Below are 144,179 nucleotides of genomic sequence, written 5' to 3'. Positions count from 1 at the left end.
GGGCTCTGCTCGGCGGGGAGCCTGCTTCCTCCTCTCTCTCTGCCTGCCTCTCTGCCTACTTCTGATCTCTCTCTCTGTCAAATAAATAAATAAAATCTTTTTAAAAAATTAAAAAAAAATATTTTAAGTAATCTCTACACCCTATGTGGGGCTCAAACTCATGACTCTGAGATCAAGACTTACATGCTCTTCTCACTGGGCCTGCTGGGTACCCCAAGATTTGATTTTTAAAAGTTCATTTGAAATAAAAAAAAAATGAGGTGATTTATGAAGCCCTCACTTCTGTTCTCAGGAAATCATCTGTAAAATGAGGTGTGTCTATAAGCCCATTTTAGGCAAAAAGAGTGAAGGAAGAGCAGATTTTCAGTTTGAGGGACGGGGCATGAAGGATTGAGAGACGGGAGTTGAGAGATGACAATCCCTCAAGGATTCAGTCTCCAGGTTTAGCCATGAAGCACCAGGTCTCTGAACCCTTCCTTGTTTCTTCGGCAGTAAGTGACCTTTCTGGCCCCTCGCAGGTCCAAGCCCGTTCTGAGCGGGACAACAGGAACTGTTCCAGGTAAAGCAGAGTCTGCTCCATGTGTTTCTGTGATCACTCATTTAACAGTGGATGGGGCCAGAGACACATTCAGGGAACTGAAAGCAGCTGAATGTGGAGCAGGGAATACGAGGCTGAGAAAAATCATGCACTTGGTAAGAACTCCAGTGTGCTTGCTCGCTGAGATGCACAACTTTCCTCCCCTCGCCCACCCGTTCCCTTTCAAAGAGAACAGAATTTAATTTAGAAGAATCAGGTTTTATTTAGTGATGTGAACATTAAGAATCTGCCTACATGGTTGAGATATTCACAAAGGACTTTACCATTCAAACTCATACATACAGAGGAAGTGTGCTGAATAAAAAATGCTCCTTTACTCATCCGAGCTGCTGTCAGGGATAGCAAAGTGCTTGCCTATTGCACTGGGGGGCTTCAGTCTTCATGAATGTTGAAGAGTTTGGCTACTTCATTGAGATCTTCATGTTGCTCACCGTCCTTAATGATCTGAGGGAGAGAGGAACAGTGGGTCACTGACTTGCTTTGTGTGCACCAGGCCAGCCTGCACAATGGGGAGGGGGCCTGGGCCAACCCCCACATCGCCCTGGGAGCTGTGGGAATAGCCCTCTGTTAACCCCAAATGAGTGTATGCCAACTCCCTGGCCACCCAGCCAAGTCCCAACTAAAAACGAAATGCTCCCGAGCCAAGGCTACACCTTTGTTCTGCTTAGGCACAGTCTGACCCAGGTGGACAATGCACAGCAGGGCACCCGATGACGTCCCGGGCGCGTTTTCTGGCCCACAGGTCCCATCTTCCTCAAGGAGCTCCGATGGGTACCCACCTTCCTTGCTATTGGCATTCGGTTGAAGATGTTCCACAGCACGATCCCTACCACCACTTTGTCCCTGAGGTAGAAGATGACACCTTTGCCGTAGTCCTCCCCTTGGGCAGGGGCCTGGGGGACTGCAGGACTGCTGGGAGGAACAGCGATTTCTGAGGCCTCGGACTCTGTCTCACTCTCGGAGCGGATACCAGTCCCTGTGGCCAATCCCCAGAGCAAACAAAATCAAAATGAGAGTCAGTTATGAACTTGGGAAATTCTAGAAGGCAAGTATCTTTTGACACCTGCTTCAAGCTGCTCCTAGAGGATTTGTTTTTATGCCCCCGTAGTAAGCACTTAGAAAGTAAAGCCTTCTCCAGCTCCTCTCCATCGGCAAAGCCGACAAAAGCTCTTCCTTGCCGGCTCCAGGGCACGGCGTCAGTCTGACCCAGAACTTGTCTCCCTTACCATTTCTTTTTTTTTTTTTTTAGGATTTTTATTTATTTATTTGACAGGCAGAGATCACAAGTAGGCAGAGAGGAAGGCAGAGATCACAAGTAGGCAGAGAGGCAGGGAGCCTGATGCGGGGCTCGATCCCAGGACCCTGGGATCATGACCTGAGCCGAAGGCAGAGGCTTAATGCACTGAGCCACCTAGGTGCCCCACCATTTCATTTTTTTTTAATAGTTGCATTTTAAAGATTTTATGTATTTATTTGACAGAGAGAAATCACAAGTAGATTAATGAGGCAGGCAGAGAGAGAAGCAGGCTCCCTGCTGAGCAGAGAGCCTGATGCGGGACTCGATCCCAGGACCCTGAGATCATGACCTGAGCTGAAGGCAGCGGCTTAACCCACTGAGCCACCCAGGCGCACCCCCCCCACCATTTCATTTTAAATGTATGCTGTGGATTATTTCCTGGTATCTGGATTTCTTCAAACTGCAGAAGACTTGCTCTTATCCTCTGAGGAACATTTGAGAGCTGCACGATTCAGTACAGTAGCCACTAGCCACAAACAGCAATTTCAATTAAAATTCATTAAAGTTAATGAAAATTTAATCAATTTTAACCAAAATTGAATCAAATGTAAAATTCAGTATTCATTTGCACGAGCCACATTTCAAGTGCTAAAAGGCCACATGCAGCTAGGGGCTAAGGTAGTGGACAGAGCAGAAAGGTCCACTGGACAGTGCTGCTAGAGGCCCTCTGGCCAAAGCAGGACAGCGCACTTCCACATGGAAAAACAAAGCGGAGGGGTTTCCTCCTGGGGAGGGGGCATGCTGTCCTCTGAGAACTGTCAGGCTGGCTCTGATCAATTCTGCCCAGGATACAGAGTAGTGCCCCAGAGTTTCTAAGTCCCCGGTTCCCTCTCCTGGATCCGCTTCTCTGGAGAGCGCCAGATGAAGGAGCGGGTGCATGTCATCCACCTGGATTACACAGGAAAAGGACCTACATGTCCTTATAATGTCTTGTTCTCTCCTTCAAGAGCAACCTGTTCTTGGGACGACTCTGACAAGAGGACATGGAGGCTAAGTAACTTCAGCTGGTGTCATGGAAGGAAGAGAGAACAGGTTTAAGAGTTAATGAAAGAGTCATGTGTGGGAGAGAAGTTCATTCCTTGAGAGATGCCTCCCGTCTGAAGAAAACCTGGCACTAAGACACGACAAATGGAATTACAGGCAGCTCAAGAATTACTCAGCCCAGTTTTTCACTGCCCAGGGTCTGTGGAGAATAACAGGTCCTACACTCAAGTTCTTGGGATTAGCAGGAGGCTAATAATAATAAGGATAATAAAAAATTAAAAAATAAAAATCGTAAAAGTTCCGGTTTTCTTCAGTGCACGGGGCTTCCCAGTCCCTCGAGGCAAACCAAACCAGTGTCGCTGAGAGAGCCACTGGCCGGAGGCTAGGATGAACACCCACCACATCGGAGTCTACGCTCGGACCAGGATACCTGATTTTGCCAGCTCTCAGACCACCAAAGAGTGAGGACTACGGATTGGGTTTATTTTAAAGCACAACATGAAGAAAGGCTTTCACTGACAGTGCCCTCTGGTCAATACAGAAACCCCTTGTTCAGGAGAATTTGGACCAGCGCTTCTCAACACTCTACCCAGAGAATTAGTTGGGCTTCCTTACCTGACTGCTCTGTGGCAGACTTTGGGTTGTCTTGTGCAGTTGCTTTTGCAAACACACCAACTGTGGGCAAACTACTGTCCACAAGACCAATAGCTTCGTAGCCAACGTCGGGACCCAAATCACTCCTAAGGAAGGAGAGAGAAGAGGGTGTTTTGTCAAGAGGCTGCAAAGAATGACACGGTGGTACATTTTTTAATTTTTTCTAAGACACCACACTTTGGTTCATGCCAACCAAAGAACTTGGTATGTGCAGCAAGGGAAATGCCAAACTGATCGGTCTGCTTGCCAGGGCATCTGGGGACAATGGTGAGAAAGCATTCCTATCCCAAAGCAGCTTTAATTTTCCTTAAAAAGCCATTATACTTATCACATACCATACGATGATCTACACTTTCTGAAATTTATCCATGCCTTTACCCCCTGGGGGGGTGAAGGGTTCTTCAAATTTACTATTCACTACTTTCTTTCAACTCAACCTAAAACTGCCTTTCTGATGCTTTAAAGGGTACTCCGTATTTACGGAACTCAGAATCTGAGATCTTTTACAGTTTCATCAATGGACAGTATTTCCTCTGAGCCTTCATTTTCAAGGTTTTATTTTAATCTTCTTGGAAACTTTTCCTATCATCATCACACAGTTTTTACTATGCCAGGAACTTCAAAGAGTATTTGTGGCACAGACACACGATGGTTTTGTAATCACGTGAGGCTACTACTCATGGTTTTGTTTCTGGTGCTCTACCTTTTGGCATCATTAAGTAAGTAAGTCAGTAAGTAAAATTTAAAGACAGTGGACATACCATGTTACACTCATTTCAGGTGTATAACTTAGTGATTTGATGGTTTACACACTGTGCAGTGCTCACCACAGGCATAAGCTACCGTCTGTCCCCTTATGATGCTACTTGAATATCGTGGACTAAATTCCTTATGCTCTGCTTTTTATTCCCATGTTGTCCTTTCTTGACCACAGAAGCTCACTGGACTGGTATCTTCAGGGAACGGTCTACAATGACTTCCTGGATGCTGGTCCGGAGACCTAACTGAAAATTATCTAGCTATGGACTCTTTTGTTCCTAACTGCATTATCTTATAGGTACTGACCCTGAAACCCAGCTGTTATGATTCTGCTGCCTGCTCACAAAACTGTGTGTGATTTTCCTGAAATGTATTCTCACCAGCTGAAAATTTTCCCCAATAGAAACTGCCTAGAGGCTTCTGAAACCCTGAAGTTTTTTATGTATCCCATCTTTCAAAGCAACGAGAGGAGAGTGTGCCAAGTAAGGTCAATGCCAGCACTCAGGAATGTCCCTTGCTAACTTTTTGCTATCCAGAGAACTGCCTATAGATGCCTGACTTTGACATGCTGGTCTTGAGTGGGCTGTCTAAAGTAATCTTTACACCCAACATGGGGCTCAAACTCATGACCCCGAGATCAAGAGTTGCATGTTCCACTGACTGAGCCAGCCGGCTGCCCATGGACTGTCTTTTCTGACAGTACGTTGGGCTCATTAGCACCAAAGAACAAATGACAACACAGCGCCAGCTCTAGCTAAGAGCACACATTTGTACCGCCGACCATAGCTCAAAACCCCAAGCTGATTTTACCAGAAGTGCTGATGATGCCTCCACTCATTCACCTGTAAGCTTAACTTACAGGTGGGGCCTTTTACCAGAAAGCTGCTTTGGTGTAGAAGGCAAGGAAACAGGATGGAAGTCTTCTCCCCTCTGTATGAGGCTAACTGGCCCATATGGAAACCAAACTGTAACTCTGGTTCCATTACTTCTGTGTTCTAACCAGTTCAGTCCATAAAGCACAGAACTATTACCAGAACATCGACTGATGCCAGTATGGCTTAGCAGCTCCAGTCATATTTTCTCCGGCCAATCTTCCACTCACAACAGCGTGATCATGGTGCTCTACCCGCCTCCTACCCAACTTTATATCGTAGAAGCATGCAGCATCTCCTGCCTTTGAAAACAAACACATTACATGAGCGCATGGTAAATAAAAACAAAAACAAAGACAGAACATACATTTCGAGGCTCAAAAAGAGCCCTTGTGCTGTTAACTAATTAGTGTTTTCTATTTATAGGCCAGAATCGCACCTACACTTACTAAAAAAAGTTGAGATTCCATTTTTAAAAAATTATTCTATGCTAACCCCCCAAAACAAAAACTATTCTGTGCTTCCACGAAGTGCACCTAAATTTTCTATGCTGCAGCACACACCTATTTCTTCTCTCATTCTGCCCTTAGCAGAGACCGATATTTAATAACCATGACTTGCAAAACATTCTTTCCTATGCACAGAAACCAGTTTGTAGGTGTGAGACCGCCTCTCACCTAGAAATCTTTTCCAAGATAAGATTTTCTTTTGGTCATTCAGTATCTATTCCTTCATTCACCAAATATTTATGGAAAACTTATTTCTGTACAAAGCATTATACTGTCTGGGTGGCTGAGACAAACCTGACCTCCACTTTGCCCACAAAGAGCATATAACCTAGTTGAGGAAGATGTGGCATCGTTCCTCACTGGAGTGCAATGCAGGGTACCACGTGACAGGTACAGATCAAGCAGAGAGAGCCTCTGGCTGGAGGTGAACAAGGCCAGCTTCCCGAAGGATGTGGCACGTGAGTGCTCTAACCCTTTGTGGCTATTCAGATTCCCCCAAGGCAAGCTAAAAAATCCAGCAGCATGTGAACAATGCTGAATAAACTATGAAATCCACTTGGTGGTCTATTATACAGTCTTTAGGATCTGAAGCAACATGGAAAATACCTTAGAATGGTATAAGTGAAAAAAAAAAGAATGGTAAGTAAAAAGGAAAAGAACACAAATGTTTACTGTAGTACACTCACCATGACCATCTATAACAAAGGGAAAAAAAACCTATTCAGAAGAAAATGAAGGGAGGGAAATATACCAAAATATTGGTGGCTGCTGTAGGTGAATCCCCCCCCTCTTTTTTTTCTTCCCCCTTTCTCATTCTTGTCTGTGTCTTCCATATTGAGTGCATATTGCTTTTTTAAAGATTTATTTATTTTAGAGAGGTGGGGAGGGGGCAGAGAGGGAGAGAGAGCCTCAAGCAGACTCCCCACAGAGCAGGGAGCCCCATGCGGGGCTCAATCTTACAACCCCGAGATCATGACCTGAGCCAAAATCAAGAGTTGGATGCCCAACGGACTAAGCCACCAAGGTGCATCTACATAGTGCCTTTTTTTTTTTTAAGATTTTGTCTATTTATTTGAGAGAGAGAAATACAGCAAGAGAGGGAACATAAGCAGGGGGAATGGGAGAGAGAGAGGCAGACTTCCCGATGTGGGAGCAGGGAGCCTGATGTGGGCCTTGATCCTAGGACCCTGGGATCACGACCTGAGCCGAAGACAGACAATGACCGAGCAACCCAGGTGCCCCTACATGTTGCTTTTATAACAAGTTTTTAAAAATCTAGTATACTCTAAGCACACATGGGTGGCTCAGTCTGTTAAGCATCTGATGCGTGATTTCAGCTCAGTTCATGATCTCAGGGTCCTAAGATTTATTTATTTTTAAAAAAATGTTTTCAATTTATTTATTTTCAGAAAAACAGTATTCATTATTTTTTCACCACACCCAGCACTCCATGCAATCCGTGCTCTCTATAATACCCACCACCTGGTACCCCAACCTCTCACCCCCCGCCACTTCAAACCCCTCAGATTGTTTTTCAGAGTCCATAGTCTCTCATGATTCACCTCCCCTTCCAATTTACCCCAACTCCCTTCTCCTAACACCCCTTGTCCTCCATGATATTTGTTATGACTGGAAGAGATTATGCTGAGTGAAATAAGTCAAGCAGAGAGAGTCAATTATCATATGGTTTCACTTATTTGTGGAGCATAACAAATATCAGGGTCCTAAGATTTAGCCCCAAGACAGGCTCTGCACTCAGCAGCAGGGACTCTGCTTAGGACTCTCTCTCTTTCTCCCTTTGCCCCTTCCCCTGCTCACGCTCTAAAATAAAATAAATCTTAAAAAAAAAAAACAGTATACTTTATCTTTAAAAAAAAAAAAGCTTTGAGGGGAAAAAAAAACCCTTCAAAGTTCCTATGTCCTTAGTTGCAGAGTACCTAATCAAACACAATACATTTGTAATGATCTAACAATGGGGAAATTACCTCATGGTTCCTACATACTATAGTCTTGTTTGTGTCATAACAGATTTTTTAAAACAGCTAAAAATAGTGCTCAAGGATAACAAAAACGGAGTTATTTCCCCCCTTAGAGAATTTTATAAAACTGCCTCATCCTCCATTCCCTGGGCTCACTTTCGGGCAAAGGGAACAGCAGATCCATCTGAAAGCTGGGCACATGCCCATCAGGGCAATGACGATGGCGGCTGCCAACCATAGAACGGGAAGAGCTCTATTTCTGTAGGCGCACACACTGTTCATTTCCTTTTCCACTAGCTTGTGGCATGAAGCCATACCTGATCTTGTAAATCAAGCAGTGAAGTTTTTGTTCTTCATCCTCAGCCTCCAAACATTCTGCCTCTATCTGGGCAAGGTGCTACTGAGCTTTTGCACACTGCCAGGCAGACTTGCTCACGGGCTGCGCACAAGGAGCCATTCCTGCTTGTGCTGGAGCACACTTACCACCCAGATGTTGGAGCGCGCTTGGAGCTCTGCATTTACCCGGAAGCCACCAAAATCTGAGTCTATCTCTAGTCCGCCTGTCTTGGCCAACTCAACGTTGGGTTCCAAGCCCACAGCTGCCACTATGTGGTCAGTTTCTACCTGAGCGGGGAAAAAGAAAGAATTCAGCCAATCACCACAGTTTCCATGTATGTCTATGGACATAGCAACTGCACATTATTTTACTAGGAACTGGAGCTTTACAAAAAAAAATCACCGATTAACTTCTATAACTCTGGGAAACAGATTTAAAGGTCTACTTTATAAAATTCTTCCAAACACAAATAGACCCCACATCGTCAGAACAGAAAGCTGCCACCCTTGAAAGGTCTCAAAAAATCTGTGATACAAATGGGAAGGGAAAGTGGTTCACAGATGTCTGCTCTGGCTCTCATCATTTTTATTTTAATGGAAGGAACAGTTCATTCAGAAAATTATGAGAGTGTTAATGGTGGCTGCCACGAAAACTACTGTTATCGAATGAAGGAGTAAAAATGAGGAAAGGGGAGGGGAGAGGGGAAGGTCTGGCAGCCTTCCCCTCCTTACCTTCCGGCCATCTTTCAACTTGATGAGTAACTTGCCACCGCTGACTCCAACTGATTGCACAATAGCATTGGGAAGCACCTTAACCCCCTCTGTGAAGGCAAACAAGACCTGAGGCTGAGCCTGAGGGCGTCCCACCTTCATGACAAGAAGGGAAGATGACTAAAGGCACCCCTCATCATAAAACCAGTAATCATCAGTACGTAGGCAGCCTTGGGGAACCACAAGAACGCACACCCACAGCTCATTTTCAGTACTTCCGGGAATTTTGTGCATCAAATTCAGAACACCTACAGGAACTTGGCTGAGTGGAGAATGGTGGAAATAGTTCACCTGCCAGGCGATATGGCGTATGTCAAGGGGGTTCCCAAAGAAGCCAACTTTGGATTAGGGCTCACTCAAAGGAAAGAGCAATAGCATATGGAAAGTCTCTCTACCTCGTCTGACTTTTTCCATGGTCCAGTTGCTGAGGTATTCAGGGAGGATCTTTCCCATATTTCCTTTCTCAGGGAAGAGTTGAATCACTTCTGTACCCAAAGCTCGAGCTGGGAAGAAGAAACAGAGTAGGTAGAGCAGGAGGCAGAAGCCAATCCTGCGAGGACAGGAAGAGAAGCGATGGAGTGGCAGGTAGCCAATCGTGACACACAGGGCAACGCTGTGACCTAGGCCAGAGCTCCTGTTCGTGGGGCACTGGGGCTCGAGGGCACTGACAAGGCAAATACAACAGGCACCAGAACTAAGTGCATTACATCCAGGCAGCAGCTCAGGCTCACGCCTGCGCCTCTGGCCTGTGAACAGGAAGCACCCTCCTGAGAAGATGGCCTGATTTCACATAGCCGAAAACCGACATTGAGGAAAATGGCTGCCATCAAACATTCAAACCAGATTGGTTGAACTGGGAACCATCATATGTCTGAAGAAAGTGTGACTTTTACAAGGAATAAAAATTCAAACATACATACAACTCTGTAGTCTACATTACCCTTATCATCCCAGTAACTTACTTTCCTTAATATTTTCTTTTTTTTTAAAAAAATGATTTTTTGAAAAGATTTATCAGAGAGCACCTGGGTGGCTCAGTTGGTTAAGCGTCTGCCTTTGGCTTGGGTCATGATCCTGGGGTCCTGGGATTGAGCCCCACATCAGGCTCCCTGCTCAGCAGAGAGTCTGCTTCTCCCTCTCCCTCTGTGTGTGCCTGGACTCTCTCTCAAATAAATGAAATCTTTAAAAAAGTAAAAATAAAAAAATAAAAGATTTATCAGATGCTTAAATGACTGAGCCACCCAGGCGCCCCTAAAGATAAAAATTTTATTTTTAAGTAATCTCTATACCCAATGTGGGCCTCGAACTCACAATCCCCAGAGCAAGAGTCACAAACTCTACCAACTGAGCCAACCAGTCACCCCTTTAATACTTTATTTCTGAGGAGTCCTGGCTTAGAGGCTAGAGGAAGGGAAAGAAAGCATTTCTGTTCAGTTGCTCAGATGATAGCTTTTTGGTCACTAAGGGACTCCTCACGAAAACTAAGCTCAGTGCTTAGCTTTTCACCACATATATCTTTTCTTTTTTTAAAAGCAAACTCTACCCCCATCATGGGGCCTGAACTCACATCCCCGAGATCAAGAGCTGCATGCTCTACCGACTAAGGCAGCCAGGCACCCCTTACCACATAAATCTTAATCAAACTCTTTCTACTGATCCTGGCAAATGCATCCCTGGAATTTGTTAGAGCCCCAGGAAGAACAGGATATAAAACCAGAGAAAGAAAAATCGACATCACCGCCCAGTACTCACCCTTTCTGCCAAGAGCGCAGGCCAGTTCGCTCCCAAGGAAGCCCCCACCGATTATCGTAATTGACTTGACTTCCCGGGAAATCTTCTCTAAGGTTCTGAAGTCTCCAATCTGCAGGATTATACCAGTTTAGTCCACTGATTTCCCAAAGGGACATAGGATAATAACAAGAAATATTTTCTGCTAGATCTTTGACATGTAATTTGCACATAAAATCTCCTTGTATGAAGTGGCTCAATTACAGCCTCTGTTACTGATGTAAATTTCTCTCTCTGCTGGAATATTCCTTCTAGCATCAGTGGTTCTCGATCAGGGGCAGTTTTGCCCCCTCTCCCTCAGGGGACATCTGGCAATTTCTGGAGACATTTCGGGTTGCCACAGCTGGGGGCAAGGACGTGCTCCTTGCAGGTAACAGGCAGAGGCAGGGATACTGCTAAATGCCCTATTTGCACAGGCCAGCCCCTCACAAGGAACAATCATCTAGCCCAAAATGTCAATGGCGCCAAAGGCTGATAAACTGCATTCGATCAAGAATTGAAAGGATGGGGCGCCTGGGTGGCTCAGTGGGTTGAGCCGATGCCTTCGGCTCAGGTCATGATCTCAGGGTCCTGGGATCGGGTCCCGCATTGGGCTCTCTGCTTGGCGGGGAGCCTGCTTCCCTCTCTCTCTCTCTCTCTCTGCCTGCTTCTCTGTCTATTTGTGATCTCTGTCAAATAAACAAATAAAATCTTTAAAAAAAAAGAACTGAAAGGATGATACCAGTATTCTCAAATACCCCAAGAGTGCCTGGAAAATTTCCGCAGGGGTCAAGAGTAAAGCACAGCCTTAAGAAACAAAGCTCCCCCTTCCTTTTTCACTTAGGTACTCAAGAGTTTTCTCCTCAAAGGCTCTGCAGTAGCATTTGCAATGCAAAATGCCAAGAGGCTATAAGGAGTTCCAATGACTCAAAAGCATCAGGAAAAAAAATACAGAAGGGCAATCGGAAGGAACTACAGCAAGCAATCAAAAACACTAGATGTATTTTTTGCCTAGGAGCTGAAAACCCTCCAGTGAGGTATTTAAGGTGCAGAGAGAGGAAGTGACTTGCTCAAGGCCAGAGACCAAGTCTCCCATAAATAGAACTCCCATCTCCCAATTCCTGGGTGCTAACTTGGGGACCACGTGATTATGCTACCTCTTCAAAAACCAAAACAATGAAAGCACTAAACAGACAATTACCTTTCTGAAAAGCGTGGTTCTACTCTTCACCTCTGCTCCAGCTCTGTCAATGGCAGACAAACTTCTTGGAGTGCCTCCTAGAAATAGGAGGAAAACCCTTTTAGCCCAACAAGTGGGAAGCTAGTCCAAAGAACCCCCCCATGAAGGGGGCCTGTGGCCCCCTCAGCACCCACAGGGCCCAGATGTTTTGTGTCTCTTCACCTGGCTTCTCAGCAGGCTTCTGTCAATTTCCCTGGAGAAGCCATTACTGAGGCTCTCTACAAAGGGCCCGCCCTCCCCAGAGATGGCCACAAGGCTCTGTTTTTTGCTTCCCTAAATCCTTCTAGGGGCATCACCAGAAAGCAAGCTATGTTCCTTTAAGGGACTGCTTCATTCTCCTTTCTTTCTTGATTTCTTGATTGGAACTGGAAAAGAAGCCATGAGGCTGTATCCCTTCCAGGGCGCAGGGCAGAGTGCAGAGGGCAAGGGCTAAGCGGGGAGAGAAAAAGGCCATCTTCTTCAATACCCATCCGTGCCCTTACCCAAAGGGGCAGCAAGGATACTCCAGAAAGGTTGCTGATCAGAGGCCTGTCATTAGCTAGGCTTTGCACCAAGAGAAGACACCCACTTCTTTTTCTTAAGGTTAAGTAATGCCTTCGATACTAAAACTCAAATGAACTATACCAGGGAAGAAATCCACCTCGAGAAATATTCACCTGTTGCAATCAGGCACTTTTCATAGGTTATCTGAGAGCCGTCGTTAAGTTTCACCATGTTGCCTCTCACGTCAAGCTGTACTACCTGGGACACACACAGACAGATGAGTTAGCTTTAAACGTCTTTTTATCGAGACATAATTCACTACACACTTACCACGTTAAAGTGTACGAATCAGCGGTTTTCAGTATATTCGAAAGGTTGTGCAAGCATCACCACTATAGTTACAGATAATTTCCATTACCCCACAACGGAACCCTGTACCTTCAGTCATCAGCCCAGTGAGAAGAATTCGTTCTTGACCTAGGGCGATCCTTAAGAAACCATTCCTAAGTAACCACTGGCACCACAGTCTCTGGTACCCAGTCTCTCCAAGTGGTCATAGCTTCTTAGGCAGCCAACATTAAAACAAATCCCTGCAGTCCCCAGAGTCCCTGTCCGATTTGTGGAAATGGAGAACAGAGACAGATTTTTCTGCTTGCTTTTTCTGGAAACCTTACTTTTTTGTTAACAACACTCCCGCATCTTCCAACATTTTTACAGGATATTTAGTCTACCTTCTACCCTTCGCTAGAACTCAGCTCTCCTGCCAAGGACAGCTCACATGTAGAGACTGCTCATTCACCCACACTCCTCCCCTAGCGCACCCAGGGGCAGGGGTGCCGACTACTGCGGCTCCCGGGTTCGTGCGCCCTCACACCCCTCTGAGAAGCCCCCACCGACATGCTACCAGTCACCGCTATGCAGCCGCCTCCCGGTCACTCCTGTCACTGAAGACGTTGGAAGCTGGCTCCTCCTCTTCCTCCGAGCCCCATCCGGGATCCCATCCCTTGAAGCTCTACTTCTACCTTGAATTTCCCATTTTGGGGGTCACGGTTTTCCATTCTTCCAGCTTTTTGTCCCAGTCCCGCTGTCACCCAGACTTGCTTTTGATTTTCTCTGCTTACCCAGTGGGCTGTTCGATTCCAACCAATCTGGGCCCATGCTAGATCACCCAAACTGTTCTCCTGCTACCGCCTCTAATTTCCTCGCACCCTCGTCTTTCTTATGGTGAAGAGCTTGAGATCTGGAGTTAGAGAGACTTGAGATCCGGTCTCTGCTCTCTTCTCTCCCAGCGGCCAGACCATTAGTTCAAGACATACTTTTTAAAAACCGACCATGTCAGGGACTGTGCTAAGTGCTGGGGACATGACGGTGAGAAAACCAGATACCTTCCCTGTCTCCAGAGTCTAGTAGCCAAGGTAGACCATTTAACATACACAATCAAGAGGGAGAAATGCTCTGATAAGGGCAGTACGGGTAGCTCTACAAGCACGTGACAGGGCCCTCCACTGAGCTTTCTGGAGGCAATGACATGAACTGACTGTATGGGTGAGTAGCTGCTTTAGCCTTTGGCTTGTCCTTGGGTAAGCTATCTCTTCAACCCAACCCCACTAACTCAGCCATCACACTGTTCACTCTCAGATAACCAACCGCCTGGTACCCTAGTTTATTGCAAGAACAAGTGAAGCCATTAGATGTGATCTTCCTCGGCTTCCCACCTCCCAAGCCCTGGAAGAAAAACTTTACTTCCTTCCTTCCAGCTTCCGGGATGAGGTGTCCTTTCTGTGCTGTTTCTGTGCCTGAACCCCATTCCCTTCTTTTCTGGCCCAGAGCCATCTCCTAAGGCAAATTCATGATCTATCATCCATTGGAAAGGGGCCATAAATAATTTGAACAATAATGTATTCTCCCACAATTTATTCCCACCATCACATATACTCACTTACCTCCTTTCAGCATATAAAACACCCCCGCTTCCTTCCCAACATATAGAACTTAAAAGTCTTCATCTATCCTAACAACAGGCTTAAAGTCCAAGGTCTTCAGGATGATCTCTGCATTGGTTTGGGGTGTGGATTCTCCTGATACAGAGATTTATGGACTAAAATGGTAAGTTATATCACTTAGACACTCAATTTATAATGTTGGGAAGGTAACATTCAACAAATATTCCCACTAAAAGCGGGAAGAATGGGGCGCCTGGGTGGTTCAATGGGTTAAAGCCTCTGCCTTCAGCTCAGGTCATGATCCCAGAGTCCTGGGATCAAGCCCCACATCGGGCTCTCTGCTCAGCAGGGAGCCTGCATACCCCTTTCTCTCTGCCTACTTTTGATCTCTCTCTGTCAAATATCTCTCATCCCCCGCTTCTCTGCTGACATCTGAGGACTTTGCCTTTGGTCTGTCCTGTCCTGAGCCCCACTTCTTTTTTTTTTTTTTTAAGATTTTATTTATTTATTGGACAGACAGAGATCACAAGTAGGCAGAGAGGCAGGCAGAGAGAGAGGAGGAAGCAGGCTCCCCACTGAGCAGAGAGCCCGATGCAGGGCTAGATCCCAGGACCCTGAGATCACGACCCGAGCGGAAGGCAGAGGCCCAACCCACTGAGCCACCCAGGTGCCCCCTGAGTCCCACTTCTGACTCTACATCCTCCTCGAGCTCCTACCAATTGGTGTCTCCCTTTTCTCATTTAAACTTTCTGAAGGAGTCCTTTATCCTCTTTTCTGACTTCACGATGACATCTGAGTCACCAAGTCTATATGGCTCATTGTACAGTTTTTTTTTCCTGCCACACCCGTTTGCTACAAGAAGGAGGATGTGATCATTCTTGAAACTCTCTCCAACCTCGCTCAGCCCCTGTCCTGGGCTTTCTCTTCAACTTCTTTCCTAGTTCCTCTGTGGTCTAGTCTTCAGCCTCCCTCCTAAAAGTTGGGGTCCGCAGGGTTCTATCCTTGTCCCACTCCCCTCTGACTGCAAAGTTCTCCACAGATGGCCTCACCCACTCTCACGGTTTTAACTCCTACACATTCCCGGATCTCTGAGCCCAGATCCCTCCTCTAAACATCACAGTCAACTATCCAACTCACAGGCCAACTCCACAAATATATTCCATTTCACACTTAACAGTCCAAAACGAAGTTTTCTTTCCCCCTTAAATGAGGTCTTCCTCTTGTAACATCTCTCTCAGCTGGGGCTATGCCACCCCCTACTACACAAGCCGGAAGTCCGAAAGGCATCGTTGCCTCCTCCCTCCCGCTCATGCTCCACCTTCAATCTAGCACCAAGCCCCATCGAGGCCGCCTTCTAAGCATGTCTCTGGTCGGTCTCCCGCTCTCTGTCACCTATCAGGAAACTATACAATGGTGTTATTAAGAGCCTGGGCTCTGGAGTCAGAATTCTGGAGTCAAGACAGATTTGGGCTCAAATTCTGTCTCCCCCACATATTAGCTATATAATCATAGGCAAGTTAGTTGACCATTTCTTTAAAGTAAGCTCCAGGCCCAGCATGGACCCCGGTGTGGGGCCTGAACTCACAACCCTGAGATCACAACCTGGGCTGAGATCAAGCGTCCAACACTAAACTGACTGAACCACCCAGGTGCCCCACAGCTTATCTCTTTTTAATCTCAATTTCTCTATAAAATGACAACAATAATAGTACCTACCTGATAAGATTATTATGAGAAAATGAGATAATATCTGTAAAGCTAATATCTGTAAAGAAAATATCTGTAAATATCTGAGATAATTATCTGTAAAGATAATATCTGTAAATTTTAAAATTATGTTTACTGCTACTGCTACTTCCTCAGCGCCACCACCGCCGCCGCCACCACTACTACTGCCCTAATTTGGGCTCTATCACCTCTCGCCTAGATTATTACAATGTCTTCAAAATGGTCTACCTCTAGTCTGGTCCATCCTCCTCAGAGCCAAAAGGATTACTTAAAATTCAGTCTGTTTTATAACCGTGTTTAAAATGCAAGAGACCCTCAGTGCCCATGAGGTCAAGGTCAAGTTCTTCTATACAAGAGAGCTCGCCACAGTCAGGCCCCAGCATAACTGCTCAGTTTCATCTTTTGCCCTTCTTTAGCTTATACTTTCTGCTCTGTCAGTAGCTAGCTGCTTGTTTCTCTGCACAAAAGGTGCTTTTTCATACCCCCATATCTTTGCTTATGCTGTTTTCTACTTGAATTTGCTTTACTTACCACTGGTGAATTCTTCGTCATTCCATACAATTTTCCATCCTGTAAGACCTCATCCTCCAGGAAGCCTTCCCTGAAATCACCTCTATACCGGGTTTGTTTCCCAGTAATTCCCACAATACACTGTGCCTATCTTTTTTACTCCATATCTATGTGTTATGATTATCTGTTCGTTTTTGCTTAAATACTGTTAGGCCCTAAAGGGCAGGGCCTGTGTGTTATTTACACACAGAGCATACTTAATACCTAATGTCTCATTACCAGCTTATCCATAAACCTATATTCACCTCATCTGCCTATGTCTCCTTATAGAAGAAGCAGGCTTATGCCTAGCAAAGGTCAATTCCTCTACTTGCGCTCTGGATCCCATCTACTCTGGACTTTGCTCCTTCTGATAACCCTTCCCTCTCCACTGGAACGCCGCCATTAGTTTACAAATACACACTAGCACCTCCCATTAACAAAAATGAAACATACCACAGCAAAACAAAACCCACCTTGGACCCCACAAATGCCCTCCAGTAACTGCCCCCATTACTCGGGCATTCACTTCTGTAGAGTCTAACGATATTTCCCGTGCTGACATAATGCCTCAATTATTTTACTACCCTGAATAATATAACGCTGCCAATCTCTTGTCATCAATAATCCCAAAGAAATGTTAGTGTGGAAAACAGGAAGACAAAGGAAGGGCAGAGGAGCAAATCTGGAGAAGGAACAGGTTCAGGGTCAATGACCCCAGTGGTCTGACTTCCCTGGGAAAGTTTAGTTGACATGCTACTCCAGGCTTTGAGATTAGTGCTTCCCCCAGGACGAAGTAATAAGCAGTGAAGACAGGCGAGAGCAAATCTAAAATGACTCGATCCTTCTTTAATGAACTACAGTGGCAGGACAGACATAAATGCCAGTGGGAATACAAGTCTCCATTCTTGTGGCTCACATGGAGTTGGACAAGGGAAACGGCTTACTAGCTCACCTTCTTCCCAGTGAGGACGGCCACACCACCATTCTCAATATGAGGCAGGTCCTGAGCAGAGACATAGAAAGAAGGTGGCTGGAAATATATGCTGTACAGAGAAGAAGGAGAAAATACCATAAACACCTGGAACTGCCATCAACTTCTCCCATAGCGTTAGTAAAGTTGTTTCAATCATGAAAACTTTTAGAAACATTTTGCAGAGTAAGTTTCCAAGCCCACTAAATCTTGGTCATGACTTATTTACACAGAGATATTTTAGACTAGTGGTTCTCACCTGGGGGCAATTTGGCAATGTCTAGAGATACTTCTGACTGTAACAGCTTAGCGGGGAGGGAGTCTTCTGGTATCTAGTGGGTAGAGGCCAAGGATGCTGTTAAACATCCTACAATGCACAGAACAGCCCCCATACCAAAAATTATCCAGCCCTAAATGCCGATAGCACCAAGGTTGAGAAACTCTGCTCTGGATTTAGGTTCAAAATTAGAACAAGAAAGGGCGCCTGGGTGGCTCAGCTGGTTGAGTGTCTGACTACTGATTTTGGCTCAGGTCATGATCTCCGAGTCATGAGATCAAGCCTTGTGTCAGGCTCTGTGCTCAGCACAGAGTCTGCTTGAGATTCTCTCTCTCCCCCTGCCCCTCTGTCCACTGCACACTCTCTTTTTCTTAAATAAATCTGAAAGAAAATAACAAACCCCCACCCCAAATTAGAACAAGAACACCATCCAGGGAGCTGGTATTCACACATCCACCTAAATGGGTTGTTCAGAATGGTGCTGGTCAAAGGACAGCTAGGTCTAGCTCCTGAGAGGGCTTTGCCTCAAAGAGCACACATTAGCTGTGAGATACCAATTAAGGGATGGCTAACGTAATTGACAGTACGCATCCTGCTTGAGAATAGAACATGATAATGGGGATGAGGAAGGGGGGTAGATCTGTAAAACTCAATCTAGTAACAAAGAGATCACTAGTAAGAAAAAAACTGGAACCCAAAAACCTGGTACTGGAATCAAGAGATCCATGGAGTTCTATAGAGGGAGAAGGTTTCTGGACCCATCTTTCCAAGTCTTTCAGGCAAACATTTTAATAAAGAGGCTCTTCCCAACGGTGTTCCCACTCTACTACCACAATTCTGCATGCTTGCTAGGGTGTCAAGGAAAATGCCAGAGAACAGTGTCTTGTCTTTTGCTTTTACTGGAGACGCCTCAGCAAGTGTAACGTAAGGAAGTGACAACACAGCCAAACTGATCTTCATGGCAGAAGTCTAGCAGGAAGGTCCTGGAAATAGGCGCATTAATCCTGCAGAGGCCAACCTTATAGCTGCACTTGTTGGCGGATCGGGTAACAGGATCCAGGACGCCTGCCACGGGAGCCTGCTGCCTCTACGCTGTGCCGAGCGTGCACCACAGCGGACTCCAGTATGCAGCCGAGGCAGCTCTCCTATGCGCCACACGTGGTCTGTGCAGACTCCTGACCAATGCCCTGTGCTTTATTCAAGTTGCCGGTCAGGCCCATTTTACAGAAGTGAACGCACCTTCTCTCTTTTCCATTCCACTGTCTGAATCGCAGCGTCTTTGTGACATTCGGATCATCTGAAAACCATAGTTCTTTTGAAAGAGGAGGTCGCATGTATGGCAGCTCAGGATCTTCAGACACAATCAGGACCTTTGGACAGAAAATAATGATACTCATCACAGCCGAGTCATTTAAGAGGCGGATGTCAAAGTGCTGCCCCTGGCTAAGTGCTAGCAGACTCCCCTCCGTGCCAAGCAGAAGAGTGTGTGCCTTACCCTGGCCCCAGGATCCCGGGCCCGGATGGATCTGGCTGCAGCAAAAGCAGCGGTGCCTCCCCCGATAAGCAGGAATGGGACGTGACTTGGTACCCTGACTTGAGGAACTGGTTCTCCTTCTGGAGCTGTAAGCAACACACCAGACAGGATGAATTTTCTGAAAATCTCAGATGACTCCTTGCCACTATTTAGTTTATTTATTTATTTAGTCATCTCTACACCCCGCATGGGGCTTCAACTCCTGACCCCAAGATCAAGAGTCACAGGCTCCTCCAACTGAGCCAGTCAGCCAGGCGCCTCTCCTTGCCACTGTTAAGAAAAAAAAATCACCTTGCACTTGTTTCAATCTTACACACAGAGGTAGCAAACACTGTACCTACATTAATCTTGACAAACTTCACAGCAGCCTGATAGGACAAGAAAAGCAAGTATCTTTTTCATTTTGTAAGTGAAAAATACCCCCCAAAAAGGCGAGTGATTTGGCCAACATCATTCATCCATTATGTCTGTAAGAACTAGAACCTAGCTTAAATGTATTAAATGTATTTCTAAAATACATTGGAAAGCATGTATCAGAAAGTTTCTCCTCTTCCCATTAACTTCCTAATGACCAATAGGAAAATATCAACTTCAGTTTCACCTTTTGTTAGCAGTAAAGTTGGGGAAACCCAGTAGGTCAATTGGGGATTATTATACAATGTTTAAGAAAAAGGACGTGTTTTGAAGAAAGCAACATACATAAATCACCTGCGCAGAGTTGTGGGGCTTATTAAGGGATTAAAACATTCCTCTCTGAAAAGTCAAGCCAGTTATGGGGATAGAAGTGACGGCTAGTGCTATATTGTTAGGAAAACAAATATATCTTTAACAACTTGAAAACTCCAAAGACTCTAAAGGGGAAAAAAACAGACCAAAAGAATTTTCTCATTGCAAAAAAAAGGGCCTTTATGTCTTTTCCAATAACTTTCCTTACCAATCTTGTCTTCTGAGTTTAAAACTTGCCTTTTAAGAGTCTAATATATATATATATATTTAAAAAAAACAACCAATCACAATCATCATTAGGGACTATTCTCAAACTCAAATTCCAGTCAAATACCTTAACAAATTGCTCCCAGGTCTGGGGTAATTCCACAGTTTCTGGAAACTTACAATCTCACAGTGTCGTCATGTCTGTAAGACATCTGTAAAGCACAGCACCCAAACTGTTTTTAACTTGCCCTTCATACACTGAGTCTCAAATAGTACTCACCGGGTGATGTGGCCCTTTTCTGTTTCTCTTCTGGTGTCAGCCCTAACCCTGACATTCTTTCATCGTATCTTTTTTGATCATCTTTTACAGTCCTGTAGGCCTGCAGATCCAAACATGGAGAAAATGTCATCATAAATCTAGCTTATACCATAAGTAATATCATTATCTTTTAATTAAATGAGAAGCTTTTGTCTACATGAAGTAAGTTCTATGTTAAAATTATTTTCTCAAGAAAAAAATAGTGGGTATGTACACACTTGGTCTAGAAAGAACATAGGCATGCAGAAGAAAAGGCTCCAGCTTCAAATTTCCTTAGGAGCTATGTAAAGAATTTTCCTTATATTTAAGTCTGAAGGTACAGCTAAAGAAAAAAAGAAAATCAACAAAGGTACATTCATGAATACCTGAATGACTTTCCTCCCCTCTTAAACAGTCTTTACCATCTTTTTTTTTAATCCTGTTTTTAAGAAAATTATTTTATACTAGAAGGATAAAGGGATAAACTTTATTATTTTTAAAGGTTTTATTTATTTATTTTTAAGCAAAAGAGAGAGAGAGAGAGGGAGAGAGAGATAGCATGAGCAGGGTTGGGGGGAGTGACAGAGGGGGAGGGAGAAGCAGACTCCCTGCTGAGCAGGGAGCCCAACGTGGGGCTCAGTTCCAGAGCCCCGAGATCATGACCTGCACTGAAGTCAAAGATTTGACCGACTGAGCCATCCAGGAGCTCCAGGGTTAAATTTTGTAAAAGGGGTTTTGGACTATGGTGGATACTAGCTGTGAAACCAAGTTGTACAGTTCTGGGACATTATATGTTCTTGGTAGACGTCCCAAGTTTTGCTGGCTACTCTGCTTATGTCCTGAAACATGACGCTCGTTTCCTAGTCTGACAGAGTAACTCATCTTTCCCTTAATGGTCTATCCTGCTTTTGACACTTAGATATTTGCCAAGAGTCAAACACCTTGCTTAATCACCTATTTCAAATCTGTGTCTTCCCTAGCTGTTCAACTTGAAGAAGGGTCTATTAGCATTAGGACTATTTTTATTTAACATACAGTGTTTGAGTTTATTGGAGATTTTAAAAAGAGCAGGCAAGAATGACTTGTTTTAATTACTTCTGCTCTTTTGTACCCCAAAGGCTCAACAAGATGAAAATTTAAGTAACTGATGTTAACTGAAATCACAGGTCTTTAACTAATTGGAGGAGAAAGTAAGGACATCAGAAGTGTCACAAAACATGTCTGAAGAATATTTTTTTAAAGATTTCATTTATTATTTATTTGACAGAGAGGGAGCAAACACAAGCAGGGGGAGAGGCAGAGGGAGAGGGAGAAGCAGGCTCCCCACGGAGCAGGAACCCTGACGTGGGGCTCAATCCCAGGACCCTGGGACCAAGACCTGAGCCAGAGGCAGACGTTTACCTGACTGAGCCACCCAGGCACCCCTGAAGAATATTTCTATGAGCGCTTTACAGAGAAGCACATTAAGCAGTGGGCTGTAATGAGAAAACTGGACCCCAAGACATGGACTTAACAGTTTTCAGCCTGGAAATAGCTAACATATGGTATGAATGGGTTAGAAAATTAAGTACAGTATATTGAAAGTGAATGGCTATTCAGTGAATTTACCACTAAATTCATCACATTAATAAACTGAATTCAACTGACATCAATTTTAGGAAAAAAGTTTTTACCTTGCCATCAGATACTATACACGATTCCAGTATTTACCCACACCTTAAAAAAAACTTCTTTTAAGAAAGGGAATTTTACCTAAAAAGATGGCTTAAGCTAGTCAACATGAGTGAACAGAGAAATAAACTGGGGTCATGTTCAGATGGAGAGAAATATAAAAAAATCTAGATCCCTCGATTTATCTAGAGATAATCTAGATCTCTATCTCTAGAGAGAGATTTTCCCGCAAGTGTTACTGTATTCCAAGTCTGCACAGATTTCGAAATTAGTGATATGAATACATGTCGGATTAAGAAAAACTACAAATCTGTGAAAAATATCACTGGAGACAACTTTTCTAAACAGAGTAATATGGTGGTGTTTATTTGCCTTGAAGAAATCTGAAAGGAAAAAAAGTCACTTAATGAGGCAATATGATTTTACCAGTTGAACAACCAGTTGAACAAGTTGGGCAAAGGGCCCCAATACTAAATCTCATTAAATAGTCTAAAGGTCTCAGTGGGTTAAAGCCTCTGACTTTGGCTCAGGTCATGATCCCAGCATCGGCATCCTGGGATCGAGCCCCGCATTGGGCTCTCTGCTCAGCAGGGAGCCTGCTTCCCCCTCTCTCTGCCTGCCTCTATGCCTACTTGTGATCTCTGTCTGTCAAATAAATAAATAAAATCTTAAAAAAATAGTCTAAAGGCCACTTAGGCTCTGCTCACTGACAAATAATAGGACTGAGATCAGATCTGTCTACAATCCTAAAGAAAGTCACAAGCAAGATGAGGAGGAATGCCCATATCCACACCAATCAGGAGCTCCTACTTGCAGCCTAAGCCAAAGAAGTGCTGTTCAGATCAGTGCTTTTCAAATTGAGGTTGCAGCCCATTAGGGATTGTACAATCAATTAAGTAAGGCTATAATCAGCATTAAAAAACACGAATGAGATGCGCCTGGGTGGCTCAGTGGGTTGGGGCCTCTGCCTTCAGCTCAGGTCATGACCTCAGGGTCCTGAGATGGAGCCCCACATCGGGCTCTCTGCTCAGCAGGGAGCCTGCTTCCTCCTCCTCTCTCTGCCTGCCTCTCTGCCTACTTGTGATCTGTCAAATAAATAAATAAAATCTTTTAAAAAGAACACAAATAAAACTATCAAAGTATATCACACCTACTATGTTATTTTTGAATTTTGAGTTTTATGTATTTATAGTTATTTAACAGGTTGCCAGATAAAACATAATTTTCTGTGAACTATGGTGAAAAACATAAAAGCCACTCGTTTAAAGTACAGACAGCGGGGGCGTATGGGTGGCTCAGTTGGTTAAGGGTCTGCCTTTGGCTCAGGTCATGATCCCGAGTCCTGTGTCCCACTCCCTGCTCAGTGGGGAGTCTGCTTCTCCCTCTCCCCTCCCCCCCACTTGCATTATCTCTCCCTCTCTCTCTCAAATAAGTAAATAAAAATCTAGGGGCACCTGGGTGGCTCAGTTACTTAAATGTCTGCCTTTGGCTCAGGTCATGATCCCAGGGTTCTGGGATGGAGTCCCACACTGGGATCCCTCCTCAGTGGGGAGTCTGCTTGTCCCTCTCCCTCTGCTTCTTCCCCCGCTTGTGCTCTCACTCACTCTCTTTCAAATAAACAAATAAAGTCTTAAAAAAAAGTCTTAAAAAAAAAAAGTACAGCCCCGGAGGAAACATTTCAGAAAAATTTCCCTTGTTCCTTAGTTCTGCTCTTGTAGTTTTGGAGGGTTGGGGGTGGTGGTGGTGGTAAAGAGCTCCCAACTTAGGAGTCGCTAAAGAAGTATTTGTACTCAAATTAGGACCACCTCCTCATGTGAGAGAGAAAGGTTATGAAGGAACACCACTGTGGACTGAATGTCTGTGTCCCCCTCCAATTCACAGGTCGAAGTCCTAAGTCCCAATGTGATGGTATCTGCAGATGGGGCATTAGGGAGGTGATAAAAGTTAAATAAGTAGAGGGATTAATCCAATAGGGCTGGTGCCCTAATAAGAATATAAGACTCCAAGGGCGCCTGGGTGGCTCAGTGGGTTAAGCCTCTGCCTTCGGCTCAGGTCATGATCTCAGGGTCCTGGGATCGAACCCGCATTGGGCTCTCTGCTCAGCAGGGAGCCTGCTTCCCCCAACTCTTCACCTGCCTCTCTGCCTACTTGTGATCTCTCTCTGTCAAACAAATTTAAAAAAATTAAAAAAAAAAAAAAGAATAAGAGGCTCCAGAGCTCATGCTCACCCTCTTTCTCTCTTTCGTGTGTGAGGAAATAGGAGAAGGTGGTCAAGCCAGGGAGAGAGCTCCTACCAGAACCTGACCATGCTGGCAGCCTGATCTTGGACTTCCAAGTGTCCAGAGTGTGAGAAAATACATTTCTGTTGTTTAAGCCACCCAATCTGTGCTATTTTGTTATGGCAGTCAGAGCAGGCTAACAAACACTAAATAGCTTAGAGCCACATCTCATCAAATCTGAACTCCACAGTTTTAATGGTTCTTGGGAGACTACGACCAATTTCAGAGGATTAAAAACCTAAGCTACCTCAGACCACATTTGAAACGACTTAAAACCCAATATAAAACTTTACAGAATAGTTCAGTAACAGCTGTAGGTAGACAAAAGCTTATCATTTAACCTGAAACCACTATAATCTAGTAGCTTTACTATTACCAGTGTTGGATAAACACAGAGGGCAAGGAGGCATTTAAGTGAATGACTTGAGAGGAACTTGTGCTTCGTAGATATTTCCAAGGCAGAAGAAAGCAACAGTGACTTGTGGCCCTGTCTTGTGGCCTGGCATCAAGAGATTTGCCTGGCCAGCTCTGTGAAGGCCATCCAACTCTGGTACAGCAACATAAACCAGAGGTTTAATAGGTTTCAGCTGTTACAAACGTATCAGATGCAAACACTTTACATCTATTTTTGAATGGATGAGGTGGAACTGATGGCAAAAGTTGAGAGCTAGGAAATGGAAGCGGTAAGGCTCGGAGGGTAGTATCTAAATTATGAATGAGAGGCATTTACCAAAGCAATCTACACGAATGTGTTAGCTTGTACCACTTCAGCCACTAGTTTGACCAAATTAGAGATTACAAAAGGGACACTGCCAAATGAATTTACTTTGAAACAGAGGCTGGGGGTGGGTGGGGAGAATATTGCATTCTGTGGCTTTTTGGACCTCCTCAGAAGCATTCAATAAAATGCCTTTTCACAATAAAAGGTTTGATTGTTTCTGACAAAACACAAAAATGACATTTTACCTAAAAGGATCCAAAATGGATGGTATTCAGGTTACTTTTATTTGCTTATTTGACATTTACCCTTTGAGGCTATCTTGTTAGGTATGCAGCACTAAAGCACAATATAATTTAGCATCTTAAAAAGACTTATGAACTCGGTAAAAGTTTCAAAGGAAGGGTTAATGATGAGGATTTAAAAATAATCATTAAATGTATGGCTTTACATATAGCTGTTAGGACTTCCAACAGTTTGAAAGATGAGGTTTGAGGGCTTCCTAGTGACTGACAATGTCCCTTTAATAAATACTTAGAAAGCACATGCTGTGAATATTTCGTTGTATTCTAATGGATCAAGTTTTCATTAGTGCCATGGTCTCACCCACCCTACCCCGAAATATATTTTAGTGTAAGCATCTTACATAATAAACTCCTGCCCCAGTGACTGTTGCTCCTACAATTAAGAAGTATACTAGGCTGCTGCCATCTTTCACAGAAGCACCTGTAGACGCTAGTGATCTAGAAGGGGATCCTAGATGATGACACTGCACAACTGTAGGTAAAGATAAGGCCAAGAAAGAAACAAAAGGAAATAGAAAAAGCACTAAGTATTAATGAAGAAACATTCAACACAAAGGCAGGGAAGCATTTTTGGTTACCCTGTGCTACAAAAGAAAAAAGTGCTGCTCCAGGACTGCAGGAGGATGTGTACTTCCCCAGAGTCTGTTAGTGGCCAGAGCTCACCTGCTTACTCTGGGCTGATTCACAACTGGCAAAAACTGTCTCTTTGTGCATTTGGGAGTCAGGTGAGGGAATGACAATCTACGTAACTTCAAGTCGTTTTCACCTCCCTGTTTTATAACCTAGTGGCCAAGGAACGAGATAATTTCACCGTCTTACCAATGTGGAAAGAACTAAAATTATAATGGTGTCCAACCACTTGCTCTTGGGGAGTGAAACAAACAGCTTCTTTCAATCAAGGGTGTTATTAGCTGTTATCTAAGTTGGTTCACTCAACCTTACATGCTCCAACTTTAGACTGATCTGCTTAGTCAAAAAAAAAAAAAAAGAAAAGCGCACCACAGAGTAATTCCTCTGTGAACAACTAAGCTGCTCAGAGTTCATTTAAGGAGATATAAGTGTTAATATTACATAGCATTTAAAACCGTATTTCTCACCTCACACAGATTGCATTCTAAATTGGAGATACTAGGCCAAATTCTATAATTTAGTCTTTGGGTGAGATTCAGGGATAGCTTTTCTTTTAGGAAGACTTAATATTTTGGACTGAAAGCTGTTGTTATTGTTGTTTAATGTCTATCCCAAGCTGAGGAAAAAATAAAATATTTAATGAATGGGGTGAAATCAAATATTGTGCTAAGGAGCTGCAATGAATTCTCACCTATTCACAGGTTAGTATGTCATATCCAAGAGAAAAAGGTACAATTTTGTGGATTAGTCAAATCTAAGAAAACACAGTGGCTTTCAAGTAATGAGTAAAAAGACAAGTGAAAAGAGCAAAGCTAACCAACAGGAGATTAAATTTCAGTCATTCCCAAATTGGCTCTCACAGGATTATTAGACAGTAGGCACTTTAAAGAAGGCTTTTGGAAATTCTTCCAAAAGGAGAAAGGGGAATTAGTTGCAGAAGTTTTAAAGCAGAGTAGTACCGAGTCTACTAATGGGAGCTGTTTGGCAGCTTTTTTACACAAGCCGCTTTTCTACTTACATATGCACCAGCTCCTATTGTTGATAAGCCCACAATAAGGACTAACACAGAATTATCGATTTTGCCCCCTGATGCACCAGAGCTAGCCATTTGTCTTGTCAGCTGGAGTTCTAGAGGAACATGCCATCGCTGGAACAAGTTGCCTAAGGAACACAATTTATTAAGACACACACACATACAAAAATAAAATAGTTAATACATGTTTATGACTAGAGGGCATTGCATTGTACACGTAAAGACTTACTGCCTAGGCTGCATGATGTTCACTTTTAAATGACTAAGAAAAAAAGTAATCATAACTGTACAAATAACTGCAGATATCAGATTCCACACACTTTAACTGTTGGGAGTTTTTAATAGGAGTATAATTTAATGCTGCCCAGGGAGGAAATTCACAGCTTCCCAGAAAAGATAATGAAAAACAAATGAGCAGTTCATCAAAACACTTCTCTCTTCACATCCTCACCATAAATGAAGTAATCACAGAGAGATGGCTGAACAGCTACAAAAAGTTAACTACAGACCACCTGGGGGCATTATAATCACCATGTAAGGGGTAATTTAAAGAGCTGGCTCAAACCTTGCACAAAATAGTAAAACCCTGCAACACAACCTAACCAGGACACAGTTCAGTCTTTCATGAAAGCTAACGTATCCTGGAAGACAGGAATGCTAAAGCACAAAATTAAAAAAAAAATTTAAGTGGATTTATCTTTCCCAATGAACTAAAGAATTTCTGATGATCAGAACAACTCTCACACATGGAAATGAAGGAAGGTCTCAGTACTACCTTCTCTGCTTATGATACTCCTCAAGTTGATTATGACTTAGAGCAGGGGTTTGCAAACTCTTTCTGGAGAGGAGTAGATAGTAAATATTTTCAGCTTTTCAGGCCATATGGTCTCTGCTGATGTTGTGCAAAAGCAGCCACAGACAATTTATAAATGAACGGGCACGGCTGTCTTCTAGTAAAACTTTATGGGCACCAAAATGTGGAGTTTAAATAATTTTCATGTGTCTCAAAAGTTATCTTAAAATTTTTTCACCCACTTAAAAAATGTAAAAAACCAATCTTAGCTCAAGGGGCTTGCATACAAAAGCACGTGGGTTTGGACTGTGGGCTGCAATTTGCCAATCCTGATCTAGGGCAGTGGTTCTAATACTTGAACATGTATCAGAACCCTCTGGAGTGTTTGTTAGAACACAGATGGCCAGACCCACCTCCAGAGTTTCTGAGTCAGGATATCTAGAATGGGGGCCCAAGAATTTGCATTTTAACAGGTTCCCAGGTGATGCTTATCCTGCTTTGAGAACCAACGGTCTAGAGGTAGATTCCTGGTGTGATCAGGCATTAAAAGGTAAACAGAATAGGCAACAGAAGTAGCATTTCATATTAGAAATATGGAGACTTCCCCCTTGCTTTCACAATTTCAGGGCACAGAAGAGTAAAAACAGGTCCAAACCAGGTCTGCAGTCTCTTACCTGAAATCCTTGGGAACATGGATATTCCAGAACTCAGAATTATTTGGTTTTAAGTATATAGTATATCTATCTATCTATCTATCTACATATCTATCTATATATCTATATAGATAGATAGATATATCATACAGTAATTAACACCCAGCACAGTAAGAAGCAGCATTCCACAGTCACACACATTAATGTCTCCGTGAAAAATTTCAGAGTGAGATGAACAAAAGATTATAAGGAGCCTTTCTGTCCAGTTTAGGTCAGGTTTCAGTGGCAAATGAGTTATAAAAACCTGATTTTTAGTTCTATTTTCATTTCTGAATTACAGAAAAGAGACTATAAACCTACACCCTTAGAAGTGAAAATGTATTTTTCTTTACTATTTTTATTTCTTACCTGCTTTAGAATCCCTCATCGCCACATGAAAAAAAAATGGTTTATATTTGGAAATAACAAGTCATGAAAATGAAAACGTGCAAGGATGGAGAAGCTTATCTTGATCTGGGCAAGCTTTTGATTTTCAGAAACACATAAAATGATTAAGCACCAGAAGTAGAGACTGACAACTTTCAGAGCTTGGTAAATGAAACTGGGTAGAAAAAAAATCCAACGTGGTTTAGTTCCATGAATTTAGCTGTGTTCTCCCACCTCTACCCCAAGTTTATTTACTGAAAATAAGTAGTTCAAAAATTTTCTAGAAGATCCTAAATCCAGATGCAACAACTTTGTTTTAATGTAATACTAGTATGTTTATTCTGGTTTTGCTCGCTTTTCACAGATAAAACTGAGTGTAGATTTGGGCAAGTTCAGCAGTTTCTGCCTTGATTTATCAAAAAGAAAAAAAAAGACATTTAAAAGTAAATTAATTTTTAAAAAAGTAAATTGGTTAACATTTAAACTACTGCCTGAAAAGAAATGTAATATACTATTACTAAGAAACCAAATTTTTTTGGGTTATGGACATTATGTGCTATGGTGAGTGCTGTGAAGTGTGTAAGCCTGATGATTCACAGACCTGTGCCCCTGGGGCAAATAATACATTGTATGTTAATTAAAAAATTAATTAAAAAAAGAAACCAAATTTTTACATACTTACCAAGTGACTTTAATTTTGTAAGAGGTGGTAAGTGTTATATGGATGTTTATAGCCCCTGCCTCCCGCCCCCAGTTTTCTTTTACACCTTTCCCCATTGCTTCAAGATTCTAGGAAACTTCTTATCATGGCTAAACAAGTCTTTTCACTTGTCTTGCTTAGGTGGGAAGCCAACTCACTCCTTGACTTCTCATTAGAGCACCAGGCTCTTTTAGATTCTCCTTTAGATTTTCCACAGTCAGACCACACAGAGAGGTGGCACTTTCTTCCTCACGCTTGGGATTTAATTTTTTTTTAATTTGACACATTTATATTATGATTGCCACTGCAGCAATAATTAGCACTTCTATCACATAATTATCATTTCTTTTTAGTGGCTGGAATAATTAAGATCTAGTCTCTTAGGAAGTCTCACTAATACAGTATTGCTGTCTATATTCACTATATTGCTCAAGGATTCAATTCTTGTTATAACTGTATTGAGTGCCTAACACATAGTAAGTGTGTGCTTGATAAGTATTTGTTGGGCTAATTAAGGAAGGAAGGAAACAGAAATTCCTTCCAATTCTATGATAAGGACTGCACATTTTGAAGAATTCTTTGCAAAGAAGTTTAGTCAGGTCTCATTTATTTCAGGTTGCTTAACAATGAATTAGTAACCTCAAACACTAGTGACTAGCATTAGAATAGTACCTAAATTAGCAAGTTCATTTCTGTAGATTTCATAATCTACTGCTTTATTTCATACTCCCAGAAAGCCTTTTCCAAAATAACAACCACACAGTTGAGGCTCCTAGGATTCTCAAATAGTTAAGAGGTCCATGTGCTCTTCAGTCTTGTTTTCTGAATGTCAAACTGTTTTTGAGATGGATAAAACACAAAACAGGACAAGCCTACATGACCTGTCCACTGTAACTACGTGCCTCTATAAGGAATGAGCAACTATATCCCTTTATCATCTCCCCAACTTTTCTTTAGCATCACCCTTGCTGTTATTTTAGATGAATCACAATAGTAATAACTAGAGTGTAGTGTGAACCACTCTGAATAAAGGCACCAGAAGAAAAATGATTTAGATGACAAAAAGGCAATCTCACTATGTTCTACAAAGTTAAGTCCTTCATAGTACTAGGGTTCAGCTACTAAGAATTTATCATGTGCCAGAGACTATCCAAAGCACTGAGGACACAAAAACAGGACCTAATCCTTGGTCTCAGGTAAGTATAGGAGGGGACAATGGCTGCCATTATTCTGAGTATCAGAAAATGGGCTTAATACAAATCACTAGAGACTCAAGGTTACTCAATCTGTTTAAGCCTTAGAACGGTATTTTCTAAACTTGCCTGATCATAAGAATTACATCAAGGGCCTGTTAAAATAAAAATTCCCAGGGCTCTTTCCAGGACATTCTCATTCACTAGGTTTGGGGTCAGCTCTCTACTTGATTTACTGGGCCAGGTAACTTTTGGAAACATGATCTAGAAAAAAGTTACAATATGCAGCAACTCCCTTAAAATGTTAGGAAATGTCTAGAAAATACAACTTATTAACTGGATGCAGAAAAGGCTGACTTGCCACAGATTTTCTTCTGGAAAGCTTTGCCTCAGCAGAAAAAGTGGGGCTTCTAGGCTTCGGGAAAAAAGTGTCATTTGGCAGTTCCCAGGAGTCTGGATCCTTGCCCACGAGGAGTCCAGTTTCCTTTTTAGGGAGGTGAGAAGGATTCTGAGTGGAGAAAAATGTTTAAACATTTGACCCTCAGGTCAGGGGTCAGTGATCAGTTTGATCACATGGGCAGCACAATGTTTGGTAACCAAATAAAATACCACAGAACAGAAAATATCTATTACTTAACCTATTTGCTCCTCAGTGCCCAATGCAGACATAAAGTAGTCACTATCAATCGCCTTCAATCATTTCTGGAAAGAGGCAGAGCATCCAAATAAAGTAAGTAAACAAATAAGAACAATTAAGTTTTAAGGCAAAAGGCAGCATATAATGAAAATGAATCTGACAACGCTGACAGATACGGATGAGATCGTTTCAAGGTGGGTGTCAAGTTTGCTAACATCCTGACAAAGAATTAGAGATGGGAGGAGAAAAAAAGAGGAGGGGAAACGGCATATAAACAAAAAGCGCCTCTCCCCTATCTATGCAAAAACATATGGCAGTTGCTACAATGTGAAAAAGAAATTAGATTATAAGCAATTAGTAATCAAGCTACAAAACAGGGTTAGTTCCTAAAAATGACAGAATCATTTCTTTTTGAATTGTTACCCCATCCCGCCCATTTCTAAAGGCATATGATGTCCAAAGTACAAAGAATAAGTGTATGCAAAGAGATGGATGGGTTATGTCAAGAAGTCAAAATATATTCTACAGCAGACTGTCTTCAAGCAAAATCATGCAGTGGAAAAAACCATTTTGAGTCTGTATTTTTCAGTAGTTCTAATATCACCAACCACCTTAAAATATCTAATAAATCAAGATAACTTTAAAAATCCACACTTATTTACATAAGAACTTTTGGTTAGGCTTCAGAGCGCTGGTAAAAGTTGTGAGTTCTAATCAAAATAAGCACACAAAGTCTGAAAGGCTAGTATGGATGAAAATCTTCAGGTTACCTAAGTTTCTGTGTAAATTTCTACACAGCTTACATAGAGCACTATCATTTCAATGCATTTCAATGCAGAAAATCCATACAGATGACACCATAGATGGGATATTAATTTAAAAGCTAAGGCAGAGGTTTTTAAGTTCCAAGAACAATTTGTTTTAGGGTATGTCCTCAGATACACAAATTAGGAAACGTCTTCTTGAGGCATAGCAACTGGAAAAACTGTTCAAATGCACATTTGCAAACACTCTAAGGGAGTATTTTCCACATTTTATTTTTAAAGCACCCAGTAGGTGGTTCCACATTGGAAAGGCCTCAAGAATAACTTCTGACATTGCAAATGTGAATGTCCCCAGGTGGTCATTCAAAAATAGATTTAAAAAAACCCAGCACCTCCTACAGGTGGATAATTCATTATCCCCATTAAGTTGTGCAGTTTGAAAATGAGCAAGCCCAAGACATGCTCAAGATTAAGTTCATGGATATCTCATGCACGGTGGGCTAAAGGGGAACTGGATGCATTCTTAACCTTTTGAGGTCAAAATTTAGGAAGCATGTAAAGTTGTGGCAAATGGATTTGGGGCCCAGAGACTGGCAAACTATCCTTTGCTCTACCTATTAACTAGGTATGTGACCTTGGGCAAATAATTTCACCTCTCTGTGTCTCCATTTTATTATCTATAAAGTGAGTGGGTTGAGCTTTACCACAAAATCCCTTCCAGCTCTAAAATCTGGTGCAACAACTTCACGGAGAGCAAATACAATGCATGCTGCAAACTGTTTCATTGAAGCATTAAAGACCACCAAGAATTACAAGGACCAGACGTTTCAGATTAATTCTGGGCCGACTCTCTTGGTGTCTGGCGCACAATCGACTGACTCCTTACTTCAACTGCACTGTTTCTTTTTTACAGGGCATTCAAACCTATGGATCCCATCTGGAGTTTGGGAAGCAGAACAGGTAATATACTCATTTACAGAAGGAACTAAGACATCGGGCTTAAATGCCTTGTTTCAAGTCTCGAAATCAGTAAACGACAAAGTCTACTTGACCTCATTGCTCTAAAAAGACAGACTGGAGGTGGCCGGGAGGTGATCTTGGGCAATACGAGAAAGCCAACTGTTCTGTTACCCCTGAAGAGCAAACCCTACCAGGAAAAGGCCTCAAGTGGACTACTGGGTTCAAATCCCTTGAAGGTCAGGTCAGCACAGCTTGCGAAACTCATGGTCTGGATCCCGCCAATTCAGAATTCACGCGGCTGTGAGTGGGTTAAGTTTTTCCCGGGAAGGAGGCAGGGGGAAGGACTACGAGGCACAGGGAGCCTACGGAACCCAGGCCCTTGGTCTGCGAGGTTGGGGTTGCCCGGAATGGGTCAGTCACCTGGGAGCCGGTTCCGTTGCCTCGGGCCTCGGACGCACACTGTCCGCACCAAGGGTGCCAGCTTCTGCTTGAAAGCACCTGCTGCCAGGCTTCCACACCGGAACATTTCGGCAACCGGTGCTCTGTACCACCTCCTTGCCTTTCCTCTTACGGACCGAACGACGGGTCAAACACCGTGGGCCCCAGCCCGTTCCACCCCCCCAGCTCCCCTCACACGCACTCTACGCAAGCTCCTCCTTCCAGCTTCGGGAGGGTATTGGCCAGTTAAACTGGCCTGCTAGAGCAGGGGAAGGGGAAGCGCGGCTGGAGGCCTACTGCGCAGGCGTAATACTCAGCTCCGCATTGCGATTGGCTCTTACGGCGAGAGATTTGCGCCTGCGCCTGGCTGCCCGCTCTGTTGCAAAGACCGCGGCGGGAGGTGTTAGCAAGTTTCCACGGCTTGGGAGCAGTGCTTTCCGCTGAGTGAGTTTAGAAAGCTGTCCAAGGAGGGAGCCATGTGGCTTCTCTGCTTGGCGGTTGTGGCCGGTGCTGCCGCTGTGTCAAGGGCGGGAACTGATAACAACACCTTACAAAGCTTGGCCATAGTACCGCATTTTGTTCTCCTGTTTTAGGCTACTAGGTACTAAGCCTTCCGGATTCTCTGGCTATATTCCACTTCCAGTCTTTCCATGAGGTCCAAGCCAGAACACCTGGCTTTCCAGATTTGGAATGCACTTCCGTCTTTTGCAAATTGCTGGCACTTTTCCACCTAGCCCCCTTTTCTAGAAGTAATCATTCCTTGCTTTCTTTCCCCGTACCATTTTTATATTGTGCAATTCTATTCCTCGATGCTGTATCAGGGGATGCGGATACTTTCTTACTATTATGGCTTCTGTGCATGAGAGCAAGGATGCTGGCAAATAGAATTTGTCCTTTGCAGAGAAATTCTAAGCAGGACTTTTGAGTTGTGGGAGGAGTAGGGTGAGGGGCTGAGTGTAAATAGGTGTTCTGACTCTTCCAAATGTAAGATAAGTCGGAAATAATTTTTTTTTACTCTTTTCAAAACATAAACATAGGCCTTTTTCAAAGTTTGGGGTTACATATTCATTTAGCAGGTATTTAATAAGTTCTTGCCACTTGTACTATACTATGAAAGGGTCTTTGGGGCATGAAGTGGTTACTAGTTGGGGAGATGACACATATTAACATTTAAACAATACGGGGGGTTTCCTAAAGTGCCAGAGCAAGAGAAAGTGTATAGGATGGAGTAGCTAAGGAAAGACTTCATGCAAGTGTTACTTGAGCTGTGTCTGGAGGGATGTATAGTAAAATTCAAATGGACAGTGGGGGAGGAGCAATGACATTTCAAATGGTGAATATATTGGGACCAAAGGTAATATTTTTAGTGGTTAAGCACCCCTTGACATTGGATCCAGTCTTGCCCAGGTTGAATCCTGGCTATTACCTGGGCAGGTCACTTAACTGTGCCTCACATTCCTCATCTACCAATCTCCTAGGGTTGTTATGAAAATTAAATGAGCTAATATTTGTGAAGTATTTTAGAGGAAGTACCATGCTGTTTAAAAGGCTTAGAGGTATAAAACAAAGAAGCCCCAGCACATTTTGAGGGGGATAATGGCAGAGAATACATACTAGGAAGTAGATAAGTACAAGTTAATATTCTGGGGCCAGAGCTGACCTGGCAAGAGAATTTGGTCCTAATCTTGTAGGTGATGAAGTTATTATTTTTTTTCTAGTGGAATAGGGATAGAGAATGAAATCACAAGACCTCATTTTAGGAAGTTCAACTCAGGAAACAGTCTTATTTGGGTGAAAAAGATCAGGGTTCTCTTAATGTTCAGAAGTGCAGGTAATGGGTGACTTTTTACCTAGGGCTGCTTTGGGGGATAAATATTGAAAATATCAATTTCACAATAAGATAAAATTATTAATATTAATATATTAAAGGCCTCGTGGACATTGATATTTCTTGCTATTTCTAAAAGCAATAACAATAATAAACATGGAATACAAAATTAATCATATCTGTTGGTGAAAGAGGCTTTGGAAAACCCTGACAAAATCATGATGATCAGGTGCCTATGAAAACGGCTGGGTATATTTGAAAGACAATTATTTAGTGAGGCACAATTAACACAAAGAAGAGGTGCTGTATAGCACATTTATTTTTGCAATAGGTGCAATGAGGCACTTAAAGAAATCTCTTTAAAAAAGCTCTTTAATTAAAAACTATAGTTCATCTCTTTTTTTGCAAGAACAATACACACACAACAAACTAACTCCAGAAATAGAAGTGAAATGTCCCCAAAGTCTCACCCCACAGAAGTAACAAGCTATTTTTATTATAAGGTCATGGTGCCATTTTGAGATACCATACTTCCAGAAATCAGTGTTTCTACCTTAGAGCTATAATATAAACTCTCAGACTCAGTAACAAGTTTTTGCTGGAAGAGCATATCTGATTCACATCAGATGAGATTCAATAATCTTATGTGGATGTAACATTTTTTGTATCTCTCAGAAAGTTAGCATTGATTCTGGCTATGAGTTGGCAAAGCTTCTTTCCATTCTGCCTAGTGGGTATGCCCAATTAATAGTTACCCCCCACCTTTTATAACTATTCTTCTGTAGATAATGATCACCAGGAGCATTACAAATACAGAGGAGAATGATGCAGCAAACTGTATTTAGATATCAGCCAATGAAAAAAATGAAATACTATACAATGAGATTGCTATTCACACTGTACAATAATAATTGGTGTTCATAATGATGACCTTGGACTACCCACTTAAGATTAAATCCTTCTTGAGATGGTTTTATTTTATTTTAAGATTTTATTTATTTATTTGACAGAGAAATCACAAGTAGGCAGAGAGAGAGAGGGAGAGGCAGGCTCCCAGATGTGGGGCTCAATTCCAGGACCCTAGGATCATGACCTGAGCTGAAGGCAGAGGCTTAACCCACTGAGCCACACAGGCACCCCTCAAGATGGTTTTAATATTGAATAGTATAATCTAGGGGTTTTTTTAAAAAGATTTTATTTATTTATTTGACAGAGAGAGATTACAAGTAGGCAGAGAGGCAGGCAGAGAGAGAGAGGAGGAAGCGGGATGCGGGACTCAATCCCAGGACCCTGAGATCATAACCCGAGCCGAAGGCAGCGGCTTAACCCACTGAGCCACCCAGGCGCCCCTATAATCTAGGGTTTTAGAAATGGGTGACTCACATATATTGGGAAAGGTCTGTAAATATGTCTGCTAACTCAGCTAAACAGCTTGTTAACTAGAAGACCCCAAGTTTTCTCAGCCATTCCAAGTAAGTTCAACTTGGCTGAGCAGTCACATTCCAATTTGCTTACAGATATATGACCGAGTCACTGAATGGCTTTTCTCATAGTGGGAAGGTACTTGGTCGCGTTTGTCTCTTTGGCCGCTCAGCCTCACACACAAATAAGATGGCAGCTCATGTGCACCGCTGGAATCCCTGACTTCTGCTGGCATTAGTAAATAACCCATATGTCGGTGCTACTGACATATGTCAATATTGCCTATGAAATGTGTGAGAGGAGGGATAAAGTCTTAAAAGCTAAAAATGGGTGCATTTTATTGTATGTTAATTGTACCTCAGTAAAGTTGATTTCAAACAAGTAAATTCTGAACCTGAATCACCCTCAAGAGAAGGAATGCAGGTCTCCACCAAGACGTGTGATGCTTAGTAAGCTTTGGGAAGCTGCCCCCTAATATCGTAAGAAAGTTCTGTTCATTTATCATCTTCCAAGCATAATCTAGGCTTCTGGCAAATTAGACCCAACCACTTTGCTCTACACTCAGTTGCAGAGGGGTGAACCCTCCTAGGGGTTTCCAATTCTTTTAGAAACTCCACCATTCTGGAAAGACTTATGATTATATGGACATTATATCCTATGGGAGACACTGTGAGGTTTATGCCATGTCCCAAGATCCCTCCACCTGGGTCTGTAACGGTTAGCCCCCGAAACGAGGTTCCCTTTGGCTGGCGCTGCCACCAGCAGCTTCCCCCCTTCTCTTACCCCGCGTATGGCCGTCTCCGGCAGCGGGACTTCCCTATTGGCCAGCCAAACACAACCGACTGCGACAGCCAATGGAAGCCGCTCTCCTGAACATTCAGAGGATGGGTGCTCGTGGTGTGATGAGGGGAGGTTGGCGCCTGGCACGCGCCCCCCTACATCTGGCAAGTCGGTGACAGAGACAGTAACTCCCCCTACACACGCACACCCCGTGCCCCCAGCTCCCTCCTGTCAGCTGGCGGGCCCCCACGGCCCACGGCGTGTCTTGGCAGCGCCCTGACTCCCTAGGGCGCGCGAGTGCACCTGCTCGCTCAATAAGACAGAGCATCCCTTTATCCCAGGGCTTGGGAGGGGGCCGAGGAAGCGCGGGAGGTGAAAGAGGTATCTCTGCCCCTCCCCACCCCCCGCCGAGTCGTGCCGCTTCGGGGCCGAAGTGCTCCAGAGATGCCTTAGGGTGCAGCTCTCTTTGTCTTCTCCAGCTGTGCTCGCTGCCCACTGACCCCGCGCGCTCCGAGACGTGGGGGCGGGGAGCCCGCAACCTATAAAATAAATGGGGGCAAGGAGAAAGGAAGACCTTCCCGGGGCGGCGTGTGCCGCTCTCCTCACCCCCTCCCTTCCCTCCTTAGGCTTCCTCCCTCCGGTGTGTCCCTGGGGTCCAGGCAGGGGAGAGTCTAGGCAAAGGCGCGGCGGCAGCGGCGGCGGGCGCTTGGGGACGCCAAAGGACCGCCCGCCCGAGCGTCGGGTCGGAGGGCGCAGGCAGGAGGAGGAGGCTCGCGACCGGCCCACTGTCCTCCATCTCTCTCCCGCTCGCCGGCTTTTGTGAGCTGCAAGGAGGGTGCGCTGACGGAGGAGGGGGGCCCGGGGAGAGAGGCACCCCCTTCACGCGCGCGCGCGCACACGTTGCCGGCGCACACACACACACGCGCGGACATACACTCACAGACACGCACACACACACGCACAAAGCTCGCTCGCCTCGAGCGCACTAACGTGGCCGTTTTCTTTGTGTGGAGCCCTCGAAGGGGGTTGGGGCCCGGGTCCGGTCCGGGGGAGATGGCGCAGCCCATCCTGGGCCATGGGAGCCTGCAGCCCGCCTCGGCCACTGGCCTGGCGTCCCTGGAGCTCGACTCGTCGCTGGACCAGTACGTGCAAATTCGCATCTTCAAAATCATCGTGATTGGGGACTCCAACGTGGGCAAGACCTGCCTGACCTTCCGCTTCTGCGGGGGGACCTTCCCGGACAAGACTGAGGCCACCATTGGTGTGGACTTCAGGGAGAAGACAGTGGAAATCGAGGGCGAGAAGATCAAGGTGATCCAGACGGTCAGGTCCTGGAAGGGAGGGATCTGGGAGGGGGCCTCGGCTGAGGCATCGCTCTGGGGGTTGTAAACGTCCAGCGCGTGGTTGTGTCGCGGCTGGCTGAGCCCAAGACCCTGGCAGCTCCTCAGATCCCGTTTCACCTCTCTCAGCGGCCTGGTTCCCACCTCACCCTTTTTTTTTTGGGGGGGGGTTGTTTGTTTGTTTTTTGTTTTTTTAGGGCTGGCGGGAGTGGTTACACTCCTGCCCTTTGCCCCTGCCTGACATCTGCCACAGAAAAATCTTGTCTGATACCATCCTTGACCCTGAGCCAGGAGCAGTGGCACCTGTGGGCAGAGGGAGGCATGAGGCATCTCTTGGTTCTGGTCTGTGGGATGGATCCCAAAGCACTTTACACATCCTGAGGTCTCTTCTACCTCTTGGGTGCGAATGGGCTGCGAGAACCTACTTGGGCTTAGCCCTGAGGCATTAGAGAGGGGAAAAAGACAGAAATCCATAGTGAATGAGAACCCCTTTATTTCAAAATAGAGCCCTGCGTAACACCACCAGCCCTGCATAACAAACTTGTTCTCTTGGAGCAGTCTCTCGCCAATGAGATCTTCATTTGTCTGTGATACCTAATGAATGAACTGCTTCATTACTCATTCTGTTGGTATTGTCTTCAGCAGGCCTTTGTAAAAATGCAGAGCAACTTATCTGGAGGCCAAGGAAAAGTGTCTTGCTCCTCCCCCCTCATTAGTTTATTTATCAAGTAGGCTAAGTACAGATGTTCGTGCTCACTTTAGTTCAGAAAAGGTAGAAACCCGATAGGACAGAAATAGTTCAATATGCAGAAATATTTCTATGTGCAGAAGGAGGACATGGCAAGGGCAGCTTCCTGTGACAGGAGAGCACAGGGGGCAGGACGATGGGCAGGAATGTACCTCAAAAGGCATTGGGTACTAAAGGCCAACTCCCCTAGGCCCACAGCTGGGCTTTTCTCAAGGCTATGGTCTGACCCTGTCATGTGAAGGTCAGCATCCCTCCTGCTGGTCAGAGAGCCCAAATGACCCCAAGGCCCCTCTTCTGGGTGATGTAGAGAGAAGGGCTGAATAGTATTAGGGAGAAGAATGAAATCCTCTGAACTGTACATAGCTCTGGATTCCTTGATTATTAAAATGAATATGTTTTATTTTATTATTATTATTTCTTGAATGAATGTGTTTTAAAATGGCTTCAGAGACTGGGCCAAGGCACTAGACGTCAAGAAGATGGGCAGCTCAGTCCTGGTAAGGGAGAGCTCTGGAGAACAAGTGAGTCCTAGGGTCAGGAAGATAGGGCACTGTTTTGAAATAGTGACCTTTTTGTCCCTTGCATTTTGAGGGGAATTGCTACATTTCCTAAGTCAAAAGTAGCTATCTGTCTCTATCCTTTCCTAGGGCTCTTCTGTTGAGGTTTACTTCGTTTGGACTTTTTTGTGTCTAACTTCTTTCATGCAAGGTTGCAAGATTCTGGAATTTCTAAAACATGCCTTTTTTAAAAATCCAAAGTGGGAATATACTTACGGATGTGCTCTTAAACCCTAGAAGACCTTAACACATAATGCTATTGCTTGCTTAAAATCAAGTGTCCCATTGAGGCAAAGAGTTTTCTGGATTTAAAAGAGGGGAAATAAATCTACCTGAAATTCATATGGCAGAAAAAGGAAGTGTTTGGGAGTTTGGGGGAGGGAGGGAGGAGAGAAGAGGAGAGCAGAAGAGAGGAGGAAGTCTGAAAGTGGGAAATGGGAGGGAAAAACAAGTGGAAGAGGGCCACTGCCCAGTGGCCTTGGAGAGATTTTTAAGACTCCTTCCCTTCTAACACCCCAGTACTTAGCGAAACTGGATTTCACAGTCTTGGCCAAAGATTCCAGGCTTTTTCCCAGAGGGCAGAGCCTGTGACGGTGTGACTCACCGGAAACAGAGCTCAGCACAACACCATGTGCCGATAAGTGCTTAATACAGGCTTTTTTGGGAAGATGATATTTTCAAGAGGGCAGAGCCTTGTGACACTGCTCACAGAGGAGCCCTCCGAGGGCAGATTCTGAAGAAGCTCAGGGTACGGGCAGGGGCGGGGACTGGGTGACCCTGTCCCCTGTGCAGCTGTTGCAGCCAGGGCCCAAGGCAGCATGTCCGTGGGAAGATGGCAGAGCACAGCAGCTAGCACATGATCTAGAAAGGAGGAGATTTTGCCCCACACTCTGGCTGGCTTGGAGTTTTTCAGGGAACAAATGCTAAACCCCTGCTAGGAGGTGACTGTTAAAGCCTTTCCCATTTGGGGGAGGGAGAGAAGTGCAGTGTGACAGGCTGAAGTTGCCCTAGACCACAGCCAGAGATAGCCACAGGCCAATGGTGGAGAGGTCTCTGTTGGCTCTTCCTTTGGCCCAGAGTGGGGTGTGGCCTCTACTGGGCTGCCTCCCCAGGTCCCAACCTGTGCAGGGGGATGGGTGACTGGGTTATCGGATTAGGGGCTGTTCTCTTAATTACCAGAGCCATTTTTTAGGGCTTCAAAGCCCCATTTGGTGTCTCCAGTCCATGGATCCCTGCCCCCTTCTGATCACAATATTTATAATCCAGTGTTTCCTGGGTAACATGAACATCCAGGAAAGCTTCCAATGAGTACATAATAATAGTAATAATAATAATAATAATAACAACAACTGCTATTTATTGACTAAACCAAGAGCCCCGGCTAGGCGCTTTGCATGAACTGTCTAATTTGATCTTCACACCTGCCTTATGCAAATCAGACTTTTATTATCATATCTATTTTATAGATGCGGAGACCAGAGGTAGGTTAAATACCTTGCCTAAAAGGCACCTGGATCAGAGCTCCAGTCTTTGACTGCTGAGCCCAAGCACTTCTCTGTCTTATTACCGTGCTTTCCCTGGGACAGGGTCAGGATTTCTACATGGATTCAGAGCCCGTGCTCTTTACTGCTGCCCTCTGCTCTGGGGGGCAATCTCTGGCCCAGGGCGGTGTGCTCAGCTGGGGGTGGCAGGCGGGGCAGCCAGCCTTGTGGGCTCTTGTAGGCCAGGGGCCCAGGGTTCTAGCCCTAGAACTGAGGAGCCTTCAAAACGTCTCCTTCAGCTCCACCCCAGATACCGAATTGAGTGCCTGGGTTTTACTTTTTGCACCTTGACTGTCTCCCTTTGTGGAGAATCAGAGAATGTCCAGAGATGGAAGAGACCTTAAAGAATCTCTAATCCGGGACGCCTGGGTGGCTCAGTGGGTTAAAGCCTCTGCGTTTGGCTCAGGTCATGATCCCAGGGTCCTGGGATCGAGCCCCGCCGCATTGGGCTCTCTGCTCAGCAGGGAGCCTGCTTCTCCCTTTCCCTCTGCCTTTCTGCCTGCTTGTGATCTCTCTCTGTCAAATAAATAAACAAAATCTTTAAAAAAAAATCTCTAATCCAATGTCCTCACTTAACAGATAGGAAACTGAGGCTCAGAGGGGGAAAGTGACTTGCCCAAGACCACACAGGGACAGGCCTACTACTCAGGTCTCCCCATTCCCTGGCCCGTGCTCTTCTCTCGCAATTTGGGCTAGTCCCATGGTGTGCCCAACCTGTGACAGGAACACAGAGGGGCATGGTGTAGGAAAGATCACAGCTCTTCCTGACGTCAGCCTAGGAAGTGTGGAGGCATTCCTCGACCCCCAAGGAACAGTGGAGCTTCCTTTAATGACAGGATGTGTCCATCTCCTACAGGTTTAGCTCAATCATGCTGAGCTTGCCTCAGCCTAAAAGCACTGGAAAATGCCAAATAGGAGTGTGTGTGGGATGGAATGGGGAGGTAAGAGAGGGGAGGCTCACAACTAATTTTTGAGCCATTCTTTGTAAATTCTCATGGAATTTACTCATGCTTCTGGCTAGTTTGGTCGCCCCCCCCAACAGCTGGGCACCCCCTCTGCCCTAGCCCTCCAGACCAGGCAAACTGCAGGCAGCCATGGGCTGGTGGGCAGGTGCTGCCCAGGACTGCGGACTCTCTTCCTTTGCTGAGCACTTGGACCAACACCTTCCCGTGTAACATTACTGAGTGGACTGAAGGCTGAGCTAAGTGTTCCCTCCGAAGCTGCCTGCAGTCAGAATGACATCATGTCTTCCTTAGGGCTTCTGAACTTCCATCTTCTGCCAGTTCACTTAATGGCTAATTATCTATCAGTGTGTGTTTTTCTGTCTGCCTTGCTGCCTCTCCTGTGCGTGAGTTTCTCTTTGTCTCTCTCCTCCTTTGCCACTCTCTCCATCAGTCTCTTGTGTGAATGGGTGTGTATCTTAGATGCAGATGGGACAGTCCTGCTAGTTCAAAAAAGATTTGTTTTAGACTTTTCCCATCATCCACTTGGGCATCCTCCAAAGGTTACAGATGTATTTGTCTCCCTTTTTCTACTTCTACCCTCCCCCACCGGCCTCCAACAAAAGGACATTCATGCCTCATCTATAGAAAGATGCCAGATATGTTCCCCAGGGAAAAGAAATACCCATGTCAGCTACGAGCACGTGCAGGGGTGGGGGACTTGCTGAAACTTGCTCAGGCAGCGATAGCCCCAGGAAAATGGTTTAAAAGACTAGATTTATCTTTGGCGGCTCCCCACACTGCGCCCCTCGACCCTCCTCCAACACCCCTGTCACTTGGGGCCTGTCCCCAGCCACCCTTGGCATGTTGCTAGCATTACTCTCTTCTCCCCCTCCCAAGTGGCGGCCTTTGCTTTGGCTCTAGCCAGTCATCAAGAAACCAAACTTCTTGTGCTTTCCAGGAGGAGAACAGTGGATCCAAGGACTGGAGCCACTAGGATGGCCAATGGTCTTCTGAGACAATGGCAACAACCGGCACTTGCAGAAGGCTTGTATTTTGCAAACGCTCTTTCTTGTGTGTTAATTTGCCTAGTCATTTACTCCACTACTAAGTAAAGGAGGTGGAAGCCAGGTCTCTCAATTCCAAGGCTACTGCTGCTGCATTTCCCATAGCACCTGCTCAATTAGTTGTCAGACCAGACTTGGTTTCGGGCCAGGGAGGAAGGGAGAATGTGTATTAGGCATTGTGTCTTGTACTTACAAGCAACATTAATCCTTACAGCATCTCCACAAGACTGCTGAGGTTATCCTTAGTTTGCAAGGGAGGACACTGAAGATAGAGTAACTTGGTTAAGGACACTTGACTAGTAATAGCATGTGACTGTGCTGAGGTTTGTATCCAAGTTGGTTTGCCTCCACTACGCCCCCACTAGATCTTGGAGAGGACAGAAGATGGGGAGCAGTGTGTGGCTAAGGGGCAGTCAGCACCCCTGGCTACTGTGCGGACACAGTGCCCACAGGAAAGGAAGAATGGACGAGAGGAGTACCCCCTGGGAAGCATAAGGAGATGCTTTCACTGTCTGGCAGGGATGGGAGGTTTGGGAGGATGCTAAGAACGGGGACACCAAATCCCCAAACAAAATGAGGTCATTTGTGTGCAGCCGTCCGGCTGCTGTGCTCTCCCTTTGTGATTGATGGTTCTGAGGCCACACCATCCATTCCGAATTTCTGCTGTGAGCAGCCTGCTCACATGCTGGCTCACTGCTGGCCATAGACAGGGGTGCAGAGAACTTTAGGGTGGGGTTTACAAGGAGGTGGAGTGGGAGCAGTGCTATAGTTTAAATTCTGAGCCTCCAAACGAAAGCTTCAGGGCTCCCCATGGCATTAGAAAGGTGACGGAGGTCTATAGCAGAAAGGGTCTTCCCCGCAGCTCCGGCAGTTTGGATGGGGTATACAGTTCTGGAGCCAAAGAAAAGCCAAACAGCCAACCTACTCAGCCCCAAACACCTCACACACGCCCACCCGTGTTCCTGCTAGTGGCAGGTATTTTTAGAGTTCTGAGCTCATGGTGTTAAAGCATCTGCCACATGCCTGAGGGCTGGTGGGGATTCAGCCTTACTCAGAGGCTGGAGTTAGGACTACTGGAGGGTGGGGGTGGGGCTCAGGAGCCAAGTGGTAATGATATTCTTGTGCTATACCCGCTCTCTTTCCGCTGACCTCTATTCCTTTCCTGGCCCGCTCTCCCTTTCTCCCTGCTCAGAGCACTGGCAAGGTGGAAGAAATGAAATCTTTTCTGTCTGCTTTCTGACGCACATCAGTGTTCAAGGACCTGTTTTTCTGCTTAACCAAAGTCGAATGTTCTCTCTGAAATCACCTTGGCAGATATGTGGTTTTGGTGGCTCAGGCCAGTACTGCTTTTTGATGATGATTATGATGAGGACGACGATGATGATGATGGTGACGGCAACAATGGTGACAAGCGATCTGATGCAGAAAAACAAGTTTGCTTACAAGTTTGGGTGCAGAAATGCCAAGAGCACTGATGAAATAACTAGAGAACAAATAATATATTCTAAGTGGTGTGTTACCGGGGTGCTAGGTGGCTCAGTCGGTTAAGCATCAGCCTTTGGCTCAGGTTATGATCTTGGGGTCCTGGGATTGAGGCCTGTGTCAGGCTCCCTGCTCAGCAGAGAGCCTGCTTCTCACCCATGCCCCCCCCCCGCTGCTTGTTCTCTCCCCACCCTCAGTAAATAAATAAAATCTTAAAAAAAATAAATGGTGTGGTACAGACTCAAAGTGCAATAGAAAGTTTTAAGAAAAGAAAATTAAAGTTGGAGAAAAGTGGAGTTTTAGGAAGAAGGCAGATGTGAGCTAAGCCTTGAAGGATGAGTGAGATGCAGGGCAATGAGGTGGTGCCCAGTTTCTGTTGGGGAAGGACAGACTAGCACGAGGGAATGAACTGCGTGTAGCCCAACAGTCCGAAACCAGGCTGGATGGGGCCAAATTATGACGGAGATTTTTCCATTTGATGCCCCGTGCAGAAGAGGGCTGTCATGGTTTCCTGAAGAGGGGGATGCCATGCTTATAGGAGCAGGGTTTTAGGAAGGCTAGTTTGGAAGCAGTATGTAAGAAGCACTGGAGTGGAGACTTCTAGACTCCAAAAGACTCTGCTGTAGACCAGCAGTGAGGAAAGGAGGGTCTGGCCTAGGGACATGAAAATCAAAATAAAATGAGAGAATTTGACAATCATGCCAAATCATGCCAAAGGAATGTTGCAGTCATGTCCCTAGAGATGAAGGGGAGCCTGGACAATGAAAACTGGTGTTCAAAATGATGAGGACTCTGGGGCCCTGCAAGATCTTCGTTCAGCAAAGAGATTCAATTATATTTACCAGATACTGACTGACTGACTGCTAACTCCAAATAAAGGCGATCCTTGGTTTTAAGAGCTGTAGTAGTCAATTAATGACCACAACCCAATTCTCTTTAATAACTGAGAATTATATAGGGCCTTGGGACCACCATTCTGAGTATGAATTTCTCTTGTCCAAGACTTTGGATGTACAAAGGGAAATAGATGGAGCTGAATGTGTGCCGATTTGAGGGTATCCCTTGAGCTGCATCTTTGGAAACTTCATTACTGATATAAGCATTTTTCCTTCATAATTTGGCTTTCATCCCAAAAGCTGAGAGGCAGAAGAAAAATCTAGTGAACTAAATTACCTTTTATATACCAAACAATAAGCTAAAATAAGCTAAGAGGTGAGATTTTTAACACTAACTTTAAAAAGTCATGCAAAAAAATGCAAGACAAAGTGATATACATTTTTAGTAGAAAATTTGGAAAATACAAAAAAAAATACCATTTATCACCGATGGCCCATAAATACCCATTAATCTCCTGGTAAGTACACTTCCAGTCTTTCCTAGGCATATGTCTATATTTAATATTTTTTCTGAAAAACTGGAACCATAGTAAATGGAAACTTTGTATCCTGCTTTTTTCATTCCTGATATTTTATGAGAATTTCCACCATTTATTCCTTGAAAACATCATTTTTAATGTCTGCATAATGGTCCATTGTATAGATATGTACATACACTTTAGCTATTCTCTTACTGAGCTTTTAGGTTATTTCCTGTTTTTTAAAAAGTATAAATAATACTGCAGTTAAGACTTTTGTACAGAATTTTGACCACATCTCTGCTATTTCATATAGATATCTGGAAGTGAGATTATAGGCTTGAAGAATTTTGAGTATTTTTTTTAAAGATTTTATGTATTTATTTGACAGAGAGAAATCACAAGTAGATGGAGAGGCAGGCAGAGAGAGAGAGGGAAGCAGGCTCCCTGCTGAGCAAGAGCCCGATGCGGGACTCGATCCCAGGACCCTGAGATCATGACCTGAGCCGAAGGCAGCGGCTTAACCCACTGAGCCACCCAGGCGCCCCCAATTTTGAGTATTTTTAAGGTTCTGGATAATACTGCCAAGTTGCCCTCCAGAAAAGTTCACCAATTTACACTCATTTTTTCAAATAAAAGCCTTAAGATTTCAAAAAAACACATTTTATTTATTTATTTGACACACAGAGAGAGAATACAAGCTGGGGGAGAAGCAGGGTCCCACTGAGCAAGGAGCCTGACATGGGGCTCAATCCCAGGACCCTGGGATCATAACCTGAGCCAAAGACAGATGCTTAAACAACAGATACTCAACCGACTGAGCCACCCAGGCACCCTAAGATTTTTTGACTCAAGATTTTCAACCAGAACTATTTATTTATTTATTTATTTATTTATTTATTTATTTATTTATTTATTTATTTATTTGACAGAGAGATCACAAGTAGGCAGAGAGGCAGGCAGAGAGAGAGAGGGGGGAAGCAGGCTCCCTGCTGAGCAGAGAACCTGATGTGGGGCTTGATCTCAGAACCCTGGGATCATGACCTGAGCTGAAGGCAGAGGCTTTAACCCACTGAGCCACCCAGGCGCCCCTCAACTAGAACTTTTTAGAAAAATTTTATAAACCCTGAGAGAAACTTCTCTCTACACTTTGATATGTCCACTCTGCCAGTCTGTGTCAGGGCTTCTCACCACATTTTTGTTTTTTAAATATTTTTATTTGTCAGAGAGAGAGAGAGAACGACCAAGTGCACCAAGCAGGGGGAGCAGCAGGCAGAGGGAGAAGCAGCCTCCCTCCTGAGCAAGGAGCCCAACTCCAGATTCATCCCAGGACTCTGGGATCATGACCCGAGCTGAAGGCAGACACTTAACTGACTGAGCCACCCAGGCGTCCCTCTTACCAGGTTTAAGATAACAGAATCGGGGGCACCTGGGTGGCTCAGTTGGTTAAAGCCTCTTCCTTCAGCTCAGGTCATGATCCTGGGGTCCTGGGATCAAGCCCCGCATCGGGCTCCCTGCTCTGCAAGCAGCCTGTTTCTTCCTCTGTCTCTGACTGCCTCTCTGCCTACTTGGGATCTCTGTCAAATAAATAAATAAAATCTTAAAAAAATAAAAAGATAACAGAATCAAGTTTTCTTCTATGTATTCTTGTTTTCTTTACTGACTCCACATATGGGTTTTGTATCTTCCAGGTTCAGGTGTGGGACACAGCAGGTCAGGAACGCTTCCGCAAAAGCATGGTCGAGCATTACTACCGCAATGTGCATGCAGTGGTCTTCGTCTATGACGTCACCAAGATGACATCCTTCACCAACCTCAAGATGTGGATCCAAGAATGCAATGGGCATGCTGTGCCCCCACTAGTCCCCAAAGTGCTTGTGGGCAACAAGTGTGACTTGAGGGAACAGATCCAGGTGCCCTCCAACTTAGCCCTGAAATTTGCCGATGCCCACAACATGCTCTTGTTTGAGACTTCGGCCAAGGACCCCAAAGAGAGCCAGAATGTGGAGTCAATTTTCATGTGCCTGGCTTGCCGATTAAAGGCTCAGAAATCCCTGCTCTATCGTGATGCTGAGAGGCAGCAGGGGAAGGTGCAGAAACTGGAGTTCCCACAGGAAGCTAACAGTAAGACTTCCTGTCCCTGTTGAAACCAAATGGTGTAAATACAAGATCCATCATTACTGGAGTTTTTTCTTTCCCTTTTTTTTCCGTGCCCACATAACGCTGACACCTGCTTGTTTCCATACAAATTGATATTAAAATAAAATTTGTATAGATTATCACATGCCTTCATGTCTTGCTTTCCTCCAGGAAGACATTTCTGACTGTGCTGAGTAGAAGAGCAGCCCGCCCTCCTAGAGTGGTACACTTGGCCAAGGCACACTCCCTACCAGCCTTCTATGCCACCTGAATCATATGAGTCACTTCTTCAGGACTAATTTGCTGTCACTCAGTGCTATCAGTGGGCAAAAACATCCAGAGGGGGTGGGATACAGGCCAGATATGTTTTTCTATGGTGCCCATGGAAGTGGAGGATAGAGAAGTCTTGAAAGGAGATGTTGACTCATAAATATTTCCTAGGTTGCTTGGATGTCGAGAGTAGGTGGCTCTCTCCTTACCTCCCAAAGCTTAAAAATAAAAAGTATAGATTTCCTAAGGGGCTCAGTTGCTTCCAAAGTAGTTAAATCCTGCTTCTCATATTTTACCACACAGTCTCTGACACCCGGAGTGGTATTTCTTTTTTTTTTTTTTTTAAAGATTTTATTTATTTATTTGACAGAGAGAGATCACAAGTAGGCAGAGAGGCAGGCAGAGAGAGAGAGAGGAGGAAGCAGGCTCCCCGCCGAGCAGAGAGCCCGATGTGGGACTCGATCCCAGGACCCCGAGATCATGACCCGAGCCGAAGGCAGCGGCCCAACCCACTGAGCGACCCAGGCGCCCCGGAGTGGTATTTCTTGAAGAGGGCAGGGCTCAAGCCAACAATCTGTTATGCCCCCAGATCCGTGCTGGGTGCTATGGAGGAAACAGCAAGAAAAGGATTTGTCCCTATGTTCAAAAACCCTCTGATCTTGTGGGAAAAGACACGAACTACTTGTGAACAAAAATTAGACAATGACCTCACCAAGTTCGAGTCTGTGCTCTGGGAATTGAGAGCGTTATGTACTCAGCATTAGGAAGGAGCCACTGAAAAATAACCGACCTTATTTTGTATATTGAGTAAAATGTTGCATTTGGATTGGTAAAGAGGAGGGGACTGGGACAAAGTAGGGAGGCCAGACTGACCTTGGGGGTTGAGTGAAAGGACAAGAGCTGAGCATCCTTAGTGGGGAGCTAAGGATGAGGAAGCCTACACAAGATTCAGGGCAGTTTGTTGCTCTTTGAGTCACTGGGAGTTTTTGGTGGCTTTCCAGCAGGAGTCCTGTAGGTTATTTCCAAAATGTCTGGTCCTATGGATGTGAAAGCCCCTTGTCCAACTGTTAAAGCAACTAAGAGTGGCTACGAAGGCATAGCTACCATAGCCCCAGGTAGATTTTGTTGTTTCAGGGGTGCTCCGTAAGGCTCCTCTCTTGTCAGAAGCCCACAGAAAGAGGGTCCCAGGCTGACAGCCCCCAAGCACTTTCGTCTGGTAGGTGAATTCAGATCTGTCTCCTGTCCTCCTTCCCGTCAGCCCAGCGAAAGTTAATACATACCAGATGCGCTTCCCACCCAAACAAGTAGCCTGCCTGGTCTTGCCTAGTTGTCGCTACAATGCTCTTCCTCCAGAGGTGGCTAACTCCCCACCCCATCTCCATCCCCGTCCCCACCTGGCCTGAGGTTAAGCCCCCAGTCTAGTTTTCATCACTTGGCTTCTGCCTGGATCCATCTTTGGAGCCTGCCTTGTACCCTGGTTAGGGCTGTGTTTTCTTACTAGTTGTCCCTACCCAATGCCCTACCCTGGAATCTCACCCAAGGGGCTGGGAGCCTGTTGTCTGTTGGCGAACTGCCTGCTGAAAACCCTCTTGCTATGCTTCTCCCCAACAGAATAGTCTTGGGTCTTGTCTCAGACTTTGGTTACTGGCTCCTTACCCAGGACTGCTTTTCTGGTGTCTTTCGGCTCCTGACTTGGCTGCAGGGCCGGACCATCTCTCAGTGGCCGCAGGTACACTTGTCCATTCTAGTGGGTTGACATTTCAGTCCGGGTCCTGACCTGTGTTGGTCAAGGACCTTCTTTGCTGTAACAGGGGACAAATAACATTCCAAGTCCTCTAACCAGGATTGCCTCTTCTAGACCTGAATCGCCTCTGACACCTTTTAGGCATTCCACAAACATGTATTGAGCATCTACCATAAGCCAGTGTGCTAAGCCCTTGGGATATGTAGATGAACAATATAAAATCCTGCTCTCGGGCGCCTGGGTGGCTCAGTGGGTTAAGCCTCTGCCTTCGGCTCAGTTCATGATCTCAGGGTCCTGGGATCGAGTCCCGCATCGGGCTCTCTGCTCAGCAGGGAGCCTGCTTCCCTTCCTCTCTCTCTGCCTGCCTCTCTGCCTACTTGTGATCTCTCTCTGTCAAATAAATAAATAAAATCTTAAAAAAAATCCTGCTCTCATAAAGGAGGTAGATACTAAAAAAGAAATGAGATCCATAATGAGAGAATTTGAGAGTAATAAGGTGTCTGAGGGCCATAAAATAGGGTAAATGGATAGAAAGTGAGGAAGGGGGTGGGAGGGCAATGCATTAGATAAAGTGAACACAAAAGATACCTTTGAGGGGCGCCTGGGTGGCTCAGTGGGTTAAGCCACTGCCTTCGGCTCAGGTCATGGTCTCGGGGTCCTGGGATCGAGTCCCACATCGGGCTCTCTGCTCAGCAGGGAGCCTGCTTCCCTTCCCCTCTCCCTCTGCCTGCCTCTCTGCCTACTTGTGATCTCTCTCTCTGTGTGTGTCAAATAAATAAATAAATCTTAAAAAAAAAATACCTTTGAAGTGATAACACTGAGACCCAAATGAAGAAAAGCAACCAGGCATGAGGTCACAAAGAGAACCCTAAGCAGAGGAAAGAGCAAAGGCCGAGGCCCTGAGGCAGAAGTGAGGTTGGCACGTTTGAGGAACAGCAAAGAGGCTAGTGCGAGCAAGGGGGAAATACGGGAGGTGAGGCTGAGAAGTAGGTAAGGCCAGATCTATTGGCTGGGATTTTATTTAAGTGCAGTGGGAAGCCAGTGGAAAGTTTTAGCATAATCTAGACCCAGTAACCTTTGGAAAGATTCAGCAGGCTTGCTGACCAGCAAGAAAGAGGGAAAAGCCTCTACTTTTCTGGGCCCCTCTGAAAGGAACAGACACCCTTCGCGAGTAACTCCTGACTGTGCGCCTCAAGGGCTGTCATTTCCATGCTGGCTGGCCCCGATCTTAAAAAACCAGACTCTGAACTTTCCCGAGACTATCATCTTTAGGTCCTGCCAAGGCTCCGGTAATTTTGCTGTGACTAGGAGGCTCTCACCGATCCAACCTGGCTCTGTCCTCTGAGCCTCACCTACGTGATCCTGCCCTTTCCTGCAGTAATGATTGTGCTCTCCCCCAGGTACCTGGGAACAGAGAATCCTGAGAATCTCCAGGCTTCACCCAGTTTCGTAGCCCTAGAATTTTCTGCTGGCATCAGCAGGGTGCACAATGGTGCTCAGGCCTCCATCAGATTGAGCAAAAGGATTTGGGGATGGGTTGTTCTCAGAATGCAACCAGAGGGAGGGGACTCAGGAGGCCAGAGAACCGTGACACCCTTGTTGTCGTGAGGGTGATGAGGAGCAGAGAGAATCAAGTAAAGTGAGATGCTTCCAGGCCTCGCATTCAGCCTCATTATGTCTCTGGAATGATCTTTGACGGCCAGGATGTCTCCTGTACAGCTCTTCTTTACTTTTCAGAGCTATGCCCTTGAGTCTTCACCTGTGTAACAGAGACAGGACCCAGAGTAATAACTACCAACATTTGAATGCCTATTGTATGCTGGGCCCTATGCTAACACACTACATTCCTTCACTAGCTCATTTAATGCTCCCTCGGCCCTATGAGGTGGGGATAATTATTTCCTTTTTACATATATGAATATAGATGTGCTGACAGACTTAGTGACTTGTCTGATATAGTAAGAGTGGCAAAGCGAGATCTGTCTTACTTAAGTATAGGTTCTTTCTATGATATTATACTCTTTCTAGCCAGTTCCAAGCTCCAGAATCCTTGCAGAGATTGTGGGTTCACTCTAGCTGGTCCCACTGACCCATGGGGGTTTGGCAAGCAGGTCATTCAATATCCAAGAGGGAACATTCCTCCTTGAATGGGATGCCCCGACCAGGTCTCGCAAGAAGCCCAAGTGGCTGGTGTAATTGTCAGCTCTGAGCCAAAGAAGTCCCAAGATAGCCCTGCCTTGGACAAGAGCTGGGAACCACACAACAGATGGATTCTGCTGCTCAGCCTTTGGGGCTGCAGGGTATCGTCACTGGTCCCCTACCCCCAGAACTATCCCTCTCCCAGTATCTGTGCATTTGCTCAGGCCCCCAGATTCAGCCCGATGACTTGCTTTGGCCAAGTTCAATGAAGTTGAGGACTGTCTCAGTGGGATCCTTTAGTCAGGGGGCCCAAAAGCAGATGCTGCTCTGAGCACCACCACCTAGAGCAGTGGCCAGGAGGGATACCCAGCCCAGAATAGCTGGAGAAGCCCAACCTGTGTGTGGGGTGCGGATGGAGGGTACGGAGATGTGCTGAGAGCTCCCTGGATCACAAGGCTTAGCTTCTCTAGCAACTTCAAGTGGCAGGTGCAGAAAGAGGTCAGTGATTATCCTCTTGTAACACCTGAGGGGACAGTTACTGCTTTAACTTACAGGCTCTCCTCCACTCGCCATCCCTCATGCCCGCACTGGGAGAGGCCCTGTTTTCTCCGGAAGGTCTGGCCTAGGCTGTACTAGTTTCAGACCTTGCTCTGACTCCAAGTCCCCTTGAATATCCATGACCCTAACAACTGGTGCTGGGGCAGCAGGACCGAGATAAGGGTCCCAGAAATTCCCTTACATTAGCAACTCCCCAATACAGGCTCATAGCCAACTGCATGAACACACTTGGCAAATTGTTAAAATGCAGATTCCTGGGATACTAGCTCCAGACACTCTGATCTACTGGATCTCAGGGCAGGGCTCAGGAATGTCCATGATTGCTTCTCATGGGCCCCTAGGTCTCTTCTTTCTGGCCCATGTTCTCTCTCTGTGGGTATCTGGGTGTCCCCAAGGTTTCCTGATGAACTCTCAAATCAGAAACTGCCTTTCCCAAGCCAGAACTTCAAAACTAGTCATCTGGGCTACCACAGAACCCAGCCGCTCTGAGGACCACTCCATACAAGACACAGATTGATAATTCAATAGAAACTGCACATCTGCTGTGTGCCCTCTGCTGGTTAAAATTCATGAAGCTTGGAAAGTGTATACCAGTAGAAGCTTTTCTGACTGGTACTGACCATTTCTTTGGTTGGAAGCCCATATAGAAGGAGCTAATCCTGGTCCAAGTCTGGGCACTTAGACACCTGAAACTAGAAGGGTTACTAATTTAAAAAAATAGCTTTATTGAGGTATAAGTGATATATTAAAAAACTGAACTTAATTTATACAATGTAATGAGTTTGAGCATAGGCATACCCATAAAATCATTACCACAACCAAGGTAATAAACATATCCATCACCTCCAAGTTTCTTTGTGCCCTTATTTTTTTGTGTGTGTGGTAAGAATGCCTAAAATTTGTTAAGAGGGGAGATCTCATGTTAAGGGTTACTCTACAAAGTAAGCTACCTCTACCGAAACTAGGGCTCACCTCGCCCAAGGGAAATCTGCAGACCCCGGTAGGAACTACTAGCATGGCAGCAAGGAGGAAGAAGAGACATTGCAAAGCACCTCACCTTCCCAGGGAGCTAGATTTTAAAGCTGGGTGGTTAAGGAACCCTGAGAATCGTAGAAGATACCATTGAGGGCACAAGAATATTCCTCTACACCAGCTGAAATGGACCTCAGGACCTGAGCTGACTCTATAGCTGGTACTTAATCCCTTTCCTAGTGATAAAGTAAGTACTGTGACTCTTTGCATTTAATTTTAAAGTACTGGAGGAAGCTTCAGGTAAAAGAATGGATAAGAAATGTGGCCCACCTGACCCAGATGGAAATCCCAATGCTTCAGATAAAGAGGATGCACCCCAGGCATTGTGATTTTGCCTATCCTTCCAGGGAGGTCATTAGATGGGAAGAATATCAGACCTAGCCTAGTTTCCAACCTCTATTCCTCCAACTGAAATAACAGAATTATAAATGGCAGCTAATTAAAAAAAAGATTTTATTCATTTATTTGATGGAAAGAGAGATCACAAGTAGGCAGAGAGGCAGGCAGAGAGAGAGGAGGAAGCAGGCTCCCCGCTGAGCAGAGAGCCCGACACGGGGTACGATCCCAGGACCCTGAGATCATGACCTGAGCCAAAAGCAGGGGCTTAACCCACTGAGCCACCCAGGTGCCCCATGGCAAGTAACTTTTAAAAAAAAGATTTTATTTGAGACTGTGAGAGAGACAGATCATGAGGAGAGGGGAGGGGCAGAGGGAGAAAGAAACTCCCCACTGAGCAGGGAACCCAATGTGGGACTCGATCCCAGGACCCTGGGATCATGACCTGAGCCAAAGGCAGATGCTTAACCAAATGAGCCACCCTGGTGCCCAACATTGTTTACTATACACCAAGTACTCAGTTATGTGCTTAACATGGACTATCATATGTAATCCTCACAATAAGCTGTGAAGCATGGGATGATCAAAGTAGCTTGCCCAGGGTCACAATGCTGCCCATGGTTAGAGCAGGGTATGACCAAGATCTGTCTAACTGCAGAGCTAGTCACAATGCTAACTTCTCTTATTCTTTTCTATTTCTCTCAAGCTCAAGAGGAGGGTGTGTTCCTGCGCCTGGGACTAAGGGCTTCACCCCTGCTCTATTTAGGACTAAGTAGATGAGTTGGGAGTTGATGCTAGATGCCAGGTCTTGAACTGGTTTAATCACTATTTGCTCAGGTAAAGGCCCAGAACCTGGGGACAGGGACTGAGTAGGTAACCAAGGACCAAACTCTCCTCCTAGGATGGAAGGGCAGGATAGGGAGAAGAAAAGATTAGGAATGGGCTGGCTCTAACAATTGCAACTGTTTTCGTTCAAAAGAGGTATTTTATTTATTTATTTTTTCAAGATTTATTTATTTATTTATTTGACAGAGAGATCACAAGTAGACAGAGAGGCAGGCAGAGAGGGAGAGAGAGAGAGAAGCAAGCTCCCTGCTGAGCAGAGAGCCCGATGCGGGACTCGATTCCAGGACCCCAAGATCATGACCTGAGCCAAAGGCAGCGGCTTAACCCAATGAGTCACCCAGGCGCCCCAAAAGAGGTATTTTAGAAGAGCTTCCTGCACCATTTGAAATGGGAAGTAACGACCCCTAAGATGCTTTCCAGTTTTCCATTCCTGTGAACAACAGTGTGATCATGCATTAACTTTTTTTCAACGTCCACATGTATTTTAAGCCACCTATGAAAATAATGCAGTTTTAGGCCTCCGAATAAGGACTGCCTATTTGTCCACAGATCAGAAGTCAGCTTTGAAATCGTGCATATCTTTTGTTAATGAAAATGCTCAGATTTGACTAAACTGGGGCAGGGAGGATCCTGTTTCTGTAATATGAACAAGTCAGTACTTCCTGATACTATTTTCAGAATGACAACTTTTAAAATCACTTCACATTGTGGTCTTTAGGACATTTGATTTAATCAGTAAAACAACTGTTTAAATAGCCTAGTTTTCTGAGCTTGAGATATTTACTGATTCACTCAAAAATTCTTATGCTACAGGGGTGCTTGGGTGGCTCAGTTGGCTGGGCATCCCTCTCTTGGTTTCAGCTCAGGTCATGACCTTGGGGTTGTGGGACTGAGCCTGGCATCAGGCTTCATGCTCAGCAAGGAGTCCGCTTGTGAGTCTCCCTCTCCTTCCTCCTCTGCCCCTCCCCTCCACTTGCATGTACGGGCACTCTCGCTCTCAAATAAATAAACAAACCTTAAAATAATTCGTATGCTCAAAGGCTCTGAAGATTTGCTAGATAGAATTATCCCACTCTATTCTCAAAAATTTTATGAAGAAAAGAAACCCGTACCACTTAAATGTTCCTTCTACATTATAATTAATTTAGTTAGGTAGATATACTGGAGAAGATGGAAAGTGGGAAGGAGATAAGGGGCAAACAGGGCAATTCCAAGACTGAGTAACAGTATCTTTAGCCTCAGAAAAAAAGGGAACTTCTTAATCATTTCAAAGTCCTACAAAAAAAAAAAAAGGCCACTTTTCTGTTGGTATCTACAATTACACTTTCCCGCAGAATTAATAGTATTGGACAAGTAGCCGCGATTCCTGGAAATGAATTCTTGGTAATAATTACTAAAAAGCCTCCCATAAGGAAAGGATTCTCTAATCCCACAAGACATGTTTTTCTCCAAAGCAGACTGGACTCTAAACTAGTTCTCAACAAGGCAGTGTCACTTCATTGCCTTTACGCAGAACTACACTCATTTCCAGGGCTGGAGAATGATACCACTTGTAACTGAGGTGCTGTGATAGAACAGCCTCCACCCAGCAGCTCAGGGAAATGACTGCAAGACCTGGGTACGGAACACAAAGTTCCAGATAACCACAGTGCGGATGGACTGCCAGGAAAACGGTCAAGAAGATTTCACTGACGAGTAGCGTCCAGGGTCTACTCTCAGCAGAGGTAATAGCAGTAACAGCAACGAAAGCAGGAACAGCCGCAGGAAGAGCACGAACATGAGTGGAAGTGGTGGCAGCAGCAGCATTTATCACATGCCTACTTTTTGTCAAGCCAGTGCCAAATCCCACACACACATACACATACTCTAATTGTTATAGCAAACTTGTGAGGAAGTCGTCATTACAGACCTTTCGCTGATGAGAAAGCTGAGGCTCAAGGTTGTTTGAGGCGACATGACTGGTTAGACATAAAATTGGGATTTAAACCCAAGACTGTCTTATTTCAAGGCTTAGCTCTATGTACACGAGCATACATCACAGCAGTATGGATAAATCGGCATTTTCAGTGTGAAGGATTACAAACAATAGAAGAGATACACCTTAGCCTCTCTGAGTTTGTTGAGGACAGCAAGCTTTTTGGGGGTGGGGGCAGGGAGTCAAAAAACAAAGTGACAGGAGGCTGCAGAAGGACCTCAAAATCAGAGAAGTGAGGTGTATGAGTGTGAGGCAAACCATGATGTGGTCAAGGAAAAGGCAGGATAATTTAGGGAAATTACCTTAATACTATTTAAAAAGGCAGTTATGACTCAAGCGGACCTAGGAGCATTCATAGACATTTCATAAAAATGGAATTCTGATGAGCTTGAGACATGACAAATCTAATGGTATGCCGACCTGTAGTACGATGTGCTTCACCAGTGACTCTCCAGAAAGACACCGTGGGTCTAGGAAAGGAAGATTACCAGAAATGACTGTAGGAATGTCATAATGAAAATCAGGGTGGCTCACTTGGTTAAACATCTGACTCTTGATTTCAGCTGGGGTTGTGGTCCCAGGGTCGTTAAGATTGAGCCCTGCCTCCAGCTCCATATTCGCAGTGTGTGTGCTTGGGATCCCCTCTCCTTCTCCCTCCCCCTGCTCTTGCACACATGCTCTCTCTATAAATTAAATGAATGAATGAATGAATAAAAGAAAAATAGGGTGAATAGACCTATTCTATCTGAATAAAATGAAAACAAAAATAAAATCAGGAAGGGTGGTAATGAACTAACAGCAATAGTTTAACCACGGTGACGATTCCTACGTGCCAATCACCATTCCAACTGCTAAACACACACTATGAAATCATTTAATTCTCTCAGCCCTATGAGTAGGTGCTGTCATTTGCATTTTTACAAATGAGACACAGAGCTCAAAGTCACATGCATTTAATCATTGGTAGGGTAGGAACCCCACCGCACCTAGGCAGTCTGCTGCAGAGCCTGGACTCATAGCCCCCCCCGCCCCAACCACACTGCCCCTTGAAGGTATAGGGAGGGTTTACTCTGGAGTCCAGTACTGAAGCTCAAAATCTTAGTATCAAGGAAGATCTTTTGAAGCAGTTTAAGCAGCAAATAAACTTTACAGAGTAAGAAACTCCTTAATAATAGGCTGAAGATAGTAATGGTTTCAAGAAAAGTAGGCGAGTAGGTGGATAGATAAGCTAAACATTAAGTTGTAGAGAGAAGCTAGACATTATTACGGTAAGAGTCTGAAGCTTCTGGAGTTTAAAATGATGTAAGATGACAATGCCCTCCAACACAAATTACTGGTCTGTTCCAGTTACGTATTTCTGAGGTCTTACAGACATAAAAATGAGCACATGATTTTTTTCCTGATATGATTTCTAAGACTATGAAAATGGATATTACTAGCCTCCAGCTACATATGCCACCTTACAAATGACTCATGAACATGAATGAAATGTCTAGAAGTTCATCTTAGTCAACGCCCTCATTCAACTATTTTTTATTTTTCAATTCAGAAAATCAGACAATAATTAATCTAGGTCAGCATTCTCTACATTCTATCTTCTGGAGATGAAGGTTTAGAAGTTATTAAGTGATGGGGGTGGGGGTGGGAATTCCAGGATCCAGTAAGTGCTCACTAAATTCTCCTAGAGAACCACAGACCACATGTAGCTTGAACAATCCCATAATAAAGAATCTATGCAACTGTAATCCAGTATTTCCTACATTTATTTGGCCATGGCACATTTATACTGCAGACCATTTACAAATTATGGACATTCATTCCAGATCTAGATACTTTCTTTTGGACAAATAGAAGAGTGTTACTTTTATAAGAGTCCAGGAGGGGAGTTAACCATGGCCAGGAGTAATTCAGATATTTTGTTCTCTCAATGTTGAAAGAATCCCTGTTTCTGCTCTTAGGGATGGTCATATGTGGCACTCTGAATTCATTTTCTCCTAACAATTTATACCAGCCACTCCTTAGTCTCCTCTCCTGATTTCCTCTCATTTCTCTAACCTCTTATTGTTAGCATGACCTGGAGCTCGGTCTGTGGACCTCGTCCTTTCTGTATCCCTGTTCTATTCCTTGGTGATCTCATAGTCCTGTGACTCTTTAATAAATTTAAAGGTTACTGACAGCTTGGACTTCTCTAAACTCCAAACTCACACATCAGGATGTCTGGGACATTCCCACTAGGATATCTATCAGGCAACCCAAATGCTAACGTGTCCCAAATCAAAGTCCTTGTTTTTCCTCCCAAATCTACTCTTCCTTTAGTCTTCTCCATTTCAGTTAATAACATCACCTTTCCAGTTGCTTAGGCTAATGACTGTGCCGTCCACAACACTTTTTCTCCAATACTTCATATCCAAACCATCAGCAAATTCTATTGGCTCAACCTTCATACCCTCAATTGAACCACTTATCACTTACACTCTCATCATCCTAATTAAACCTCTATTAACTCCCAAATGGATTATTACAATAGCTTCCCAGCTCATCTCCCTGGCTCTGCCCTTGGTCCCCTGCAGCTTGTTCTTAAGACAGCAGCTAGGGTGATCCTGTTAAGACTATAATAATTTTTGTGGGGATACCTCGTGGCTCAGTCAGTTAAATGTCTGACTCTTGCTCTCAGCTCAGGTTTTGATCACAGGGTCATGAGTTCAAGCCCTGCACTGGGGTCCACACTGGGCATGGAGCCTACTTAAAAAAAAAAAAAAAGATTTTTGTTTGTTTTTTCACCAAGGTAGAAAAGACTTCTTCATTCAGAATCCACTAATGGCTTATCTCTGAATGAAGGCCAAATCCTTACAATTGCCTAGGGGGCATTACCTCACAGGCACCATCTCCTCCTATACCCTCCGCTATCCAGCCCCCGCTCTACTGTAGCTCCAACAGTCTTGCTGCTGTTCCTTGAGGCAGGCAAGATCCTACTTCAGGACCTGTTCTACCTTTCATCGTTACGTTAGCTGATTTTTAGTACATTAGGTTAAAAAGGTTTTTTCATATTCCTAATTTGCTAAGCTTAAGGGGTTTTATCTTTTTGTTAAAGGTGAGATTCACATACCTTAAAATCAAAAATTAAAAAGTCAACCATCTTAAGGTGAACAATTCAGTGGCATTTAGTACATTCACAATGTTGTATAGCCATCTTTATTTAGTTCCTAAACATTTTCATCACACCCCAAGGTCAACGCTGTACCCATTAAGTAGTCACTCCCCATTCCCCACTGCCCTTTCCACCCCTGGCAACCACCAAACTGCTCTCCATCTCTATGGATTTACTTATTCTGGATATTACGCATAAAAGAAATTATACAATATGTGATCTCTTCCGACTGGTTTTTTTCACTTTGCATGTTTTTGATGTCCATCCACCTTGTAGCATGAATCAGTACTTCATTCCTTTTTATGGCTAAATATCACTCCACTGTATGAATACACTACAATTTATTTATTCCTTCATCTGCTGGTGATACTTAGGCTCTTTCCATCTTTCAGTCACTGTGAATGGTCCTGCCATGAACATGCACGTATGAGTATCTGAGTCCCTGCTTTAGATTCTTTTGGATATATACCTGGAAGCAGGATGCCTGGGTCATATGGAATTCTGTTTTAACGTCTTGAGGAACTGCTGAACTGTTTTCCGCAGTTGCTGAGCCATTTTACGTTCCCCTCAGCCATGTGTGAGGGTTCCAGTTTTCCCTTCAGGACTTTTGCATTTGCTGTTCTCTCTCTTGAATGCTCTTCCAACAAATAATCCAGTGGCCCACTTCCTCACTTCCTTCATGTCTTTACTCAATGTCCTCTTCTCGCAGAGGCCTATCCTGACCACCAAATTTAAAATGACAACCTCCCAACCCCAGCCCATACTTACCATCCTCCTTGCCCACTTTATTTTTCTCCATAGCATTGATCATCATCTAACATACTACTTAATTTTCTTAATTTTTACGTCTTGTCTTCCACCACTGAAATGTAAGCTCCACCAGGGAAGAGATTTCAGTCTGTCTTTTCCAGCACCTAGAATAGTGTTAGGCACATAGTAAGTGCTTAATAAGTATTTACTGAACAAGTAAGTGAGGCCCAAGGAGATGTTTTGGCAAAGTGAGGCAAAAAGGAGCAAGAAACTGTCTCTGTAGTTCAGAAGTTAGTTTTCTAAGAATGGGGATGGATTGAAACTGAGCCAATCACACATTTATTCAGCTGTAACCTTTTAAAAAGCACAAATGCAAGAGATGGCTATTTCTGAATCAAGTGAAAGAACTAGTTAGAAAAGTCTGGGGATCCTTCTCTCTATCTGCCTGCCTCTCTGCCTGCTTGTGATCTCTCTGTCAAATAAATAAATAAAAATATTAAAAAAAAGAAAAGCCTGGGGATAATGGGATCAAAATGTCAAACTAAAACTCATTTGCACCAATGAGTCAACTAACTGCCTATACTAAGCAAAAGTCAACTAACTAGCTATAATAAGCAAGCTTAATATTTACTGTTTAAAATGTTTTATTTAAAGAAAGTAAAAAAAAATGGTGCTACAGGACACAGAACTTTAAGAGTATTTTACTTTAAGAAAATGAACCTAATATATACTGTCAGAAATAGAATTCTATGGAAGAACAAAAAGATGTACCCCCACCTAAAATACTGCTATAGCAACAATGTGGTTTATCATATTCTCAAAATATAACAGAGCCAGGGGAAATATCTGTATATAAAAAGAGAATCTATATTGAAACCACAAAGAATTTATATCTGGACCAAACTTGGTGTAATTAGTACTGAATTTTTCACTTGAGAATGATTAAGACGGCAAAAGTCACGTTATATATTTTCATTATGATTTTTGAAAAGTAAAAAAAAAAACGGAGAAATAGATGGTAGATGAAGAATCATTCTGGGGACTGACACAGAAATAAAGATTCGAACATTGCCAAGTCTACTACTAAGAAACAAGTGGTAGTAGAAACACTACTAAGAAACAACACTTTTGGAGATTTTGGAAAATCATTTACAGCAGAAATCAGTCTGGAAAATGAAAACTAATGGATTCAACTTTTTTGACTATGTATTACAAGAAGTAGACTACATAAGAGCTGGTCACTGAAACTGGTTTTCAATGTTTCTGCTATAGGCTGAATGTCTGAATTCATATGTTGAAACCTAATGCCCATTGTGATGGTATTAGGAGGTGTGGCCTTTGGGAGAGGACTGCATCAAGAGGGCGAACCCTCATGTGTGGGATTAGTATCCTCCTAAATTAGAACCCAGAGAACTCTCTCATCCCTTCTGCCAGGAGGATATAGCAATATCCTTCTACGAACCAGGAAGTGGGTCCTCATCAGACACTGAATCTGCCAGTGCCTCAGTCATGGACTTTCCAGTATCCAAAACTGTGAGAAATAAATTTGTGTTGTTCATAAGATACCTAGTCTGTGATACTCTATTATAGCAGCCCAAAGGGACTAAGACAGTTTCAAAGTACAATTGTAAGTACAAAGCACAAGTTCTAATGTTAAGATGAGAAAACTACTCATGACTAAGTCAAACAACTTCAGAGACTGACCACCTTAATGGTTATTAAAGATCACAAAGGTACTTTGCCAGTCTCTGAAGTTCAAGAAATTAGTAAAATATACATAGTGAGCTTATAACTGTGCTGGAGGAAAGACTTGCAAGATGCACTTGGTAAAGCTCTCAGTCTGTAGGCCAAGTAATCAGGCTTCCATGGAAGAAGCAAAGCAATGCTCCCACTACCATGATAAAATCTACAGCTTTTACATGAATAACTCCTGAGGCACTTTACCAATACAAATTTTATTAAAAAAATAAGTAATAACATCAAACTGTTCAGCAAATCTATATTCAATGTAACCAAAATAAACAAACACCAAAATAAAAAAAATATACATCTATATATATATGGGCAAGAAACAAGTGCATTTTTTGGTCCCAATATTTTCTGAATATATTATCTTTATCCAAAGGAATTACATTAATGGCTAAGAAGATATGTATTAGATGTACAGAAACATAACTTTAAAATTTATTTTAAGGTCTGTAGGAAGTGTTTTTTGCCAATTCTTTATGTCTTTAAACTCATAATCACTAAGATAATGATAGTTCCAAGATAGAGGATGTAGTAATGTCTAACGGTCTGAATAATTACCCAAATCTAGAAGCTATCAATAGGTAGCTACATGAAATTTGTAGAGAATTCTAAAGAATTTCTTGAGGTTCTTAAAAACAAAACAAAACAAAACAAACACAAAACAAAAGTTTTAAAGAGGAGAGATAAAAGTGGACATAACAAAACACACATTAATAAATTTGGTGAAGGACAACATAAAACCAAGATAAAATTAAACTTTAAAAAATCTGAATATTAGTATTGCTGAAAACTCCTAGGGTTAATACTGGATAAAATTTCAAATGACGGTACAAATAACTATAACTTTGGAACTGTAATTTTAGAAACTTATTTTCCAAGAACATGAAAGTAACCTTGGTTCCCTACACAACCAGTTTTTATATTCCTTGGACTGCATGCATACTAGACAAATATTAAAGGGCAGCAGCCAAAACGATTAAACTTCAACTTGGATGTTGAAGCACAGATTTGATGGGTCTTTCTTGGTTAGAATGAACCCATAAATGTAAGTTCAAGAACCAAAGCCTCCAGTGGGAAGTTGTGCTCAATTTGGCGGGCCTTGAGGTCATCTCTGGCCAAATTAGCATCAGCCTTATGGGAGGCCAGTCATGAAGGAAGGGACTCTCCCCAAGGTCTGATTTCTTAAGGCCACAATCTAGAGGAGGTCTCACAGTCAAATAATTCACATTCCTTGGAAAGAGAGAACAGGCATCAGTTGTGTCCATCGAAGGGGGACACTGACCAGGAGTATCCTGGACATTTTTTGAAATTTCTGTGTTGCTTCTGCATCTGAAAAATACGAAAAATAGAACAATGACAGACAAGGAAAGAGGAAAAAGACAGCTATCTGACCTAAAAATGAAATTAAGAAACCAGACAAAACAGACAAAGAAAATGAATAGCCATGTCATTTGGAATGCAATATTCTGAAGGCAAGTACAGCAGAGAAAAACACAAATTATTTTAAGCAAAGCAAAAAAAAGACCATAGCAACAAAAGTTATTTTTGGAGAAAGCCAACTGGAGAAAAAAGCATATGTTAAGATATGTTAACCTGACACCAAGATAAGGTGGAATAAGAATCTAGTGCCATCTGAAAGCTGAAAAGAGCTGAATCAGAGCTAGTGTCATGAACTTGGCTGTTTAACCGCCTTCGTGTGAGAAAACACTTCAGAAGTTTGAACTTAGGAAACTGCCTTTGTGTAAGAAAACACTTCAGAACTTTGAACTTAGGAAATTCCAACTTGTCTTGCACCAGGTTGCACGAGCTCCATAGAGCAGGAATCTATTTCAACAAGCGGCTTTAAAAACAAAAACAAAAACAAAATACTTTAATATTTTTCATTTCTATTAATGATACATTTAAAAATGCAACAGTGCTAAAATCCATCAAAGAAAAATGCACTAAATGAAAATTAAACTTACTCAGAAGTGGGTTCAGAATTGGGTTCAGAATTGGGTTCAGAAGTTGAGGTACTTTCAGGAACTGAAATTAGAAGTGTTTTATGTTTAAAATGGTATAGATAATGAGTAAGACTATTAACTTAATGCAGAAGAGCCCATATTGTGGCTGATCAAGAATACTGGAATAAATATCAGAAATTCCCAGAGAGGAAGACAAACCATAAGAGACTCTTAATCTCAGGAAACAAACTGAGGGTTGCTGGCGGGGAAGGGGGTGGAGAGATGGGGTGGCTGGGCGATGGACACTGGGGAGGGCATGTGCTATGGTGAATGCTGTGAATTGTGTAAGATTGATGAATTACAGACCTGTACCCTGAAACAAATAATACAATTTATGTTACTAAAAAAAAAGAAATTCAAAGTAACACAATTATATATACATACCATTCTCTATTATAACTTGGCAAGTATGAGTTTTGCGTTGACACAAGTGTTTAGCCATACGGTCTAAAGCAGAAGAATCAGTTAGGAAGTCACATTTAAGGCACACTAGAGTAATGCCCCTATGAAGATAAAAAGAAAGCAAAGATTTTTTATCTTTTATGAAAGTCCATCTAGAAGTTCAATTATTATTTTTCCATGTAACAACTCTTGATTTGGTTTTTATGTGTCATGACCATCTATTTCCAATTTTGTTATATAAACCTGATTTACCTGAAATGGGACTCTAGAAAATGGCAGAGCCATGTTTAAGTTATGCTAACAGTCAGTGCTTTGTAAACTGTTTCCTCTCATATTGGTTGCTAAAAGACAGGAGTTAAGAGACCTAAAACCCAGCTGTGGTTCCACTAACAATTTGTATAGCTTGTGCAAGTCACATTCTTTCTGTGCCTTTGTCTATCTGGAAAGCAAGGATATAATATTCATTCAATATACATTTTTTTAAAAGATTTTATTTATTTATTTGACAGAGAGAGATCTCAAATAGGCAGAGAGGCAGAGAGAGAGGGGGAAGCAGGCTTCCAGCTAAGCAGAGACCCTGACGCGGGGCTCAATCCCAGGACCCTGAGACCATGACCTGAGCTGAAGGCGGAGAGGCCTAACCCACTGAGCCACCCAGGCGCCCCTCAATATATAAGATTTTATTTATTTGACATAGTGAGTGAGTAAGGGAGAGAACAAGCAGAGGGAGCAGCAGAGGGAGAGAGAAAAGCAGGCTCTCCGCTGAGCAGAGAGCCCAACGTGGGGCTCAATCTCAGGACCCTGGGATCATGACCTGAGCCGAAGACAGACGCTTCGCCTAGCTGACTGAGCCACCCAGGAGCACCTCAATATACATTTTCTGAGGACCTTCTTTACACACTCCATACTACTTGGTTTTGTGAATACAACAGTGAACAAAAAAGAGGGTAAACTCTGTGGAGTCTATAACCTGGTATCTTATTTTAGTGGTGATAAAATTAGGAAAAAATGGAAGGTTTAAAAAATCAATCACGTACTTTAATTATTGTTATTATCTGTCAGTTAACAAGCATAACCATGCTTTTACAGTCACTGGATACTTGGATAGGAATAAAAACCAGTAGCCTACTTTAGATTGACTTCCCCACTGTGGCTTTAGTCTTTTTTTTTTTTTTTAAGATTTATTTATTTTAAGAGAGATTAGGGGTAGGGGTAGAGGGAGAGAATCTTTCAAGCAGACTGCCCCGCTGAGCCACCCGCTGAGGAGGACTCAATCCCAAGATCCATGAGATCATGACCTAAGCTGAAACCAAGGGTTGGATGTTTAACTGACTGAGCCACCAGGTGCTCCTACTGCAGCTCCAGTCTTAACAGCCTGCTGGATATTTATACCTGGCTGTCATGCTGGCACATCAAAAATGATCTTCATAAGCTAAAATTGTACTTTCCTCCCCACCCCTGAAAACCGTTCTTCCTAACTAATCTCTCTGATGATGTCATGCTCCCAACCAAAGGCTCAAACTTATCTTTTTAAAAAAGTATTTCAAATATTTTATCATATTAACAATTTATTGAGCACTTAACTCTGTGCTGGGCTGAGGGTTTTAGACATATCATCTAAATCTTACAACAAACCAAAGAGGTAGATATTAAAATTATTCCTTTTTTATAAAGGACTGGATCGGGTTTAATAACCTACCAAGGCCAAAATTAGATTGAAGTGAGCCCTTTGATTCCAGAGTCCATGTTCTTTTTTTTTTTAAAGATTTTATTTATTTATTTGACAGACAGAGATCACAAGTAGGCAGAGAGGCAGACAGAGAGGGGGAAGCAGGCTCCCCGATGAGCAGAGAGTCTGATGCGGGGCTTGATCCCAGGACGCTGAGATCATGACCTTAGCCGAAGGCAGAGGCTTAACCCACTGACCCACCCAGGCGCCCCAGAGTTCATGTTCTTAAACAGTGTGATAAAATTCATCACTTTAACCCAGATATTTAATAAATCGATCTTAACTACCATAATAGTCTTAAACAGTCCATGTGTCTCAGGTAGCTACATTTTACCTCCTATATCCTCTACATTGATCTTCCTTGATTCTACACAAAACACCAAGAATTTCCCCAAAGGGTCTAAACTCCCTAGCTTAGTTTTCAAGGATTCCACAATCCAGATCTGAGCTCAAAACTATTCCCCCAGACTTTGATCTTAATACTACGTTACATAAACTTCATGCTCCATCTAAACTGCACTACTGGTCATTCACTGTGTATGGCTTTTGCTCTTTCCTTTCTGTACTTTTACTTACACTATTTCCTCCAACTAGAATGCCCTTGTGCTTCTTCTAGTAGAAGTCTCTCCTCCCTGTGAAATCAGTAACTAACACAGCACTTATTATGAGTCTTCTTATATGACTGTAGTTACTTATATTCACACCTTATCATAAATTGTACATTCCTTGAAGGTTGGTACCAAGCTTTCTTCATCACTGTCAACTTAAGGGGAACTGCTACATTGTGTTGCAAGTAATAAGTGCATGATAAATAAAAAAGGAACATTGTATTTTAACAAAACAGTAATTATAAAATTTACCGTTTTATAGAATTATAAATATGCTAAGCCCCATACACAGAAATTAATCAACTTTCTATTTAAATATGAGGCCCACCCAAGTTAAGAAAAAAGCATCTCTGCTCTTTAAAGTCATAGAATCAATTCAAGAATCAAGCACCAAGCACACAACTAAGCTTGACAACAGTGAGGTAAAAATCAAATTAAATTCTCTAATCTTTATAATTAATAAATCCTTTTCATTCTTATAAAATTTTTCAGTAAAATTCTACTTCCTCGAATTTAGTAATATTTTAAAAATAGCACAAATATATTTTTACAATAGAATCAAACTTTCCTCTGCCTATGAGCTGTTGGTCCAACACCATCCACATATGTAATTTTCAACATATACACTAATTTCCTCAAAATATTTACAGAAAGCCTACCATGTGTCAGGCACTATTCAATGCTCAGTAAAACATCTGGCATAGACAAATATCCAAACCATACACATTCTAGTGAGAAGACACAGATGATAAACAAAACAGTGAAGTATATACAACATGATGGAAAGTAAAAAGTGAAGAAAAATAAACCAATAAAGGGAGATAGGGACTGGTGGGAATGGGGCCCTGGGGAAAGAATGCTATTTTATTTTATTTTTTAAAGATTTATTTATTTATTTGACAGACAGAAATCACAAGGAGGCAGAGAGGCAGGTAGAGAGAGAAGAGGAAGCCGGCTCCCTGCTGAGCAGAGAGCCCGATGTGGGGCTCGATCCCAGGACCCCGGGATCATGACCTGAGCCGAAGGCAGAGGCTTTAACCACTGAGCCACCCAGGCGCCCCAAGAATGCTATTTTAAATGGAGTGGTCAAAGAAAGCCTCATTCACTGGACTAGAGACTTGAAGGAGGTGAGAGAGCTAGCCATGCAGGTATCTAGGGAAAAGTCAATAAAGCAGAAAGAAAAATAGACACAAAGATCCTGAAATCTATCATCCCTTCTTCCACTTTCCCACTAAGCCAAAGCATCAAAATAAGTACTGGCTAAACTTAAGTCTTTGTCTTAGCCTGGTGCTACCAAGTTCTTGGCACTGCAATTTCAAACAGCAATGACAACATGAGCAAAATAATTAAAACAAAGGAATATGAAGTCAAAAGAAATCAGAAGAATGTGGGAAAAAATGATGCTTAGTGGGTTCTGAGCCAATGGTGTGTAGTATAATCAAAAGTTAACTATCAATGCCTATCATGTAGTATAATCAAAATTAACTATCAATGACTATCAATGCCTAGAAATGTTCATCAGCAATTCCTTTTGTAAACAGGTTGTGCACTCTTATTTCAAAATTTTAAAAACCCTAAGAATTATGAAGGCTATATATTGATCAAAACCAGTGTTATTCAACTTACTAGATATCTTAAATATCTTTTTAATCTTCAAATATTGTTGGAGAGCCTTTTTTATTTTATAATGCAAATCCATGAAAGTTTCATCTTAATGCCTAATACCACTGAAACAAAGTTAGCCAGAAAACATAGGTTTACTTCCTCTTTGATCTATAATTAATAGAACTGTCTTATGTCTGGTAGTAACCATTCATTTTCCAAACTACGTACTTAAGCATCAAGTTAAAAAAAAGTTACTGTAATTTTTCAAAAGAGAGAATGGAAAAGATCAACTAGTTACCTGAGAGTTCCAGAATGCTTCTTAAAAATATAAAACCGTTTAGTCGGATGGTTGCTATGAGAGCTGGAAAGACAACAGACATATGAGATTTTATTATACAATAAATCATAATAATTTTATGACCATATTTCCAAGTCCATATTTAGTTTCTTAGTTTTGATTAAAAGGTCATGATCTAAATTATTAAATTCTATTCTTCTGTTTTAATTCAAGTTTTTTATCTTACTTTTCATTTTATCTGTATATTTTCTAACAACATATTTCCCTGAGAATATTCTTAAGTGATTGGTACCCTCACCATTATACAAAAAAAACCCAAAAACTTCTCAAAGTTAAATAAGCAAAGAGCATCAACTTAAATCTTTACAACTATTAAGAGTCGAAAACAATTTAAAAGGTATTTGCTAATAATGCATATTGCTCTAATATAAATTGTTATGAATAACTATCACTTTCTTATCTTTTTTTATCACTTTCTTATCTTAATATACTTAGCAAGTGGGGAGATCTGAATGATCCTTGAAGTAAATGCTACTTGGGCTAAATTACATTACCTTTACCTACCATCAGTAAAAGGAAACATTTAAAGAACCTTTTGCAATTATTAGGAGAGCCTTTAGGGAAAGCAAAGCAGAACTCATGAGTTAAAACAACACTTCTTCTATGCACAAAACATCAACAACAAAAAAACACTAACCAAATTTTGCAGCCAATGGCAATAGCTTTTATATCCCCAACTATTTTTATATTTTCAAAAGACTTATTTATTTGAGAGAGAAAGAGAGAGTGTGTGTGTGTGCATGAGCAGGGGGAGGAGCAAAGGGAGAGGGAGAGAGGATCCTCAGGCAGACTCCCTGCTGAGTGTGGAGCCTGGCATGAGGTTTGATCCCAGGACCCTGAGATCATAGCCTGAGCTAAAATCAAGAGTCGACCACTTAACTTACTGAGCCACCCACGTATCCCTATACTACTCCCTTTTAAATTGATAAGGAAAGCTTTCCTATATTAGAAAGTCAGGCAGGATTAGCCAGGACTGGCATAGCACAGTATTACTCAAAAGTGTGGTTCAGAACAGCATCCATATCACCGGGGAACTCATCAGAAATACAAAGTCTCAGGTCCCACTCTAGACCTGCTGAATTAATTGCTGGCAGTGAGACCCAGAAATCAGTTTCAACAAGTTTTTGAGGTGATTCATATGCAAGCTAAAGTTTGAGAAACACTAGCTGCCCTAGCTTGCACCGACAGACCCAAACCAGCTAACACACCAGGTCAATGATTATCATTAGACAAAAGGTAACTATCACCAGCATACCATGTATGCATCGGAAAAAAATGATACTGGCTAGCAATAATCCCATGAAAATAGCTGAAGAATAGGTACCATGCCGAGTACAAAGAACTGCTCTCTCAAGTAGATAAGACAGACACATTTAATATAAGGCAGAAGAGCTGAATGGTATAGAACTCAAAGGAAGGAATGATTCCTATGAGTGGCTGTGGTGATCAGATTCTTCACAGAAGAAGGTAAACTGAGAGGGAGGGAGAGAGGCAGTCCAAGGAATAACAAAGAATAAGGAAAACCACTTTAGAGACTGAATATGAAACAAACGATATGAATATGAAACAAACTATATGTTTGGGGAAATTAATTTGGGGGGCTTGACTTGTTACAGAGTTGGTGTGGACTGGGAATAAAGGTACTCAGCCTCTAAGAAAGTAAGACTCTGTAGGTACAGAGCTCAAGTCTACAACAAAAGTCCACACTGGGTCAGGGTGTACCATTCAGGGGGAGGTACCTGAGGCAACAAAGTAAGCAAGACGCCACTGAATTAGAGGGAAGGCAAAGGCCCTTAGAAAAGTAGAAGTAGATACTTCCAGTTCTTTATGAGGCTAATAATAAATAAGTGCTCCGTGTGTGATGACAATGCAGTAGAAGGTTGGGCCTCACTGGAAATTAGGAAAAGGTTATAAAGGAAGTCTGAGGCCAATGGGAATATTTTGGGATAGTATGGTACTGAAGGCCTAGAAGACAGTTGAGGAAGCTATGGAAAATGTGAAGCAGGAGGACAGAATGACCATGGGTTTAAGAATCATAAAAATATTTTCCAATTTAATGTCCTATAATTTAGGGGCAGAATTAAAGCTCCATTGGGGCAGCCATGTGTTTGGCACAGAATAAAATAAAATGGCATTTATGATTGTTGTCAAAATACCAACATTTTTCACAGAACTAGAAAAAAATTATCCAAAAGTTTGTATGGAACCGCAAAATATATCGAATAGCCAAAGCAATCTTCAAGTTATGAGACTGATGCACTCACTACCTACTGTGCTAAGGAGGCACCTCAGCCAAAGCAATCTTAAAAAAGAACAAAGCTCAGGCATCACAATTATAGATTTCAAGATATACTAGAAAGCTGTAGTGATCAACACAGTATGGTATTAGCACAAAACAGATACATAGATCAATGAACAGAACTGAGAGTCCAGAAATAAACCCATACTTACATGGTCAATTAATCCATGACAAAGGACGCAAGAATATACAATGGGGGAAAAGACAGTGTCTTTGAAAAATGGTACTACAAAAACTGGACAGCTACATACAAAAGAATGAAACTGGACCAATTTCCTACACCATACACAAAAATAAACTCAAAGTGGATTAAAGACCTAACGTGAGACCTGAAACCAAAGCTCCTTGAAGAAAATATAGGCAGTAATTTCTTTGACAACTGCTGTAGAAACATTTTTCTAGATACGGCTCCTCAGGTAAGGGAAACAAAAGCAAAATTAAACTACTGGGACTACACCAAAATAAAAGTTTTGGTCTTTTTTTTAAGTAGGCTCCACGCCCAGTGTGGAAACCAGCACAGGGCCTGAATTCACCACCCTGAGATCAAGACCTGAGCTCACACCAAGAGTCTGAAGCCCAGCTGACAGAGCCACCAGCTGCCCTCAAAATAAAAAGCCTTTGCACAGCTAAGGAAACCATCAGCAAAACAAAAAGGCATCCTACTAAATGCGGGAAGAAATTTGCAAATGTTATCTCTGCTTCTCGCTCTGCCCCTCCCCTGCCCAACCTGTGCTCTGTCTCGGCTGTCTCTCAATAAGTAAATAAAATCTTTAAAAGAGTACGCTTATCTTGATGAACACTGAACAATGTACAGAATTGTTGAATCATTATATTGTACACCTGAAGCTAATGTAACTGTATGTTAATTATACTTCAATTTGCAAAATATGAGCATTCTTCCCAGCAGTATACTGAGAGAAAGATTTGCTGGGGCCTGGTTTAGAGCAACCAAGGTATAGAAAGAACTGCAGTAGTTGGGAGGCAGAGTGGTAAATTGCAGAATGTGGACATTCAGGAAGCCGTTATGAATGGTGGCACATCAAGAGAGCACCAAAGTCTTCAGAAACTTAAGGACAGAAGACATGTACAGACATTTCTCCAAAGAATACATCCAGATGGCTAACAGGCACATGAAAAGATGCTCAGCATCACTCATTATCAGGAAAATGCAAATCAAAACTGCAATGAGATACCACCTCACACCTGTCGGAATGGCTAAGATCAAAAACTCAAGAAACAACAAGTATTGGTAAGATTATGTAGAAAAAGGAACCCTCATGCATTGTTGGTGGGATGCAAACTGGTGCAGCCACTGTGGAAAACAATATGGAGGTTCCTCAAAAGTTAAAAACTGAACTACCCTAGGACCCAATAATTGCATTACTGGTTTTACCCAAAACATGCAAAACATTAAATCAAAGGGATACATGCACTGCTATGTTATTATAGTATTATTTATAATAGTCAAACTATGGAAGCAACCCAAGTATCCAGAATGGATAAAGATGTAGGGTGTGTATATGTGTGTTTGTATGTATCAGCCATAAAAAGAATGAAATCTTGCATTTGCAATGAAGTGGATGGGCTAGAGGTGATATACATAATACTAGGTGAAGTAAGTCAGAGAAAGACAAACACCGTATGATCTCACTCATGTGGAATTTAAGAAAAAAGCAAATGCTTTTTTCCTTAAGGACAGAGAACAAACCGATGGTTATCAGAGGGGGAGCTGGGTGGAGGATGGGTGGAATAGGTGATGGGGAGTAAGAGCCCACTTACCATGATGAATACTGAGTAATGTATGGAATTGCTGAATCACTTACTGTACACCCGAAACTAATGTAACCCTGTATGTCAACCATACTGGAATTTAAATGAAAAACTTAAAAGGAAAGAAAATGTCTGAGGCAAAAAAAGAAAAGGTAATGAAACAGAGGAGTAGTCAAAAGGGAAGAAAAAAATGATGGTAACATACATAGTAAGAGAAGTTGAGGAGAAGATTTTCAAAAGTGAGTGATCAAAAGTATCAAATATTCTAAAGAAGTCACAGAAAAGTAAGAATGAAAACTAGTGAGTACATTTAGTGATTAGGATGGATATGACTGACTGACAATTTTTAAAGGGGCAGCTTTAACTAATAGGTGGGGGTGATACTCAAATCACAAAGGGTAAAGAAGTAGCAAATAAGACAGTAAAAAAAACCTCTTTAAAATGTTGACCGTAAAAGGAAGACAAGAAAATATGCAAAGTGAAGGCAAATCTCGTTCATCCTAAAAAAATGTCTGAAAATATGTGCAGGCAGAAGGAATGTGGTAGAAAGAAAGAGATGAAATGAAGATACAAAATAACTGAGTAAGGCTATAGAGAAAATGGAAGACACAAGGGACAGGATTTGCTTTCAGAAAGTGAGAAATGTCTTTTTCTGAGATTAATGTCTGGATAAAGGGAGAAAAACTTGAGGTAGAAAAAAGTTAATCTTGGTAAAAATGAGAAGGATGACCTCTGAGTAATTAGTAGGAACAAGACTAAAAACCAAGAGACTAGAATAAAATTTAAGGGTATTGAAAATGATTTAAAAGATGTTGTAGATTAAAAAAAACAACAACAAAGAGATATTTTTAAAAACAAAGAACTAAATTAAAGTAAAAAATCACAAATTCAGAGCTAATTAAATCAAGTGCAGTTGGTAGTTTGGAAAGGAACACAGCGAAACTTCGAAAAGGGTAAGAGATTCATGGATAGCAAGGTTAAACATGTCTGAAGATGTAAAGGATTCTAGGATAAAAAGCAAACAACATTCAAAACAGATGACCTTAAGGGTGAGGTTGATATGAAGTCAGACTGGTGCTGCTGGACTGGAAAGAAGGGTCAAGACTCTAAAAATCATTAGAATTCAGAATGAATGAATATTGTATATGAAGAGCGGAGTTGGGACTGTGATAAGGAAGGGGGTAGAACATGTAACAGAGGTCTTGTTATGATCTGCAAGATAAACCACTTTTATTGGTTATATCTTATTTCTGACTGAAAATAAATGGAACTACCTCAGTTTGAATAATCAACTTAGCATATTTATATCTGAACAATTTTATGTATTAAAAAGTATCCTCCTTGGGACGCCTGGGTGGCTCAGTTGGTTAAGCAGCTGCCTTAGGCTCAGGTCATGATCCCAGTGTCCTGGGATTGAGTCCCACATCTGGCTCCTTGCTTGGCAGGGAGCCTGCTTCTCCCTCTGCCTCCGCCTGTCATTCTGTCTGCCTGTGCTCGTTCTCTCTCCCTCTCTCTCTCTGACAAATAAATAAATAAAATCTTAAAAAAAAAGTATCCTTCTTGAAAGAATAAAGCAAGCTGCTACTAATGAGGTCCAAATGAAAGTAATGTGGTCTCAGAAGTCCTTCTCAAGCCTACAGTACACGGTAGGCACTCAAATAATACAAATTGAATTGATGTATGGAAAAGGAATTCTAATAGTAGCATCATGACTAGAATATCCCTATAGTCTCTCATTTCACATTTCCTTGAATGAATGTAAAGATAAATGGCTTGAAAGACTAATGAACAGAAAGATGGTTGAAAGGAAGGGGGAGAAGGGAGGGAGTGGTAGGGGGAGAGTGCACTCATGTGAGCGCCAGTAATATTCTTAGCATCTTTGATAAACCTGGAATCTCTCAAAGTGACTGCTTTGAAGAGGATAACACTTATGTGGTTACATGTATTTATTTGATAAATATTTTGAAAACATTAAAAATTTTATGTTTGAGAATAATCACATTTTAAAGGACTTAGAAAAACAAACTCAAAAAACAAATTCACCAAACAAACCTATTCTAATTTCATTGGTCTAACTGTTCTTAAAAATTTCTGTTCCCCTAATTTCATGATTTATTACACTGGAAAAAATGTTAAATAATATCCTAGAAGTTCCCTATTAGTCAATCCTTTTAGCTCCTTGATGTGACAACTAATAGGACAACTTAAGTTTTAAAAAAACAAACATCTTAAATGGAATGTTGATTGGTGGTACACGTGTTTAACTTACCTCACCATATGATTTATAAAGGCTTTGTTACAGTTAGTGTTGTATTTGCAAAAATTACAGTGGATATATATTGAAAAGTGGCTTGCAAAATCTTTTATTTTGGAATGACACTCAATGCACTTGTGAACTCCCCGACGACACCTTATAGAGACAGGAAAAAAAAAGATGAAAACATATCATGAAACAAAAATAATAAAGCAAACCCTTATTAATGTTTTATTAACTGAAGCTAAGATGTTTAAATTAACATCTTTAAGTAGAGACATAATTTGAAGTTGCTCAAATTTGATTTGAAACAATAAGCTAGAATAAGTGTCAAAAATTAAACACCAGTTAATGTTTCCCTGGAATAAAAGGGATCACATTAATCAATTCAACTATCACAAGATATAAGCACAAAATAGATTAGTGGAATTGATAATTATACAATGAACACCAATTCCAGTTCCGCTCAGTGGTTGTAAAGAGTACCTTTTTATTATCTGCTTAGCCTTTATGTCAGACAAGTGATCAGAAGTAACCACGTAAAGGACCTTTGTGATATGATAAATTATATTAAAACAAACCTTTAATATTTCATATTCAATTAGTATTACATATCAGGAATAGAAGATATTACCTTAGGTTCTTCAAAGCTATGCTGATTTTATTCTTTCTGTTGCGCTGTTTCTTTTGCTTGTAAGAGGTTTTAGTCTTGCATTTAGATGCACCTCTACCTCGCTTACTGGCATTAGGTTTAGTTGCATGAGGCTTACTTGCCTTAGATTTACTTGCATTAGATTTTGTGGGATTCTTAGCAGTTGTACTTTTAGACTTTGCAGGTGAGAGCTGAAAAGAAGAAGTGCTTGGAACGCTACTACTGGGAGATGAAGTAACTGGTTTTGAATGAAGCGGTCCAATTGAGGCTCGAATTGTAACCTATAAAAAAGAAGGCAAAATATAGATACACATTTTAGAAAATAAATCCTTGCATTAATATTAAAAAGTTCACTGTGTGCCTCGACATTATAGTCCACTGTTTCTTTTTAAGATTTTATTTATTTATTTGAGAGAGAGAGATCACAAGTAGGCAGAGAGCTAGGCAGAGAGAGAGAGGGGAAGCAGGTTCCCTGCTGAGCAGAGAGCCCGATGCGGGGCTCGATTCCAGGACCCTGAGCTGAAGGCAGAGGCTTAATCCACTGAGTCACCCAGGCACCCTTAGTCCATTGGTTTTTGACAAGGGTACCAAAACAACTCAGCAGAGGAAACACTACTCTAATCAAACAAATGGTGCCAGCACAACTGGATATCTAGATGCAAAAGAATGAATTTGGACCCCTACCTCATACTAGACACAAAAATTAACTCAAAATTTATCAATTGTAAGAGCTAAAACTACAACTCTTAGAAGAAAACAGGAGTAAATCTCCATGATTTGGGGTTGGGCAATGACTCCTTACATACGATAGCAAAAGCACAACCAAAGAAAAACATAGATTAAATGGATGTCAAAAATTTTAGACTTTTGTGTTTCAAAGGACAATGTTAAGAAATTGACAAGACAACCCACAGAATGAGAGAAAGTATTTGCAAACCATATTTCTTTTTTTAAAAAAGATTTTATTTGTCTGAGAGAAAGCGCACGCGAGAGAGCATACAAGGAGCTGGATGCGGGACTCAATCCTAGGGCCCTGGGATCATGACCTGAGCTGAAGGCAGGCACTTACCAACTGAGCCAGCCAGGCATCTGGCAAGTCGTATTTCTAATAAGGGACCTGTATACAGAATATATAAGGAATGGAAAGTAGACTCAATAATACCAGCTTCAACAAAGGATGACATTCAAGGCACTATGATAGATGCTAGGGACACAAAGACAGCTCACTGACTTAGTCTACAGTTAATCTAGCTGCACTCACTACAAAGGATGTGCTCCAATGTAGCATGTGTCAATTAACTAAAAAAACGATGGGTATTAGTTTTTCTTTCCAAACATAAGAATGACAAAACCTAAGGGATACCCGGGTGGCTCAGTCGGTTAAGTGTCTACTTTCGGCTCAGGTCATGATCCCAGGGTCCTGGGATCAAGTCCCGCATTGAACTCCTTGCTCAGCAGGGAGCCTGCTTCTCCCTCTGCCTGCCACTCCCCCTGCTTGTATTCTCTTTCTCTGACAAATAAAATTTAAAAAAAAAAGAATGACAAAACCTAAAATTAAATCTTAATGATAAGCAGAAGTTAATTTTTAATATTATAGAAAAAGCCAGGCAGGAATTTACTTGTATTATCACACAAAATGTTAAAATACAACATATTTTTTTAAAAATTTTTAAAAAGATTTTATTTATTTATTTGACAGAGAGAGCTCACAAGTAGGCAGAGAGGCTGGCAGAGAGAGGGAGGGAAGCAGGCTCCCCGTCGAGCAGAGGGCTCCATCCCAGGACCCTGAGACCATGACCTAAGCCAAAGGCAGAGGCTTAACCCACTGAGCCACTCAGATGCCCCAAAATACAGCATATTTAAAACTCACTTTTGTACCAGGAGGCAATCCTTCTAGCTCTTTAGGCTTTATAAAGGTCCGATGCTGGGTCTTGTGATCCAGTTTTTCTTTGCAGGTCAAAAACTGTAGTCTGCATTTTGTACAACGATGAACTCCTTTTTTCTGTTTACAAAAAAAAATTAAAAATACTATCAGAAATAATAACTTCTACCACCACAAATCCTGGAACCTGAAGTTGCTCTAAATTGTAATGGCTAAATAATTTTTAAAAACCAGTATTTTATCATATCCCATCATAAATAATGCCAAAATATTATTTCATTTTTAAAAACACTGCTTGCATTAGTATTTGTGTTTCAAAAGTATTTGTGGGGTGCTTGGATGGCTCAGTCAGTAGAGCATACAACTCTTGATCTCAGGGTTTTAAGTCTGAATCCCACATTGGGTCTAGACATTTGCTAAAAAAAGAAAAAAGATCTTAAAAAAAAAAAGTATTTCTTACCACATAGGCAATCAAAATGAAAACTGTATCAGTTATGTTAAAATGTGATGAGTCCTATACCTTTGTAGCATGAAAGTTTTTTTAATTATAAATTTGAAGTATAAACCATTCATTTGAATGTTCAAATGTATTCATTTGAATACATTTGAGGTATAAACACATGATACCACGAAAATGAGTTATACTGTATTTTTATCCTAGAAAAGACCACGTTATTTTTAATTTTTAAAACTTCTATTTGCTTCATAAAAAGTTGAAATTCTTATAACCAAAAAATTTAATTAATTTAATTAATTTAAATTTAAATAGACACAGGTGACTAGTGGCTGTGATATTGAACAGCACACCTGTAGAAGTACAAATCAGAACAACTGATCCAAATCTACTGTCAGAGAACCCCTTGACTAGGTCTTCTCAGGCCTATTATTATATTATCAGTGGGAATTGGGACCCAAGAGAGCTCTAAATCATTGGCTCACAACTAGTGGGCCTTCTAATATATATTAACAATTACAGTCTTTATGTATATGCTCTAATTAAAAATATATTTTATATTTATATGTAAATTTAGAATATACAAATGCAAAAGAATGTTTTCTCCAAAGCTGCATCTCCACAGGCCTGTCACTATTTCTATGTTAAGCACAAAACAGTCATTTAGGAGAAGCAAATGAGTTAAAATAAACGAAAGTAGCTAGCAGTTACTGGTGCACAGCAGGCATTTGATAAATAAAATTTCTTTAAAAATTTCAAAGCAGGGGCGCCTGGGTGGCTCAGTCAGTTAAGCATCTGCCTTTGGTTCAGGTCATGATCCCAGGGTCTGGGGATCCCTGCTCGGCAGGAAGCCTGCTTCCCCTTCTCCCTCTGCCTGCCGCTCCCCCTGCTTGTGTGTGCTCTGTCAAATAAATAAATAAAATCTTTTTTAAAAATTTCAAAGCAATATGGAAATATATTTCTATATTACTGTTTTAGGTTCATTTTTAAGACAATTTTAAAGTATGGTGCATTAGATCATATCATAGGTACAGGCAATGTAAACAGATTATTCACCTAATACATGCTTAAAAGAGAGGAGAAAGGGAAAAATATCTCAGTCAAGAAACAGACAGCAAGGTAACAGGACAGAAAGAAAATTCCCCAGAGTACAGTCTGGAAGTCTTTTCTCTGCTGGTATTTATACCTCACCTAGTTTCACGATTTTAAATAGTATCCATCCAGTTGCCTACTCCACATCACTACTTGATATCTAATAGGTATTTCAAGTCTACATGGACAAAACTGAACTCTAAATTTCCCCCTGTTCACCCTGAAAAAAAAATATGTTCCTTGCTTAGTCTTCCCAATATCTCAATAATGGGAACACCATTCTTGGTAGTGGCTCAGGGCAAAAGAACTCGGTTACTCTTAACTCTTGTCTTTCACACCCCACATCCACCAACCCATTAATAAAATCTGTCAGCTCTACCTTCATGATCACCTGTTCAGCCACAGTATCAGTCCAAGCCACTCACCTGGACTCTAACAATAGCCTCCTGCCTTCTTGTTTCCACTCTTTCCTCCTAACAGTGTATTCTCTCCATAGTTTCCAGAGTCATCTCTCACATGCTTAAAAGCTGCCAATGGCTTTCCATACCACACCAAAATCCTAACTCTGGCTCACAAGACCCTACGCCATGTGCTCTGCTCTCTACTGGTATGATCTTCTTTCCTACTACTCTTCCTCCCACTTGTTTGCCATGCTCCGGCCACACTGGCCTTCTTGCTGCTCCTTGAACATCTAGATCTAGGCTCACCTCACTGCCTACTTACTGTTCCCTCTCCTTGGAATGTTCTCTCCCAGATACCCACATAGCTAACCCCTTATTTACTCTGGAGAGGCTCTCTTTGCCCATCTAAAAAACAGAAATGGCTCCTTTACCTCCTAAGTCATGGCACTCACAGCCCTCACGTGTTTTCTTCCCATGGTACTTATCACCAGCTGGCATACATAAACATTCAGACATAATACACATACTTTTTTTTCACTACAATGCAAATTCCAGAGAGCACAAACTTTGCTTTGCTCACTTCTGTGAACAGTCCCTGGCATATATTAAGCACTCAATAAGTATTTGTTAAATAAATAGTGAGGCAGACAGCAAGAGACTGACAGAACGTGCACAAGAGAAGCAGGCACAATTTAACTAGTTGAAAATGTCTGCCATTTCATTGAATGAGCATTTACCCAGCACCCTGGGATGGGAGACATTAAGCTACTATTCCCTTAGTTGGACTCAAGTCTTGCAAATCTTAATGCATGTATGCTTGAGATGTGGTAAGGAGGATAATATAGTACATCTTTAAATAATATGACATTCAAAAAAATTAAAAAAAAATAATATGACATTCAACCAAAAAATTGGTGATCTGTTTCAAGGATAGAGAATAACTTGTTTCAGTTGAACTTCCTGACAAACACACTGTATTGTTTGGGTGATCTGAAGAATTTTGAAGGCTAATTCTTACTATCTGTAACATCTGCTTTGAGACTTAGCTTCAGAAAAGGATATGACTCTAGTAAAACCTTGGGCTTTAAGTCTATTTTTGGCTTTGCGCTTTATTAGAGAATATGACACTGGGCAAGTAACTTATTCTCTCTAAATCTCTGTTTCCTCATCGATGAAATGAAAATGACCACATACCTGTTTTATAGGGTGGTTGAGAGGACTAAAACAAAATAATGGAAGTAAAAACACTGTGACTGTCATACTGCACGTGATTAGTATATATTTACTTTTGATTTTTTTAAAGATCTAAGAATACTCGACATATCTAAGGTCCCTCATCCTTTCTTAAAAGTTGTGCGAACTGTTATTTGTTAGCTCTAAAATCACTTCAGACATGATAATATATGCCTTTTAGGAAAAGGTTACAACTAAAGTCTTTAAAAAGAATAAAATGAGCCATATATTCAATAATTCCTAATATTTAAAATCATACTTACATTATCTCAATTACAAGTAGAATCTTGCTCAGTGACAGTTTTTGAGTCTTCTGTGAACAACTATGTAAACTGCAAGTGCTCTGAAAAATGCTTGATGATCCTTCTGATTCACAGAGTCTTTCCTTGGGGCACCTGGGTGGCTCAGTGGGTTAAGCCTCTGCCTTTGGTTCAGGTCATGATCTCAGGGTCCTAGGATTGAGCCCCACATCGGGCTCTCTGCTCAGCAGGGAGCCTGTTTCCTCCTCTCTCTCTGCCTGCCTCTCTGCCTACTTGTGATCTCTCTGTCAAATAAATAAAATCTTAAAAAAAAATAGAGTCTTTCCTCTGTTGTCCTCTGTTGACTGCTGACCGCCTAACTCTTAGGTACTCCAAACTCAAAAACTGGGCACCAATGTTGTGTCAGTAGTCCTCAAGACTACTCCCAGAACTTATAGGACTTAGAAGTTGTTAAACTAATAGATAACGATTTATTATAGTGGAAGGATACAGAGCAGGATTAAAGGGCATTGGGTGGAGTCTGGAGGATACTAGCACCAGTTTCCAAGCACCCTTTCCCAGTGGAGTTGCCCAGGACATGACTCAGTCAATCCCCCAGCAACTAACTGCAGCAACAAGTATCAAGTGCTTTTTACCAGGAAAGCTCTCTGGAGTCTAAGAGGCCAGAGTTTTTTTTTTTTTTTTAACAAGGTTTAGTCACCAAATCTTCAGTCTCCCAGAGGAAAAGCAGGTGTTCACCATAATCGTACTTTTTGTACAAATGATCCAGAAAAGCTGGTAAAATTTGGCTTAGGTTCGAGACATGAAAAACATTCATCAATTAATAACAAAGGCTCGGTTTCCAGGAGTTAGCCAAGGGCCAGTTATGGAAGTATGCAAGTACTTATGAAAATGTACAGGATTTGAACAACTCACACCTGCTGGGTTAACTCTTTCTTATACACCTGGCAAGTGAAGACATACAATTCAGGGTATGAAGAGTGACTACAGATCGGGTAAACCACTTTTAAGAGACACAGTCCCCATACCAGGTCCACCCATCTCTTTCTTACCTTTCTAAGGATACTATTACTCTGTTACATCTATACCTCACTCTGGAGCTTAGGAAAGCATGGCAGAAAGCACTATGTTAAAAGCTTCATAATGAAGTAGTTAGAGCTGTTTTATATCTCATTCTTTCTTTCAAAATCAAAGGTCAAAAGATGGAATAAAGAACCGAGACTGGGTGGCTCAGTGGGTTAAGCCGCTGCCTTCGGCTCAGGTCATGATCTCGGGGTCCTGGGATCGAGTCCCGCATCGGGCTCTCTGCTCAGCAGGGAACCTGCTTCCTCCTCCTTCTCTCTCTGCCTGCCTCTCTGCCTACTTGTGATCTCTCTCTGTCAAATAAATAAATAAAATCTTTAAAAAAAAAAAAAAGAACCGAGACTAGCATTTTCCAAAATATTTCTCAAGAAATGTTAATAGGTATTGTGCAAATAAATGGTTAAATAAGTATTGGGGACAGTCTATACAATATCCCTTCCTTGGAGATTTATGAGGTTTTCCAGCATTTTAAAAGCTCTAATCTTGGGGCGCCTGGGTGGCTCAGTGGGTTAAGCCACTGCCTTCGGCTCAGGTCATGATCTCAGGGTCCTGGGATCGAGTCCCGCATCGGGCTCTCTGCTCAGCAGGGAGCCTGCTTCCCTCTCTCTCTGCCTGCCTCTCCATCTACTTGTGATTTCTCTCTGTCAAATAAATAAATAAAATCTTAAAAAAAAGCTCTAATTTTAAAATTAAAAAAAAACCTGTTAATTTTATAAATCTATCCATTTACTGAATTTCTTTTCCCAGGAACAATTTTAGAGTGGGACATCTATTAACATCTGATGGAAAACTGTTGGGGAAACTCCAGAATAGAAAGATTTTACCTGAGGTTCTTTAAGGGTGAGATGTCATGCCAGCATGTTGGAACCATCCCAGTCATAACATAGGTGATTCTGAACGTGCTTGGGTATTCTAATTTTGTAAATTTTTTTCAGTTAACAAGTTGATTTCATGATCATCTAATGACTAGAACTGAAAACCATGTTAGCACCAATGCTGAGTAAACTGGCCATGACAATGCAATCAATAATAAGAAAATGTAATGAGCTGATCAGTGAGGAGACAAAACTTGATTACATAATCACATTTAGTAAACTCACTGACTTCTAATTTTGGCAAAGGTACCGCTGCTCTTTCAAACACTCAAGAATAGGCTTACTGTTTCTTCAAAGTTTTCAGCCTAACTAAAGGATTGTCTAATTGTGTCAGGAAAAGACCCAGCAAGGAAAAAATGAGAATTCAAGAGAAAGGGGCAAGCACTAACACTGGTATTCCAGAAACTACATAGCAGAACTGGCAAAAATCAACCAGAAACAAGTTATAACCTAAATGTAGCTCTTCGGCATAGTTCACATATTTAGAAATAAGTGTCATTGCTGTTTTCTTTGTCACTTGCTGCTACAAAAGACCATTCTGGGTTGCTAATAACAACCACATGTCTTTTCATAATGAAAAGTAAGTTATAAAGTGGAAATGAAGTTTGAAGAGGAGGAAAAAAGAAGAATGAGTCCTCAGTCTTGATCCCTAGCTCCAACACTTCCTCTTTCTTGCTCTTGATTAATTACCTTCAAAATCATTCCCATTTTCACCACTCTTAGACCCCTGAAATAGTCAACTTAAATATTTCACCCATCTTATCTCTTCCCTTCCACTCCAGGGTTCCTATTTCTACCTAAGCTTCTGAATCTTCACTAGTCAAGAGCCTCATCACCACTGGGAGGCAGACAAAGAAAAGAAGTGGAAGTTTCACAAGTCATTCAGAATAAATTGTAAATTAATTGTGTCATTTGGAATCACTTAACTTTCCTTTTAGAACAAATCTAACCAATGCTCAAAGTTTTATATATGTACCTTTTTACTAAGACAAAATGAGCAAATAACTGCTAAATCTCACCTGATGCTTCATGTAATGATTCATGTAGGGAGTTGCCATTCTACTAACTTTGAGGCAAAATGGACATAGCAAGTTCTTAGTGTTTTCATGAGATGCTCTAAAATGACTTTCTACATCAGAAAATGATGATGATCTAAACTGGCACACCTAGAAATACAAAGAGGGTTTAGTTTAACTTCAAAGTTCATAACTGAAACACGATTACATCAAAGTAGCAATGACGAGTCATTCGTTTAAGAGGAATATCATGCACTACTAATTCAGCTCTGTTGCCTATATAACCAAGAATTCTAGCACTGGAAATAATAAGTATAATCCTTGAAACAGAAAAGTTATCTTTTGAAGTTTAGGGATATATTCCTAAATATAACCAGATTTCCTTCTTTTCAGGTCTACTATCCCCCCTAACTTGCTTGAATTTTCAAATTCTGACATCTCTTGTCTGAGAAAGTTTTCCCTGCTACATAAAATAGAATATTCTTTTCTTTGGATTTTAGACAGCATCCAGGCTATGGCAAGAGGCAATTTTTCTTATCTTGCTATCTAACTGGGGACCACTTCAAATTCTGGAAAAATACAAGTTCCAAAGCATTTAGCTAAGTTCCCCATAACTAACATCATTTCCTATTTCTCTGCCATGTCTATGTTCTTCTGTACATGGTAAGAAAATCCACATATTTGTCTTCTCCAGCAGGGTATTCTGTTTGTCTAGTACAGGGGTCAGTAAACCATAGCCTCTAGTCCAAGTCCAAACCATCAAAACGTATATGAGTTATATCAAGGGAGCTTCCACTATTGAAGATTTTAGTAATTAATTTTATTCTAACAGTTATTAAAAAGATCAACAGAATAATACTATTTTGTAGCACATGAAACTAAAACAAGCACCTAAGTACATGATAAAATGTATGTGTACCTGGCAAATATATGGCATTTCACCGGGTTTATGAGTATCCTTCATATGTTGCAAAAGAGCATGCTCTGTTTCAAATGATAATTCACAGATTTTGCAAATAGCTGAAAGTAGGAAAAAAACCCCACATTACCATTTTACAGATGTATAATAAATAAAGGATTAATTTTGTACATCCACAACAATAGCAATAAGTAGTAATAGTAACAGTGGCGATGGCTCCACCAGTTCCATAGTTGTTAACTCTGCAATGCTGTTCCACGGACTCTACTTCTAGTAGCTTACCTCTCATGCCATCACTGACAGAATACTGCTATTTTACCCCCATTTTTCAGATGAGGAACCTGAGGCACAGAAAGATTAAGTAACTTGCTTAAAATCTCACAGCTATATTAAGATGCAGAACTGGAATTTAAGTCTTAGTTAACCCCAGACTCTGTGATTTTTAATTATCATTGTGGTTACTTTTCTTATGAGAGTATAAATCAAGACTAACGATTTCATACTTGCAAACCAGAGAACCCTAACTTAGCCCCCTATATATAATGAATGCATGAGTTATGCAAACGAAGTTCCGATGTACAAGAGGGACTTCAGTTTTAAAAAGCAACTCTATCGAAAAGTTTATATAAGTGAAAACTTGTCTTTAAACTGTGCCCTCAAATCCGAAGTCCATTTCTCATTTTTAGGTTTCGAATCAGAATTCTTAAGGATTCCTCATAGTTTAGATGACCAAAAAAAAAATTACTGTTCAAGACTTCAATAAAATTGTGACTTACTAGAAAACTCATGGGGAGTGTGTGTACTCTCAATGTGACACTGCAGCTGGAATGGTGTGGGATATTGACGGTAACAATGCTGGCAGGTAGTGTGGTTTTCCCAGCTCTCACTGTTCTGCTTCTCAAGTTCCAAATGGTGCTTCATGTGGTTCATAAACCTGTAAGTGATTGTCAACAGGTACAAATATTCAGATTTATAATCAAGGGAAAAAACCTCTTAAATAAAGATTTGAACCTAAATGGTAAAAATGCAGTTGTAGTACTCAAAATAATATCTCCAAAGTCTTAGAGTCCTCTAGAAAAGTGTGCACTTGAAATAACCACATTTATTTGTCAGTCAGAGAGAGTGAGCGAGCAGAAGTAGGGGGAGGGGCAGGCAGAGCAAGATCGATGCGGCACTCGATCCCAGGACCCAGGGATCATGACCTGAGCTGAAGGCAGACTCTTAACCGACTGAGCCATCCACTAGTCCCAATTATCACTTTCATTAAGTGGCTCAGTAAACAACTTTCTCTGCATGTTTGTTTTAAAACAATCCATTTCTACAGTTCATATGAAATACCACTAATTGGCTAGAACTCTTCATTACTTCAGATTTTAAAAAATTTTGTAAAAAGGGGCTCCTGGGTGGCTCAGTCAGTTAAGTATCTGCTTTCAGCTCAGGTCATGATCCCAGGGTCCTGGGATTAAGTCTCAAGTCAGGCTCCCTGCTCAGAGGGAAGCCTGCTTCCCCCTCTTCTCCCCGCTCCTTCTCTCTGTCTGTCTCTCTCTCTCGCTATCTCGCTCTCAAATAAATAAATAAATAAAACCTTTAAAAAATTTTGTAAAGGACAACAGGCTTCTTTTCCATACACGAAGTACTATTTACATTTGAAAATAAAATCCCTACGTAAAGAAAATCTTATCACCGAAAGCACCTACACAGTGCCGAGAGAAATCTTTCAAAGATATACAATAGGTTGTCAGCTGCCTAATGACAAATTAATATTTTTATTTGTGCTTTGGTTTCTAAATGCAAGTAGTAGAAATTTTAATACCTTTAATTATGAGAATTTTTCTTGATTACAAGAACCTTTTTGTTTTATTTAATAGTGCTGGTTTACTGTGAGCACAAACACTTCATTTTTCACAGACCATGCCCTCTGAAGCACAGTCTACTTTTTAGCTCTACATTCCACTATCAGATTCCCTAATAGGTTTCTTTTTTTTTCAAGGTTTTATATATTTATTTGACAGAGAGACAGAGATCACAAGTAGGCAGAGAGGCAGGCAGAGAGGAGGAAGCAGGCTCCCTGACAAGCAGAGAGTCCGATGCAGGGCTTGATTCCAGGACCCTGAGATCATGACCTGAGTTGAAGGCAGAGGCTTAAGCCACTGAGCCACCCAGGCATCCCCCTAAGAGGTTTCTTATAAGAAGGAATTGTGACCTTCGGTGGCAGAGAGTAAAATATAAAAAGGCAGATCTATTTCAGAGCGCTTATTAAAACTTTTTACTAAATTTCAAAGTAAAGTTATTCAAAGTAACAATTTTAATACTGAGTCAAATATTAGCAGTTACTCATTATGAGTCCCAAAAGGATATAATCTTGAAGTGATAGTGTCATCAACCTAGGTAGCAATCATAAATCACAGGCTTTAACACTTAACCTTTTTACATCTCCTGCTCATGGTACACTCTGAAATATTTTTTTCTCCTTTAATTTTTTTAAGTAGGCTCCACGCCCAATGTGAGGCTTGAACTCATGTCCCTCAGATGAAGAATCACATGCTCTGCCAACTGAACCAGCCAGGTAACCACCCCCTTTAATTTTAACATCATCTCTATTAAAACCTGTTTTTTAAAAAAGTCCTAGTTTTGGCTACATATTTACATATAAAGGTCATAAGCCATTAACCTTTCAGCTCATAACTTTAAGTAATAAATAAAATCTATCTGTATAAAGTGATCTGTTAACTAACTAGCTATCTCTCAATTATTACACTGCCCCCATCGGCAATGCACGTTTCTCAAACCAGCAGATGGAGATGCGGGGAAAAACAACCCCCTCACAAAACAATTCTCAGAATAAAATATCCCTAACTGGTTTTAGTGACACTTAATGCAGGAAAAAATAATCCTACAATATCTTGACAGGGTAGAGAGTAGAAATCTTGAACTATCAGCTTCTATCATCCTCTAAAACCATCAATTTGCCATCCCAGATTTTACCATTAAGGTAAAATATTATTTAACACACATTAACCTCTTTGGTTACCCAGAGTCTACTATTCAGGTTTTATTTACTAAAAATATGTCAAAAATGCTACAAAATTTCTAAATGTTATAAAATATGGTTAGCTTAAAATTTCTAGATATCCTAATAATGTGTAACCAGTCCTTTGGAATGAAAAGAAAAAAAAGGGAAACTTCATGTTAAATAGTAAATGGACTAATCTTACAGGAAAAAACAAAATGTTATTGCTGGAAGAACTTCGAATATCATATAACATTTAAGTATAATAAGGAACTTAAACAGAGACCCACTTTTCTATGTATTTTACTAAATTTATTAATTTTCTTTTCTGATCATTTTACTGTAAAAAGGTAAAGATATGGAAGCAGGTCACAGAGTTCTATCCCACTCTTTCAGTGTCACATATCAAAGCACAATTCTTTTCTCTTAAGCTACTGGGCCATCAGCAACTAATGGCTATTAGGGCTTGATAAAAGGAGGTAGAGAAGTATGAAAACTCATATATGTGAAAGGTCTTTGAAAACTCTAAGGCACTACCACAAATGTAACATTCATAATTGTTTTAGGTTTATATTACAATGCGTTTCGGGGGTTTTCTATGTACTTCATTTTGGACTCAAGAATTCATCAGACAATGAAATAAATGCTAGGCTTAGAAATGACCTATAGGATACCTAAGAATGCTAGCTGCAAAGGATAGTTATCAATGGTAAGTATCTTTAAAAGTTTACACATGCATGTGTGTATATGTGTGTGGCACAATATACAATATGACTATCTCGTCTAAGGGAAGTATACTGATGTCTGTAATTTACTCCGAAATGTAAAACAAATCAGATAGAGTCTATTGGTGAACAGGTGTGTGGTACATCTGAGGTAAAATGTTAATGGTAGAATCAAGGTAGTAATTATACAGATGTTTACTGTAAAATTTTTTCAACTTTGAGGAATATTGGAAAATTTTTATAATAAAATGTTGAAAAGACAATGTCAGGCTATATAACCAATGAAAAAACCAATCAGTGTATCTTGTTACTTTGTCTAGGTTGCTATCTTACTTAGGATTGTAGATACGTAATATGCCATATTCCTCAAAGACTGCAAAGTGGCAGGTGAGAATTCTACCACTGAACCACCCATGCAAGACTGCAAAGTGAAAGTTCCTAAAATTTAAAGCATACACATATAAATCTTCAAAATCTTCAAAACTGAAAATTAAATCTCTACTTTTAAAATGTGTTAGATTATAAACTCAAAGCAGACATGTTTCATAAACTGGCACTTCTCTAAATATCATCAAAAGTGTCACTTTCTGTGCAAGGTTAATGTGATAAGATGATAATATGAAGTGAAAAACAGACTAGAATATTAAATAAGAATAACATGGAAGAGGTCAAACTGGATAAAAGTAGTTCTTCCTGTGATAGGCAAAGCAGATTCAAAAGAAGCTTAATAATAAAAACACCTCATTGAAAATTATGAATTCGATGATAAATATAGACAAGTGATTTTTCTCTAAGTTAAAATAAATTTTGCCCTTAAGTTGTATTACAGAAATACAATGAAGGGGATCCAAGTGTCAAACTCCTAAAACAGCTTATCTAGGATAGCACAGGAAAATAAAGATATGATATTTATATCAGTAGCATTCCAATTTTCAGACAGAAAGAGAAATAAATATTTACATACCTAATATTGTTTTTAAGAACTTTCAAGCAACTGAAGCATTTAAAGGTTGTGTAAGTCTTCTGTTCATCATCAATAGCTCCTTCATGTCTTCCATAGTAAAAGTCACTAACTAACATGATCAATTTTCCTTTCTCTGCACCATTTTTTTTATTTTCAGTAATAGCAAGTTCTGCTTTAATCATTTCCAAAAATTTATTTACCATGTCTGGACAACAACGCTGAAAGAAAAAAAAATATATATGTAAGGTTTACTTAGGTCTCTTCAAAAAATTAGATACCAAAAAAATGATTCTGTGTTTATAACTAGGGCCAGCTTCTGTAAAACTATGCTTGGCAATATATCTGGAGAGACAGTCATCAAAATGTTGGCTTCTTTCTTTATAAAGTCTAAAAAATTCAAACAATTAAAAATTCAAACATCTCTTACCTTAATAATGAAATAACTTCAAAAACAAATTAAAAACCTGACGCCAGGGATGGCTATATACCTAACACCATTTTCCTTGTAATTTCAATTTTCAGATGTAAATATTTTAATAATTTGATCCTTGGCCAAAACCATTCACTTCATATGTCAAGATATTGCTTAAAAGGAAAGGTATTTTATTTTAATTATTTTATGTTTTTAAAAGATTTTCATTTATTTTTTTGACAGAGAGAGAGAGAAAGCACAAGCAGGGGGAGCTACAGGCAGAGGAACAGGGAGAAACAGGCTTCCCACTGAGCAAGGAGTCCAATGAACAGCCAGATCCCTGGAGCCTAGGATCATGACCTGAGCCGAAAGATGACACTTAAATGACTAAGCCACTCAGGTGTCCCGGAAAGGTAGTTTTATATGCCATTATGTACACATTAAATTATCAAATAATACAGTAGTATTTTGGTAAAGCCTGGCTGGAACTTGACTATAAGCACAGGTAACCTGCCATTCCCCAGACTCAAGGTACTGGAAAATGTACGGGACACAAAAAGATAAGTGTAAGTTATAATTTAAAAACCTCAACACATTCTATCTAGAATGCTGAAATATGTGAAAGGGAAATCAACCTCATGAATAAAATCAAGACCTCATATTAACTGACCCTAATATGGATACTTTCATATATAAACTTTTAATTCTCAATGAGATAAAACTAGTTCATTTATTATATACAATTTTCAGTTGTGGAATTTCACTAAAGAATTCTTTAAGAATAGCTAGAGAGCAAAAATATAAACTTTTCTTTTTTAAAAAAAAAGTTTTTATTTATTTATTTGACAGACAGAGATCACAAGTAGGCAGAGAGGCAGGCAGAGAGAGAGAGAGAGGAAGCAGGCTCCCCGCTGAGCAGAGAGCCCAATGCGGGGCTCGATCCCAGGACCCTGGAATAAGGACCTGAGCCGAAGGCAGAGGCTTTAACCCACTGAGCCACCCAGGTGCCCCTAAAAATATAAACTTTTCTAAAAACCCAAACTATATACTCACAAAGCAACCACAAAGTGAAAAACCTAGAAAAATAAAAACAAAAAATTGTGACAGAATCAAGACCAATCAAACCTATCAGATCAATTAAATCTATCCTATCAATGAATACAGATGGGTGGGTTTAACTCAGCTACTGAAAAAAGAAATTTCACACAGGATCACAAAAGAAAAAAATGACTCTATGAAATTAAGAAATATACCCAAAACAAAGTGATTTGCAAGGCTTGAAAATAAAAAGTTAAACAAAGAATATAACAACAAATGGTAATAATGAGAAAACAAGGGTTGTGAAACTATGTCAAACAAAACAGAATCCAGGCTAAAAAGGGAACACCTAATAAAAATGCTAAAGGATACATTTACAATGAAGTTAAAAGAGATAAATCCATCTATATCCTAAATAGTAATGGCCATAGAACAGAATTAGAAGGTATCAAAGAAAATAGTGGTGATTTCAGACTTTGAGACCTACTCAAAAAATGACAGAACAAACAGATGAACATAAATGAAGACACAGGAACCTCATAACATAGTAGTATGTTAGATTTGATTGATAACTATCAATTCCATACTCCAAAAAGAAATCAGATCCCTTATTTTCAAGTTTCTATGTAACATTCAAGAAAGCAGCCCATACAATTTTCAAAATGGAGAGAAAAGGACCTGGGCTTTGCCATCAAAGAGACTTTGCCATTCAACTTCAGCTATGCCAATTAACTGGCTATAAAACAATGAGAAAAAGATCTAGCCTAACGAATTTTCTAAGGATTAAATGAAATAATACCTTATAGCTTAGAAGAGTGTCTTAGATCAACAAAATGTTTAACTAACACTAAAAATTCTTCCTCTGGAAGAAAAGATTATCTTTGTGGTATACCGATCTCCTTACCTATAATAACAGCAAAAGATCATTCAGAAATAAACTAAAATTCACATTTTTTTCAAAATGGAAATCCTTACTGTACTATTATGTAAATTTAACTGATATATAAAAACGCGTAGTGGAATGCCTGGATGGTTCGGGTGGTTGGGCCTTTGCCTTTGGCTCGGGTCATGATCCCAGGTTCCTGGGACTTAGTCCCATACTGGGCTCCTTCCTCAGCTGGGAGCCTGCTTCTCCCTCTGTGTGTTGCTCTCCTGTTTGTGTGCACACTCTCTTCCTTTCTGACAAATAAATGCAAAACCTTTAAAAACAAAGCATAAGCTAAAATGTACAAGTCTCACTTGTGTTTTTAATGACAATGCTACAAGAAATAAAAGCTACATTTTAGAGTATTTTTGCTACTTTTTTCAGGTACAGAAGTATATATAATGTGCTATAATTTGTGTATAAAATGGAAAATAAGAACACTCATGTGTGCTTGTACATTCAGAAATTAAGTCAAGGAGGATATAAAACAAATTAGTAAAAAATGATTTCCTTTGCAAGTCCTACTGGGAACTACGCAAATAGATGAAGTGGAATTCTTCACTGTGTACCTTCTTTTTTCTTCTTTTTTTAAAGTTTTTACTTTCATTCAAGTTAGTTAACATACAGTGTTATATTAGTTTCAGGTGTACAATATAGTGATTCAACACTTCCACACAACAACTGGTACTCATCACAAGTGCAGTCCTTAATCACCTATTTCAGCTATTTCTGCCCCCTTTGGTAACCATTAGTTTGTTCTCTAGAAGTCTGCTTCTTGGTTTGTCTCTCTCTTTCTCTTTCCTTTGCTCAAGTTTGTTTCTTAAATTCCACATATAAGTGAAATCACATGGTATTTGTCTTTCTCTGACTGACATTTCTCTTGGCATACTCTCTAGCTCCATCCAAGTCACTGTAAATGGCAAGATTTCACTTTCTATGGCTGATTCATATTCCATTGTATATATATTCCACATCTTTATTCATTCATCAGTGGATACCTGGGCTGCTTCTATATTTTGGCTATTGTAAATAATGGTGCTATGAATACGGGGGTGCAAGGTATCTCTCGGAATTAGTGTTTCTGTATTCTTTGGGTAAATACCCAATAGTGCAATTCTGGTGGTAGGGTAGTTCTATTTTTAACTTTTTGAGGAACCTCCATTCTGTTTCCTGCATCAGTTCACATTCCTACCAACACTGCATGAGGGTTCCTTTTTCTACACATCCTTGCCAACACCTTTTGTTTCTTGTGCTGTTTATTTTAGCCATTCTGACACGTGTTAGGTGATATTTTAGTGTAGTTTTAATTTGCATTTCCTTTATGGTAAAGAATGATGAACACCCACCTTCTTACACTTTTTGAATCACATGACTTCATTACCCTTCAAATTAAATAAACTAAAGGTAACTAAACTACTCAGCCTTTTCTCTTTCCATCTATGATGCAAAACATGATGGACACTGGGGAGGGTATGTGCTATGGTGAGTGCTGTGAATTGTGTAAAACTGATGAATCACAGACCTGTACCCCTGAAACAAATAATACATTATAAAGGTCAATTATCATATGGTTTCACTTACTTGTGAAGCATAAGGAATAACATGGAGGACATTAGGAGAAGGAAAGGAAAAATGAATTGGGGGAAATCGGAGGGGGAGACGAAGCTTGACAGACTGTGGACTCTGAGAAACAAACTGAGGGTTTTGGAGGGGAGGGGGCTGGGGAGATGGGTGAGCCTGGCGGTGGGTATTAAGGATATTTAATGTCCTTAAAACATGGAGCACTAAGTGTGGTGTATAAACAATGACTCTTGGAACACTGAAAAAATAACATAAAATTTTAAAAAAATAATGAAAACAGATAACTCTATTTTTTATATTTATAAATAGAATACTGTAGTGAGTATATTAATGAAGGATCATTCTACACTCTATTTTTTATAAATATAAAAAATACTGTAGTAACTATATTAATGAAGGAACACTGTTACATGCAACAGAATGGATAAATTTCACAGGCATGATGTTGAAGAAACAAGAAAAAGTGGACATATTTAAAGCTAAAGACTAGGCAAAACTAGAAGTCACAATCAAGGACAATTTGGGGAAGTGACTCTTTCTTGTACACTCGAGTGTTCTATTTCTGGAGCTGCAGTCTTGTAATGGAAGTGCCCACTTTGTAAATAGTAATTATTTTACTGGTGACTTGTTCAATTTTCTGTACCCTTCAACAATTTAAAAGTGGTGTCTGATTCTCGACCTTCATTAATAAAGAGTTAAATCTGTTAATGAAAAATCATATATGTTTATACCATAAAATATTTTATTTTATATTATTAGATTATAGTTAGATTATATTATTATATAACATATAAAAATTTTAAAAAGATAAAAAACATCAAGTATCTGTACATAATATCACAAAGATAGGAAGATTGAAAACACTGGCAAAAGTTAATTTTTATATAAAACCAAATCCCAAAGTCCAGTTCACAGGACTCACACTCAGGGAAGTAGAAAAAGTGATAGAGCAAACACAGTTTTGCCCAAGAATAAAGAAATTGTGTTTGGAATTTTACAATTCTTTTCTTTCTATATTTTTTGTAAAATGCCGAATTTCAATGAAAAACTGCCAATCTTTGAAATAGCAAGCAATTAACTTTTCCTAAGTTGCTTCTTTGCTTTGCAGTCTTCTCATCCCCTCTTCCTTGAATATAATCTGCACTGCCTTTTTTCTTGCCTCCTTTCTCCCTTCTTGCCAGTTATATTTGGGCATGCAAGAAGAATACAGATTATCTTTCCACAGACAAACAGAACGCTGCAATATCTACCAAAATAATTTTAAGCGGAATAATACTTAGACCTCATACTTCATTAGTACTTCAAAAATTACCCAAAACCGAATTTCAAGAGCTTCCTATGCCAACATAAAGCTAAAATTTATAACAATTACACAAACTACATTCTGGATTGAGTTAACACTATCATTTCTTGTGAAATGCTCTACCATTATGCATTTACGTCCAAGTGTTGAACATTAAAATGCAAGACTGAGATTTTGAGTAATGTGACATGCATATGTCACCAGACGAAAAAATCATGTTAAAAAAGGAATTTTTAAGTTACAGGAAAGATTAAGCACCAAACAAAATGCCTGCTTTATAAGAGGTTTGAATGGCATTACCTAGTCAATAAAATATCCCAAAAAATAAATTATTTTCATTAAAAGTTAAAATACAATATGCATAGATTCTTTTTTTTTTAAAGTAGGTTCCACATCCAGTGTGGAGCCCAATGCAGGGCTTGAACTAACCACGGTGAGATCAGATCTAGACCTGAGTGGAGATCAAGTTAGATACTCGACTGACCCACCCAGATGCTGTACAATATGCATAGAGATTCAAGCGCCAAGGGTGAGTGCCAGCGGCCTGGGGACCCTATAGGACAAAGGCTGCAGCCCCTGCACAACTTGGTGGCTGTAATGCACGGGACTCACTTATCTGGGAATCGTTTGGGATTGAATAGAGCAATGTAACTACCGGCAGCCCCAGAGAGGGATCCCCTACTGCTGAACCGTTTTTGCTGGTTGGGGCAAATGATTTTACAAATGAGATTTGCCATTGACATCTGCTCTACAAGTGGCAAAATGTCAGAAATGAAGAGAAAGAAATGTTAAGATCCAAGAAAGAAATGACTTATCTGGGAAAACTCCAACACCCACAAATACTCTAAGGGCTGTCACTAAGAGAGACACCAGACTTTCTACAAAGTCTTCTAGATATAATACTTTAAAGAGCTTGGAGGTAGGTCTATTTATTCCATTTCTTAAAATACAACATATTGTGTTTAATGTATTCTCTCAAGCCTCAGAAATCAATTCAACGACAGTCATATCTCTTAGACAAAGCAACAACTAAAGCTTTGATCTAGCATCCTTAGCTGTAAAGCAACTCCCACACATTGTCACTTTCACCTTACTTCAGCATCCAGCTCCAGAAAACAGATCCTTTTACCATAATTTTATGGTTGATAAAGCCATTATCACATCTAATAAAATTATCAAAGTTTACTTGGTGTTCTCTAATACCCCCCCCAAAATACAATATGCATATACTATAGAACATATAAGCCTATTTTTTTTTAAGATTTCATGACTGGGAAAGATTTTAAAATCTTGTATAAAGATAATCATCATAAATATAAATTTTTGCTTAGGTTATATAGGAATATCAGTGAGAAGATTTCTTATCTAAATACCCGGACAAACTGGCATTTACTACATATCAATCCTTAATGTTTTCAGAGAGTTGTCAATATTTTTAAAAATCAAAATTTTTTAAAACTTTTTTTTAAAAAGATTTTATTTATTTTTTTGTCTGAGAGAGAGGAAGAGAGAGAGAGAGAGAAAGCGCACAAACAGTGGGAGCAGCAGGAAGAAGAAGAAACAGGCTCCTTGCTGAGCAAGGAGCCGGATGTGGGACTTGATCCTAGGATGCTGGGATCATGACCTGAGCTGAAGGCAGATGCTTAACTGACTTAGCCACCCAGAGTCCCTAAAAGACAAATTTTGAAAAAGTTTTACCTTCATGTGATATTTCAAAGGATCCAGAAGATTAAACTTTACATTGCACTTTGGACAGGATCTTAAAAAAGATGTTCCAGTTTTATAGTGAGCTGATGAGGTATTTGTACCTAAAATAGATTAAAAATTTTCAGGACTCAAATTCTTTTTTAAACATTAAACAACCAGTAATAAAAGTTTAAAAATTCATATCAATTTCTAAAATTAATATATAAATAATATAATTTCTATTTTATATGCTAGATTCATATTTACCTTTTGATATCATAACATGGGAAGATGTCACTGGAGGAGAGTTACTTAGAGACAATGAAGCACAAGGACTTATATCAGAAACACTTTCGCTGGTCTTTGGCTTTTTTGGAGTAACACTGTTTACTTTAGAAGCAGAAGAACGTTTTAATATAGGCAGAGTTTCATTTATACCTAAAATAATAGAGGGAAAAATATTTGTGAATACTTTAGTATAGAATACTGCCTACAAATGCTACTAAAATGGCTTTATATTTGAATTTAAGTAACCTCACCTTGAAGCTAAATTAAAGATAATATAATTGAATTATATCATATAAATGACAAAGAATGATCAAAATTTGTATGATCACAAAAGAAAAATTTATATACTCAATAGATAGAAAAATTATACAAACAGCTATTATGAACTACACATATTTGAACAACTCACAGAATAAACTTTTTATACAAGAAAATTCTAAAAATACTTTTAAATAATATATAAATAGGTATAAAAGAAGTCAGACCAAAAGAATCTGAAGCAAAAGAAGAAAAAAAAATGAAAACACCGAGAATGTTCCAAGATCAGTTCACACAAATGAATTTACCTTTAGATGCTTAAATACATTTAGGCTTGGAAACAAAACAACCTTTGTTCTAAAAATTCAGAGAAACCCTTTAAGATACTTAAAAAACTAAGATGTCTAATGGAAAACTCTAAGTTGGTTCTTTTTCCACTTACTAACAATCTGATGGGTTTAAATTATCCGTTTATTTCCTATGAACCAAGTACAAACAACTAATCTTGAATAATACCTTGCTCATTCATATGAAAAGTCTTAAGTTAGTATAATGGTATTCAAACTATATTCCCCTGAGGCTAATGGTTTTACCTTAGGGAATTTACTAAGCATGTCAGATAGAAAAACTCTCCTTTTACCCTTTTTTTAAAAATTAGATTTTTACATAAAATTTTGTTTGAAGAGATTTCATTACCAAAGATAGTTCTGAGTTTGAAAACCATCACCTTAAAGGCTAAGGTATCATGTAATTCAGGGCATTTGCAAAACAAGTGGGGCTATCTAGGCTAAAACCAGACACAACAAAACTCCTTTTGAAAATAACATACAATTGTACTTTGTGATAAAGATTCCAAAACTGCACACCATATTTTCAATGCTCCCAACTATACACTAATAGGAGAAGCCGTAGAATAGAGAAATACATAGAAAAGGAAAGCATTGCATTAGTGGACTCCTCTACCAAATTTGTGGATCATTCTTTGACTTAACAGAAATGATTTTTTTCCATCTTCTAGCACATGGTTACTGACAGCTATACTACAGGCACTTGGGACTGATATCTGTATCATCACTAACATTTTTCTCAGATGCTTAGGTTACTTAAATAACCAGTAAGTGCTGGTATTTTGGCAACTCGTTCTCTAGCAGGCTGTATCATAAAATAGACTGTTTTGTATACAATTTTTTTAAGTATGAGTAAATCTCCAAGTTAAATAAAATCACTCTAAGCTCAATAGTTTTAAATTCTAATACTTTAACTTGTTTATTTCTATTGCCTCTGGCTTGTGCTGGTCACTATCTTCAACAGTGCCAATAAAAATCCTATTCTCATTCCTCAAAATCAAGTTCCAATCCAAACTTCTCCAAGAACCTTCTATCATCGTCTTTGACAGGAGTCTATTAATCATGCTTCTGAACACATAATACATATTATCATTCTAAGAACTGTTTATTGTCAAGTCCTTTAAAGGTTTAAGGCACTTTTCATTTCTTGCTTCTCTCATTTGAGCCTCAAAAAAGGCCTGAGGTAAGTAGAGCAAGAATTAAAATTATATCTCCAAATGGTGACTTTAGGTCTGGAGAATGGATGTATTATCTGAGAAAGATAAAAGTCTGTATTTCAATAAAATGAGAAAATTGAAGTATAAAGAGTGACTCGATAAAGGCCACAAAAATCTTTAGGATACAGGCTCAAACCCACACCTTCCTAATTGACTATAACGCTATTTCCCATCAAGGCAAAGTTCTACTTCCTGCAATACAACTTACAGAGAAAAGAGGCATCACTGTCTTTACCCCCTAGAATCTTTAAGAATTCAGACTTTTTCTCTGAATAAAGACCATGTACATTATAAAATCAGATTTCAGACAACTATTTTACCTCATTTATTCGAGCTCTTGGCTATTTTACTAATTAGATAAATGACAATTAGGTGATTAACAAACCACATGTTATCAAAATGGGAAAAGTATTTTTGGCAAACATATTACTATAATTTTTTTCTATTTTGGTTTGGTAAATGTATATAAATTTGTTAGTAAACAATTTAAACATTAAAAAGGCTTATGTACCTCTGTCTAATTATTGAAATATAACAAATTTACTCATATACAAACAGCAATTGCTTTGATTATGGGGAATATTTCAACCAAATAAAATTCTTTCATGGTATACTAATTTATTTCAAGTTAATGAAGAACTTTGTTATTATATACAAAGAACTGTAGTTCTTCAATTGAAAACTCACATTATTCCTTTAATGGGTATTTACTAAGTACTTCCTGTGCACAAATCACCATTTTTGTAATACTCCCTCTCTTTTTTTAAATTCCCTCTTTTTATAATAATACTCTATAATCATTTTTAACTATCGATATTTAACTATCATATCGACATCATTTATTTGGAAAGAAAGACACCAGCTTATTAAAAAAATCAACTATAACCATGTACTTTTTCTCATACTAATGGCCTTCTAAATGAGTAATACTTTTTTTATATGATAGTATTAGGTCATTAGGAGACTTCTGGACTCAAAGAAATTATAGAAGATTTTTCAGCCCATGGCTGGTTCCAAGTGAGAAAGGAGCTAAAAAAATACATGTTAGCTAACTTAATAGAAATACGATATTCTATTATTAAATACAAATTTATAAAAAAGAAATCACACAAGAAATGCATTCAGGGAGTGTTAGCTTCTATTTTATGGTATATGAAAAACTTAATATGAAGGTATGGGTTTCAAAACAGAAATTCATTCCGTATCTATATTCATCAAGTTTCTTTTTAGTATTTTCAAAAAAAGTGCTAAGCCAAACCTTCGATATAAATTGTTGATCCCTCTTGGGACAGTGGAATTGTATCCTGGGTCAAGTCAAATAGTAACTCTGAAGAATCATCCGATTCAACTTGTGATGAATTCTTTGTAAAATCCTGTAAAAAGTTATAATTACTTTGTTTCATAAGCTTGTAAAAAGGTAAATTAAATGTATGACAATACTATAAACACCTTAATAATTCAATTACTAATAAGCTATATAACACTAAGATAATTATTACTCTGTTTAAGTTGGCATTTAGTGGGTAAGGGTTATATGGGAACTCTCTGGATTTCTTCTGCAATTTTTCTATAAATCTGAAATTACTTTGAAATTAAAAATTATAATTACAAAATAATGACAATATTATTGGCAAAGTAGACACGTTTTGGTACAACTTTTCCACAAGAAAATTTTGGCAATATCTATCAAGGGATTTAAAAAGTTCAAATCCTTTGACCCAAATATTCCACTTACATGAATTTACACTAAGGAAATGAAGATATTTAATGAGAATTATTTATAACAAAAAATAACAACCTGTATGCCCAACAATGGAGGAATGATTAAGTAAATGATAGGCTATAATGCAACATCATGCTTTTGAAAAGTAACCAAAAAGAAAGAAAACTGTTTCCAATATGAAGTTCAGTGAAAAAAGAGGAGCTCATATCTGTGTACAAAATGTAATCCTGATTGATATATTCTATATACCACACTAACCACCTGTAAAAACCGAAATCAAAGTACAGTATGTATTGTCTTCTGTTTCCTTTCTAACTACCACCCCTATACACAGCACCTTTATACTAGGAATATAAGAGTCTTGCTTGCATGTTTTGTGCTTACAAGTTGAAAAAAAAATCAGGTTTTAAGAATTTTACTTTGTGGGGCACCTGGATGGCTCAGTGGGTTAAGAATTTTACTTTGTTATTAATTTTTCTGTTTACATGAGCTTAGTAAGAAGTTATGGAGGCAGATATTTAACTGAACCAAACCATTCCACTCCTAGAATTTGAGCATTACAGGCAGATTTCTGCATTCGAGTCTTAACATGTATTATATAAAATGGCTATATGACTCAATGATGACTTTATGACTTAACTGTAACCAAGCATAATCTTCTGCAAGGTAAGTATTTTCTCCAAATATTTGTACTTACAAATGAAAAAATTCACTAGCAATTCTCCAAATAGTTCTTTCACAGAAGTTCCTCCAAATAAAGTTAATATTTATTTTTTTCTAAAGATTTTATTTATTTGAGAGAGACAGAATGAGAGAGAGAGAGAATGGGAGGGGGGAGGGTCAGAAGGAGAAGCAGACTCCCTGCTGAGCAGGGAGACTGATGAAGGACTCCATCCTGAGACTCCAGGGTCATGACCGAGCCGAAGGCAGTTGCTTAACCAACTGAACCACCCAGGCACCCCTAAAATTAATACTTTAAGCCTTTTCCTAGGTAATAACTCTGGCCAATTAAGTACCATCATTTCATAGAGTAGACATATTAGTCAACAAATAAATTATTAAAATAATTTTCCAATTGGGAATTTTTTTGTATCTCATAAAATAGTTCAGAAAGATACCAAATACAACAGTGAGGTATGAGAGGCAATAGAATGGGATTTATTTATTTAACTTTGGAACCTTGGGCCAGTCACTTCCAAGATTCAAGTTTTCGCCTTTCCAACCGAAATAGTAACTGCCAATCACTGTCTATTTAAAGTGTAGTTGACTCTTTTACAGTCCATGTATCATATCAGGTAGTTATAACAACAGTACTAATAAAGGCCTAATACTATCTCCCACTTTATAAATAGGTAAACTAAAGTTCAGTAAAGTTAAGTAAGGTTCCCAATACAACCCAGCTTGTTATGAAGCTGGAATTAGTACCGAGGTTGCCATGATTATAAATCCTGTGCCCTTGGGGCACCTGGGTGGTACCATCAGTTAAACATCCAACTCTTCTTTTTTTTTTTGTCCCTAAGTAGGCTCCACACTGGGTAGGGAGATCACGACCAGAGCCAAAACCAAGAGCCGGAAGCTTAACTGACTGAGTCACTCAGGCAATCCAGGTGTCCACCTGACTCTTGATCTCAGCTCAGATCTTGATCTCAGGGTCCTGAGTTTAAGCCCTGTGGGTATGGAGCCTACTTAAAAATAAAACAAAACAAAAAAACCCCTATGCCCTTAATCTATAACACACTGACATTAAAAGGAATAATAATTAACTTCTAGACTGCCCCAAAGAGTCATGGTAAAGAGAAGAAAACACTTAAATTTTTCAGAGAAAATTCACTTATGTAGGATTCTCAATTTATTTGTAAATATAGATCCGTCATTCTCCGCCCTGGCTCACATGAGTATCACCTGGAGAGTTAAAAAAAAAAAAAAAAAACTATCATGCCCAGGCCTCAACCCAGATCAAATGACAAAAACTGTTTTTTAAAGCTTCCTAGGATTGGGGGGCACCTGGGTGGATCAGTGGGTTAAAGCCTCCGCCTTCAGCTCAGGTCATGATCCCAGAGCCCTGGGATCGAGGCCCGCATCAGGCTCTCTGCTTAGCAGGGAGCCTGCTTCTTCTTCTCTCTGCCTGCCTCTCTGCCTACTTGTGATCTCTGTCTGTCAAATAAATAAACAAAATTTTAAAAAAAGATTAAAAAAAAGCTTCCTAGGATTGGGAAACTAATTGAGGAGCTTTGATTAAACAATCATGCCCAGAAAAACAAAACATTCTGAGTTTGAATGATCTCTAGTTCCTAAATTTTTTAAAATGATAGGTACCACCCCCTCCATTGTTCTCCTTCTCTAGTTCCAAGGTAGGAATAATTTTTATCTATCTCCATGTAAATAATCATGTTCCCCCTTTTTTGTTTTTGATTTTCTTAAATGCCAAACAGCTTATGATAGCATGAGAAACCACTGAATCAGCTGATTCCAGTTGGAATAAAATAATTTTAGTATTTCTGGCAGCCTGCCATTATCAGGTACACCTATTAAGTTTTTATTAAAAACAGTCCATGGTTGCTTAGAGGATCTGAGTTTGAGATCCAGTGGTTTGGATAAAGATCCTCATTTTAAAAAATGCAGAAAGTGAGGCCCACTGAGGTTATAACAATGCTTTGGCTAGGAATAGACGGAATCAATACTCAAGTCTTTCATCTTCAATCTAGATTTCTTGGACTACTACTCCAGGACTCAAATTATTATTAATTCTTTCAGAATGTAGATACAAGTTTTCCAAATATCTAATTTTTAAAAGAGTTTTTATTTTATTTTTTCAAAGATTTTATTCATTTGACAGAGAGTCATAGCACAAGCAGGCAGAGCAGCAGGCAGAGGGAGAGAGAGAAGCAGGCTCCCGCAGAGCAGGGAGCTGGATGTGGGGCTTGATCCCAGGACACTGGGATCATGACCTTAGCTGAAAGCAGAAGCTCAACCGACTGAGCCACCCAGGCGCCCCCATTTTTTTTTTCTATGACAGACATGCTTTGTACATTTTTAAGCATGAAAAACTGCATGGTAGATTCTAAAGGTGGCCCCCATGACTCCCTCCTGATATTTACAACCTTGTGTAATCTGTCCTTGGGTGTGGGTGGAACCTGCGATTGCTTTTGACCAACAGAATATGGCAAATGGGACAGAATGTACATGATTATGTTATATAGCCCATTTTGCTGAGGATTCACTTTCCCTTGCTGGCTTTGAAGCTGCAACCAGTCATGTTAGGAAGGCTTATGTGGCAAAGAACTAAGGGCAGTCTCTGGCTGACAGCAGCAAGAAACTCATGTCCTCAGTCTGACAACCCATAGAGAACTGGGTGTTGCCAACGACCATGATATGGCAGCTCTGGTTGACACCCTGATTGCAGCCTTGTAAGATCTTGAAGCAGAGGACCCAGTAAAGCCATGACCTGACTCCTAACAGGAACCACGAGATAAGTGTATATTGCTTCAAACTGCTAAGTTTTTGATACTATTGCTATGTAGCAATAATCTTTTGAAAAGATTTTATTTATTTACTTGAGAGAGAGAAAGAGAGAGAGAGCGGGGACTCGAGAGAGAACAGCAGGAGCTGGAAGGAGAGGGAGAAGCAGGCTCCCAGCTGAGCAAGGAGCCCAGTGCAGGACTCAATTCTGGGACCCTGGAGTCATGACCTGAGTGGAAGGCAGATGCTCAACTGACTGAGCCACTCAGGTGCCCTGATTGTTTAGCAATAATTAACACATGGTGCTCTGTCGACCATCCGTTCAAGCAAAAATAGCATTCTATTAAAAAAAGCAGCTAGTTCAGTTTGCAATTCAAGTGGTTTTCCTCAAGAAAACCTTCATACTATACATACAGAAATCTTTTATGCATATTATCCACTTCATCACACAGATTATTTCAAAAAAAGTGTATTTGCCAAGGATTGAGAGTTAATAAAATTAGTAACAATTTATTACTTTTTCAAGGTTATTCTCAAGTGAAAGTGAAATTTTTCTACTGTGAGTGCTTGATGGTCACTAATACAAAAACTACCAGTACTGTTTGATGACACTGCCTTCATTCATATTACCAGCAGTTTTACCCTCGACTGCTTTTGCATCACCAGTGCAAATGCTGACAGAGTGAAGAGAGGAAATGTATCAGTTTAATTACCACAAGTTTTAACTTCACGAATCCCTGAAAGGGTCTCAGGGAACCCCAATGATCTGTAACTATAACGTTGCTCTAAGGCAGTGTTTCTATGCTTAAATTAAATTATGAACAGATGCAGGTATGCATATTTAAAAACCTCTGGGCTGGGGCACCTGGGTGGCTCAGTTGGTTAGGCATCTGACTTTGGCCCAGGTCACGATCTCAGGTCTTTGGATCGAGCCCTGCATCATCTGCTTTTCTCTCTCCTTTGCCCCTCCCCCTGATTATGTTCTGTCTCTCTCAAATAAATAAATAAAAACTTAAAAAAAAATAAAACCTCCAGACTAACCTGGATTGAAATACCAGATCCAACTTTTATTTACCAGTTATATGGCCTTGAGTGAATTATTTAGCCTGAGTCTCATTTTCCTTAACTATAACATGGGAATAATAATTGTGCCTACCTCATAGAGAAATATTACAAATGAAATATTAATTTACATATAACATTTAGAATAAAGACTTACCCACAATAATAAACTAACAAATGTTAAATATTATCATTAACTATTACTGCTATTAAAAGTTTTAAAGCTGGGGCGCCTGGGTGGTTCAGTGGGTTAAAGCCTCTTTGCCTTCGGCTCAGGTCCTAATACCAGGGTCCTGGGATCGAGCCCTGCATCAGGCTCTCTGCTCAGCAGGGAGCCTGCTTCACTTCCTCTCTCTCTGCCTGCCTCTGACTACTTGTGATCCCTGTCTGTCAAATAAATAAATAAAACCTTTAAAAAAAAGTTTTAAAAGCTAAGCCATGAAACTATGTTTTCAGAGTAAACAGCAACACAATGACCTCAAAACAATCTTCCCCAATAAGAATACCTGGTTTTGTTTACTCTCTTAAGAATTTTGCCATTATGCAACACTCATTACTGATCATGTTTTTACTCACCTTTAGACAGTCTAGTTTTCAATATTATACCTATTTAAGCATATTACCTGATACAATGAAAAGTTGGTTAGTTCCTACAGTTACTACTTTGGGTTTGGGTTGAGTTGTCAAAAAGATAGTGACATTTTCAGACTGTGATTGTGATTATGCTTCTAACAGAATGCTGACTAGTCCACAATTCTAACTGGGTGTTGTAATATCCAATGCATCCCTGAGCTAATTGCGTAGTTTCAGAAACACTTACAGGTTTAGACACGTTCTGAACAATAACAGAGTTCTGTGAAGACTTAGATTCGGGATGAAATCTAGGCAAGGCAGCCACTGGATTTGATGTTGGATCTTTGTAGTGTTGACTTGTAGGCTTGAACGGATCAGTAACACCTGCATTTTAAAATGACAGAACATAGTGAGTATTTTTCTATACAACCAATTTTGTTAAAATATTTCACTTTAAAATTAAAATGGTACAATACTATACCTTGAGTGACTGTCTCATTCTTTATTCCCTTTGAAGATGAGCTGGGGTTACCTCTGTTCAAAATATCTATAAAAAATGTGTTTATTTTAAAACTCACTATTTTAATTAAGTGTAAATTAAAATAAATAACTTCCTAAAAATATATCCACATACAACTAATAATTTAAGTATATTTCTTTCTCTTAATGGTGACCCCAGATCAAACCCTTCCCTAATTCCCATGCTACATTCATACCCCTGAAAGTCTGGAAGTTTCATTATGGATAAGCTGGTCACATTATCTGTACCACTCCTCTTGAGTTCTGAGAGGAACACTATTGAAGACTGCAGACTACATTTAATCTAGAGTTTACTAGAGTATCTCAAATCTACTACTATACCAAAAGTCAGTCTGAGTCTGACATGACCCTATGAATCAGTGTTCACTCCTGTAGCCATGTCAACCCATAACTTCTGGATTATTGAGAAATCAAATAAAAATTTGGAAGAGTAGAGATTCGCCTAAAATTGCTAATCAGGAAAAGGTACAAACATTTTAAAAATCCCATAAAACCTCAAAAAAATTTCCTTTAACCCCTCCTGGTAGAAAAGAAACAGATCTCATAGAATAATTCTATAAAGTAAAGAGTCACACAAAAGTAGGGTTGTTTTATGATAATGGAAATTCAGTTCTCTAAGACGAGGCACTACAGAAGTTTTCTAGGAGAAAAATCTGCTCAAACAACTTGATATTTTCATTCAGAATTTAAAGTATTTACTCAAGCCATTAAAGAGTTAAAACTATAGTACTTTTTGGTGACTGTAGTCTATCAAACACAACTTTTTACCATCCCCCAACTTAATATGGTTCTATATAAATATTTAGCTCATGTTCCATATGACAAAAGAATTTTATGGCTCACATAAAACAGCAAATAAAATCACATAGATTTTGAGTTAATTTAGAAAAGAAATTTCACTGGGGTCAACTTTCTTTTTATAGAATCACTTAAAACTAATACACATTATTCTAGTTGAGTACTGTTAACCATTATCTGCAGTTGATATAAACCCAACTTGAACTGCCATGCTTTCAGTAAGATGATCTGAATAATAATTTTGAAATAGCACAATATTTTGGGATAAAAATAATCACAGTAAATAAGAAACAATAATTATAATATTCTATTCCACTATCGGCAACAAACATGCCAGCATATTTACCTCATTTTATAACTGAAATGACGTTCCACTTAGCACCTCTCAATTTGCCATAGGAAATGATATTGAGAATTAAATTTTCTAGCTCTGATAAAACTGAACAGAAGTGCTATCGTAAGTCTAGAGTTAAGAGATGCAAGAATAGGGCTTTCAAGAAATTAAAAACTCATCTCTTAGCCACAATATAATGCACTGCCATGGTAGGTAAGAAAACACTGGTATGCTGGGTACATTCTTTGCTAAATTCTCCTGGCTTAAAAGAAGTAAATACAATGAAAAGGAATCTATTTCCTCTTTCTCTGCTGAAATTCAGTATGTTGTTCCTTTGCAGAAGAATCTAACAATCTACACAATTACTGGACATGTTCTGCTAGAAAGGTAGTATAGTGTAAAACACTACATGTAGTGTAAGACACTACATTTACAGAGAGTGTAAAATGTGCACTTTGCACATTTTTATTAGATATTTTAACAAGTGTCATCAGTATCATCAATATTATCACAATGGCAATTCTAACTCTAACTGAAATCTAACAATCTACAAAATTACTGGACATGATCTGCCTGAAAGCCATGAGGATTTAGTGTGCTAACTGCCTGTGTTGTACAAGCATAGTGGCTCAAGACCAGACCCTCCTTGCTTCATGAATATAATCAGGAGTCCTTGGAAGATGGGTGTGGCCAGAAACTATACCCCATGCTGGTATACTAGAGACTGTATAATCATGCAGTGCCTGTTCGTTTTGTAGCCACGATTCAAGATGACACTGTGATGAGGCAGTTGCCTAGATGTGAGAACCCCCATCAGAGACTAACACAAGCCAATTTACTGTTCTAATGTGTTAAGCAAAGCATTCCAAACATTTCTTTTTCTAGGTCTGTTTGGGCTTAAGGAAGAAAGACAAAAATTAACAAACAGGTGAATAGGCTGCTTAGCTCTCCTAAAACTTAAGATTTCCAATTTCAGAAGGCCTATAATGCTGATATGGTAATCTTAACCTTTAGTTAACTTAGTTAACATTTCCCTTTTCGCTCAAATGATATTTTAACCTCTCACTTTACTCAAGTCCCCAACCACATTCTCCCTGCGAGTCTCAAATTCTTACTGACCTATATGCTCCAGCTCCTTGCAGAATAACAAGGACATATAAGATGGCCCACAGCTTTTTCTATTAGAAACAGCAACTTATAAAACTCTACTTGGCTGAAATAAATGCTTACTTGAAATGGCTGGTTTTGAACTTGATATCTCACCAACAAAAATCAGCTCATCATCATCATCATCTTCATCCAGAATTTCTTCTACTTTTTTCTGCCATGGTTCCAGCTCTTCTTCTTCACATTCCATAAAGAGTTCTGCCATTTTTGAGTTATCTAATTTCCGAAAGAAAAGAAACCCACCTTATTTTTTTTAAAATAACTTCTTTGCAATGCATAGTACGATATTTAAGATATACTTTAATAATCTTAATTTTAATTACTGAATCGATATTTGCAATCAGCACATGGTAGCAAAAGTAAGAAACTAAACTCAATCTCTAAGATCTAAACTAGTACAATTAAGCTAGCTGGCTAAGTAAGAGACAACAGTAGTTATTAGGAGTTGCCAATAAATTTTAAGAATAACCAAATCCAATAAAAACTTGAAACATAAAAAAAGAATAATCAAGCCAAGGAAAGAATACTCAATGGGAAAAAGACAGACTCCTCAACAAATGGTGTTGGGAAAACTGGACAGCAATATGCCAAAGAATGAAACTGGACCACTTTCTTTTTTAAAAAGATCTTATTTATTTATTTGGCAGAGAGAGAGAGAGCGAGAGTGTGCACGCACAGACAGGGAGAATAAGAGGAGAAGGAGGCTCCCTGCTGAGCAGGGAGACAATGCAGGGTTCGATCCCAGGTCCCTGGGATAACAACTTGAGCTGAAAGCAGCTGCTTAACTGACTGAGCCACCCAGGCACCCCAGAACCTGCACCATTTTCTTACACCACACACAAAAATAAATTCAAAATGGATGAAAGATGCGAGACAGGAGGCCATTAAAATTCTAGAGGAGAGCACAGTAATATCTTTGACATCAGCTGTAGCAATTTCTTACTAGATATATCTCCTGAGGCAAGGGAAACAAAAGCAAAAATAAACTACTGGGATGTCATCAAATTAAAAGCTTCTACAGGGTAAAGGAAACAACAAAACTAAAAGGCAACTATGGAATGGGAGAAGATATTTGCAAATGAAATATTAATAAAGAATTAGTACGCAAATCTATAAAAAACTGGTAAGACCCAAAAAATGATCCAATTAAAAAATGGACAAAAGATATGAATAGAGGGGTGCCTGGGTGGCTCAGTCAGTTAAGTGTCTGCCATCGGCGTAGGTCATGTTCCCAGGGTCCTGGAATTGAGCTCTACACTGGGCTCTCTGCTCAGCAGGAAGCCTGCTTCTCCCTCTTCCTCTGCCTGCTGCTTTGCCTACTTGTGTTCCCTATCAAATAAATAAAATCTTTAAAAAAGACATAAATAGATATTTTTTCCAAAGAAGACATACACAGAAGGCCAACAGACACACAAAACATGCTCAACATTACTGATCATTTAAGAAATACAAATGAAGGGGCGCCTGGGTGGCTCAGTGGGTTAAACCGCTGCCTTCGGCTCAGGTCATGATCTCAGGGTCCTGGGATCGAGTCCCGCATCAGGCTCTCTGCTCGGCAGGGAGCCTGCTTCCTCCTCTCTCTCTGCCTGCCTCTCTGCCTACTTGTGATCTCTCTCTGTCAAATAAATAAATAAATAAAATCTTAAAAAAAAAAAAAGAAATACAAATGAAAACTAAAATGAGATTATCATCTCACGTCTGTCAGAGGGCTAAAATCAAGAACACAAGAAACAACAGTGTTGGTGAGGATGTTGAGAAAGGGTAACCTTCCTGTACTGTTGGTGGGAATGCAAACTGGTGTGGCCACTCTGGAAAACAGTATGGAGTTTCCTCAAAAGTTAAAAATAGAACTACTCCATGATCCAGCAGTTGCACTACTAGGTATTTACCCGAAGGATATAAAAATACTAATTCAGGGATGCCTGGGTGGTGCAGTTGGTTGGACGACTGCCTTCGGCTCAGGGCGTGATCCTGGAGTCCCGGGATCGAGTCCCACATCGGGCTCCCAGCTCCATGGGGAGTCTGCTTCGCTCTCTGACCTTCTCCTCGCTCATGCTCTCTCTCACTGTCTCTCTCTCAAATAAATAAATAAAATCTTTAAAAAAAATACTAATTCAAAAGAATACATGCACCCATGTGTTTATAACACATATAGATAAGCTGCTATAAACCCGGGTTTATAGCAGCTTATCTAAAAGAGCCAAATTATGGAGGCAGCCCAGATGTCCATTGACTGATGAAGGGTGAAGAAAAGGTGGTATGTGTATACAGTGGAATATTACTCAGCCATAAAAAGAATTGAATCTTGCCATTTGCAACAATGTGGATGGAGCTAGAGAGTATTATGCTAAGTGAAATAAGTCAGAGAAAGACAAACACCATATGATTTCACTTACATGTAGAATTTAAGAAGCAAAACAAATGAGCAGAGGGGAAAAAAGAGAGAGAGAGGTGAACCAAGAAAGAGACTCCTAACTATAGAGAACAAATTGAGGGCTCCAAGAGCTGGGGGCAAGAAATGATGGTTGAAATAGGTGATGGGGATTAAGGAGTACACTTGTGATGAGCCCCAGGTGTTTTGTTGAAGTGCTGAATCCCTATATTATAAACCTGAAACTAATATTACATTGTATATTAAGTGGAATTCAAATAAAAACTTAAAAAAGAATAAATATATCCAACCAAAAGGAGTTTCAATTTTATGAGCAGAATATGATTATATCTATTAAAGGATTGTACCTAACTGTAACTGAAAAACCCATAAACTTTTACATTAACAAAAAGGAGATAAGCTAAGAATAAGAGGCAACAGGTTGGAGATACATTGGAAAAACTGAACTAGATCATAAACACCAGGCACAGAGCAAAGCAGGGATGAAGTGCAAGAATGAAAATAGAGGACTGAAGTGAGGCTTTTTCCATCCCAGGAAGATAAAGCATTTCTTACCTGAAGAAACTAAGCAAAGAACATACTGTGAATACCACCAGCCTATTAGTGCTGACCAAGCACTCAGAGTTCCGAGGAAGCATTTCAGTGCTTCCTAAATAAATAGGGATAGACAACCACTGAGTACCAGAAATATGACTAAACCTCCAATGTTTAAGACCAAAACAATAAAACAGATATAGCACAGAATGCAAAAGTTGTTAGAATGTAACTAGCACTTTTAGAGAAATAAATGTTAAGTTATAAAAAGCATAAATGTTGGGGGCGCCTGGGTGGCTCAGTGGGTTAAGCCGCTGCCTTTGGCTCAGGTCATGATCTCAGGGTCCTGGGATCGAGTCCCGCATCGGGCTCTCTGCTCGGCAGGGAGCCTGCTTCCTCCTCTCTCTCTCTGCCTGCCTCTCTGCCTACTTGTGATCTCTATCTGTCAAATAAATAAATACGATCTTTAAAAAAATAAAAAATAAATAAAAATAAAAAAATAAATAAAAAGCATAAATGTTATAAAAAGTAACATTCAGTAAATAAAAAGTTTAAAAATAAGACAAAGTTCAGTAAAAGAAAAACCCAAAAACCCAAATGCCAAAGTTGAGTAACTGTCCCATAAGTGGAACTAAAAGAACAAAAAATATACAAACACTAAATAGATGAGATTAGAAATCAATTTCAAAGGTACAGTTCAGGGACGCCTGGGTGGCTCAGTTGGTTAAGCCTCTGCCTTCGGCTCAGGTCATGAGCTCAGGGTCCTGGGATGGAGCCCAGAGTCAGGCTCTCTGCTCAGCAGGGAGCCTGCTTCCCTCCCCTCTCTCTGCCTGCCTCTCTGCCTACTTGTGATCTCTGTCTGTCAGATAAATAAATAAAATCTTAAAAAAAAAGGTACAGGGACATCTGGGTGGCTCAGTTCGTTAAGTGGCTGCCTTTGGCTCAGGTCGTAATCCCAGAGTCCTGGGATGGAGTCCCACATCTGGCTCCTGGCTCAGCGGGGAGCCTGCTTCTCCCTCTCACTCTACCTGCTGCTCTCCCTGCTTATACTCTCCCTCTCTGTTAAATGAATAAATAAAAACTTTTTAAAAAAAGGTACAATACACCTAATAAAAGCTCCAGAATAATAATAAAGAAAAAGGAAAGGGAATGTAATCAAAGGAAAAATACAAAAGAAATTTCTAGTTCTAAAGGACATAAATGTCCAGATTGAAAAGTTCTTCTAGGACCCAGCACAAAAATCAAGAAAAAATCTACAGTAGAGGAATATTTCATGAGACTTGAGAATGTTGGAGAGGAAAACTAACCTAAAATCAGCAAGAGAGACAGAGATAGATAGAGTCAGAATAATGCTTCAAAAGTATTAGTGAAAATAATTTTCATTTTAGAATTCTATACCCCCCAGCCAAGGTTTTTTCTTTCTTTTTTTTAAGAATTTATTTATTTATTTGACAGAGAGAGAGATCACAAGTAGGTGGAGAGGTAGGCAGAGAGAGAGAGGAGGAAGCAGGCTCCCTGCTAAGCAGAGAGCCCGATGCGGGGCTAGACTGCAGGACCCCGAGATCATGACCTGAGCCGTAGGCAGAGGCTTTAACCCACTGAGCCACCCTGATGCCCCCAGCCAAGGTTTTCATCAAGCATGAAGTACATATTCTTTCATCAAAAATAAAGATCACCAACATCATGCAAAATTTATCCCATTCACTCTTTCATTCTTAGGAAGAATCCACCAAAATATGGGACTTAAGAAGGAGGAAGATACAGAATGCAGAAAACATGACATTCAATACAATAAAAAGACCAAGGAAGGTCCCAGGATAATAGCTGTTCAATAGGTCTAGATAACCAGCCAGAGCAGAGCAAGAGAATATTACTCCCAGGAGAAATGTCTCCAGGAGATCACAGACAGACAGACACACACACACAGACACACACACATTCAAAAATTAAAATGTTAGATTATCTGACAAGTTTTACCATGTAGAAAAATTGAGTTAAGAGGCTACAGAAGGGTGTAAGAAGACTTGGCTATAGGCTTTAATAAAATTTAGCAAATTTAGTCAACATAAAATAAAATAAAATAAAATTTTTTAGTCAATAAAAAATAAAATAAAATTTAGCATATTAAAAAACATTAAAAGTCTAAATATCTGGGTATACACAAAAAAGAGAAAAAGGGAATGTATTCATATTAACAACACAGTACTATACTCATCAGTGAACAATATTTATTATGGTCATTATAATAAAAACACTCAATATGATTTAAAACTGAGAAATAAATGCAGCGGGAGATGCGTGGAGGGAGGCGTAAGCGTAAGAAAACTAAAATCATCATTTTCTGTTGATAGAAAAATTATTAGATAATGGCAAAAAAATGACGACTTACAGCAGTATGTGTATATGTTTTAAAAAAAGATATATGGAGGGGTACCTGGGTGGCTCAATTGGTTGAGCATCTGCCCCTGGCACAGGTTGTGATCCCAGGGTCCTGGGATTGAGCCCCACATCAGGCCTCCCTGTTCAGTGGGTAGTCTGCTTCTCCCTCTGCCTCTCCCCCTCTCCCCGCTTGTGCTCACTCTCTCAAATTCTTTTTTATAAATAAAATCTTTTTTATAAGATTTTATTTATTTATTTGACAGAGATCACAAGTAGGCAGAGAGGCAGGCAGAGACAGAGAGAGGGAAGCAGGCTCCCTGCCAAGCAGATAGCCTGACACAGGGCTTGATTCCAGGACCCCGAGAAGATGACCTGAGTCGAAGGCAGAGGCTCAACCCACTGAGCCACCCAGATGCCCCTCAAATAAATAAAATCTTAAAAATTTTTTTTAAATTTAGAAATATGAAAATAATTATTAGAAAAGAAAACTAAACTATCGAAAGTGAATTCCTTGCAAAAACAGGGAGTAACAGGCCCAGAACACATGCATACCACTCTTATCCTTCAAATAACTGTGGTTATGCAACTTTATAACTTTCTGATTATTTTTTTAAACTATGCATGTATTGTTCTGCTTTTAAAAAAGCATTGCGGGGGGGCTGGTGCCTGAGTGGCTCAGTTGGTTAGGCACCTGCCTTCAGCTCAGGTCATGATCCCAGGGTCCTGGGATTGAACCCGAGGTCAGGCTCCCTGCTCACTGGGGAGTCTGCTTCTCCCTCTCCCTCTGCTCTCTTCCCACTTGTGCTCACACATTCTCTCTCTCTCCAATAAATAGACTCTTAAAAAAATTATTAAGGTAGCCTCTAAATTAATATAGTAGCAATAGGAATGGATACAAGTGGTACTAGATACGTGGAGATGTGGATGGAGGAACAACTAAAACAAAACAAAATAATAATTCCAGGACTCTGGCTTAGACAATAATCATCTGGTTTTTTTTAGACAATAGCATCTTTATTTTTTAAATGCAATCATTTCTAAAGGTAATTTTACTAGATTAAATGTCATTTAACAATGATTTGGGGATGGCTTACAAAAGAAACACCATAACAAATAGGCAACTATTCTTTAAAATGACTTAAATTTAATTTTGTCTATATAGGGATGCCAAAATAATTTCTTGCCATAATGCTGTTTAGTGGTCTACTGATAAGCAGACATAAAACAAAACAAAACAAAAAACTTTTCACCCTTCCAAATGTAACCAGTTTATGAACTTTCTTTTCTAACTTTGCTTCAAAAACACATATACAGAATGGTCTAAGTCAAATAATTAAGAGAGTAACTCACAGTTTAACATTTGCATATTCTGAATATCTGAAGACACCATCCTCATTGTAACCCCTGGAGACCTTCTTTGTAGTGTTTATTCTATCTAAAATATTCTTCCCCCTTACCGTATACTGTCCACGTTATTCAAGTATGGTAGGAGCATGGACTTGGCATCAAATTGAATAGTTCAAATCTTTATTGCACCGTTTCTAATCATGTGACTCTAGAGAAATTACTTGGATCTTGTTTTCTCACCTCTAATCTAGGTACAATGTTTACCTAATAGAAGTGGCAACGTAGACTGAGAAAAATGTCATATAAGGTACCTAACCAAACCTCCAGCAAATACTCAACAAAATCTTAATTCCCAACTTGGTTCAGTTACAACTTCCTCAATAAACCAGTAGACCATATTTTTCTTCCACCTTTTACTACGTTGGTATTCTATGCAACTCAGTTCAAGATTTACTATATATGATTTCAAACTGCTCACTATTTCTTAATATGTATTTTTTTAAGTCAGCGCCACACCTAATGTGGAGTTTGAGCTCATGACCCTGAGACTGAGTCAGATGCTCTACCCACTGAGCTACCCAGGCACCCCTCTTAATGTTTATTTCTTTACTGTACATGTCTAACTCCAAAGTAAGATCCAAAGTCAGAGTGAAGAACTTATCTTCTTCTTCTTTTGTATCTCCTCTTATACGGAGTAGTCTACTGGATAAGCATCAGCACTTAACATGATAAACCGTGAATTAATAAACAAGGCAGTGAGGCAATGCCAAATTTTATTAAAAATGAGGGACACTTATGTATACAGATAATAAAAAAATAATTTGCATCCCTGTTGATACCATATCTGACCCATAGATCTTCCTCATTCTTTTTAACAAGGTACTATCATTGTCAATATATTCAAGTAAGATTGTTGAGTAAAAAAATTTTAAAGGCACATAATAGCATATATAGTATGGTCTTATTTAGAAATTTTTTGACTATGCATAGAAAAAGTTTGTTGGTGGGGGTATAGATAACTGGGTGATGGGCATTAAGAATCACATGATGTGATGAGCACTGGGTGTTACACTGAACCGATGAATCATTGAACACTGTGTCAAAAACCAATGATGTACTCTACCTTGACTAATTAAATTTAAATTTTAAAAAAAGAATAAAAAAAAATTTTGTGATTATATATACCAAACCAGTAGCAGTAGTTATCTCTGGAGATTAGGAAGAAACACTTCATTCTACATTACTGAGATTTTTATTGTATATTGTTCTTTTTTACTACAAGCAAGTATTACCTTAATTTAAGTGTTTTTTTTTAAATTAAGTGTTATTTTTAAATGTACATACTTCTGTTTCTTTTACCTTTTCTCATGAGGCAAGGTCATCCGTACAAAAGTCATGCATACTAGTACCATTTGCAGCAGCAGTACTTACTTTTTGATTGAAAAGGGCTGTCGTCATCCATCAAGTTGCAGAGTCACCTAGGCACTAACAAATGACATCAATCAATTTTATGAGTTACTTTAACACCAAATATTGAAATGTGAAACTTGGGATTCAGAAATCTCCAGGTTCTAATTTTGATCTCAGCAAACTCACCATATGACTCCAGAGAAGAGCAAATTAAGTCTTAATTTTCTGCCCTATAAAATAAAGATACTACTATTAGGGTGGATTTGTTAAAAGTATTCATATTTAATCATTTTCTCCTACAAAAAGCTTATCTTTTGAGTTTGATATGTTTGATACACATATGCTAATAACTTTACCTAATTGTAAATGAAAATGTAGTAAATAAAATGCTGAATGTATTAAGCATTTATTATTTGAAGAAATCTGATGGATTATTAAATTACAAATAAGTTTTGAAAAGCACCTCTGTGTAAATATGAGTAATCACCCTGTACTACATGTTTTAGTCAATCTCAATTTTGACATGCTAAATGACATTACTCTTTAACCATGACTTATTATCCATATTTCAGAAATAAATGTAATTATTACAAGAAAAACAATATAAAAGACTTCTGGTTTATGTATTTTTATTTCTTATTAACACTAACTGTAAGGAATAGAAAATTAATTGGATAAACGTCATCATAGATTAATTCATTAAAAAATAATTACTCATTGAAGTGATGTGCTCAGTTCTAGAAGGAAAAATTAGGATAAATAATTCACAGTCCTTGCCTTCAGATGGTTACAGTCTAATATATCTACAGTTCTTTGGGCTTTAAAAAAAAAAGCTGTTGTATTAAACATTATAAAAAATTGTTTTTTGAATTGCTTTCTTTAAAGCAGGAATTTGTGTTCTGAATTCTCATACGTGCATATTCTTTACATTCAAAATAAATGTGCTTTAAAAAATTATTTCAGTTATAAAACAAAAATAAAAAATTAGTCATCAGAAATCTAAAGTATTAGGTTGAACAGAGCTGAGTCTTCATATTTGTCTTTATTTTCAGACTGATAAAAGCAAGCTTTCTTGCTTTTTTCTATTCCAAATTATTTGGGCTGAATTAGACCAAAGGAAAAAACCTATTTTAACTCCAGAAGATGTTATTGGTATGAATGTTTGAATTACTATCATAAGGGTCTCAAGTGAATTCTGTACTTAAGTAAATTTCCCCAGTTCTGTCTGAGGTTTGACTATTCAAATCTCTTTTTACTCAATTATTTGAATAGAAATCTAAACCCAATTAAGGTAATGCATATGTCAAGTAGATAAATACATGTCAATTCCTGCTTAGCATTAAAGACCTACTGCTACCAGGAGCACAATTTTTTTTAAAGAGTCACAACTACATAACCTATGGAGACTCAGGTATAACACTTTTATTAAATGCTCATAAAAATATCTACTAGCACAAATAGTCTAAAATCATTATGAAACATAAAAGCAGTTTATATAAACAACTCATATTCACTGTCTATGACTGCAGAGATGGATTTTGAGGCCTGTAACAGCCACCAAGGAGCTGCAATTGGTACATTTACAAACACTCCAAAAAGTAAGAAATCCCCAGATGCCATTAGAACCATAACTTCATCTAAAGCCGCACTATCCAATAAAGTATTCAAGCCCTCCAAAACTATCACCACACACACAAAAAAATCTCTCAAGTCATAATTTCAGAGTTTTGGTGACAGTGCAAGGAATTATATGGGAGATTTAAGTCATCTCTCAAAGAAATGGAATACACAGCAAAAGGTGCAGTGAGGATCTTAGAGCTTCAGTAATATCAGCTCCAGAGGGTCTCTAGGTTCTGCAACTCAGAGCTGGCACCAAGATAGGCATATTTGCAAAATAGGCAAAGAACTCTCCACACTTCAGCTGTTGACTCAGGTAGGAATACTATGTCCATATTTAATACACTGTTCCTATGGGGGAAAAATGAATTCTAAGTAACTAACAAAAGACCTCTTGGAATACAATCCAGTTTTTGGAGACTGCCTGTATAAATGGTTATAATTACTATTTAGATATTTTTGGCTTCAGTTTCTATATACTTAAAATTCACCTACCTTTTAAGAGTTCAAATCTACAAAATTTTCAAAAAACGTTAATAAGATTAAAATAGTTAAGTGGTAAATTGTATGTTCTGTGCATTTCATGCCTACTAGGATGGCTGTAATCAAAAAGGCAGATAATAACAAGTGTTGGCAAGGATATGGAGAAATTGGAACCCTCAAACACTGCTGGTGGGAATATGAAATGGTGCAGACACTGTGGAAAATACTTTGGCAGTCAATCACAAAGTTAAACATAGTTACCATATGACACAGCAATTCCACTCCAAGTAAGAGAGAATTGAAAACATATGCCCATACAAAAACTTGTACACCGGAATGTGTGTAGCAGCATTATTTATAATAGCCAAAAAGTGGAAACAACCCACACACCCAACTGATGAATGGATAAACAAAATATGATATACTTATACAATGGAATAATAGTCATAAAAGGAATAAAATACTCATATATAGCATAGATGAACCTTGAAACATACTAAGTGAAAGAAGCCAGTCAAAAAGACCATATATTGCATGACTTCATTTACATGAAAAGTCCAGAAATGGCAAATTCATAAAGACAGAAAGTAAAGTAGTGGTTGCTTAGGGCTGGGACTGTTGGGGGGGAAGTGAGGAGTGAATCCTAGTGGATATGGGGTTTCTTTTGGGAATTGACCATGGTGATGGTTACATGCCACTGTGAATATACTAAAACCATTAAACTGTATACTTCATATGGCTGAATTAGAGGTTATGTGAATTTTTAAAGATTTATTTATTTATTTTAGAGAGGGAGTGTGGGAGCTGGGGGGAGAGGGGCAGAGAGAGAGGGAGAGTAAGATAATCTCAATCAGACTCCCCACTGAGCATGGAGCCCAATGCTGGGCTCGATCCCAGGACCCTGAGATCATAACCTGAGCTAAAATCAAGTCAGAAGTCTAACCAACTGAGCCACCCAGGGGCCCCTATTACGTGAATTTTATCTTAATAAAGTTAATAAACTTAATAAAGTTAAGAAAATAATATGCTGGTAGGATATAAGCCTGGCAGTGATGGAGTCATTATGTGGAGAAAGAAATGTCCAAGAGAGAAACCAACAAAGAAAATAGAAAAGCTGTAAGATTCTTGAGTAGAGAAAGAGAGGGCAAGGTAGGGAGATATTCAAATTCTTATAATACCATTTAAATACCTGAAGCTAGCCATTCTTGAAGTAAATTAACTATTAGACTTTTCAGTTAACAGAAGAAATAATTGGGCACCTGGGTGGCTCAGTTGGTTAAGTGTCTGCTTTTGGCTCAGGTCATGATCCCAGGGTCCTGGGATGGAGCCCCACATTGGGCTCCCTGGTCAGCAGGAAGCCTGCTTCTCCCTCTCCCACTCCCCCTGCTTGTGTTCCTTTTCTCTGTGTCTCTCTCTGTCAAATGAATAAATAAAATCTTTAAAAAAATTTTTAAAAAGAGAAGGAATAATTGTTCATTTTTTGTTTTATCTACCTTGAGTGAGGTTTCTAGTACTTGCATTCGAGAGTAATAACACACTTACCAGTGGCTTATTACCCCCATATTTTTAAAACTAATAGACCTCTGGGGAAAAGATACACTGTAGATGGTGCAAGAGAGCTCTATCTAAAGCAATATATTGTTTTGCTATCTAAAAACTTCCAAATACACAATACAATCTTATTAACTGTAATCACCATGATATACATTACATCTCCAAGGCTTATATTGCTGGAAGTTTGTAACTTTTGGCCATCTTCACCAAATACGCCCATCCCTAATCCCCAGCTCTGGCAACCACCAATGTGTTCTCTGTATCTATAAGTTCCTTTTTTTATTTTTTCTTAAAGATTCCACATATGAGATCCTACAGTATTTGTCTTTGTATGATTTATTTCACATAGCATAAAGCCCTCAAGGTCCATGTATGTCATGAATGGCAGGATTTCCTTCCTCTTTATGGCTGAATAAGAGTCCCTTTTATATTTATACACCAAATTTTCTTTATCATTCATCCAGTGATGAACACTTTGATTGTTTCCATGTCTTGGCTATTGTAAAAAAAATGCTGCAATGAACATGAGGATGCAAACATAATTTTGAGTTAGTGTTTTCATTTCCTTCAGATAAAAAGGCAGAAAAGGAAACTGTTGGATCACATCAGTACTGCTGTTTTTGTCTGTCTTTACTACTGCATTTTCATCAAGTACTATCACTTTTACTGCTGCTGGTTAATAACAAACTAAAGAACATAGGAAGACAATATCTAAACGATGCATCTTCACTAAATTGACAAATGATAGTATGGCTAGCTATAAAAATGATGGTATTTAAAAGATTCAAATAGAAAAATCTTGCCATTGTTTAGATAGGTATGAAAATGCAATAAAAGTAGGCAGTGATTTTGTTTCATCAAAAGGTATTATTCACTCAATATATTAGAAAGTTGATTCAAATAGCATCGATTTGATTATATTTTTATGATTGTGTAAGAGCTCTAGAAATACTTTAAACATTTTAAGTAGGAAGATGTTTATGAAAATGTTTTCTTATAACAGAAATTAATTGCTACAGTACTCAAATGCAAGACACTGCATTACACCTTGAATCCTTAGACAATTACATTGACATCTAAATAATTCAAACTCTCAAAACAGGTTTTGGGAACAAATCACATATAATTTAGAAGGAAAACCTAGGCTCACCATTTTGTTTCTTTGTTTATGAACTTCTTATATTGTGGGAATTACTTTTTTGAAAGTCTGAACACATGAAATCCTGGCATATTTTGAGAAGGTATTTCTTTAATAACTCTATTTTCCCCTTATTTTATTTAGGTTTTCAATTTTTTTCTCTGTCGACGTGCAGATTTCATCTATTTGTGGAAAGTAGCTAGTTGGCACTATGACTAAAGTTCATTAGAATAATACTTTGCAAAGATTGCTTATATTTTAAAACATTTTCTTTTATGTTAGTTTTTTGGGTGGGGTGCTGTAAAATTTACTTTCTGCAAAATAATTTTTATAGCATAGTCAAGGTAAAGAATTTACCTACAAAAATATGTTTTTATTGCACATCATATATAAAAGGCATAATCTGCAGAAAAGACAAATTGGCTTTTCAAAGCCAAATTAATTATAAATATTTTATATAAGTTTCATAAGATACTCATAAACACTAATAACTAAAGTAACCTCAGGAAGTATTATTAATTACTTCACATTTTATAGGAATAAAACTTATCCAATACGGAAAATGTCAAGTAAGAGTAGAGTACAATGATGAAAACACATGACATAGCGGCTGAACAACTGGGCATTTTGAATCTACCATTTTCTGATTGCCAAACCTATAGGATGTTTAATCAACCTTTCTGAGCTTAGTTTTACTACCTATAAAGTAAAAACAGCAGTATCTTCCTTGCAGCACTATTAGGAATATTAAATAAAGCACAAGAAAAATTATTTACATTATTTTATTCAACTTTTCCTTCTTTACTGGAACTCATATTACAAGTTGATGAATATAAACATTAAAAGAAAACGAAATTCTAGTTCATATAAAGAACTGTTAAAGGGTCCCTGGTGGCTCAGTTGATTGAGCGACTGCTTTCAGCTCAGATCATGATCCCTGAGTCCTGGGATCAAGTCCCATATCAGGCTTCTAGCTCCTCTGGAAGTCTTCTTCTCCCTTAGACCTCCCCTCTCATGCGCTCCCACTCTGTCTCTCTCTCTCAAATAAATAAATAAAATCTTTAAAAAAAAAAACCCAACGAACTGTTAAGATACTGTCACAATAACGTATACTAGATCAGTAGTTCTCATGTTTTTTGGTCTCAGGATGTGTCAGGACCTCTTTGCATTCTTAAAACTTGAAGACACCCCCCCCAAAAAAACCCAACCAACCAACCAAACAAAAAAAAACCTTGAAGACTCAAATGAGCTTGCTTATATAGATTATATCTATTGATACTTACCATATTAGAAATTGAAAATGAGAAAAAATTAAATATGTATTAATTTATCTAAAGTAATAATAAGCCCATTACATGTTCATATAAATATTTTTAATGAAAATAACTATTCTAAAATGAAAAATTTAATGAAAAAAGTGGCACTGATATACATTTTGTAAATGTCTTTAATATCTGTTTAATAAAAGATAGCTGAATTCTTTTATCAGCTTCTGAAATGTATCTTTTCCAAATATACACAAAGACGTACACCATGTTTCAATCCTTGTTAAATTTTTAATAAAGTTGATTTCACTTTGTTTTTATGTAAATTATTTGTAAAAGGACTTAAAATATAAAAAATAAAATAAAAATGGTCCACTTTATCCAGATGATAGTGATCACTATTTTCCTTGACATATTGTGGGTTAATAAAACCACTCCTTAAAAGAAAACTGCTTTGCAGAGAATGAATCAAAAACACATTTTTGATACAAATTATGGAGTAAACCACGTCTTCCTGAGTCATTATTTAAAACCTTATGAAAACCAAACATTTTCAAGTCCCTTTCTGAAGCAGGAGGACAGAAAAAATATTCAGGGTAATATATTTAATTAGTGAATATATCATAAATATCTCTGTTCTTTGAAAAGTTACTTTTGAAATAACAAACTGTGTCTTCAATATGGTTTCTATATCCAGTCACTAAAACTATGGATTACTTTCTATTCACAAAACACACTTTTCATCTAAATATTTTTCCTCTGCAATCAGTATAACAACAGCAACAACAATTTTTTTTTGGTATGGTTCTAAATGTCCTCTTGAATAAAGAAAACAAAGAGAAGCAAGAATAATTATATACTCTTTCCACTTAACTTTTCTTTTTTACTAAGAAACCTGCTGCTGGGTAGTAAAACACGGGGCTGAAGAAATCAGACTGGTGTAGAAAATTTAAGTGAGGAAAATGGGTTAACAGGGAAGCTGAAATTTGGAGCCCTTCAACATCACAACTTTTTCTGATGGAAAACTGGGCTATTGGAAGAATGGGCTATTCTTCAACATTTCAACCTGGCTAGAAATAATAATGATATCATTGAAATACTAAAAAGTTGAAAAGATATGAAGATCTTAAAATGAAAATATAAAGTAAAGGGGAATTGAAAATATCTTTTTTTTTTAAAGTAAAGTGTCATTGCTTATTCTCTCTGACCACCTCATTCCCATGAGAATTGGGGCATGATACAGTGAACTGAGCATTGGAGAAGTCAGAAGACCTAGGTTCAAGAACTGGTTCTATCACTTCCTAACCAAGTGGCCTCAGGGAAAGTCTTCTCCTCGAGGCTGTCTTCTCACCTTCTAAACAGTTCTACCAACACTCCATAGCTCACCTCAAAAGGAACGATTATCAATGAATATACAAATGAAAAACGCAATTATAGTGGAATTTGTACCGATGTTAAAGCACCTCGGCACACAGCCCTAACTTAATTTTATATGCAAACCAGTTCCCTCCTAAGCCCAAGTGAAGTTTCTGCGTAAGTAGACAGCTTGAGTTTTTACAGTAACCCCCCAAACAGGACATCTCACAAATGCTAAGAGGAGACTTCTGTAGTTTGAAACTCTATTTCTTGGTTTCAATTTTATTTTTAATGGCACAAAACCACATTAAAATTCAGTCCACACTTGAAAACAATAAAGGCAAAATTTAAGTTCACAGATTAAAAAAAAAAAAACAACTAAAAAATCTTTGCAAACAAAGACAATCCTTTGGATGAAGATCTCCTGTGCTTGAAGAAGCTGCCTCACTTGACATTTTCTTCCATGATTTCTCCTTTAAAAAACACTTATACTGAGATAACAAGAGGAACTCCCTGTGTCTAGAAAAGGATAAAACCCCCCAATGAAATAATTTTTCCATCTCAGAAAAACGCGCAAAGCTCAGTTAAAAAATTGTGCATCTAACTCCATGTTTCTCCTTAGAGCTCTTCTCTCCTAGACAATAACTGAATGGAGCACGATTTCTACAACGAGCAGCACAGTCCCTTTGGCAAGAACAAGGGTATCAGCACTGAATGACCAGTAATCTGGATGGGGGAACCGGGACTGAAAGGAGGGGCCCAAGGGGCCCAGAAACCAGAAAGTTCGGAACCTTCTCTGGTCTCTTAAGACCGAAGAGACTTGAGGGTGGGCGGGTCTCTCCAAACATTGGTATCAAATATACAAAAGACCAAAGGGAGTTGCCTCCAGAAAGAAAAGCCAAAACCAGGCTAAGGACTGACAGACACACAGGCCCTGAGTGGTGAGGAGGCAGCGGCGGCGGCCCGCCCGGCCAACGGCCTGAGAGGGCCCCCAAATCCTGAGAGGGCCGCCAAACCCTGCCGCCGAGCAGCTACCTTCCGAGATTCTCCTCCCCCCCGCCCCCGCCCCGCCGGGGCTGGCTCAAGATGGTGGCCCACCCGCCACCTCGCCGCCAAGTTCGTCCCCTCCCCCGCTCCCTGGGCGATCCTAGCAACACACGCCGGCATCCGGACCCTCAACCTGCCCCCCTCAGAGCCAAGCCGGCGCCGCCACCCTCAGAGCTATGCCGCCACAGCCTTGTGGCAGAGCCGCTGCCGGCTCCAGCAAGAATCAGGCGGGGGCGGGGGGATCACTTACCGTGAGCAGAGCAGGTCGCCGTGACTGGGACTCGAAGGAGGAGGAGAAAGAGGAGGAGGAAAGGGAGGAGCGCGAAGACGCTAGGCGGCGGCCACAGAAATAGTGGCGGCTGCGGCGACTCCCAGCGCGGAATGAGCGCCTCAGACCAAGGCAAAAGTATATAACTACGCGCACTGCCTCATGGGTAGACGCCAACTCCTCCCCCGCCCCTGCACATCCGGGTTTCTTTTCTAACCGACGACGGAGGGCGGTGCGGCCATGTGCATGGTCTTACACTTTCTCGAAGGCAGAGGCACTCTGGCTGTGCGCTCTGGGCCACCGGCGGTAGGGGGAGGGCCAGGGTAAGGGTCTCACGCTGATGCGGATCTCCTTAGGGAATTCATTGTTCAACCTGAGTCGCAGTCTTGAAATTTGGCCTGCATACCATGAAAATGTGAATTCCAGGTCTTCCTTGTGTGTAGGAGATAGGAACACCAATAAAAAGAAGTACTGTACCTGAGAGGCAAAGACATAAACTTGATGAGTAAAAGGGAATAAAAGTCAGATTATTTAAATTATTGGTTAATTTCACCAAATTTGTTTTAAATAATATAGCTTCACATCTCTGTTTTCTTGTCATATAAAAGTCTAGAATAGTTATTAAAATGTTAAGAAAATATATATCTACAAGAAAAACATCCATCAAGATACCACTTGCACAAATATTTCTAAACATGTATATTCCGAAGAGTAAAAAAGTTTCTTCTCCCAATAGACCTTCAAAAGTTCTATGGCACCAGTGGTCCCGCTCTCAAGTTTCCCAGACTTCAAATCTTCCTTCAGTAGGTCCTTAACACACACATAAGTTCAGTCAGTCACTGAATCCTACCAATTCTTCTATTTGGGTTAGTTTCTTCTTCCTCATCTATACTGCCCTTTGCTACCGGTCCTGAAAATAATCTTTACAGGAAAAGACAGAATAATCAAAATAACAAGTATGGAAAGTTAAAAATTCTTGTCAAAAATCAGTTGACTGTAAATGCAAAGATTTATTTCTGGGATCCCAATTCTATTCCAATGACATTTATGTTTATCTTTATAACAGTACTGTACTGTCTTGATTACTGTAGCTATTTTTTAAAAAGATTTTATTTATTTATTTGACAGAGAGAGAGGGAGATCAGAAGTAGGCAGAGAGGCAGGCAGAGAGAGAGGGGGAAGCAGGCTCCCCACCGAGCAGAGAGCCTGAAGCGGGGCTCGATTCCAGGACCCTGGTATCATGACCTGAGCTGAAGGCAGAGGCTTAACCCACTGAGCCACCCAGGCATCCCGTTTACTGTAGCTTTTTAAAAATATATTTTATTTATTTATTTATTTATATTAGAGAGAGAGAGAGAGAGTGAGAGCATGTGCAAGTGGGGGAAAGGGCAGAGAGAGAGGGAGAGAGAATTTTAAGCAGACTCCATGCTGCTGAGTGCAGAGCCCAACTCAAAGCTTGATCCCTCAACCCTCAGATCATGACCTGAGCCAAAATCAAGCATTGGATGTTCAACCGACTGAGCCATCCGCACACCCTAATTACTGCAGAATCTTTCAACTGTTCTTTTTTTTAATATTTTTATTTATTTATTTGACAGAGAGATCACAAGTAGGCAGAGACAGGCAGAGAGAGAGGGGAAGCAGGCTCCCAGCCGAGCAGAGAGCCCGATGTGGGACTCGATCCCAGGACCCTGAGATCATGACCAGAGCCAAAGGCAGAGGCTTAGCCCACTGAGCCACCCAGGTGCCCCAACTGTTCTTTTTTTATTTTTTCAAGATTTTTTTTTTTTGTCATTTTTTGTCTTGTATTTCTTTTTTTTTTTTTTTAAAGATTTTATTTATTTATTTGACAGAGAGAAATCACAAGTAGGCAGAGGCAGGCAGAGAGAGAGAGGAGGAAGCAGGCTCCCTGCTGAGCAGAGAGCCCGATGCGGGACTCGATCCCAGGACCCTGAGATCATGACCAGAGCCAAAGGCAGCGGCTTAACCCACTGAGCCACCCAGGCGCCCCAGTCCCTTGTATTTCTACATGAATTTTAGAGTCAACTTGTCCATTCCTAGGGGGAGAAAAGCCAGTTAGAATTTTGATAAAGTTGTATTTAATGTATAGATCATTTGAATAGCATTGCCATCTTAACAATACTAAGTGTTTTAACCCATGAATCCAGGATGTCTTTCCATTTATTTAAGTTTTATTGAGGATTTTTTGAGTCTATATCCATTGGGACTTTGGTCTGAAATTTCCTTTTCTTTTTCTTCTTTTTTATATGATGTCTCTCTCTGGTCTTGGTATTAGGGTAACACTTACCTCATAGAATAAGTTGAGAAGCATCGCATACTCTTCTATTTCTTAGAAGCATTTGTGAAGTACTGGTATTAATTCTTCTTTAAATGTTTGGTAGAATTCTACAGTTAATCCTTTTGGTCCTGGACTTCTCTGTGTGGGAAATTTTGACCTACTAGATAAACTTCTTTCCTTATTATAGGCCTATTCAGATTTTCTATTTTTTCTTGCATTCATTTTCATAACTTGTGTCTTTCTAGGCATTTGCCCATTTCATCCAGGTTATCTAACTTGTTCACATAAAATTGTGCATAGGAGCATCTTGGTGGCTCAGTCCATTAAGTGTCTGACTCTTGGGTTTGGCTTAGGTCATGATCTCATGGTCAGGAGATTGAACTCCATGTGGGGCTCCACCCTCAGCATGGAAGCATGGAATCTGCTTCACATTTTCTCTCCCTCTCCTTCCCCTTCCTCTTCTGTCCCTCTCCCTACTTGCACTGCTTTTTCTCTCTTGCACTTAAATAAGTAAGTAAGTAAATAAATAAATAAATAAATAAATTATGCATAGTATTCCCTTCCATATATGGTGATAACTGAAATTTGAACCATGTTGTCTTGGACTGGTGTTTCCTAAGTCAAATTCTGTTAAGTGAAGTGGGTGAGAATTTAAAAAATCATTTATTAATTTGTTTTAACAATAATAAATCTATTACATATTAACGTACATGATAATATATGTATATTAATTATTATGATTATGGCTAAGTGTTGTCAGCATAGATCCTGTAGACATTGAAGAATAAGAAGTAAACATTATGAATAACATCATGTCAAGAATTCAACAACATAGATGGAAAGGACAAATTTCTTGAAAAAATACAACTTACCAAAATAGACTTAAGGTGCAGAAATTCTGAATATCACTTTATCTGTTTAACAAATTGAATTTGTTAGGGAAAAAAAGCCAGATGGCTTCACTACTGAATAACACCAATCTTACAAACATTTTCCAGGAAAACAGAAAAAAAGGGAACACAGTCCAGATCATTTTATGAGGCTGTCATAGCCTTCATAACAAAACATAAGAAAAATATTTTAAGGGGTGTCTGGGTGGTTCAGTCAGTTAAGTATCTGCCTTTGGCTCAGGTCATGATCCCAGGGTCCTGGGATCAAGGCCTGCATTGGACTCCCTGCTCAGTGGGGAGTCCGTTTCTCCCTCCGCCCCTCCCCTTTGCTTGTACTTGCTTTCTCTCTCAAATAAATAAATAAAATATCTTAAAAAAGAAAAAAAATTTTAAAAATTGCAGATCAATATCCTTCATGAATGTAGAGGCAAATTTTCTTAGCAAAACATTAACAAATAAAACAGAGAGCATATAAAACTATACTTCAAGATTCAGCAGGGTTTATCCCAGAATGTAATGTTAATTTAACATCTAAAAATCAATCAGTGTAATTCACCATATTAACAGGATAGAGAAAACCCATATGATGATTCCAATAGATGCAGAGAGTACACAACAAAATCCAGTATCTATTCCTGACAAACATTTTTAGAAAATTAGAAATGGTAAGGAACTTCCTCAAATGGATGAAGGGCATCTATGAAACACCAACACATAGCATCATAATTAATGGTGGAAGATTAAATTACTCTTTTTTAGGATAGGAACAAGGATGCCATTATCACCACTTCTATTCAACATGGTATTTAAACCAAAATGAGATATTGCCTTATACTTGTCAGAATGGTTAAAATCAAAAAGACCAAAAATAACAAGTGTTGGCAATAATGTGGAGGGAGAGGAACACTTGTACACTGTTGGAGGAAATGCCAATTGGCATAGTCACTGTAGAAGACAGTATGGAGTTTCCTCAAAAAAATTAAAAGTGGAGGGGCGCCTGGGTGGCTCAGTGGGTTAAGCTTCTGCCTTCCACTCAGGTCATGATCTCAGGGTTCTGGGATCGAGTCTCACATCAGGCTCTCTGCTCAGCAGGGAGCCTGCTTCCCCTTCTCTCTCTGCCTGCCTCTCTGCCTACTTGCGATCTGTCAAATAAATAAATAAAATCTTTAAAAAAAATTAAAAGTGGAAATACCATATAATCCAACAATTACACTACTGGGTATTTGCCCCCCAGAAATGAAAACATTAATTCAAAAAGATATATGCATCCCTATGTTTATTGTGATAACCAAGATATGAAGTGTTCAATGATAGACAAATGGATAAGGAAGATGTGGTGTATATAAATATATACATATATACTATATATGTACGATGTGCTATTTATATATGTGGTGCACACACACACATACACAACACTAAAATATAATGCAGTCACAAAAAGGGATGAGATAATGCCATTCGTTGCAACATGGATGGACCTAGAGGGAATTAATGCTAAGTGAAATAAGTCATACTGAGAAAAACGAATACACATGATGTCACTCATCTGTGGAATCAAAAAAACAAATGAATAAACAAAAAGCAGAATCAGAATTATAAATTCAGAGAACAAATGGATAGTTGAGGGGAGGGAGGTGAAAGATGGGCAAAATGGGTGAAAGGGAGTAGAAAACACAAGCTTCCAGTTAGAGAATGAGTAAGTCAGAGGCCTAAAAGGCACAGCAAAAGGAATACAGTCACTGATACTATAATGGCATTGTGCGGTAACAGATGGTAGCTACACCTGTGGTGAGCACAGCATAATGTATAAATATGTCAAGTCACTATGTTGTACACCTGAAAGTAATGTAATGTTGTATGCAAACTATACTCAAATAAAAAAGTTTAAAATAAACCTACCATAAATTAAAAAAAAAAAACATATACCTACCACATGAATCAGGCATTCCACTTCTAGGTATTCACGATGAGAAATGAAAATGTATGTGTCTATTAAGATTTGTACACAAATGTTCATGGAAGTTTTATTCATAATAGCCCAAGCTAGGAACAACCCAAATGTCTCTAAACAAATGAATGGATAAACAAGTTGCGGTATGCAATGGAAATTGGGTCATATCCATACAATGGAATACATCAATTAAAAGGAATAAATAATAAATACATGGAAAAATATAGATGCATCTTAAAATCACCCCTCTGAGTTAAAGAAGCCAGAAAAGAGAGTACATAGTGTGTGATAGCGTTTTTCTAAAATCCTAGAAATGCAAATTAACCTATAGTGACCATGTGCAAAATTGGTGGTTGCTTGGAGCTGGGGATGGAGGGAGAAATGCACAAGACTGAGGCATGAGGAAACTTTGGGAGTGATGGAAATGTTTTATATCTTTCTTTTTTCCTGTTTACCTTATATTTTCATTATGCTTGTCTTCAGAATTTTATACTAATGACATATATTTCTATATTTGGAAGTCTTTAATTAACCATCCTCAAGTACTTCTATGCAATAAAATCATAGGTGCATCCTCAAGCAGATAAATTTTAGGGAAGAATTCATAATGAAACAGAGAATCTGGAAATTCTGGTTTGAAGATGATGAGCTATAACATTCATTTAGTACTTAACTACCCTAAATTGCTAAATAACTTATGTATACAAGTTTTGTTTGATTAGATTTATTGGTTCCTTGAAGGCAGGGATGCATCTTAGATCATCTATAGAACAGGACCCGGTCAGTAAATGGCTCATTCATTCGTTTCCTTATTCATCCATGCAACAAAGATTTTTTGAGTATTTATACATAAGGTATGTACTAAGCTTTGGGTATATAATGGTGAGTACACCCAAGGCTCAGTAAATTCCTCTTGATAATTAATTGATAATTATCAAGTACCTCTCAGAAATGGTGTAATTAATTCTCTTTTCTCCTGTAAGTGCAGTTGCACTATTGGTCCTATTAACCTCATTGTAAAAGCAGGGACATCAAGAAAAAGAGATAAATTAAGTGACTTGCTTGGGGTCAGACACTTCATTGTGAGTAAAGTAAGACCCTTACAGTTTCTTTCCTGAACCAAGGTGCTGGAGAATTCATTCAGATTGCCTGGGGTTCATATTTCATTTAAATGTTCTCATTTCATGTCCATCTCCTCGGCTCATATTTCTGAACTGGTTTAGTTCCACTTTGGACACTGTCAGAATAAATTCGAAACCGGGGTCCATGATACTATCTGAAGCAAAACTACTGTAAGTAGAAAATATAAAGCAGCAGTATTGTATCTCCATATAGTGTAGCACTTTTTGTGAAACACTTTTTTTTTTTTCTGAGCAAAAACGGGAATGACAAACTTGGGTGAATTTTGCAACATTAAAATGGAAAATAAAATTCTATTTTACCATATGTTCTCTGGTAAGGGTAGCCAAAAGGGGGCAGGTAACAGTAAATACTTTATCTCCTAAAAAAATCATCTACAAACTGTTCTGTTACATAATCAGATCAATTCCTGACCAGGAGCAGAGAGAGGGTAACAACTTTGATGGCACATAAACTTGGATCAGATAACAAGGTCCTTTTCTTGTTGTAATCATCTTTCTTTGGCCTAACCTACTCAGATGACAAAGTATGTTGTTAATAAAGCATATTGTACCACAAGTACATTGCCCTACAGTGTTTATCTTGTTAGAAACTGTAATTGACTGAAACAACGCCCTCAGTGAAAAATGTGATATGTTATGAGTTGTACAAAGATCAAAATACTTTAGACTAACAATAGTAGTTGTTTGTGAAGGATTAAAATATGAGTTATACTATATTGGGTTAATAACTCAGCGTTGGTGTTAGGTTTTGTTTCCATTCTGGTCCCTGCCAGAGAGCCATGAATTTCAAGCCAAGTCCTGTGAAAGAAACAATTTCCTCCACCAGAATGTAAGCTCCATGAAGGTTGGGAACGCTGATTCATTTACCAGTGTCTCCCCAGCACATAGTTTTTGAAACAGAGTTAACATTTGTTGAATGAATAAACACATCAATGGAGTGTAAGAATATGAAACAAGTTTCAAGTTCAAGCCAAGTCATTCTCCATCATTTTTTGATCTCCAGGATGGGACACAGAAAATTAGAGTGAAACTCAATTTCTAATGGATTGTGGTTGTGGGGAAAGGAGGGAGCCCTAAAACAGACCCCAGTTAAGTGGCTGTGGACACCACATGACACTCCTAAATACTAGAGTGGGACAGAGAATCCTTGGGTATAGAATCTTAGTAGGAAACAATAAAGCATGTTCTTGGTCCTTGCCTCTCCACCCTCATTCCTGTCCCACCTCATAAGGTTTGAATGTGTTCTTGAATATTTATTATTTTTATTATTTTTTAAAAAATTATTTATCAGAGAGAGAGAGAGAGCGCACAAGCAGGCAGAGGCAGAGAGAGAAGCAGGCTCCCGGCCGAGCAAGGAGCTGGATGCGGGACTCAATCCCAGGACTCTGGAATCATGACCCTAGCTGAAGGCAGTCTGAGCCACCCAGGCATCCCTATGTTCTTGAATATTTAACTCTGTATTCGTCCGGTACCAAAAAAAGGTCTTCAGATCTTCTCTGATCTTCAGTTATGGAGCGCCAGGTGGAGCAACCTGTAGGTGTGGTTTAGGAATCACTGTGAGGGGCTAGGACAAGAGCAAGGTTGAGGATCTATCAGGTACACAGAGGGTCAGGTCTTGAAACAGAGGGGTGTTACCTCTCAGACTGAGATAGTACAGAATCTGGGTGAAGACAGAAAAATATGCAGGTGATGAAGAGAGGTAGATCCACAAACATTTTACAGTAGAAGGGAGTATATGTATAAACCTTTGAAGTGGAGGAGAGGGAAGGTGAAAGAACTTGAGGCTTAAGCCACAGTTACCTTTCCTTATCCCCGGAAAAGTTTGATGTTTTTGGAGCCTTCTCTATCGCATGTTTTGGCAAGGTGATTTTCCTCCTTGGTATGAGGAACAGATTGTGATTAGTCTCGTTCCATTGACAAGGAATTAGTTTCGGATGGGTGTATGACACAATTTTGCCTAACAGGACCCAAGGGGAATTCTGCTAGAGGACTCCTGAAAGGTCTGTCCTTCCTTTGTTGATAGAGAGGGCGTAGGGAATGAATCACAGATCTGGGAGGCACCACCCCTCCTTGCTGGATGTCTCCCTTTGCATCTGATGCCCAGGAATGCTGAAGCCATGATGTAGCCCTGACAGGAGGTATTACCATTATGCTGAGGGTGGCAGAGTAGAAAGAAGAAGTCCACTTGGATCTTTGATTGTGTACCTGAACTACTCAACTAACCAACTTGGAATCATCTTCCCACAAACTTATTTTGTGAGATAATACATTTCTTCTTTTGAAAAAAGTCACTTCTAGTCAGGTATTCTATTGTTTGCAGCTGTGTTGATGCCTCGATCCTTCAAGCAAAGTAAGAAATGAGAGCATGTGTGATAAATATAAAGATTGGGATTTAAAATCTTGAAACAGATACTTCAGCTTTTACTTATAGCCCCCCTCCCACTTCTTTCTCTTCACTGCATCCCACCCCAATGCCCTCTGGACTCAGACAAGGGCCAGGAGATAGTACTGGGCTCAGAGGATCTCTCCCTTCTTATGACCTAGTCTTTGTTTTTGGCTCAAGCTTATTGTGTTTGGCTTCTTCTTCCTTGAGGACATGTGCTCTCTCAGGAGGCTCCTTAGTCACTGGATTAATCAGACAAGTCTGAATCTCAACCCACAACTTAGGCTCAAGTGGGGGGCCCCAACTTCCACACCATTTTGTGCCTATGTCTAGAATGCTCTGCAGCCTTTGAAAGAGAATGAAAATGGGCCAGACTCAGGGCTGTGAACTGGCAGAGGCATAAATGAAGGTCAGAGTATCCAGGTATTGGTATGGCAGCTTTGGTTTATAACTCCTATGAAAATCACATAGCACACGACCCCAAATGCTGCATATACGGAGTTATTACTTAATAGATGTGTATTGAATTTAATTAAATGAATGGCTTGTAAACTGAAAATCAGATGGCTTTCTTCTACTGAATCCTCCATTCAGACAGCTCCTTTCACACACCATTCCTTTCCCTTGCCTAACAAAACCATGAAATTTTCACTTCAATTATGTAAGTTTATTTTTATAACATACTAGTGAGATAAAGAATGGTAAGAAGAGTTTAATTTAATTTAATTAATCAAGAAGAAGCAAAGATACATCCAGTTGATCTAACTTGGCCAAGGTCCCAGAAGGTGTCTGTGCAGAGTTAGAGTGGTCCACTAAGTCCTCAGGCTCTGAAGCCATTGTTCTAATGTCCCTGTATGTACTTGTTTGATATCACTTTCCTTGTTCTTTCTCACTAGCTTGATTACCCATGGCAATCAAGTTCAGGCACACCACGGGCTACAGGGCAGCCACAGTCTCAGGAGGATGTAATGCAAGTGAGAAAACAAGGCACAATATAGCATTTTCCTCTTTCAAACGGACACATCAGTTGTGGCTCATAAGCCTGAAAATGTGTGTAGGAGAGAGTGGGTACTGCTCTCCCCTCTCCCAGATATAAAAAGTAAAAGATGTATCAAATGCTCTGAATGGACCAAATGCGCTGAAAACCAAGTGAGGAATTCACCAGTTTAAGATTCTCTTGATAGAGAACACTCAAGAATGTTGAAAGGGTTCATCACAGAGTCGCTAAAGAATCAGGAGAGACGCATTCTTTCTCCCTTCTCACTGAGAAGTCTCCATGGCATCGCTTTAAATGCAATCTGTTAAGAAAGCCTGGACAGCCGTGGAACGTTTAGTATAAACCTTGACAGAAATGCTAACTACTCTTCTAACAAATACCCTCTTTGTTCATTCATTTTCGCTGTAGAGAGAAATATCAAGGTGTTGAGATGACCGGGTACAGAACTGGAGGAGGTTCAAAAGAGAGACGCTGTGGAAGAAAGGATGCCGAGTGGGAAGGGGAACAAGTGTGGGGGCGGATGAAGAGATTCTGCATTAGCCCTAGGCTAATCTCCTGCCACTCATCCTGCCGGACAAGCAGACGAAGGATCTGGGACCCCAGAGCCTTGGACCCCCGCTGCAAAAGGACAGATTTTTCTCTCGGGCTGCTACACTGCCCAGAGGCTGGGCCAGGGGGAGGTGAGTGGACTGGTTTGAAGATCCTCTCTTGGGGCCACATGGGCGCACTGTGCTTCCCTGGGCAAAGCACTCAGTTTCTACAGTTAAGTATGATGCTCTATCATTGTTGAGTATAATATTAGCTGTAGGTTTCTGTATATGTACTTTATAATCTAAGGAAGTTCCCTCTATTCCTAGTTTACTGAGAGATTTTATTCTGAATGGAGTTTGGATTTTGACAAATACTTTTCCTTGTCAATTGACACGGTCAGAGGATTTTTCCTCTTTAGACTCTTGATATGGTTGGTTGCGTTGAATGATTTTTAAATGTTGAAACAGCTTTTTGTACATGGAATAAATCCCGCAGGGTCGTGGCGTAAACTTCTTCTGATAAACTGTTAGATTTTGTTTGCTAGTATTTTATTGATGGTTTTTGTGTCTAAGCTCATGGCAGATATTATTCTGAAGTTCTTTTTTTGTATTGTTTTGCCTCCTATGCTATTTTCTGGAAGAGGCTGGGTAGGATTGGTATTATTTCTATTTAAATGTTTGGCATAATTATTCAGTAAAACCATCTGAGACTGGAGATTTCTTTTTGAGGAGATTTTAAATTATGAATTATTACTACTTATTAGTTACAGGAGCATTTAGAGTAACTCTTTTGTCTTTAGTGACTTTTGGTAGTTTGTGATCTTCAAGCAACTGGTCTACTTCATCTAAATTCTAAAATACAGGTTTGTAGATTTGGGGGTAATATTTCCTTTCTATCCTTTTTTTTTAAAGATTTTATTTATTTATTTGACAGAGAGAAATCACAAGTAGATGGAGAGGCAGGCAGAGAGAGAGAGAGAGAGAGGAGGAAGCAAGCTCCCTGCTGAGCAGAGAGCCCGATGCGGGACTCGATCCCAGGACCCTGAGATCATGACCTGAGCCGAAGGCAGTGGCTTAACCCACTGAGCCACCCAGGCGCCCCCCTTTCTATCCTTTTGATGTCTGCAGATCTGTAGTGGTATTGCCTGTTTCATTCCTGATATTGGTAATTGTCCCTTTTTTTCCTTTGTCAGACTTGCTAGAAATTTGTCAATTTTACTGATCTTTTCGAAGCTCCAGCTCTTTGTTTCATTGATTATTGTCTTTCTGTTTTCAGTTTTGTTGATTTCTTCTCTTAGACACAGGCCTTTCGGGAACTCATATATAGCCGGAAAAAACCTACATAGCAAATAATTATGATCGAATGGTCTTATTTATTTGAAATGGCCAGAAAAAGCAAAGCTATAGACACAGAAAGTAAATTAGTGGTTGCCCAGGCCTGAGGGTGGATATGGGGATTAACTAATTGTAAATGGGCCTCAGGGATCTTACTGGGATGATGGAATGTTCTAAAACTGGATTATGGTGATGGTTGGACAACTTGCTAAATTTACTAAAAGTCATTAAATTGTACACTTGAAATGGGTGAATTTTATGATGTGTATCTTGTATCTCAATAAGGTTGCAGAAAAACAATAATTAGGCAATAATGTGGATAAGGCATCAGTATAATCATGCAGGCTTGTCCCCCTTTAACAGCTAAGGAAACAGAGATTAAGTGGTTTGTCCAAATCACATAACCGGTTAGTGAAAGGTTGTTATATGAACCTTGTCTTATTAAGCCAAGAATAATCCTCACCAGAATATAAAAGAAGAGACATAGAAATGTTATGCCAAGAAATAGATAGACTTCCCATGGGTGGAGGTTGCCTCTCTCTTGGAATGAAGCTTACCCTGTGAGGCAAAGGTGACTTGGAGTGGTGACCTGATCGTATCTCACACATATACTGCCAACTGACAGGGCCATACAAACCAGCTAGCCTTTGGCAGATCTCTTGGCTTGATCAGACAGAGGTCTTCGTTTCAAGCCACAAAGATCAATTCTGAGCGACTGAGGTAGGAAAGGAATCGAGCAGCTCACAGACTCATTATAAGGACTAGGAACCAAGTTCAGAGCTATGCAGTCAGGTACAATGCCTAGAATCATGCGGCACATTCAGCTCTGCAAGAGGACTGCTGTTACTGATGCTCCTGCTCATCCTGGACTCTGCCCCTTCCTCCCCCATCCCTACTGCTCTGGGAACTCATTTTGGCCACAACTATGGCTCTTGCAAGAGAGAGAACTCACTGCTGTCATAGTTTTTATGTGACACTAATTCTTGATTCAGATCACATTGTAGGGGCTTCTGATTGATCCAGTGTAAATCATACAACTAAATCCAGGCTGCAAGGCAGGCTGGTAAAATGAATATCTGACAGCTTCTATCAGCTTCCATAGTGGAAATCAGGCTCTACTTTCCTCCAAGAATCATATACCAGTGATTTCCCTATGAGCAGAAAGTAAGTTCAGATGCTGGGCAGCCAAAACATGTGCACAAACATGCACACACACACTCAATTTTCCACCACAATCTGCTCAAATGGTGATCTGCAAACCAGCATTATTATCAGCGGCTATTAAAAACTCAAGTCCTCTGGTCCTGGGCAGATTCTCAGAATCAGAATCTTGTTTTTAACAAGCACCCCCAGATAGTTTATATGTACATTAAAGTCTAGAAGGGCTGCTTTAGGGGTGCGTGGGTGGCTTATTCAATTAGATATCCAACTCCATTTCTGCTTGGGGTGTGATCTGGGGGTTGAGGGATCAGCTGATGTTGGGCTCTGTACTTGGCAAGGTGGATACTTGTGAGTCTCTCTCTCCCTCTATCCTTCCCACCCCCATCCCCACTTGAGTGGTCTCTCTCTCTAAATAAAAATAAAAAATAAAAAAGAAGTGCCACTTTAGGGGCGCCTGGGTGACTCAGTGGGTTAAACCCTCTGCCTTTAGCTCAGGTCATGATCTCAGGATCCTGGGATCGAGTCCCACATTGGGCTCTCTGCCTGCTCTCTGCCGGTTTCCCTTCCTCTCTCTCTGCCTGCCTCTCTGCCTACTTGTGATCTCTGTCTGTCCAATGAACAAATATAATCTTAAAAAAAAAACAAGTGCCACTTTTTAATTTCTGGAGATGAGTCACTACTCATAAGTAGGGCTATCAGATTTAGCAAACAAAAATATAAGACTACCAGTTAAATTTGAATTTCAAGATAAACAATAAATAATTTTTAGTATAAGCATGTTCTCTATTTTATCTGGCAACTGCCCTCATCCATATACCCTTCTCCCCGCAATTAACAAAATGAACAAAAGGAAAAAATAACATAGCCTACAGAAGTGCATGCAAACCAGTTTTCTGTTTTGGTATGGTAGATTATAGACAGCATGAGAGCAGAACATGTAAGCTCTACATAGATTCAAGCACACTGAGTTCTGTTGTAAGCAGTCCATGCCTGGGATCTCCATAATCTGAAGGGCGAGTGGCTTCCCCCATCAACTGTTCCATAGAATGAACTCTTCCCCCACTCCAAATACACCATGAATTGCAATTACTTTTACTTAATGGAATTTGATAAAAAACACCTTTATTTCATAGAACCTGACTTACATTTCTTTCAAAATATGGATGAAATGGGTCTTAAAGTAAATAAAACACATGGTAAATTTAAAAAATTTGAAAATACATGCTAGTGTTTCTCTGGAGAATGCTTCGTTTTCCTCCTAAACAGTTGTTGCCCATGTCTAGGAGTCTTAGAAAAATAGCTTTCAAACATTCTGTCTGAGAAAGAGAGAGATTCTATAATGTATCAATAGGAATTAGAAGCATCATATTCAAAAGTTAGGGGCGCCTGGGTGGCTCAGTGGGTTAAAGCCTCTGCCTTCAGCTCAGGTCATGATCCCAGGGTCCTGGGATCGAGGCCCGCATGGGGCTCTCTGCTCAGTGGGGAGCCTGCTTCTCCCTCTCTCTCTATCTGCCTCTCTGCCTACTTGTGATCTCTGTCAAATAAATAAATAAAATCTTTTAAAAAATAACAAAAAAAACCCCAAATTAAAGAAAACTTTTGTACTTCAAAATATATATCAATTGCCTTGATCTATATGAGATGGCTTAATTCACTCCAACATTTCAGCCAATATATCGCTTCTCGGCCTTTTGGCTAAGATCAAGTGCAACATTTCAGCCAATACAAATATCACCAACCAACCAAACAGGGAATTTTGGGTGGTTGGGAGAGAGGGATTTTCTGTTTATAATTCTTAGGAGTAAGGGAGTAGTTTTATAAATAAAAGTTTCTTGCAGAGATAAATAAGAAGTAAGCCACCTCCAGTGAAGCTTAACAACAAAAAGCTTTCAGTTATCTTATTCCTACCAAGTCTTACCTTGCTTTCTGGTGATGAACTGTCCAGGGACTGTCAACAGATTATTGTTCCAGGAAGCAGAACATTCTTAAGGACTAAAGAGTATTAGGGACTAAATATACATATTTTTCCTTAAGAGATTTTATTTCATGTTTGTTATCACCTTTTATTCTTTTTTTTTCTGCCACGTTTTAGTTCATTATTTGCAAGCCGCACTCTAGAGGCAGATGTTTCTTTCTTTTTTTTAAAGATTTTATTTATTTATTTATTTATTAATTTATTTGTCAGAGAGTGGGGAAGACAAAGAGCACAACAGGGGAAGTGGAAGGCAGAGGGAGAAGCAGGCTCCCCACTCAGCAAGGAGCCCTTTGTGGGGCTTAATCCTAGGACCCTGGGATCGTGGCCTGAGTAAAAGACAGCTGCTTAACCAACTGAGCCACCCAGGCATCCCGAGGCAGATGTTTCTAATAGGTTAATCATGCACGCTAATATATGAGTTAGGCCATAAATAAGTCAAGTAACTAGATTTTCGTTAAATATTAAAAAGTAAAGAAAACATTTGTTTGGCTTGTTTGTACTTTTAAAATCCATTTATTTCAATCTCCGTCCTGACCACATGTAAAATTCTTTTCCAAAGATTTCCCTTCACAAACCCTCTACAACTTCCTTTTTCCTTCAACAAAATGTGTTCTCATTTCTTATACCTACCTTACACATTTCCTACTTCCCTACATATAGAGTTTCTTTTCTTATCATTTCTGGCAGTCTTAATTACATTTAGCAGAATTTTAACTCTTAGAAACAGTCTCCAGTGAAAATTAAGTAGTAACCAATTGTGAACTGTTACACCAAAATTGTTTAGATTGGCAAATTTATAAATACACTTCATAATTTCTGTATCAAATCTATTTCAGTGCATTAGGTCAGACTGATACTCTAAAATAATGCTAGGGAACCAACTCATAATTTTAAAATCCGGAAAATAAAAAAGAATAAAGTGTTTTTCTTTCTTTCTTTTTTTTTTAATTAAGATTTTATTTATTTATTTGACAGAGAGAGAAAGCGTGAGCACAAGCAGGGGGAGCACCAGACAGAGGGAGAAGCAGTCTCCCTGTTGAGCAGAGAGCTCAAAAATTATTTTTATTAACATATAATGTATTATTTGCTTCAGGGGTACAGGTCTGTGAATCATTAGTCTTACACATTCCACAGCACACACCATAGCACATACCCTCCCCAGTGTCCATAACCCCACCACCCTATCCCTACCCTCCACCCCCCAGCAACTCTTAGTTTGTTTTGTGATATTAAGAGTCTCTTATGGTTTGTCTCCCTCCCGATCCCATCTTGTTTCATTTTTTCCTTCCCTGCCCCCCAAACCTCCTGCCCTGCCTCTCAAATTCCTCATGTCAGAAAGATCATATGATAGTTGTCTTTCTCGGATTGACTTATTTTGCTCAGCATAATACCCTCTAGTTCCATCCACGTTGTTGCAAATGGCAAGATTTCATTTCTTTTGATGGCTGCATAGTATTCCATTGTATGTGTATATATATTCTTACCAACACTTGTTATTTTCTCTTTTTTTGAGTACTTATAACGGTGGATGTGAAATGGTATCTCGTTGTAGTTTTTATTTGCCTTGGAATGATGCTGAACATCTTTTTGTGTGTTTGTTAGCCATTTTGAGAGAAATGTTTGCTCAAGTCTTTTGAATTTGATTGTTTTTAAGTTGATTGTTTTTCTTTTTGTTGTTGAGTTTGGAAAGTTATTTCTGTACTCTGAACTAGCCCTGTATGAGATACAGGATTTGCAAATATTTTCTTCAATTCTGTGGGTTGTCTTCTCACTTATTAGTTTCCTTGGAGGCACAAACATTTTTAATTCTGATGAAGTGCAATTTATCTACTTTTTTCCTTTGTTAGTTGTGTGTTGGTGTCATATTTAAGAAATCTGAATAATCTGGGACACCTGGGTGGCTCAGTCTGTTAAGCAGCTATCTTTGGCTCAGGTCATGATCTCAGGGCCTGGGATCTAGCCCCACATCAGGCTCTCTGCTCAGTGGAAAGTCTGCTTCTCCCTCTCCCTCTTCCCATCCACATTGCTTGTGCGCTCTCTCACTCTCTCCCTCTAAAATAAATAAATAAATAATCTTTAAAAAAAGAAACCAGAATAACCCAACATCAAGATTTATGCATATATTTCCACTCTAAGAAAATCATAGTTTTAGGTCTTTGACTTGTTTTAATTTTTGTATATAGTATGAGACAGGGGACTAAATCATCCTTTCGTATGTGGGTATCACTCATCCCAACAGCATTCATTGAAAAGACTAACTTTCTTCACTGAATGGTTATGGCACCCCTGTAAAAAATCAATTGACCATAATTGTGTGGGCTTACTTCTGGGCTCTAATTCTATTCCACTTGTATGTATGTCCTTATGTCAAGACCACGCTCTTTTGATTATTGTAACTTTGTAGAATGCTTTGGAATGGAGACATGGGACACCAACATTGTTCTTTTTCAAATTTGTTTTGGCTATTTGGGGTCCTTTGTGATTTCATACGAATTTTATGACCGGCTCATCCATTTCTGAAAAAAAAAAAAAAGAAAAGAAGCAGGTGGTGTTTTGACTGGTCTTACATTCAATCTAGAGGTTAATTTGGGGAGTATTGCCGTAATAACACTAACATCCCTCAGCACTAATAAACCCCTAATCTCCTTGCTGTCTCTCTTTATCTGCTTATGCTTGACATTTCATAAAATTTAACCACACAAAATGTGGCTTTTGTGCCTGGCATCTTCACATAATATTTTTAAGGTTCATCTATGTGGCAGCATTTATCAGTATTTTATCCTCTTTTATGGCTATATAGTATTCCACATTATGGCTATACCATATTTTGTAAATGTGTTTATCAATTGATGGATATTTAGGTGTTTCCATTTTGGAACTTTTGGTAATGCTAAACCTGGTTTATGATAGAATAGATCTCAATCTTGGATTTTAGTTTAGTGGTGATTGGTATGCCGTGAACTAAAATGAACTTCATTGTTATTAATT

At 40.1% G+C, this 144,179-nt stretch overlaps 3 protein-coding genes across 7 annotated transcripts; 1 reads left to right on the top strand and 2 right to left on the bottom strand.

The window, feature by feature from the left end:
* Nucleotides 1–775: 775 nt before the first annotated feature.
* On the bottom strand, nucleotides 776–33,922 carry AIFM1 (apoptosis inducing factor mitochondria associated 1). The gene is made up of 16 exons (XM_044234679.1): nucleotides 33,667–33,922; nucleotides 27,106–27,248; nucleotides 20,467–20,566; nucleotides 19,215–19,339; nucleotides 18,959–19,089; nucleotides 17,425–17,515; nucleotides 12,423–12,507; nucleotides 11,728–11,804; nucleotides 10,512–10,620; nucleotides 9,155–9,262; nucleotides 8,721–8,809; nucleotides 8,136–8,276; nucleotides 5,324–5,466; nucleotides 3,495–3,619; nucleotides 1,378–1,574; nucleotides 776–1,042 (listed from the first exon to the last, which is right to left on the bottom strand). The coding sequence occupies exons 1-16, from the start codon at nucleotides 33,770–33,772 to the stop codon at nucleotides 971–973; spliced, it is 1,842 nt and encodes a 613-aa protein (XP_044090614.1). The 5' UTR covers nucleotides 33,773–33,922; the 3' UTR covers nucleotides 776–970.
* A 4,590-nt stretch (nucleotides 33,923–38,512) lies between these two features.
* Nucleotides 38,513–49,023, top strand: RAB33A (RAB33A, member RAS oncogene family). The gene is made up of 2 exons (XM_044234834.1): nucleotides 38,513–39,025; nucleotides 48,436–49,023. Exons 1-2 carry the CDS (start codon nucleotides 38,768–38,770, stop codon nucleotides 48,889–48,891), a joined length of 714 nt encoding a protein of 237 aa, XP_044090769.1. The 5' UTR covers nucleotides 38,513–38,767; the 3' UTR covers nucleotides 48,892–49,023.
* Nucleotides 49,024–60,965: 11,942 nt separating this feature from the next.
* ZNF280C (zinc finger protein 280C) lies at nucleotides 60,966–126,639 on the bottom strand. Of its 5 annotated transcripts, none has more exons than XM_044234345.1 (20): nucleotides 126,508–126,639; nucleotides 117,984–118,027; nucleotides 117,819–117,872; nucleotides 109,799–109,951; nucleotides 107,378–107,443; nucleotides 107,144–107,280; nucleotides 101,338–101,452; nucleotides 98,237–98,407; nucleotides 97,982–98,091; nucleotides 91,025–91,242; nucleotides 87,102–87,259; nucleotides 86,326–86,426; nucleotides 85,410–85,556; nucleotides 78,981–79,112; nucleotides 77,093–77,391; nucleotides 76,474–76,614; nucleotides 70,076–70,138; nucleotides 65,818–65,936; nucleotides 65,395–65,455; nucleotides 60,966–61,845 (listed from the first exon to the last, which is right to left on the bottom strand). In XM_044234345.1, the coding sequence occupies exons 3-20, from the start codon at nucleotides 117,847–117,849 to the stop codon at nucleotides 61,767–61,769; spliced, it is 2,301 nt and encodes a 766-aa protein (XP_044090280.1). In that variant the 5' UTR covers nucleotides 117,850–117,872; nucleotides 117,984–118,027; nucleotides 126,508–126,639; the 3' UTR covers nucleotides 60,966–61,766. The 5 variants fall into 5 exon arrangements, with proteins under 5 accessions (XP_044090280.1, XP_044090281.1, XP_044090282.1 ...); XM_044234346.1 differs by having other exon boundaries at nucleotides 117,819–117,865; XM_044234347.1 differs by having other exon boundaries at nucleotides 117,819–117,865; nucleotides 117,984–118,022.
* Nucleotides 126,640–144,179: the final 17,540 nt, after the last annotated feature.

The sequence above is a fragment of the Neovison vison genome, chromosome X (genome assembly GCF_020171115.1).
Source record: "Neovison vison isolate M4711 chromosome X, ASM_NN_V1, whole genome shotgun sequence".
NCBI lineage: Eukaryota > Metazoa > Chordata > Mammalia > Carnivora > Mustelidae > Neogale > Neogale vison.
Note: the sequence above shows the minus strand (reverse complement) of the source record. Positions and strands in the feature narration are given on the sequence as shown.

What these genes read in the sequence shown, in the direction of transcription:
- AIFM1 (XM_044234679.1), bottom strand. Translation starts at nt 33,772, where the DNA reads ATGTTCCGGTGTGGAAGCCTGGCAGCAGGTGCTTTCAAGCAGAAGCTG. An exon ending in GCAACGGAACCGGCTCCCAG is followed by an intron (nt 27,249 to 33,666) that starts GTGACTGACCCA and finishes TGTGTTCCTTAG; the next exon opens with GCAACTTGTTCCAGCGATGG. An exon ending in GAAAAGGGCCACATCACCCG is followed by an intron (nt 19,340 to 20,466) that starts GTGAGTACTATT and finishes TGTTGCTTACAG; the next exon opens with CTCCAGAAGGAGAACCAGTT.
- RAB33A (XM_044234834.1), top strand. Translation starts at nt 38,768, where the DNA reads ATGGCGCAGCCCATCCTGGGCCATGGGAGCCTGCAGCCCGCCTCGGCC. An exon ending in TCGAGGGCGAGAAGATCAAG is followed by an intron (nt 39,026 to 48,435) that starts GTGATCCAGACG and finishes TGTATCTTCCAG; the next exon opens with GTTCAGGTGTGGGACACAGC.
- ZNF280C (XM_044234345.1), bottom strand. Translation starts at nt 117,849, where the DNA reads ATGGATGACGACAGCCCTTTTCAATCAAAAA. An exon ending in CTTTGAAATATCACATGAAG is followed by an intron (nt 91,243 to 97,981) that starts GTAAAACTTTTT and finishes TTTTTCTTTCAG; the next exon opens with CGTTGTTGTCCAGACATGGT. An exon ending in TTTATAAATCATATGGTGAG is followed by an intron (nt 70,139 to 76,473) that starts GTAAGTTAAACA and finishes TTGTCTTTCCAG; the next exon opens with CTCTCATAGCAACCATCCGA.